This window comes from Muscardinus avellanarius, assembly GCF_963383645.1.
Source record: "Muscardinus avellanarius genome assembly, chromosome: 16".
Lineage (NCBI taxonomy): Eukaryota > Metazoa > Chordata > Mammalia > Rodentia > Gliridae > Muscardinus > Muscardinus avellanarius.
Window position 1 is genome coordinate 19083534 of NC_137802.1, and position 118401 is coordinate 19201934.

At 43.5% G+C, this 118401-nt stretch overlaps 6 protein-coding genes across 6 annotated transcripts; 2 read left to right on the top strand and 4 right to left on the bottom strand.

Annotated features, from left to right (window-relative positions):
• Positions 1-4694: 4694 nt before the first annotated feature.
• On the bottom strand, positions 4695-66924 carry KIAA0753 (the record flags this gene model as incomplete). Its single annotated transcript, XM_080713968.1, has 18 exons — positions 4695-4812; positions 14528-14752; positions 15408-15531; positions 19589-19670; positions 20731-20913; positions 22965-23048; positions 24533-24611; positions 31587-31676; positions 32123-32212; positions 34465-34584; positions 36464-36630; positions 39623-39855; positions 47032-47239; positions 48913-49128; positions 49786-49848; positions 52145-52251; positions 56077-56701; positions 66829-66924. The coding sequence occupies 18 exons, from the start codon at positions 66922-66924 to the stop codon at positions 4695-4697; spliced, it is 2910 nt and encodes a 969-aa protein (XP_080570094.1).
• LOC308275612 (uncharacterized protein) lies at positions 66921-71018 on the bottom strand (the record flags this gene model as incomplete). The annotated part of the gene is made up of 2 exons (XM_080713969.1): positions 66921-66926; positions 70299-71018. 2 exons carry the CDS (start codon positions 71016-71018, stop codon positions 66921-66923), a joined length of 726 nt encoding a protein of 241 aa, XP_080570095.1.
• A 416-nt stretch (positions 71019-71434) lies between these two features.
• On the bottom strand, positions 71435-73120 carry LOC308275613 (uncharacterized protein; the record flags this gene model as incomplete). The annotated part of the gene is made up of 5 exons (XM_080713970.1): positions 71435-71455; positions 71661-72348; positions 72466-72523; positions 72718-72846; positions 73105-73120. 5 exons carry the CDS (start codon positions 73118-73120, stop codon positions 71435-71437), a joined length of 912 nt encoding a protein of 303 aa, XP_080570096.1.
• TXNDC17 (thioredoxin domain containing 17) lies at positions 73116-76192 on the top strand (the record flags this gene model as incomplete). The annotated part of the gene is made up of 4 exons (XM_080712132.1): positions 73116-73263; positions 73882-73963; positions 74594-74669; positions 76124-76192. Exons 1-4 carry the CDS (start codon positions 73119-73121, stop codon positions 76190-76192), a joined length of 372 nt encoding a protein of 123 aa, XP_080568258.1. The 5' UTR covers positions 73116-73118.
• A 1727-nt stretch (positions 76193-77919) lies between these two features.
• Positions 77920-85603, bottom strand: MED31 (mediator complex subunit 31; the record flags this gene model as incomplete). The annotated part of the gene is made up of 7 exons (XM_080713971.1): positions 77920-78112; positions 81881-81919; positions 83695-83782; positions 84057-84134; positions 85138-85341; positions 85451-85523; positions 85577-85603. 7 exons carry the CDS (start codon positions 85601-85603, stop codon positions 77920-77922), a joined length of 702 nt encoding a protein of 233 aa, XP_080570097.1.
• Positions 85602-85958, top strand: LOC308274667 (uncharacterized protein C17orf100; the record flags this gene model as incomplete). The annotated part of the gene is made up of 1 exon (XM_080712482.1): positions 85602-85958. One exon carries the CDS (start codon positions 85602-85604, stop codon positions 85956-85958), a length of 357 nt encoding a protein of 118 aa, XP_080568608.1.
• Positions 85959-118401: the final 32443 nt, after the last annotated feature.

Genomic DNA, 118401 nt, shown 5'->3' on the forward strand with positions numbered 1-118401 from the left:
GCTACAGACTGCGTTCTGGCGCTGTTGCTGTGTCTGTGTAGCCCCAAATAAGTCCCTTGATCTCCAGAACCTGGCTGGCTGGCTGCCTGGATGCTCTCCTTCTCTCACCCTCTCGCGTTCTTTCTTTGATGGCACTGGGGATTGAACCCAGGGCACTCGACCTCAGAGCCACACCACCAGCCACGGCCCTCCGCAGTGAATGGAGTAGCCAACTGAGCGCCTGCTCTCGCCTGGTGCTATTCTAAGTGTTTCCATGGCTGTATCCTTTAATCCTCACAATTATACTAGGCGAGTCGCATTTATATCCCCATTTCATAGATTAGGAAACCGAGGCATAGGAGTCACACAGGAATTTACCTTGTGGCTCAAATCTTGAATCCTTCTTCTTCCTTCCTTCCTTTATTTATTTTAATTTTTTAAGAGCGCTGGGGAGGCCTCACACATGCCCTGAGCTCTATCCCCAGTCCCTTCCCCTCCTTTTTTTGGTTCTAGAGCTCGAATCCAGGTCATTCTACTTCTAATCCACACACCCAGCCCTATTTTAATTTTTATTTTGAAACAGTGACTTACTAAGTTACTGAGAGTCTCCCTAAATTGCCAGAGATTGTCCTTGAACCCGCAATCCTCCCGTCTCAGCCTTCTGAATCCTGGGATTATAGGTGTGCACCACCATGCCTGGCCAGCCCTATTTCATTTTGAGCCAGGGTTTCACAAGTTTCCCAGGCTGGCCTCCAACTTAAGATCCTCCTGCCTCAGCCTCCCAAAAAGATGGGATTAAAGGTGTGCACCACCATGCCAGACTGTCTCCTTTCTACCTACTTATTTCTTCTATCCTACATCAGGAAGGCCATGGCTGGGCTGTTTCCTCCCCACCATCGGCCTCCCAGTCAGCTCTCTGTGGGAAAAGATCTCCCGTCAGCTTCAGCACTGGCGTGTGGATGGGCTGGCTGAGCCCTCGGGCTCGGTTGGAAGGGCTTCCTCTAGACATCTGTGTACTTCCCCTTCGTCCTCAGTGAGGGCCCCAGGAGAGCCAGACCTGGACCCACGCGAGCTCAGTGGGCCATCCACGACTCGGGCCTGGCCGCCTGGCTGCCCAGTGACTGCTGTGGCCGTTCCCTGCCTCGCTCACATTCCCTCAGGCCTGAGCCAGCCTCCAGGGCCCCGCTCTGCTCTGGCCCGACAGTGTAGCCTCAAGTGTGGCTTGGGCCCTTGCCGAGCCTGCGCTGCCACCTGGAGCCCTCGGTGTCCTTGTATTCTATGTGCCTGGCCACCTGTGGACTTCTGCCGTCCACTGTTCTTTCTGGCTGACCCTTCAACAGCCGACTGCAGTTTCTCCAGCGGCCTGCACTTAGGTTCACCCGAGTCTGCCTGCTCTCCCCAGCAACCAGCATGGGCTCTGTCCAGCTGCCGTGTGCTCGGACGCCTCCACCTTGTGCTTCCCTGGGCTTTGCATGGGCTGCCGTCCTCTCCCTTGTACAGACCCTGGAGATGGTACTGGTGAATCCTTGCTTCAGGCCACAGCTTCATCACAGCCGCCCTGGGAGGTGCGATTCTCAAGTTGCTAAGACAGAGCCATCTCAGGGAGCCAGGGCCTTCCAACCCTAGAGCTAGAGAGAGGAGTTGTTGGGGTTGGCGCTCAGGCCACCCCAACACTTCCCTGCCCCAGGACAGGCAGAGGAGGAAGGGGCAGTGTTAGAGCTGGCGGGGGAGGGGCAGGGAGTGGTTTCCGGAGCCCTCTGCTCACTCCAGTCTTTCCAGCCCAGGCAGGGCCCACCCCATACCCCATCTGCAGGAGCAGCCTGACCAGGGGAGGGCCAGGCGCGCGAGGAGGATGGAAGCTAGTTCTTCACTGAGTTGGAATTCCAGTGGTGGCAGATTGGGGATGATATCTACATCCTCACAGATGTGGTATTCTCCGCTGGGGTCACACAAGGTCAACACACTTCTGTGGATGACCCTGACTTGTGGTAGTCTTTGTACAAGCTGATCCCTTCTCCCATTCACTCAGAAGGATGTGGTGAGCACCAACAAAATGCCAAGCAGGGTCCCCCTCAAGGAGCTGAGGGCCAAGCGGGTGAGTGACAGCTGGGAGGCCCAGGGCCTGGTGGGAGCCCTAAGGGATGCAGAAGCCTCTTGGCAGCTCTGTGAGGGTGGGGGAGGGGAAAACAGCCCAGGCAACACAAAAGCACTCAGCTCACAGGATTCTTTCTGAAAATAGGACATGACTAGGTTATGAGAACTCTGGAGGAAGTAAGCATGACTCCCACGTGCTCAGCGCTTGAAGCAAACATGCTAGAGGTCTGGAGTAGAACTTACATTCTAAAGAGTCAACTTCCATTTTCTTTCTTTCCTTCTAATTTATTTGTGGCACTGGGAATGGAACCCTGGGGAATTCTACCTCTGAGCTACACCCCCAGCTCCATTTCTTACTCTTTATTTTGAAACAGGGTCTTACTAAGTTGTAGATGGCCTCACCAAGTTAGCTGAGGCTAGCTTTGAACCTGTGACCCTCCTGTCTCAGCCTCCCAAGTGCTGGGATTATAAGCGTGTGTGCCACCACACCCAGCTTCAATTTCTTTTTCTTTCTTTCTTTCTTTTTTTTTTTTGAAGTACTGGGGATGGAACCCAGGGACATTCTACTTCCAAGTTATACCCCAGCCCTATTTTTTATTCTTTGAGACAAGGTCTCACTGAATTGCAAAGGACCTACGTAGCTGAGCCTGTCCTCCAACTACGATCCTCCTGTCTCAACCTCCCGAATGCTGGGATTTACAAGCGTGCGCTACCACGGCCCGGCTTTCAACTTTCATCTTCAAAGGTTTCTTGCGGTTTGTCTTGAGTCTTTGGCTGCAGAGGTTCTGCATGGACCAGGACACAGAGGCAGGTGTGAGCCGCACTCACAGGAGTGAGGTGGGGAGGAACGCCCGGCAGGAAGTGTGGACTGCTCCAGGGGACAGGGTCTGGGGCGAGCTGGGTAGGGACTAGGAGAGGTGGGGAATGAGCTCAAGTGAATAGACTGCAATTGCTAACCATCTCCATGGGAATAAGCAAATGTGACCATAGCGTGGTCAGCATGGAAAATGCGCTTGCTTGTGTAGAGTGTCCTGCCTCTGTGCCTGCAGGGCCAGTCCATAAAATGGCAATAACAAAGGTGTCCATCCCACACAATCTTATGAGAATTAAGGACGTTGATGCAGGGAAAGTACTTAGAGCAATGCTTTAGTAGATGCTCAATAAATGTTAGCTTTTATTATCATTCATTTTGTTCTGGAGGGAGGGGAAGGAGTGGCAAATAATCCACTATTTTCATATCAAATATAAGAGCATTCTCAGTGGTTTCTGTAAATCACATTTCACTTTGCCTGCAGGAAAGAAAGGAGATGTAAATTACTTCAAATAGACATGCACATACTTCAAAATATTGAGTTTATTTTTTAAAAAATCAGCACAGTCAAAACTGCCACACAAATTACATTCTACTACCTATGGCAGGCACTCTCATCGGCTCAAGTGCACACACTTCACTCTCCAGATTGATGGCCTGTGGTTCCTTGGAGCGCTTTACATTCTGAAGGTATATAAAATTAAGTGGGGGGGGGCATTAACATTAAATGACAATTTTGCACAAATAAGTGTGATTAAGCAGCTTACAGCATCACCTGAAATACCTGCTCTTCAGAATCAACCTGGCTGACAACACTGCGCGTTCTAAGGAGAGCCGCACTGTTCTCCGGGGCATGTCACCCCATTCGTCCTTCACATTCTGTCACCAGGCCTTGTGGAGGGGAACTTTTTCTGAGCAGTGGCCTTATTTTTATGCACATTCCTTTCCTTTTTCTGAATCCTGAGTTTCTAAACACAGAGGCTTTTCCCTTGGCATCTTACCTATGAGACCTCAGAGGACCAAGCTGTCCTGTTTCCTCCGCCTCACAGGCTCCTGTGTGGTACAGAAGTAGACAGAGCGAGCCCCATACCTTTATAGGGCACAGGAGAAGGCCTGCTTCTCTTCCGACACCCCCAAACTTCCTCTGAATTCAGAGAGAGCTTTTTATACCAGAATGTGTCAACACACAGCAATAAAAGATTTGGAGAAACTGAAAATGTGAAAAACCACCTAGAGACTGAACCTTAAAGAAAGGCATTTCTTGCCGTGCACCGGTGGGTTCCTATTTTTGGCTACTGGAGCCCAGACGTTGGCAGCATATCCTAACTCTGGGCTCCACACCTGTCTGCAGCCAGGAGAGACAGGTGCCCTAACAGGACAGTCACGATGGAAACGCACAGGTGCTGGGGCTGTGCCCAGGTCGGCACTGCCGCTACCTGCAGGTTCAACAGCAACCGGTGTGACATACACTTATCCACTACCTTTCAAAACATTTTGATCATTGAACTGAGTCAGAGGAATGAACATAATATTTCAATAGGAAATTTGTACAGTCTGAAAATATTATATTGTCATAATCAACTTGCGTTTCCTGGGCACTGATCAGTGTAATGATTTCCACTGTGGGCTTCCAGAACGACGCCATGATGATGGAGAATGCACAGTGAGGCCCACCTCACTGCCTCTCCTTCCTTGCAGCGGGCAGCACTTCTGGGCCTCGATGGACGGCTGAGGATAGGTTCTATGTCACCTAAAGCACAGGGTGGTGCAGCCCCTTCTCCAGTGTGACGGCGGCCCCGCCTTGGAGCCTCTATGCAGCAGCCTCCAGGAATTCTGAGGTGAACACAGCTTCTGCATAATCCTCACACACATCCTGAAGTTCCGCAGCCACGGAGCCCAACGCTTCCTCCACCAGCTCTTCTGAAAAGCTGGAAGACAAGGACACAGCTAAAGGCGCAGCCAGCCACATATTCAGGGGACTAAAGAAGCCAATCTTAAAGTTTCAATGAAAACTGAAAAGGCCAAAAAGAGATACTTTTTTGGGGGTACTGGGGATTGAGCCCAGGGGCATTCTACTTCTGAGTTATACCCTCAGCCCTATTTTATTCCTTTATTTTGAAACAAGGTTTTACTAAGTTGCCGCAGGCCTAAGTACCTGAGGCTGGCTGCAAACCTGTGATCCTCCTGTTTCAGCATCCCAAGTACTGGGCCCGGCTGATAAGATGCTTTTAAAGAAAAACAAGGTGACAGGTCTCACTGTCCTAGATATTAAGATGGTGGCGTTAGAGGCCCATGACACACACACACAATTAACTTCACCCTCCAGAGGAGGACCAGAAACTAACTAGATGCAACCCAGATGCGCTTCAGATCCACCTCGGTACCAACTGCCTGATAGAGGAAAGGTGGGTGCCTTCTCTGGGAGAGGGGCAAGGTACCCCAAATTTGTGTTCCTCTCTCTGCACACAGATCTCTCCTTTCTTGGGAACAGTTTGAGGATAAGCAGCAGGCCTGATATCCCTCAAGTACTCAGTGTGGCTGGGTGTGGTGGTGTACGCTTGTAATCCCAGTATTTGGGAGGCTGAAACAGGAAGATCACAAGTTTGTAGCCAGCTTCAGCTACTTAGTGAGGCCCTCCACAACCTAGTGAGACCCTGTTTCAAAATAAAGAATAAAAAATAGGGCTGGGGTATAGTCAGAGGTAGAATGACCCCGGGTTCAATCTCCAGTACCACACACACACACACACACACACACACACACACACACACACACACACACAAAGAAAAAAAGAAAATAAGTCCTCAGTGTGTATTTCCTAGAAACAAAGACATCCTCTTAGTTAACTATAGTAATTATAAAAGTTATAAAATTAACATCTACACAAAACTATTATCTAATCTTACCTACAGACATTCAAATTTTGATGACTGCATAAAACAATATTAATTAATTTACTTATTTAGGGTACCAGAGATTGAACCCTGGGGCATTCATTTTATCTCTGAGCTAACATCCCAGTCCTTTTTATTTTTATTTTGAAACAAGGTCTCTCAGGGTCTCTATAAGTTGCTGAGGCTGGCCTCAAACCTGCAATCCTCCCACCTCAGCCCCTGAATCACTGAGATTACAGGTGTGTAATACCATTCTAGGTCAAAACAATGTCCTTTAAAAATAAAACTCTTTCTAGTCCAGGGTTCAATCCAGCACCACAGGTTGCATTAGTTGTCATGTCTCTTTCGTGTACTTTAATCTGAAATAGTTCCTCAGCCTCTCAGTCTTTCATGACCTTAATATTTTTTGAACAATAAAGGCCTGCTTTTGCAAATGTCCCTGGATTTGGGCTTGTCTGATGTTTATCAGTGCCAGGCTATACATTTCTGGAACAAACACTAAAAGAGGGAAGATGTGGCCCTAATCATGGCATCTGCTTTCTCATTATTTCTGCTTGGTAACTCAGAATGCTTAGCTAGGGTGATGTCTGTCACATTTCTCCCTTGAAAAGTTACTATCTCCACTGTGTAAACTTGTAAGTGTGTTGTAGGGAGATGCTTTGAGACTCTGGTCTCAAAGCAACAGTTTTTTGATTCCATCATCCCGCCTCCATTAACAGTGGCTGTTCCCTGTAATGAGGAATTCCCCCTTCTCCTTTATTTGTGTATTCATTCAATCATGTTGACTTGCTCTGACATCTTCTTGTTTTTTTAGAATTCATTAGTATTCAATTTTGGAATAAAGGACTAGTACTAATTTTGATGCTTACAACATCCCAGGGCTGAGGCTATAGCTCAGTGTAAAGCGCTTGCCTAGGATGCTCGAGGCTCTGGGTGAAATAAAATACAAATACCAACTTTCCAGATGAGCATTTTCTGGTACAACAAGGTATTTCAGGCTTATTTACATTTCCCAGCCCTAGCTCTAGAATCAGCCATTTCTCCAAAGAGCGCTGGGAGCCTTCCCATGGAGAGCAAGGACCAAGAAGCCAAGGGCTAGGCACAGTGTGCCCGCTGGGACTGCGCCTCTGCCTCTGGGCCCTTCAGTGACAAACTGAGACTAAGACTAAGAGAGACAGACAGACAGACAGACACACTTCTTAGTTAACTATCTGTATCTATCGTTATATCCGTCAAACTTACACTCATAAAAATACCTGTAATTCCAACTCAACAGAGTTCATTCTAGCTTTCCCCCAGAAACCTTCCTCTCATTATTCAAACAATGCTTGCTTATTGGATCAATCTTAAAACACAGAGAAAGCAGTTTTAGAATTGTTAACCCACACCACCGTATAAAAGAAACCTACCGATGACTGGGTTCACCGTGTGCTGTCAGTTCTTTTGTCTTTAGCTAGGGGTTATGGAGTCTAAATTGTGAGTTCAAAAGTTACTTAGTTGAGTCCTTACCTGTCTTCCCCCGTTTAGTATAGCTTTATCTACTTGACAGTTAAGTTCACATTTCCTTGGTGATTACAGAGAATACACAGGAGCCATGTGGCTCTAAAGTCGTAGTCATCTCCTATCCCATTTCCAGCCTAGATGTTGTTTTTGTTGGCCTGACATAAATCTCTGTCTTTCGTTTTGCCATGCTGGGGATCAACCTCACAGACGCTAGGCAGGCGCTTCACCACTGAGCCACATACCCAGTCTCCTCTTGCCTTTTAGTTGGCAGTCCTTTTTCTTTTAGTATTATTCAGATAAATGTGAGTTTACATTACTGAAACACTAAATATTTTATTTGTTCTCTCTACTCCTTTCACCAATTCATTACACCCTTATCATTTTTTTACATTTTACAATTTTTATTATTCTTCCCTATTAAACTGGATATTATACAAACTTTCATTATTTATTTTGTGACCACCCTAGACTATAAGCACCCTTGATTTAATGTCTAACTTTACTTAATATTCTTACCTTTCTCTCAGCTAATGTAAGAACCTTAGAACACTAACTCCATTCAACCAAACCCTGATTTTTGTCTTATATGCTATTCTTACTGTGTATTTTAAATGTGTGTGCATACACATATGTGTGTAGATTTATATCCCAAAGACATTGGTAGTATTGTTTTGTATAGCCAATATTCATTTACCTACATATTTACCTTTAAATTCATGCCTTTTATATTTTTGACCTTCTCTATGTAACTATTTTCTTTCTGTCTAAAAAACATCTCTTTAATATTTCTTCCTCCAGGATCTACTGTGCAGTACTAGTTAACTTCTTGATGCCTTCAGGCATGTGTTTTATTTTTAATATAGCTTTTCTACTAGTGTGAGGGGTGGTCTAAATACAAAATGCATCATTACTAGAAGCGATTACCTCGTCTTTACATTTGCTTTTACTCCTTTCACCAATTCATTAGCAACTATGAACAAACCACAAAGGTACGCCTACTACATTCCACCAGAGCAGGTAAGGTGTCCATCTTCTGAACTCCCTCGCTCTTGAGGAGCCGTCCCTCCTGGAACCCTCTGTCCCCTCCTCCAAAGCTTTCTACGCTCACTGAAAAATTCTTCTGCTGGAAATAGCTTTTGCCAGTTTTCTGGAAGTTCAATTTTGGAGAACAAGTTTCCTAAATCCCAAGTCTTTCTTTCCTTTTTTTCAGTGCTAAGGACTGAACAAAGAGTTCATACATGCTGAGAAAGCGCTCTGCCAGTGAGCTACGTGCCCTGCCCCCCAGTCTTCTGTTTTCTTAATGTACACCAAGCACTGGTGACACGCAGCCCCCAGAAGCTTAAGGAGAAACAGTGCAGTGTTCTGGACTCTGTGTATGCTTAACACTATTTTTATTCTACCTGTATCTTTAATTAATACTTACCGAGCATAGAAATCTAAATTAAGACTCAGACTTTCAGAAGTGTGCTTTAACATCTTCTAACTTCCAATCTTGCTACTGAAAACAATATGCCACTCTCCCTTCCTCCCTCCCTCCCTCCCTTCTTTCTTTCCTTTCCTTACCTTACCCTACCTTTCCTTTTTTCTTTTCTTTCATGTGTGTAGCTAGGGGTTGACCCCAGAGGCATTCTACTTCTGAGTTATATCCCCAGCCCCATTTTATTTTTTTTATTTTTTGAAACAGGATTTCTCTAAGTTGCTGAGAGCTTTAGTAAGTAGCTGAGGCTGGCTTTGAACCCGTGATTCTGTCTTGGGCTCCAAAGTACTGGGATTATAGGCAGGTGTCACCACACCTGGTTGTCATTCTCTTTTCTGATTATTTGAAGGTGTCTAGTTTTAATTCTCTGGAATTTTTGTTACCTTTATATACTAGGATCTCATGCTCTATTCTTTCTTTCATTCATTCATTCCCTTACAGTGAACAACTGATGAGCCCTCTTTTTTTCCTGCTAAAATATTTTTATCTTACTTTATTCAATCCTGTATTTTTAAGTTTACTACTGACATATTTTTACTAATTTTAAAAAACACCTATTTTCAAATATATATATATATTTCAAATATATTTTCAAACATACACTCGAATATATATTAGAAAGATGTATATACTATTTTTAATATATATATATTTTTTCAATAAAATTGTACTATTGGAGCCGGGCGTGGTGGCGCACGCTTGTAATCCCCACACGTGGGAGGCAGAGACAGGAGGATCGCGCAGGTTCAAAGCCAGCCGCGCACGCTGGCTTAGGAGACCCTGTTTCCAAATAAAAATGTAAAAATAGGTCTGGGAGTGTAGCCCGGAGGTAGAAGGGCTTCCAGGAACCCCAGTACCACCAAAAAAAAAAAAAAAAAAAAAAAAAAAAAAAAAATTGTACTATTGGAAACTATAAATATTATATGTTAGAAATACATAACAACAAAGTTTAATTCCTCTAAAAATAGTTGTACTGTTCAAAGAAATCTTCAGTTATTGCAATGTGCAAAAGAAATTGCTAATTTCAAGTCCAGTTAAACTTTTTAAAATATCCTTTTATTAGTGCATTATAGTCTCACATCATAATTTAATCATGTTGACAATGACATACATACACACCTGATGAAATTTTTCAATCTAAGACATTTTTCTTATAGTAGTTCCTTGGTAATTTCCTCTTTCCCCCACATTCTGGCACTCCTATTATTCAGATTTTGGGTTTCTTGGAAAATTTAAAAAACTTTTTTCTGTTATCTAGTTACTTGCTGTCTTATTCAACTGCTTGAAATATTTGACTTTTTGATTTCAGCTATCATGTTTTAAATTTCTTTTTTTGGGGGGGGGGACTGGGGATTGAACACAGAGGCATATTACCTCCAAGCTACACCCTCAGCCCGATTTTACTTCTTATTTGGAAACAGGGTCTCACTAGATTGCTAAGAGCCTTGCTAAACTGCTGAGGCTGGCTGTGAACCTGGAATTCTCTTGTCTCAGCCTCCCAAGTACTAGGATGACGAGCGTGTGCCACCATGCCTGACTTCATGCTTTTAATTTCTAAGAACTTTCAAAATAATTTCTGAAAGATCCTTTTTTTGTAGTATCCTGTTCTCATTTTATGATATATAGGCTCATGTAGTTTTCTGAAAATAGTCATTCTCATTCGGCTTTAATATTTTATTCTGAAGCAGGATGTGGTGGCATACTTTTGTAATCACAGCATTTGGGAGGCTGAGATAGGAGGATTGCAGTTCACAGTCAGCCTCAGCTACTTATTGAGACCGTTTGCAATTCAGTGAGACGCTGTTTCAAAATAAAGAATAAAAAAACAGGATGGGGGTGCAACTTGGAGGTAGAATGGCCTGGGTTCCATCCCCAGTACTGCAAAAAAAATTTTTTTTATTCTGTTCACTACGTTGTCCCTGATTCCTCAGAGTTCTCTTCATCAGCCTACACATCTCTCAAGGTTTCCATCAAATGGTCATCTCAGCTGTCTGCTCGTTTTCAAGAATGAGAATTTTAACCAAACCTCCTATTTTCTGGCTCACGCGCATCTATGCCTCCACAAGTACCTGGTAATTCTGGTTCCCCATGTTTACCACTGTTTTTCTGCACAGATAGACTTGGTGTCTGGCTTCAGCCTATTAGGCACTTTGCCTTTTCTGGCCTGCTAAGTCACTTGCCATCTGTCTAACTAACTGTGTTTTAGGGCTTCCAAATTCTTACTGATATTACTTGCTGTCATTTATGGTTTCATGCCTTTTGTTTGTTGATTTGGGGACAGGATGGAATAGAGATAAGAACATATGCCAGAGCTATCCTTTTCAGATAGAAGTCTCATTTTTTTCCCTTCAAACCAGGAATCCTTACATTGGCTTTTATCAAAAGCATCATCACCATTGATCTTTATTTACCCACCAGTGTTTTATTTGCATCGTGTATATCATCTGCTCACTCTGAGCACTTGAACAATCCTTTCTTCAGGCATAAGGAAGAACAGAGACATTAAAAGACAACACCTCAGCCAACTTCCTTCTTACCCAAGAGGCTATCAGATGAAATCAACTGGCTTTAGAGAGGTGTGTGTGTGTGTGTGTGTGTGTGTGTGTGTGTGTGTGTGTGTGTGTTGCGCGCGCACATGCGCGCGCGTGCATGTGCACAAGCACACGCGCACTTTTAGGGATTGAATCCAGGGGCATTTTACCTCTGAGCTATGCCCCTAGCCCTATTTTATATTTTCAAAACAGGGTCTTTCTAAGTTGCAGAGGGCCTCACGAGGTTGCTGAGGCTGGCTGCAAACCTTGATCCTACTGACTCAGCCTCCACGTACTGGGACTATAAGCATGTACCACCACACCCAGCTTTTGGATACTTTTTGAAGATCTGATAAACAAAATTCTCATCTTTGGAACATTCAAATAAGAAATAAGAACAGGACAGATAAAAAAAAAAAACCAGAATGTTCAGATACACTGTCACTTGGGGTCGATGGACAGCAGAGGAAAACTGTAAAACTCTAGTCATATTTTTAATAGCTCTGTCTTCTATATTTTGACCTATTATTTTTTATAGGCCAGAACTTTTTCCTACGCTTATAAAAACAACTATGAACAAAATGTATCATCTTATCAGGTGGTAAGAATAAACAAGGAATAGTCCATTTTCCTGGGCTCCCTTTGGCACTTTTTCCAACATGCCTGTTTGGCCTAACAGATCGAGACAGGCAATGTGAAAATGAGTATGTGTGCGACACAAGATGGCGTGTCAGCACATGGAAGCAAGTCGGGTTTGCTCTTCCCCCCCCAGAAAACCTTCCAGAGGGCATGTGAAGACAAATGTGCATTTCACCCAGAAGAGAGTATTTCACCAACTTCAAAGGGTACTATGTACTAGAGACAGGTCTCAAGAACTGGGGCTGACCTGAGGGACTGAACATGAGCAATCATCCCCGATCCTGTCCAAATCCCACTGAAATAAAAGGAAATAAACGCCGGGCACACGCTGGTAATCCCCGCGCTTGGGAGGCGGAGACAGGAGGATCGCGCAGGTTCAAAGCCAGCCGCGCTGGCTTAAGAGACCCTGTTTCCAAACTTTAAAAAAAGTATAAAATAGGTCTGGGAGTGTAGCCCAGAAGTAGAAGGGTTTCCAGGAACCCCAGTACCACAAATAAATAAATAAATAAATAAATAAATAAATAAATAAATAAATAAATAAATTTACAAGCAGAAAAAAAAAATAGATGAGAAATGTCTAAAAATCCCAGAAGGTACTCTGAATCGTGACTGACTTAGCAGTATAGAGGAAGTCCGGAGGAAGCCGGAACCCGAGTCTGTGGGGGACACGCCAAGGGAAAGCAAGCTGATTTGTTCCACAGAACATCAACAAGGTCCCAAAGTAAAGGTAAGGGAACTCACGAAGGTGTCGGAGTAAGGCATGGAGTAGAAAACAAGAAAAATGATGAAAACTGCACAACAAGAAACAAAACTCTTGAAAATAGATCTCTGCTCCTACTCCTGGCAGTGGAATGACAATCCCTTTTCCACCCCCACAGAAGAGGAAGGGATATTCTTTGGAAAAAATAAATCAGTCATTTTAAACTCAGCCAGCTCATCAATCAAGTATGAAGGTAGGACACTTTCAAACTTGTAAATCTCAAGAAATTTCCTCCACTACACAAGGCAAGATAAGCTCCACCAAAAGGAGAGAGCAAAGCAAGAAAGACAAGGAAGACAAGGGCAGGAGAAAACAGGGAGCTGCCAGGGCAGGAGGTGGTCCGACACTCGGCACAGCGAGGAGGCCCGAGGCAGCAGCCCGCAGCAGAGCGGGACGCAGCCGGGCCAGCTGAGGGCAGGATCAGAGGGGTCTCAGAGGAAAAAGGAGGGACCAGTTGCTGTTTTTTGTTGCATCAGGAAAATTGAGAGATTGTTGGTTAGTGTGTGCAGACAGTTAATATATAAAGGAATAGGCAGCCAGGCACGATGGTGCACGCTTGGAATCCCCGTACTTGGGAGACTGAGACGGGAGGATTGCAGTTCGCAGACAGCCTCAGCTACTTAGTGAGGCCCTCTGCAACTTAGTGAGACCATGTTTCAAAATAAAGAAAAAAAATAGGGCTGGGGCTAGAGCTCAGAGGTAGAATGACCCTGGGTTCAATCCTCAATATCGCAAAAATAAATAAATAAATTAATAAATTAATAAATAAAGGAATAGGCAAACAAACAAAAGAAGAGGCAATTATTAACTCCTGGAACATGTTTATGTTTAAGAAAGAAACACAATCATAGCATACGACTCTGCTCAATGATGAGAAATATCTTATGTGTTAGTAATAAAGGCATACCCTTGAGGAATTTAAATTTTGGCCCTCTTAAAAAAGTGAATTTACACGTATCCTTCAAAAGAAGGCTATTCATTCTTCAAACTTTAGTGGCTGCAGGACCTTTATTCTGATTCTACAAAACTACCTTTTCCAGGAAAGATGGCCTGCAGAAGAAGGGTTTGAAAGTGAGGAAAGTCAAAGGCATGCTGCTGTAAAGCAAGTGTGCCCCAAACAAGATCTCCTGTCACAGCTGCTTCCTGCCCGGCAATATTTTGAGTTCTCTGACAGGACATCAATCTCACTGCCAGCAAGAGGAAGTCAGCCCTGACTGGACCCCTGAATACTGTGCCTCCACTGTGAGGGGCTGAATGTTTATGTCCCCACCCCCAAATTCCTATGTTGAAGCTCTGACTTCCAATATGACGGCATGAGCCCGTGAAAGGCAATTAAGTTCAGATGAGGTCACGAGGGTGGAGCCCTTGTGATGGACTTAGTGCCTTGACAAGAGGAGGAAGAGATCAGAGCTTGCTTTCTCTACCACAAAAGAACATAGCAAGAGGTGGCCATCTGCAAGCCAGGAAGAGGACACTCAGTAGACACCTTGATCTTAGGTTTCCCACCCCCCAGAACTGTGAGAAATAAATTCCTGTTGTTTAACACCCTCCCACCTCCCCCACCCCATCTGCAGTATCTAAAGCAACCCAGCTGGGTAAGATGCTGCCTCAGAAGAGGAAGCTGTAGAGCAGAGCAAAGCCCAGGCTGTTTTATTGTCGTGTGCTTCTGAAAAGGCAGTTAGCAGAGAAAGCCTGCCCTTTAGCCTGAGAGCAAACACTGGAACTCCAGGACCCAATGGTTCGCACTGGTGCGAGACCTTGGCTAGTCCTTCCTCCAGGTTTTCTGTAAGTCTAAAACTTAGCACTTGGTTCCTAAACAGGCACATACATTTTACTGACCTTTCAGCTATCAGCCATGGGTTGAAGGAGCCCACGGCCTCATGAGATATGATCCGGAGGTACTGTTCAAAACGGCTACAGTAGTCACCAATGCTGTATCGCATGCCGGGTGGGACAAAGAGCAGAGCTTGGCCTTCTCTGTGTTGGGAATCTTCTGCAAGGTACGGAAGGGGAGACTCTCTTTTCTCTGATCTCTCTTCTGTTCCCACACTCTCATCCAAGGAACTATGAACAAATAAAGAGGACGAAGGCATTCAAAGTCATCATAAGCAGGGGAGAGTTGTTCAAGGACACCTACCACCACCCGGCACTCCCCGTTCACAGCACTAACCCTCAATGCCATAAGCTTTAGTGTTCCTTACACAAAATCACCTTTTTCCTTTTGTGTGTATGTGTGTATGTGATACTGGGGATTAAACCCAGGGGCATTCTACCTCTGAGCCACACTCCCAGTCCTATCCTATTTTTTATTTTGAAACGGGGTCTCACTTAAGTTGTGGAGGGCCTAAGTTACTGAGGTTGGCCACAAACCTGCGATCTTCCTGTCTCAGCCTCCCAAGTGCTGAGCAAGCCTGCACCACCATGCCTGGCTTGCACAAAATCATTCTGAAAGCAAACCTTGTGGTAAGTAACTATGGCCTACATCGACCAAAGTCCTGCTCTCTACAAGAACACCCAGCTGCCTATTACAGCATGCTAAGGGGTGTCCTGAGAACAACACATACAATGGCCACTCTATGACCATGCTTTTGCTGAGGCATCTTGGAATTGGTAAGGACTTGTTCAAAATGACTTTTCTTGTGGGAACTGAAGGAATTCGGAACTTACTAACATCTAAGAGGACCGCCAGCCTAACGCTGACGGCGTAGGGGCCGCTTACTTGCCGCTGCAGGGCTTCTCCAGCATAATGTGCACCGCCGCTGGGTCCTTGGGAGCTGCCGACTTTGTGATCCTGACTGGATGAGGAGGCAGAGGCCTTTCACTTACTGCTAGGGTTTTCTGGTCTAGTAAAGGAGAGGCATAAAGTGGGCTGCATGTAAAGAAAAGTTGATGTTCATATGAAAGCTGTCCCGGAGGCCAAAAACCTGTGAGGAAGTGACGCGCACATTTCACAAGCACAAAGGTGTGGCTAGCAGCACACAGGGGAAAACATGCTCTTGTTTGGAATGCAAAGGAGGATTTAAAAGTCACAGAGAAACAAACCGATGAATAATCAATCTTAAGAAACAATGAACTCCTTCAGAAGTCTCTGCCGGGTGAGAGGAAGACTTCTTGACCAGGTCCATGCAAACCCTGGGCTATGCAGGCTCCATTAGGGCCAAATCACCCATCAAAGAAGTCTGAGTAGTCAAGTTTGCTTTTTAACCTTTAAATGCTTTGCTTACTGAAGAAAAAAAAAAAAAACCACTCACACTCAAACAATTAGATGATTTGTCTTTGGGCACTGCTTGAAAAAAATCTGCATGATGATAGTCAAGACATTAATTTATTAACTACAACTTGCAGGCTTGGCAAACCTCCTGAGGTTTACATTATTTCTAATTTTAAATATATTGCAAGTGTAGGAAGAAAATCTGTCCTTCTCTTAGGAAGCATCTAAATGTCACATAACTTTCTCTGGCTCACATTTATGCTATGATTTCTTTTTTGCTGTCAGACAGATAGACTGCCTAAGTCAAGTCAGCTTTTGTAAAAATATTACTGTGAGTACAACTGATTTTTCATTGGTCACAGAGAGGATAGAGGTGAGATTAGACTCTCATGTCTCTGAAGATCACTTTAACTCTGAACAAGCTGGACAAACAAGCAGAACAGGTAGAAACCCGGGACTCTTACCATGACCTCAGGATTCTGGAACCACGAGTGCCCAAAGCTCATTTCACTTCTTAAGTGTTCTAAGAGCTCCTTCTCAGTGTATACCTGGACTCTGTGCAGAGTCCTAGAGAGTGACTAATAATTTAAATCGTCCTTGAAAAGAGAGAACACTAAGTCCTCCTAAGACTGTCTTCTATATGATGCAACCTAATTTTGTGGCCAAAGGCCACACCACCAGCGAAAGGAAGTGCCCTTCAGCATTCCCCTTTCTCTGCTTTCACCTGAAAGGCAAGGCATCAGCATGCCCGACTGACTGAACAGTGGTGGGAAGGGCCTTCGCTGTGCCAGCACGGTGACGGCCACAGTGAGGGACCTGACTGACTGCGACGAACTTTCTGACCTCAAGGAATCTGTGATGTAGCTGGGAGAGACAGACACTCATCAACAGCTTCTCAATAGCAGAGTAGAGCAAGCCAGGAAATACAATGTGAGTTCACAGGCCAGAAATGGACAAAGGGAGCAAAGCCTTAAGACAAACACGTGACTTGGTGTCCTTTATCCTCGGTGCTTGGGACCAGAAGTGCTTCCGATTTTGAAGCTTTTCACATTTTGAAATAACCGCATAGATCTTACTACCAGTTGAACATCCCTAAAGTGAAAATCTAAAACTCGAAAACTGAAAGCACTTTGGACTTCAAATTTTTGGCTTAGTTAGGGATGCTCAACTGTCATGAGAAAAAGCACTGTACAAGTAAGCTCTTAAGAGCTGGGCCTCGAAGGGCCATTCAGCTAATACGTGAAGGTACAAACAGAGGTGGAGCAATGTCAGGGAAAAGAGAACACCACCAACAAAATCCAGTGCTCGAAAATTATAGAAGACATAAAAAGAACATGTGAGTATTGTGTTTAGATGGCTCATCTTTCTGCCAAAAATTGACATGGAGATTATTTTTTATAAGACAATCCCCCAAACACATATTTCAAAATAATTACATTTGACATATGCTGTTGCAAACCTCTACCCCCACTTTCCGTGAGTCTCTTAGTCAGTGTAGTACAAATGGCACTTGGGCTCCTTTAAAGGTAGCGCTTCCCCACACTGCCTGCTCTTCCTTTCACTGAGTGAGGCAGCAACTGACAGGCGTGACTCAAACAGAATTTGACGAACACTTCCCAGCCAAATCTGTGATGGAAGCCTAGCAATTGAGGACAAAATGTGTATGTATGGATTACAAAAACTGAAAGAGAAAAGCAACAGCGTTTGCAATGAATGGATGTCCATGGGGGAGAGAGGGCAAATGGAATGAGACTCAGTCTCTACCTCAAACCACAGGCACACATTTACCCAACACAGACCAGAGACCTAAACATAATTCTAAAGCCCTAAAGTTTCTAGAAGAAAACAAGAGGGTATCTTCTCACCTCAGGGGTAAGGAGAGTTTCCTCAGAAAGCAAAAACCATACAAAAAAGAACTGATTAAAGTTAGACTTTATGAAAAGTATAATTTTAATACCTTTGAGGAGATAAGCAGGTAAGCCACAGATTGGCAAAAATAGGGAATGAGGAAGAGGGAGTGACAGCTAATGGATGTAGGGTCAGTCTCTGTCTCTTTCTCTCTCTCCGATGATGGGAGTGAACTTAAGGCTGTTCTACCACTGAAATACACCTCCAGCATTTTTTATTTTTTTATTTTGAGGCAAGGTCTTGCTAAGTTCCCCAGCCTGGCCTCGAACATGCAATCCTTCTGCCTTGGCCTCCTGAACATCTGTGCTTGTAGGTATAAATCACTGTACCTGGTTGGACACAGTTTCTTTTGGGGGTGATGAAACTGCTCTGGAATTGAGAAAGTAGTGATGGTTGCACAACTACTGGAATATACTAAAAACTATTTAATCATATGTTTTAAAAAGGGTGCATTTTAGCTGGGCATGATAGCACATGCTTTGTAATCCCAGTACTTGGGAGGCTGAGACAGGAGGGTCAGAGGTTCAAGGACAGCCTCAGCAAGCACTCATCAATCTAGTGAGACCCTGCTTCAAAGTAAAAATTTAAAAATAGGGTTAGGGGTGTCACTTAGAGGTAGAATGCCCCTGCATTCAATCTCCAGTACCACCAAAAGAAAAATAATAAATAAAGGTACATTTTGTGGTATGCGTAGTACCTCTTTTGTGTGTGGGGGGTATTAGGGATTGAACCCAGTATATTCTATCTCTGAGATACACCTCCAGCCCAGCCCTATTTTATTTTTTATTTTTGAAACAGGGTCTCACTAAGTTCTGATGGCCATGCTTAGTAGCTGAGGCTGGCCTTGAAACTGAGATCCTATTTCCTCAGCCTCCCAAGTACTGGGATTACAAGCGTGCACCACCATGCCCAGCTACCAGCTCTTTAAGATTCACTTCAGATTTCTGGCCTTTAGAACTCTAAGATAATAAATTTATTTTAAGTCCCAGATTTGTAGATTAAAGTTGTTATAACTTGTTATAGTGGCAACAGAAAATAAAAATAAGGGGAAAGGCAACACAGATGAATCTATAAAAATACTATGTCAAATGAAAGGAATCTTGACAAAAGAGTGCACATTATATGAATTCTAGAAGTAAAACTGATGTAAGAAGCAGTGACTGCCTGGTGGTGGGGAACCGACTGGGAAGGGTGTAAAGAAACTTTGCACGGTGGTGATGCATGCTATGTCTCAATGGGGTTTAGAGCGCTCAACATGTATCCATTGCCAAAACCCATCAAATGACACAATTAAGATCTGTGCATTTCAGGTCGGGCGTGGTGGTGCACACTTATAATCCCCGTGCTTGGGAGGCGGAGACAGGAGGATCGCGCTGGTTCGAAGCCAGCCTAAGAGACTCTGTTTCCAAATAAAAATATAAAATAGGTCTGGGAGTAAAGGCCAGAGGTAGAAGGGTTTCCAGGAACCCCAGTACCACCAGGAAAAAAAAAAAACCCTGTGCATTTTTATTATATGTAAATTTTACATCAGAAGAAATGTATATTAAACTCTTATCTGATGGTACACATGCTACATATTTAGGAAAGTATACTAGTATCTGGCAACTTACTTTGAAATGCAAAGATAAGATAAACTGGCAGAGGGATAAAAAGAAATGTGATAAAGCAAAGCAGTAAAATGTTAACTGTTCCAGTCTAGAAGGCAGGTACAGAAGTATTTTTCTATATGTTTGAAACTTTTGCAGTAACACATTCAGGAAAAAAGTGGGGAAAACACCTACCATTTCTTTCTTCCTGCATCCACAAATGATCATCAGCATATACAATTTTATTATATCTTTGGCGAACTGTCTCCTGGTATTTCTTTAAAAACAAAAAAAACAAGTTTCATTATAAACCAGAATGAGTAAGGATGAAAAAGTTCAACAGACACGATTAGTACAGAGACTCTGCCAGGAATGGACACCTGCTGGGATGCGATGAGCTCAGGAGGCAAAGCCTAAAGTAAACCAGTGTGACTGGCAGGACCGCAACCTAGACCAGCGCTGTCCACCGGAACTTGCTGAGGTGACAGAAATGGTCTGCATGTGCCCTGTCTCATACAGTGGCCATCAACTACTGACAGCTTGTCCTGTGTTTTAATTTGCATTTCAACAGACACCTGCAGCTAGTGGCTACTGTTCCGGACAACTTGAGTCTAGACATTAATCCCCAAGAAAGGGAAATCAGTAACAGGGCTAGGATAAACTGCATATCTTTAGATTTTCAAAAATTAGCAAAAAAGTTGTCTTCCCAATGATGCTTATATTTAGCAGCAAAGAAGAAATGAGATTTAATCGTGGTGCAATTATAAAGAAAACACTAAACTCGGTATCAGGAGACCTGGATTCTCATCCTAGCCCTCCACGTAATATTTCTGTAACCTTGGTCACCTCATTTGCTCCCTTATATTGGGTTTCAATTTCCAATATCCAGGGTTAGGCTGATTGATGTCTGAGGTATAAAATATTACAAGGAAAGCATTCTAAAAATAGTAAGTTGGAAATTAAAGAAAGTAAAATTATCTGTGATTAGATAGGATCACATGTGGCAAGGTTTCAGAAGACGTGACTGACAAGCTGGTATTTGACAAACTTAATTGGTAAAAGAGCTGGCGGTCCCATTTTCATTTTTGGAATCACAAATCATTACTACCAGGGGAATAACAATCATGATGACTTAGTGTGTTACACGTTAGACAGTAAGTTGAATATTTTATACCCCATTCTAACCGTAAGACTCCTACTCCGTAGAAAGAAAGAAATGAGCTGGCAGTGGAGCTAGGACTTAAAAGCAGGACCACATGACTGACTTATTATGTGCCAGGGGCCTGAGGAGGAGGTGAGCCCCTAGTTTTCAACCAGACCAGCAGCCCCAGACCTACTTCCATTTCCTCCATTCGGAGCATCATGGTCTCCAGATTTGGGCTGTCTTTGCTGTCTCCCCAGGTGTCTGAGGTTTCCGACCCCAAGATCTTAGCATGAGTCATAGTCCAGAGGTCATGAGCAGTGTCTTCCAAAAAGTCATCCAGCTGACGAATATGGGACTCAGAATTAATAGCTGTAGTCTACAAAATAATGGAAAGAAGTTGTGGAAAGGTGATACAAAGAAAAAAGAAAAACTTAAAGACTGTTGCTGGTTATAATAAACCAACAGCATAGTGATCCACCTGGCAGAGCTTCTATACTGAAACACACCTCTCCTAAGTCAGTAAACACCACAAAAGCAATACGTTCTTATCACAGCCATTTAAATGAGAGTACTTGTTTTAACTATAAAGAAATACCTCATACATTTCAGAAAAATATTTTTCACATGCAGGTTTAGTTACTGAAAATAGCTGCAGAAAGATAAATATGTTATCATGGTCCCCTTACAAAAGCTTTCTCTTAATATCAGAGATCATCTTGTTTTACAGGTAAATCTACTGAGAACTGAATTTTACTTGTCAAGTGCAAATGCAAATAAAATACAGCAAATTGTCTTCTCCACTCTCAGGACAAAAATTCCGAGAATTTGTGCTTAAGGTCCCGCAGCTCTTTCATAAACTAACATAGTAAAAAAAAAAATCAGCTTCATCACAACAGCTCCCATGAGTTAGTTTATTTTCGTTCAGTTATTTATAAGCACTGACTATTGAGGGTGCTGCCTAGGAAACTCCCTGCAGTGATGTTCATGTTGATAACAACCTAGAATTCCAAAGAGTAGACAGAGTTAACTTTTTAAATAAATTCTATTAAGCCAGGGGTGGTGATACATGTCTGTAACTCCAAAACTTGGGATGCAGAGACAGGAGGATTGCAGGGTTGAGGCCAGCGACAGCAATTTAAGCAAGGCCCTCAGCAACTTAGTGAGACACTGTTTCAAAATAAAAGGTAAACAGGGCTGGAGGCTTAGCTCAGAGATACAATGGTAAAATGCCTCTGGGTCCAATCCCTAGCAAAACACACACACACACACACACACACACACACACACGCACGCTATTAAAAGTGAGTTAATGTTTATGGAATAATTCTTATATTCAAGGTGATCATTTCTAGTAATATTCACACTTGCCGATTTCACCATCAGTATAATCACTTTGTTTTCCTTTCATATTGAAAGGCAATATGGAGTCACTCCCTCCCCAAGTTCAATGTTAGCCCATTATTTTGCTAGAGGAAAAAGAATCATTTAGTGACTCTAAGGCACAAAACACTAGGCCATAGAACAACTGAATGTGGAATGACCAAAGGTGGGCTTTTCGAAGCCTCACCTTACCTGAGTTGTCATAAAATACTAGTACAAGAGAATTACAATCACAAAAGCTATGAAATATGTTGTAGCTAAAATACTGCTTACTAATAATTAGAACAGATGCATTCTCAAAAGCTACTTTCTTCCTGTTTCTAAGCTTACTGGGCTGATGGAACTTCGCGCCAACTTCCCGCTAACTCTGAAATCTTTGTATCTGCTCTGCCCTTTGCTTGCTCTGAGCAACTAAAGCAATTAACCTCTTGCTAACCTCTGCAAAGGTTAAATGGACACAGCCTGCGCCCTCTACTCTACATCTGTAAGCCTAGGTAAGGCAGGATCATCCCCAAGTGGTAGCAACAGGCCTCCAGAGGAAGGGTACAGAGTGAGCGACAACACGTCTTCTGCTTTCCTCGGGTGTTTCCGTTTCTTCCCTGGACCTCTTCTCTCTGCTAGTCCACACACTGGTCACACCTGAGGCACTCAGAGCAGGCCCGCCTCACAAAGCATTAGGCCCCAAGTGTGGAGGAAACGAGGCCGGTAATGAGCAAAACTAGGCTGGATGAAAGGAAACGCGGCAGCCTTTCTTTTGCCGCAGGCCATCAGCACTCAGGGCCGCAGTGCACCCGCGGTCTGTCATGAGAAGAGATAAAAGAGCCCCGACAGAAACCTGGGGCTCGAGAGATGTCTGTGCTGTTTGCAAGGCTGATCTAAGTCATAACACTAAATATACACTGTTAAGAATTAACATGCCAGGTATGAAAAATAATTTTCATCCTCCTCGAGTAGGATAATGTAGTGTTTGCAAAGTAATCTGCATATAATTTTCCTTCGACTGGAGACATTATCATGTAATAATACCGGAATACCAACAACACACACCTGCTCCGCAGGCCGGGCTGCTGCCGTGTTCAGGGACGGACGATCCTTCAAATGCGCATTTGCTTCCACGGAAGAATTAACTCTCTATTAAAACAGACAAATATGCTCATGGATTATGAAAACTTACAATTCATATTAGTACAAATGAATCCTGTTACTAGAATAACTTTCATGTAGAACTATTCATCAGCTCTGGCTGCGTTACGCTGTTTGCAGCAATGAAAGCACTCTGTCTTCATGAAAACAAATGCCATGGGCTCTCCGGGCTCTCCGCGCGTTTTCTTCCCTCAGATCTGTCAACACAGCCAGAGGAGAGGAGCTCTTCCTTTAATGCAAGTCATTCAATTTCTCTCTTCCAGTTTCCACTGTGGAAGATGCTAAGAGGAGGCTGGACGACTGGATCATTAAAAGCCCTCTAGTTCAATACACCCAAGATTTCCATGGACTCCGATAATAATTTAACATTTCTTAACCTGGAGATACACAAGTCCAGTGGTATGTGCAGAGACCTAAAATATTCTCTCTCTTTTTTTTTTTTTTTGCAGTACTGGGGATTGAACCCAGGGGCATTCTACCTCTAAGCTATACTCCCAGCTCTCTTTTATTCTTTTATTTTTGAAACTGGGTCTCCCTAAGTTGCAGAGGGCCTAAGTAGCGGAGGCTGGCCTCAAACCTGCGATCCTCCTGTCTCAGCCTCCAAAGTACTGGGATTATAAGTGTGCAACGTCATGCCCAGCTACTTATTCATTCAATTTAAGATTAAATTTAATATTCTTCTGTGGCCTTATCAATCCAACCACAACGGCTTCTATTAACAGGATCTACAGGGTCTGGATGTAGAATTTAGATCACTGCTTAGAGAAGGATGGCACAACCTCTTGGTGATGTCACATGCTATTTCAACTTCAAGAAGGTCCTAGTTGGTGCACATAAGTATCTTAATTGCTTTCTCCTTTGGTAAAACAGTCAATCATCCCAAATCACTGAGGTGAGAGAGGTCAGCACTACAGCGGAGGCAGGTAAGCAAGCACCACCAATAGACCTATTTGGTTAGGAGGGAAACTGCAATCTTAACTTCCTTTCCAAATTACAACTTCACCTTTTTTTTTCTTTATTCTTGGCACTAGGGATTAAACCCAGGGACATTCTATCTCTAAGCTACAGCCCCAGCCTTATTTTGTTTTTTGTTTGAAACAGAGTATCACTAAATTGCAGAGGGCCTCACTAAGTTGCTGAGGCTGGCCACAAACCTGCAATCCTCCTGTCTCCGCCTCCCAAGTACTGGGATTACAAGCGTGCGCCACCACGCTCGGTACAATCTCACCTTCTCTAAAGCAAGACTTCCCTCTCTTCACCTTACCTGCGCCCCTTCCCCACACACAGGACATATCGATAGCATGTGGCGGTCTGAAGGGGCCCAACAGCATGGTGCTCATGCCGAGTCCTACAGGCTGACCAGCACAGCAGCTCCAGCTACCAAAGGGACACCTGGCCCTGAAAGGGTCAGTGTGACCTCTGTAGCAATCCGTTTTATTCTAGAAATTCCAAAGGCAAGCAAAGAAGATTACCTGGGCCTTGGCCAAGAGGGGTTTCAAACGTTCCAGAACTGCCTCCTCTACCTTGTCTGCTAACTGGGTGGCAGAAACACTATTTAGAAATAAAATCGAAGATTTGTGTAAGAGCAAGAAAATGTCCATTTCTGCATACTTATCTAACCACATCAGGTAAAAGAAAATCAAATGATTATAAAAACCCCAGTCACCTCTCTAAGTGTAATGGACACACACCCCTCAGTGGTCTCTGCAACGCAGGTCCTGGCTCAGCTGGTTTGCATGAGGCTGAGACGTTGCATTTTTGACAGGTGAGGCAACGCTGCTGGTCCCGGGTCCGCACAGTGTGTGTGGCCTTAGACACTACCTGAGGAAGTGTGTCGGGTTCTGAGGACACTTCAACACAAACTGACTGCCTCTAGACAGCTAACGACTGTAGCCATTGAGCAAGAGAAACTAAATTTGTTCTCTTCAAAACCCCACTAATAGAGTTGGATAAAAACCTACAGAGAAGAAAATAGTGCCAGAAGACAAAGACCTGAGGAAATACGAGTCCCACACCAGTGATGGGGACAACTGAGAACCACACAGTGTGCTCTGCTGACCCAACAGGCAAGCGACCGGGCGTCGAAGGCCTGAGGAGGGGAGATGAGCCAACGGGAGTCGAGATGTCAGGCCCTAGGCTCACTGCCTTACTTCACAGGGTCGGACAAGCACCGCTCTCCAGCTCCAGGGGAAGTGCATTCTCTGGAGCGTCCTGGGCCAGGGTGACCAGTCACTACTGAGCCGATAGGTGGCATACTCAAAAGACGGGGCAACTGCACACGTTGAGTGCTGGATGGTAAGCCTCTGCCCTCCCCAGTGTTAGCTCCTAGGACACCAGTGTCCAGATCCTTACCCTCTGGGCAGTCTGGCCTGTCCCAAAGGAAAGACTGTAAGACCAACATGAGAGCCCTCGACAAACAGTCCACCCAAACGGACAGAGAGTAAAGCTCAAGTTCCATGATTCTTTCATCAGAGGCTGCCAGATACCCATATGGAATAAAAAGAACTGTGATCAGTATCTCATCTACACCCCAAAAATTAATCCAGAATGGGTCACAGACATAAAAATAAAAGCTAAAGCTTGGAGCAGTGATATATGCCTGTAATCCCAGTACTTGGGAGGCTAAGACAAGAGGGTCGCAGCTTTGAGAACAGCCTCAGCAATTTAGTGAGACCCTGTTTCAAAATAAAAAATAAAATAGGGCTGGAGTTGTAGCTCAGAGGTAGAATTCTCCTGGGTTCAGTCCTTAGTACCCAAAAGAAATAAAAGCCAAAGCTATAAAGCATTTAGAAGAAAAACCAGGAGAATATATATATATATATATTTTGGTGGTACTGGGCTTCCTGGAAACCCTTCTACCTCTGGGCTATACTGCCAGGCCTATTTTTTTAAATAAATTTTTATTTGGAAATAGGGTCTCTTAAGCCAGCGAGGCTGACTTTGAACCTGCGCGATCCTCCTGTCTCCGCCTCCCAAGCGCGGGGATTACAAGCGTGCGCCACCACGCCTGGCAACAGGAGAATATCTTTGAGATCTTAACTTAGGCAATGATTTTTCAGTTCACAAAAACAGACTGGCAATTAAAAAAAAAACAAAAACGGATAACTGGTCTTAATCAGACTTTAAACTTTTACCACCATTAAGACGTCATATAGGCAAGCCACAGTACCTGAAGGAAATATATCTGGCAAGGGGCTTGTATACAGAAAATACAAAGAACTCAAATCAATAATTAAAACAACGACAAAAATGGGCAAAAGACTTGAAATGACATTTCATTAAATAAGCATTAGGAAATGTGCTTATCATCATTAGTTACCAAGGAAATGCAACCAAATGCAACCAAGGAAATACCGTCACATTTTCACCAGAATGGCTAGAACCTAAAAGAATGACAAAATCAAATGTAAGCAAGGATGCGGAACAACCAGACAGGAGACTCATGTACGGCAGAGAGGAGTATGACATGTACCACTACTGTGGAACATTGGTATGGCCAGTTTTTTAAAGTTAAACATCTTATCCTATGACCCAGAAAGTCCACCCCATTTCCCAATAGAAATGAAAGCGTCTGCCACAAAAAGACCGTGTAAGACTCTTCCTAGCAGCGTGATCACGCACACTGGGCGCAGGACAGCCCCGGTACTGAGTCGCAGGAGAAGGGACCAGAGTGTGGGGCGTTCACAACAAAGCAGAGCGAGCTCCACTGATCGGGGCACAATGTGGATGAATCTCAGACATTCTGTTGAGAAAAGGAGCCAGACACAAAGATGCTGATCGTGAAGAATCTGTCTTCCTGACATCCAAGTGCAGGCAAACTACTCTATGGGGAAAGATCCTGGAAGTGGCTGCTCTGAGGCACAAGGCGGTGTGGGCAGGGAGCGACCAGAAAGAAAACCTGGGTACGAGCTAGGTTGGTGGGAATTCTCTTTATCTTGATTAGGGTTTTGAACACCCAGGTATACACACTTATTAAAGTTCACTGAACTATACCTTTAAGTCTTTGCATTTTACTATATGTAAAATATACCACAATAAAACCATGAACTCTGAAACACCAATTCTAATTCACATGCTCAGTTTTTAATCAGTAAGCAATCACCTATATTTAGACATCAGAAGACAGCCAAGGATTACTAGCTGAGGAAGAAAAAGAGAGATTATGTAGCACAAGGTAGGGAAAAAACTATTGTTAATATACTCAAAGAATGCCGGGCGTGGTGGCGCACGCTTGTAATCCCCGCGCTTGGGAGGCAGAAACAGGAGGATCGCGCAGGTTCGAAGCCAGCCCTGCGCGCTGGTTTAGGAGACCCTGTTTCCAAATAAAAATGTAAAAAAATAGGTCTGGGAGTGTAGCCCGGAGGTACAAGGGCTTCCAGGAACCCCAGTACCACCAAAAAAAAAAAAAAAAAAAAAAAAAATATATATATATATATATACTCAAAGAAAAAGAGAATAGCAATGTATCCTTAAAAACACAGGAGGCTAAATAATAGAAATTCTGCAAATAAGGTTCTTTAAATTTAAAAACATTGTAGCACAAATGTCTAACCCAATAGACAGATTAAATAATAAGTGCGAAAAAATTGCCTACTGCAGGGTAAGAAGAGAATTACAAAATAGGAAAAACAGTTAAAAAATCAGAGGACCAATCTTGGAAGTCCAATATCAAAGAACAGGAGCCACAAAGAGAAAACAGAAAATAGGCAAGGAAAACAGTATGAAATAAAGTAAGAACATGTCTCAGAACTGAAGGAAATAAACACACAGATAGTAAAATAATGCATACCAAGTCCCATTATAAAATTTCAGAATGCTGTATTGAGAGGAAAAAAAAGTCTATATGCTTCCAGAGAAGGATCAAAAGGCAAGGTTCTGATTTCTCACTGGAAAAGAGATTTTTAACTGCTTTAAAAATTCTGATCAGACTTCTGATTCTAGAAAGGTGGAAAAATTAGACTTTTCTCTATTCTTTCTGTTGAGTGCAATTCAGAACCCTACCTGTTAAATATAAACCAAAGGCTGGGCGTGGTGGCACAAGCTTGTAATCCCCATGCTTGGGAGGCAGAGACAGGAGTATCGCGCAGGTTTGAAGCCAGCCGCGCTGGCTTAAAAGACCCTGTCTCCAAATAAAAATATAAAAAATAGGTGTCTGGGAGTGTAGCCTAGAGGTAGAAGGGTTTCCAAGAACCCCAGTACCACCAAAAAAAAAAAAAAAAAAAAAGCAAAGGTAGACCACCAAGGGACTCTGGAATCCAGAGAATGGCACATTGGTAGGTTCCTTTTTAGCCTCACATCCCAGAACAAGATAATGGAGAAGCCAGCAACCCAGATATGCCAATGGGCACAGATATACTTATATACAAACATACATAAGAGCCCATTCTCTCGGGCCAAAGGACCAAGAAAGGGACAGCCTAGGAAGATGGAAAATTTTCAGAAAATAACTGCCCGACTGCAGCCAAACGCCACAAGGAAATCTGTGCCATATGCCAGCAAAGACAGAGAGGAAAGCAAATAAGTACAAGAAAAGATGTTCAACATCATCTGTCTACTCTAATAAAGAGAAACACACTATTAGCAATCAGGGAAAGACAACCTTAGAAACTTAGGGAGATACCACTATATACCTATCACTACATCTCCAGCAAAACAGTGATCCTGCCCTATGCTGGCAAAAATGTAGAATAAGTGGATCCCCGAAACACTCCTGGGGGAACAGCGACAGCCACTCTGAAGAACAGTTGGCAGTTTTGTACAAAAGCAAAATAACAAGCATATGACCCAGCGACCACACTCTGAGCATTTATTCCAAAAACATGGAAACTTACATTTACACAAACACTTGTATGTGAATGTTTATAGAAACTTTAATTCCTAACAGCCCCAAACTGGAAATAAACCAGATGTCCCTCAGATGTTTAACCAGGTGAATGTTTAAACAAAGGATGATTCAGCAACAAAAAGAATGAACAAATGATACATACAAAGACTTGGATAATTCTCCAAGGAATTATATCACCCGGAGGGGAAGGTCAATCCCAAAAGGTTACTTACTATATATTTCCTTTTATATAACACTTCTGAAAATTACAAGCAGGGAGAACAGAGTAGTGGTTGCCAAGGGTTACTTACCCAAGCAACACATCAGGTCAGGAGAAGCAAGTGTGGCTACAAAAGGTGATGGAGATGCTCTGGACGGCATCAGTGCCAATTAGCCAGTGTACCTGCCTACATCCATGCAAACCCTGCCTGGAGTGCTGTATGGGGGTTTGCTAAGATGTTTCAATGGAGCTGGGTGTGATGGTACACGCTTGTAATCCCAGCATTTGGGAGGCTGAGACCGGAAGATCACGGTTCACGGACAGCCTCAGCTACTTAGTGAGACCCTGTTTCAAACTAAAGAATAATAAAAAAAAAAGGGGGGGCGTGGTGGCAGGAGGTATAGTTCTGTGGTTGAATACCCCTGGGTTCCATTCACAAAAAAAAAAAAAAAAAAAGTTGCAATGGGGGAACTGTGTAAAGGATTCCAAAGATTTTTCTGTATCATTACAAGTTCATGTGAATGTATATTATCTCATAATAAAAATTTAAAAGTTTTTCCACTAAAAACCAGGTTTGGTTAAGAATTCTATGGCAATTAAGGCTATCAGGAAATATGAGAGTAGAATAAAGACGTTTTTTAGATTTGAAAGGCCTGAAAAGATTTTCTTCCTTTCATCCTTTCTCAAGAAGCTAAATTAGGATGTGCTCCCTCAAAATGAGGAAGTAAACGGAGCAGAAGACAACACATATGGGAAACCACACAAGCGAACTTGGCCTTGGTTCTTGGCTCATGACACTAAAGTTCCTGCTTCTCCTCTGTGACCTGCTATCTGCTGAGGTTCCTCATCTTGCTCCCCAAAAGCTGGGCAGAAGGAGCTGAGAAACAGAACACGACAGGAGTCCACTCTAGCGACCAGGTTTCTTCCAGATGTCTAGCATAGCCGGTTCACCTACAGCCACTCAGATAGGGTGAGCCCTAAGTCCGCTAGTACTCCCCCACCATCTTGTTTATTCCTTTCCTGGAATGGGGCTGGCTCCTTGAAACTCCTACACCCCCTGTCCTATTTTATTATTATTATTATTCTTTATTTTGAAACAGGGTCTCACTAAGTAGCTGAGGCTGTCCGCAAACCATGATCTTCCAGTCTCAGCCTCCCAAATGCTGGGATTACAAGCATGCGCCACCACACCCAGCTCCACTGTAACATCTTAGCAATGAAATAAAAGGCAGATTGTGATCCAGACTCTGTAAATCAATTTCCCCTAGAGTCTTCATCCAATGCCAACAACACCGCCCTTGTCTGTTCAGCTGGATTTGTGCGTCTCGGTTTTCAAAATTAAACAATATATTGATAGGGATGGACATAAAGCTGGTGGTTTATAAAGAAGATTATGAAAAGATTAATGCAGGAATCAGAGGCTGCCTCTGGGTGGGGAGGGAGAAGAGGGTACAACTGAGGAAGGGCCATGGAAAGCTTCTCCAGCAGTGGCACCGATGTGTTTCTTGGCTTGGAGTGGTGGTGCACAGGTGCTCATTTTGTAATATTCTGGATTGCTCATGTACATTTAGTACACTCTTCTAAACATACGATATATGTATGTGTGTTTAAATAAAGAGACACGAGGGGATAAAATGTGGTACAGAGGATCAAGTTTTGCTACATGGTTCAAAGGACAACTGCGTAGGAGTCATCAATCAAATTTCAGCACAATCCAAGTTCGTACCTGCCAAGAGCTTTATAAACGACCGAAATTGGATTTCCTCTGGCAGTGTGGCCATCCCATCCTATGCTGGACAGTTACCTCATGGGGACAGTACAGAGCAGGAGAAGCATCAGCTGGGGAAAGAGATCTTTCAAATCCTAAGACTGCGATTGTAGGTCTTGAACTCTTAACTATAGACAAGACCTCTTTGCCCTCCATTGCCAGAACCGCAGCTCTCATAACCGGCACTGAACCCAGATACTTCAGTGAGTGTTTCGCTTGACTGCAGGGTGAGTGATTATCAGAGCTAGAAAATGAACCAATGTTGCAGGAGCAGCAACAGCAGCTCCAATAGGTCTTAACAAGCATCCTCATGCCTAGGAAGTTAATGGTAACACTGAGGGAAGAATGGAGAAGAGCAACCTCATCTGAAACCCTTGGATGGCATCCAGGCTACACGTGAAATGAAAACACCCATACGCCGACTCATCTTACAGAACATGCACAGCATACCAGCCTTCTACTCTTAGGAGGACTGGCAAATAAGCAAACGTAAACTCTGATCTTTCAGAAAGAACTCCCCCCAAATTAGAGATGTTTTCTTCACTCCTCTTTCAAATGCCACACGAAGGAAACATTTTCTGGCAAAAAAGTATGGGACACATAGGTCTACGGGTACACATTCTCACTTCTCACGTAATGAGGTTGGCCCTAACAGTCCAAGTTGGTTGTTAAAACTATCTGAATTCATTAGATTGCTGAGAAGCAAACACATGCCTTAATTTTTGGAGTCTATCCATCTCTTCAGTTCTCAGTTCATTCAGTTCCTTTGTTCTCCTAGAAGTCTCAGCATCAAGCCAGTCGAGCCTGCAAGACAGTACAAAAATTACCCCCAACTCCTCCATAGAAGTCCCCTGGAGCCTGGTGTGGTGGCGCACACTTGTAATCCCAGTGCTTAAGAGGTTGAAACAAAAGGATCGCAGGTTCGAAGCCAGCCTACTTAGTGAGGCTCTCAGCAACTTAGTGAGATCCTGTTTCCAAATAAAATATAAAATAGGTCTGGGAGTATAGCCCAGAGGTAGAAAGCCCCTGGGTTCCACCCCCAGTACCACCAAAAAAGAAAAAAGAAAAAAGAAGTCCCCTGGATTCTAACCTCAGCTCCATTATATGCTTCTCAGGAGGCTTCACAGCATTTAAGAAGGCGGAAAGCCGATAAGCACAAGATGTGCGGCTAGACCTAAATAATCTCAACTCCTTGCTGAAAGAGCCAGATGATCTAGAATTGGCCACCTACCTGAGAGACAAATATTTACCTCTGTTTTTGCATTCTGTCCATTTCTTTGGCTTTTAATTCTTCTAGTTCTTTCAATCTTTTAGAAGACTCAGTGTCAAGCCAAGCAAGCCTAGCAGACAATACAGAAGAGTCAAACCAATCAAGCCTAGATACTATAGGGCATCCTTACCAGAGAAACAGAGCAGACGTCAGGGCCTCCGCCCCAGTGCCAGTTCTGGTTCCATTAAAGACTTGGAAGGTAATGTAACTTCTCTTCACCCATAAAAGTCTCTCTATTATGCTCCCTGTAAAGAGACCTTTATGCGCAAACACACTTTAGGTCACAGTGAAGAACAAGAAACTGCCTACAAATGTCCTCAAGAAAACTAACCATCAATGCACTGAAGATTTCTTGTTCAACTAAAACAAAGTCCTTGCTGTATTTTCAAGCTTTGACAAAAGCTTGAATGGATCCCCAAGTAGGAATAGTAAAATCAAATACAAAACAAAAAGAAAGCGCCCACACTAAGCAACTTTATTGTATATGTATTGTATATGATTCTTTTGGTTTAAGATATATGAATGTTAGCAAATTAATGACTCCATTTTTTAAGATGCTGGGATCAAACCAGGACTTTGTATACAGCGGCCAAGTATACACTGCCAGCCTTAATGTCACCCATTTTCACCACTTTTCCTTTCTCTTTCTTCTCTCTCTCTCTCTTTCTTTCTCTCTTTCTCTCTCTCTCTCTCTCTCTCTCTCTCTCTCTCTCTCTCTCTTCTCTCTCTTTCTTTCTTTCTTTCTTTCTTTCTTTCTTTCTTTCTTTCTTTCTTTCTTTCTTTCTTTCTTTCTTTCTTTCTTTCTTTGTACAGGGAATGGAACTTAGAGGCATTCTACCTCCAAGCTACAACCCCAGCCCTTTTTGTAAAATTTGAAACGGGGTCTTGCTAAGTTTTTAAATCATCTTGAAACAAGAGCCTCGCTAAGTTTCTGAGCCTGACCTCGAGCCTGTGATGCTACTATCTCAGCCTCCTAAGTACTGGAGTTTTAGGTATGTGTCACTAAGCTGGCTCCTCAGTGCTCTTTCTTTCAAATGTTCTCACCATATCCTCCCATACTTAAGTCCTGAAAAAAGTCCTAATTCAATTTCTCTCTTCCTCATGAAGCCTAAATCTCTTCTCTTTCTAAACTCTCAGTTCTCAACTCTTCACCAGTTCTTAAGTATGTTCTATCTTAATTTACAGTTAGTTCATACCCTTCCTGCTGACTGTAAATAAACACGTCCTAGGACTACATCTTATTCACTTCCTTCCCTTTTTAAAAAATCTCCAGAGACTTCATGACTATGCGACGTATTAATTAGCAAATGATATACAATTCACATGCATATAACTTTTTTTTTTTTTTTTTTGCAGTACTGAGGATTGAACCCAGGGGCATTCTATCTCCAAGCTACACCTTCAATCCTCTTTTTTTCTTCTTTTTTGTGATACTGGGATGAAACCCTGGGGCATTCTACTTCTAAGCAACACCCCCAGCCCTATTTTTTATTTTGAAACAGGGTCTCACTGAGTTGCAAAGGGCCTCACTAAGTAGCTGAGGCTGTCCGTGAACTGCAATCCTCCTCTCTCAGCCTCCCAAATGCTAGGATTACAAGCATGCGCCACCACACCTGGCCCCACGTTTATTCTTTATTTTGAAAAAGGGTCTAAGTTGCGGAGGACCTCACTAAGTAGCTAAGGCTGACTGCAAACCTGTGATCCTCCTGATTCAGTCCCCCAAGTACTAGGATTACATGCATGAGCCACCATGCCTGGCTTTTTAAAAATTTCATTTGTTCAAAAGTTATATGCAGGGGCTCATATGTAGCTCAGTGGCAAAATGCCTGCTTTGCTGGTGCAACACTCTGGGTTCGATCTCCGGTTCCAAGACAAAAAACAAACAAAAAAAAACCTTTAATAAAATAAGCTAAGAAAAGTTCTATGTTATATGCAGCTGGACATGGTGGTGCACACTTGTAATTCCAGTACTTGGGAGGCTGAGACAGGAGGATCGCAGGTTCAGTGGCCAGCCTCAGCTGCTGAGTGAGGCCCTCCGCAACTTAGTGAGACCCTCTTTCAAAATTAAAATAAAAATAGGGCTGGGGATGTAGCTCAGAGGCAGAATGCCCCTGGGTTCAACCCCCAGTTCTGTTAAAAAAAAAAAAAAGGAGAAAAAAATAAGAAAGGGGTTTATAAGCTATAGAGTTTAACAGAAAAGTTTAGCAATCTACATTTGAACAACTAGTTTTAGTCCTAGGAAAGACAAGAAAGGGTGTGCTTCATAATCCATGTAATAGAAGCCCTTTAATTTTCAAAGATTTGAAAAATACCAGAACAAACCTGGCTGCTTCATGCTCAGCATCACCTCTCAGCTGACTTCCCTCTTGAGTATCTTCTTGCTGGAGAGATTGGTCTTTTGTGGCATCTCTGGGGCTAGGTTTTACCTTTAGCCATGCAGCACTGCAGAAAACGGAAAAGTGTGCCTTTATAATCATTCACTCCATGTCCAGTGATTCATCCAGAAGTGCTGGCTCAGAGGAGACAAGATCATTAAAGTAATGGGATCTCTGACATGGATCCCTAAACTGGAAGCTGAATATGAAAAAGAGTGAAATCCCCAGTGGTCATGTCTAGTGTCAAAGGAGGGAATTTCCCTTTGCTTCAAAGTAGCAGTCACTACTTTAAATGAAATAACAACTGTCAATTATAGAATACAGTGAACTTCAACAAAACCTGCTTTAATATATATAGATCTGGGTCACTAGTAATATTCCTTTATGTATCTTTATAAAGCCTAACAGCACTGTGAGCCAAGAAGCCTTATCTGCCCCATCCCCCACCTGCCACATACACACTCTACAAGACAGATCACAGTATATTTGGTTTGCAACACAAACTTCAATTTGTTGACATTTTGATGAGCTTACCAATAGAATTTACCTCTCTTTATCAAGACTTCTGTATGAAATACAGAAATCAGAATAGAGTAATAAAAATAAAAAACATAAAGAAGCTGGGTACAGGGGTGCATGCCTGAAATCCCAGCTACTCAGGAGTCTGAGACAGATCAGTATGGGCAATTTGGCAAGACCCTGTCTTATAATGATAGCAGAAAACCTGATCTTAGCTCCAGCTCAGTTACAGAAACAAGACTTTAAATTCTCTCAGCACTGTTTCTTTCTCTTGGGGACAGGGGATCATGGGTAAACACTGGGCCATCTGGAGCCCTAGGGGCCTTCTGAGCTTACCTGTTCACCTGGCCTTCTGACGGCTACCCCACAAAGGAACCCTCTAGAAACCTGCTTCTCCTTTGTCCTCCTCACATTACTCTTTTGCTTTTTCTTGGTATTGTTCTACCTGCTGGTTCTTCCTACTGTGTTGTCAGAAACTACCGAGCCACGGCAAACAAGCTCCCCATTATCTCAACCAAGTTCCCAAAAGACTTTTTCCTTCCTGGACCCCACTTCCCCGGAGGACAACCCCTTCTCTTGAGTCCCATGGAAAGGCAACTCCTCATTCCCTGTGTGCTGTAAATGACGTAACAAGATAGTAACCTCAGTACTATCCTGTCTCCTATAGTCAGAACAGTGCCAGTGAGATCTGGATGGCTTTATAGTTCATAATTATCTTGACTTAGAATTTAAATTATTTTAAAATATTTACTCATCCAGTAAAGATTTAGTATGCCTATGACATTCAAATGTAAAATGTAAAGCACAGTTCCTGCCCTGAGTGTGCAGAATCTGCTGGAGGAGAACAAGGGAAGCCCAAGATTCTCCCCACAATGACACATGTTAGCTGGATGGTAGCGCACTCCCTGGAAGCACACTCCAACCACAATCAGGCAGAAAGGGAAACCAGCAGGCTTATGAAGAAAACTCCTTATATATTCCCCACATAAGCATTTCATTCTTTTTTTAACTTTTATTTATTTATTTGGGGTATTGAAGATTAAACCCAAGACTTCACACATGCCAGTAAAGTAATTCTTTTTCTTTTTCTTTTTTTTTTTTTCCTGTACTGGGGGTAGAACCCAGGGGGGGGCATTCTACCTCTGAGCTACATCCCCAGCCCTATTTTTTATTCTTTATTTTGACACAGGGTCTCACTGAGTGCAAACAGCCCCACTAAGTAGCTGAGGCTGTCTGCAAACCGCGATCCTATTGTCTCAGCCTCCCAAATGCTGTGATTACAAGCGTGTGCCACCAAACCCAGCAAAGCATTTCTTCTTAATGGAAGAATTAAAGCTGTTATTTCACTTGCCCTAAGCTATAGTCACCTTTGATCTATACAGAAAAAAATAAATTCACATACACAACGGTCCCTGGTTTTTACATACCACTTAGGAGATGCTGGAGGAGAAGTGGGGTTTGGAGGTATCCAGGGAGCCCTAAGGTCTTTTACAGGCTGTCGGTTTATTTTTAATCTGGATGAAACTGTTGTCTGCTGCAGCCTGCTTCCACTGTGAGGTTGACTTGGTCTACTCCTTTCAGCTCTGTGAAGTCCCTGTAAGTGGAAAATATAAACTATAAAGCCAAACAAATATCAAAGACACTCTGGTTTCAACCTCTGACTCACTGGAGCTCCAAGTACCTCTCTGCTCTTCGTGTATTTGTTCAGTGAAATCTGAGCAGAACGCACTGTGGTAGAAATCTAGAAAGAGCGTAAATTATACTGAAGTAGCTCTGGGGAGGTAGGTATGATTAGAATCTCAGGCTCTATGTTCGTTTGATCTCTTTCTCTCACACACATATACGTGTGTGTGTGTGTGTGTGTGTGTGTGTGTGTGTGTGTGTGAGAGAGAGAGAGAGAGAGAGAGAGAGGTATATTTGAATATATTTTTCCTAATTAAGCCTACTGTTTATATTGTTCCATATTGTTTAAAGGTAAATTATAAACATTTTTAGTTAAAACAAACTCTTTTAGCCTTAAATCTAAACAAAATGAATCAAGCTATTTTATTTACCATTTATTTGTTTGTTTTTTGGTACTGAGAATTGGGCCCAGGGGCATTCTACTTCCAAACTAGACCCCAGCTCTTTTTATTTTTAGTTTGAAAAAGAGTCTAAATTGATGAAGGTCTTGCTAAGGCAGGCCTTGAACCTGTGATCCTACTGTCTTAGCCTCTCAAGTACTGAGATTATAGGTGTGTGCCACTGCAGCTGTCTTTTTTTTTTTTTTTTTTTTTTTTGGTGGTGGTACTGGGGTTCCTGGAAACCCTTCTACTTCCAGGCTACACTTCCAGACCTATTTTTTTTTTATAATTTTATTTGGAAACAGGGTCTCTTAAGCCCACAAGGCTGGCTTCGAACCTGTGCGATCCTCCTGTCTCTGCCTCCCAAGCGCAGGGATTACAAGCGTGCGCCACCATGTCTGGCTGCAGCTGTCTTGAATCAAGGTTTTTTTGTTTTTGTTTTTGTTTTTGTTTTTGTTTTTTTAGGTAGTGAGAAGTGAACCCAGGGGCAATCTACCTCCAAGATATACCCCTAGCCATTTTATTTATTTATTTTTGGGAAAGGATCTCACTAAAGTTGTTGAGACTGGCCTTGAACCTGCATTTCTTCTGTCTCAGTCTCCCAGATATTGAGATTAGAGGTGTATACCACCACATCTGGCTAGTTATTTTAAAAATACCACAAAGCCTCTCTAGAGAAGGGCATCAAGCTGGAATTTTACAGGCTTGATCTGGACTTCCAAACAACATTCCCACTAGAGTTTAAGAAGGAATAAGACTTGATCCTCATCTATGATCTGTTGGTAAATGACTGTAATGGCTAAATTCCCTCTCTCTGGGGCCGTTTGACAATACACAGACTTGCTACAGAAGCCTTCAGACAGCACCATCAAATGGTGGTCACCATGGTGAGGGGGCTGGACTATGAGGTATTCCTCTGGCCAGCTTTCTATTATATGACTTTAAGGCTGTTTTAAAATAAAAATTTAAAATTTAATGTAGTTTCAAACCAAGTTCTAACTACCCAGCTGGCTCTCAAAGTCATATTACAAAGCCTCATCCAGCTCGATGTGATGAAGTATACCTGTAATCCAGTGCTTGGGAGGCCGAGTTAGGGGATCACAGGTTCGAGGACAGCCTAGCAATTCAGTGAGACTCTGTTTCAAAATAAAAAGGGCTAAGGGTGAAGTCTAGAGGCAGAATGCCCCTGCATTCAATCTCCCTTATCAAAAATAAAACAGCTGGGCGTAGTGGCACACGCTTGTAATCCCCGCGCTTGGGAGGCAGAGACAGGAGGATCGCGCAGGTTTGAAGCCAGACGCACGTGCTGGCTTAGGAGACCCTGTTTCCAAATAAAAATGTAAAAATAGGTCTGGGAGTGTAGCCCGGAGGTAGAAGGGCTTCCAGGAACCCCAGTACCGCCAAAAAAAAAAAAAAAAAAAATAAGCCGGGCGTGGTGGTACATGCTTGTAATCCCCGCACTTGGGAGGCTGAGACAGGAGGATCACACAGGTTCGAAGCCAGCCTCAGCTACTTAGTGAGGCTATCAGCAACTTAGTGAGACCCTGTTTCCAAATAAAATATAAAATAGGTCTGGGAGTAAAGCCCAGAGGTAGAAAGCCTCTGGGTTCAGCCAGGCGTGGTGGCGCACGTTTGTAATCCCCGTGCTTGGGATTGGAGACAGGTGCTTGGGAGGATCGCGCAGGTTCAAAGTCAGCCGTGCTGGCTTATGAGACCCTGTTTCCAAAAATAAAATAGGTCTGGGAGTGTAGCCCGGAGGTAGAAGGGCTTCCAAGAACCCCAGTACACCAAAAAAAAAAAAAAAAAAAAAAAAAAAAAAAAAAGAAAGCCTCTGGGTTCCACCACCCCCCAAATAATAATAATAAATTAAAAAATAAATAAATAAAACAGAGCCGGACATGGTGGTACATGCTTGTAATCCCAGCATTTGGGAGGCTGAGACAGGAGGATCTGGGTTTGTGGACAGCCTCAGCTACTACTTAGTGAGGCCCTTAGCAATTCAGTGAGACCCTGTTTAAAAATAGACTAAAAAATAGGGCTGGATGTATAGCTGGGCAGTAGAATGCTTCTAGGTTCCATCTCCAGTACTGCGAAAAAAAAAAAAAAAAAAAAACCTACTCATCCAAAGATACCCTTTAATGTTCAGTGATCAATATTTCTTTAGCAGAAACCAAATCTTAAATTCCCTCAAATCTCATGCTTCCAAATCAGAAGCAGGAAAAAAAAAAAGTCCTGAGTTTTAAAATAGCCTACACAATTAGGATCTTGGTATCAAATTAGGTAAGATCTTACTGAACCAGGACAAGACAGAATGCCCTGTCCTACTAACAATATTAAAAGCCATTTTATGTTAGAATATAGAAACAACCTGCAGCTAATCTATGTCAACTTAAATTGTTGGACTCAAGGGCTCTGACATCCAATGGCCTAAGAATTGAGATGTTGGCCCATCACTTAGCCTGTATGACTTTGAACAAAGTCAGATTAACATAACTAGGTCAAAAGAAAGGAATGACTTCATACCTGCCGTAGTCTTGCTGGCTCCAGAGTACCTTTCTTCCTAAATGGCACATTCTCGGTCACGGGCTTTTTTTTCAGTACTCCTGTTTTGGCCAGGGCTAATGGCTCACCTTCAAAGCTTGCATTTTGGTCTAGAATAAGTGGAACTTCTTCTGGAAGGATATCTGCGTCTAACACGTCAAGCTCACTTTCCAACCTCTGGGTCACTAGAAGCTCTGCATCAGGCAGATTCTTACCTAAATGGAGATTTCAGAATTAGATAAACTGAGGGAAATACTAATCAAGCCACACTAGTAAGAATGATTGTCTATCAGACAAGCTCCAAATAGGTAGGCTAGCCCTGCTGAAAACCAAGGTATTTTGTTGCCAAACTTGTTGCTCTTTTTATGAATATTGTCACAGTTTTATAGGCAGAAACCTAAGCCTCATGGTGAACTCCCATGTTTACACGTTTCTCCAGTCCCTGTGGTCCTAACTCTAGACTAACTCTTGAACTTATTTCTGCCTCCCTTCTTCTCCACTACTACCCAAGGCTGGCCTTGCAGTGTCTTTTGACTATAATAAGAGTATCTCCTGCCGGGCGTGGTGGCGCACGCTTGTAATCTCAGCATTCGGGAGGCTGAGACCGGAGGATCGCGGTTCGCAAACAGCCTCAGCTACTTAGTGAGGCCCTCTGCAACTCAGTGAGACCCGGTTTCAAAATAAAGAATAAAAAATAGGGCAGGAGCTGTAGCTCGGAGGTCAAATGTCCCTGGATTCCATCCCCAGACCTACAAAAAAAAAAAGAGTATCTCCTAACTGATTTCTGTTTATCTTCCATCACGTCTTCCCCAAGCTACCAAAATTGTTTCCCAAAATATAACTGTTTAAATGTTTCTTAATGTGTGCATGTATGCCTCTACCATCTTGTACCCCATGAAGATGTGTGACTACAATGAACCAATAAAAAAGGAAAAAAGCTTCTTAACTACTCAACATCTTTAAGAGCTCCTAATTTGATACAGAATAAAGTCTGAACTCCTTACATAACAGTCAACCTGGGATAGGAAAGGAAATAAAACTATATTTGGAGAGGAAATAAAAGTCTATGTACAAATTTCAAGAGAATCTAAATACAGACAGACTCTTACAAATAAGAAGGTTCAGAAAGGTTTCTAGATATAAGAACATGCAAAAATCACTATCATCCCACCTATCAAGATGACAAATCAGGCCAGGTATGGCGGTATACCCATGTAATCCCAGTACTTGGGAGGGTGAGATAGAAGGATAGTCTCAACAGGTTCAAGTATAGTCTCTGTAACTTAATAAGACTCTCAGTAAAAAAATAAAATAAAATAAAAAAGCTAGAGGTGTAGCTCAGGGGTAGAAGGCCTGGAGGCACAGCTCAGAGGTAGAATGCCACTGGGCTCGATCCCCAGCACACACACACCTACTCAAAAAACTTAAGAAAAAAAATGCTCCATTAATACTGGCACTTAGCATTTAGGGAGAAATCCAACTAAAGTAAGTGCTTAAGACTTTTATAGATTTCCCCCTCCTTTTGGAAAAGCTAGGACCAAACAAACGCAGGATTTTATATATGCTAGGAAGTGCTCTACCCTGGAGCTACATCCCCATCCCTTAAAAGGTATTTTTAAAGGACATGAAAGAAAAATTGAATAACTTGTTTTCATGAGTGAGCAGACAATATTATAAAGATGTCAGTTCTCCACAAGTAATCTATAATTTCAAGTGCATATTCTGTTAAAATTCAGTTTGGGTGGATCTAAATGGGTTGATTCTAAAAGTAATATGAAGAGTAAAATCTCAAAAACTGGCCAAATAATTCTGAAGAGGGGAGAAGAGAGGCAGGAGTCCTTCTCCACCCAAGTGCAAAGGCAGCAGGCAGTGACTCAGGAGGGAAGCCTGTCAAGTAGGATGGTGTGTGCGTGAACGGGGCTGCTCAAAACCAGCGCCAAGACAACCAGGCTCCACAAGTAAAAATAAATGTTGCTCTGCCTCACACTAAACTACACTTAAACTCAAAATGAAATGAAGATCTAATGTGGAAAGAAAACTTGAAAGCTGTAAGAAAACATAGGAGACTATCAATATAACACAAGGGCAGAAAAGAGTTTTTTATACTCAAAATATGACGTTGACATGTTTTAATTTAATCACACTGAACTATAACTTCCACTAAACAAAAAGACAGCATCAAGTCAATGGATAAGCCAAAGTCTAGAGGTAGATATCTGCAATGCACAGTTAACATGGGATTAGCATCCAGATGCTACAAAGCTTCCACAAATCTATAAGAAAAATAAACAACCTAAAAGAGAAACAGGCCAAGGACAGAAACTGGCAATCTAGGCAGAAACTTTGGGTTGTCAATAAGAATATGAAAAGATAGCTGGGCATGGTGGGACACACTTGTAATCCCAGCATTCGGGAGGCTGACAGGAGGATCTTGATTTGCAGATAGCCTTAGCTGTTTAGTGAGCCCTTGCAACTCAGTGAGACCATTTCAAAAAAAAAAAAATAATAATAATAATAAAAAAGGAATAGGGCTGGGGGTTAGCTCAGAACACCCCTGGGTTCCATCCCCAGTAACACACACACACACACACACACACACACACACACACACACACACAGAAAGAATATAAAAAGATGATTAACTTCACTAATAATCAGAAAATTTTAAGCAATGAGATAGCATTTCATATCCACCAGTGGGGGAAATTTTTGAGTACAATACCAAGTATAAACAAGAAAGTGGAAAAACAAGTACTCACAAACATCAATGCAAGAGTAAACTGGTCTAATTACTTTGGAAGTTGAAGACCCACACACACTGCCATCTGGCAATCATACTCCTAAGTATATACTCAGCCTAGAGGAGCGTCACAGGTGCATACTGCAAGACAGAAGTGCAGATACTCACTCCACTTCATCATTGTTTATAAAAACAAAAAACTACCTGGGTGTGGTAGTGCTCACTTGTAATCCCCGTACTTGGGAAGCTTAATCCTTGAGACAGGATTAACACAGGTTCAGGGACAGCCTCAGCTGCTTGGTGAGGCCCTCTGCAACTTAGAGAGACCCTGTTTCAATAAAGAATAAAAAATAAATAATAAAAAATAGGGCTGGGGGTGCAGCTCAGAGGTAAAATGCCCCTGGGTTCAATCTCTAGTACCACAAAACAAACAAACAAACAAACAAACAAACAAACAAGCAATCCACCACAGTGGATTTGCTGGTCCAGAAATTGGTGCCAGCCTGGGCAACACAAGATGTGGTTTCATGGAGAAAATAAACACATAAGTAAGTAGGTAAGTAAATAGTAAAAAACAAAACACAAACCAAACATCCATCAATAAATAAGAAGAATTGAAAATAAATATGGTATATTCATATTCATACAGGGAAAACCTGTACAACAGCTAAACAAAAATTCAAATTCACTATTAATACAATCAAATCTTATAAACATTCATGGAGATAAGCAAACTGTAGAATAATGCACACCAATGAAATATCATGTGTATAAAACAGTATTTCATGTTATTTATGGATAAATACACTAGCAGTACAAACATAAAAATAGGACAGGTTTATTTTTATATTAACAACAATAGTAAACTTTAGAGAAGGAAGAAGAAAAACGGACTGAAAAGAATATTAAAGGGACTATAGCTGGCATATTAAGTTTCTGAAAAAATTTTCAAAAGTAAATTAAAATATTTGTTTGTTTGTTTATTTGTTTTGGCACTGGGGGTGGAACCCAGGGGCTTTTCTACCTCTGGGCTATCTTCCATACCTTTTTATGCTTTATTTGGAAATAAGGTCTCACTAAGTTGCTGAGAGCCTCCATAAGTAACTGAGGATGGCTTTGAACCTGCGCAAACCTCCTGTCTCAGCCTCCCAACCGCTGGGATTACAAGCATGTACCACTACGCTTGGTGTTTATTATTATTATTATTATGTGTGTGTGTGTGTGTGTGTGTGTGTGTGTGTGTGTGTGTTACTAAGGGTGGAACCCAGGGGCTTTTCTACCTCCGGGCTATACTCCCAGACCTATTTTATACTTTATTTGGAAACAGGGTCTCACTAAGTTGCTGAGAGCCTCACTAAGTTAGCTGAGGCTGGCTTCGAACCTGCGCGATCCTCCTGTCTCAGCCTCCCAAGTGTTGTGATTACAATACACAAAAATCAATTGTATAACCATATTTTGCAATAAGCATTAGAAATTAAAATTTAATGTCTTTATAAAAGCTTTAAAGCTATTAATACCAAGTAATAAATCTAATGAGAAATGAACAAGACCACGCACACATAGATTATTGAGATTAAAGACAACCTAAGTAGCCAGGCACAGCAGCACACATCTGTGACGCCAGCTACTTGGGAAGTTGAGGCAGGAAGATCACAAGTTTAAGGCAAGCCTAAGAAACTTGGTGAGACTCTGACTTAAAAGAAAAAGAAAAAAGGAAAAAGGGCTGGGGATATAACTCAGTGGTAAAGCACCCCTGGGTTTTACCCTCATTACAAAAAAAAAAAAACCTAAGTAAACGGAAGGATATACCCTGGCTGCAGATTGGGAAAGTCAATATTATACAAATAACAATCTCCCATTGAAATTCCAATATGATGTTCTTTGGCTTGTGGGAATAGGAAAAATGTTTGGTGGAAACTGACAAATTCTGATCTTAGAAATTTCTATGAAAACATCAAGTATCAAGATTAGCCAAGACAATCAGGGAAAAACAGGTGTGAAGCCCTGTTCTACTCAATATATAAACATAGAATAATCAAGGTAGTGTAGCACTGGCATAAAGACGAATACTTAGGTCCAAAGAAAAGAACAAAAGGCATAGAAACTGACCTATATATATGTGGACACTTGATATTTGACAAAGGTGACCCTGCATGCCACTTTGGGGAAAGAAGAATGTTAACTAGATCTTGATTTGGAAGAAAAATGAAACTTTTCTAGGAAATAGCATAGGAAAATGTCTTCCTAACCCTGGCATATTCAGAAATTTTAAATTAAACCACAATGACAGCCTTATGCACCAACCAAGTGGTCAAAATTTTAAAAACTAATAATAAAAGTGCTCACAGATAAGCATAACAACTGTTCTCAAACACTGCTAGTGGGAATACAGAACAATAAAACTACTTTGAAAAACCCTTTCATCCCTTTGAAAAAAACCATTAGGTGACTATTTACCTAACAACCACACTCAGGAACACGTCCAACAGAAGTGCATGCATATAAGTACCAAGAAACAAAAAATATAGTGATTTTCTTTATATTGATCCAAGACAAATAATTAAAACAATAGATGAAATAAAGCCTGGTAATAATTTACAAACTATATATAGAGAAAATTATAAAATCCAAAGTAAGTGATAGAAAAAGGGCCATGAATTTATAGACAGAAAGGATCTAATTAATCTATAAACTTAGTATAATACCAATCAAAATGCCAACACTTTTTATGGAATTTGACAAGCTTATTCTAAATTTTCTGGATGATGAGCAATGACCATCAGCAAAATTTTGAAAAAGACAAAGACATGAGAGTTGTCTTATCAAATATAAAAATTTGTGCCAGGTATGGTGGCGCACGCTTGTAATCCCCACACGTGGGAGGCTGAGACAAGAGGATCGCACAGGTTCAAAGCCAGCCTCAGCTACTTAGTGAGGCTCTCAGCAACTTAGTGAGACCCTGTTTCCAAATAAAGTATAAAATAGGTCTGGGAGTATAGCCCAGAGGTAGAAAAACCCCTGGGTTCCACCTCCAGTACCACCAAAAAAAAAAAAAAAAAAAAAAAAATTGTGGGAGATATGAATGGGCTTACTACAAAATTAAAGTTTTCTATACCAGAAAAATATCATAAACAAATTTCAAAATTACTAAGGAGAAAATATTTATAATACATGTAAACCAAAAGAGATTAACATAAAGAATTTATGTACATCCATAAACAAAGATTTACAACCCAACAGGAAAAAGAATACAAACAGGCAAATCATAGAAGAGGAAATAACCTGCTTACAGAATATGTAAAAGAAATAGCCCTCGCTAGGAACCAGGAAGTACAATATAAAACAATAAGATATGATTTCCCACAGAAAGACTGGAAAAATTTTAATTTTATTATTATTAAAGTACTTTGTGAGAATATGGGAAGATATATACTCATGTCACTGCTAGTCAAAACATAATGTATGTCTACTTTTTAAAGGTAAGTTGAGCCGGGCGTGGTGGCGCACGCTTGTAATCCCCGCGCTTGGGAGGCTGAGACAGGAGGATCGCACGAGTTCGAAGCCAGCCTCAGCTACTTAGTGAGGCTTTCAGCAACTTAGTGAGACCCTGTTTCCAAATAAAATATAAAATAGGTCTGGGAGTATAGCCTGGAGGTAGAAAGCCTCTGGGTTCCACCCCCAGTACCACCAAAAAAAAAAAAAAAAAAAAAGGTAAGTTGACAGTATCAGTTGAAATGTACACACCAAAGCCAGGTATGGTGGTACACACTTGTAATCCCAGTACTTGGGAGGCTGAGACAGGAGGATCACAGGTTCTCAGCCAGCCTCAGCTACTTAGTGAGGCCCTCCACAACTTAGTGAGACCCTGTTTCAAAATAAAAAAAAAATAGAGCCGAGGGTGTAGCTCAGAGATAGAATGCCCCTGGGTTCAATCACCAGTACCACACACAACAACAACAAAAAAATGCACACAATACAACCTAACAATTCTACTTTGTTAAAAAATGCACTTATGGCCAGGCGTGGTGATGCATGCTTGTAATCCCAGCATTCGGGAGGCTGACACAGGAGGATCGTGGTTTACGGACAGGCTCAGCTACTTAGTGAGGCACTCCATAACTTAGTGAGACCCTGCTTCAAAATAAAGAATAAAAAATAGGGCAGGGGGTATAGCTCGGAGGTAGAATGCCCCTGGGTTCCATCCCCACACCCGCAAAAAAAAAAAAAAAAAAAAAAAATGCACTTATGTCAAATACATATATATGTACACATCTATCATCAAAAACTTAATGCTAGCCGAGGGTGGTGGTGCACGCTTATAATCCCCGTGCTTGGGAGGGGGAGACAGGAGGATTGCACATGTTTGAAGTCAGTTTCATTGGCTTAAGAGACCCTGTTTATAAATTTAAACAAATATATATATATGGGTCTGGGAGTGTAGCCCGGAGGTAGAAGGGTTTTCTTCCTCTATAGAAAACTCCTGTCTCCAGCTTAAGGACACATGGGGGTTGCCACATCCTGACTCTAGTTACAATGCAGCTGTGGTGGACTTGTCTACACATCCTGACCTTCCTCTCAATGCAGTAATTGTTGTAGCCCAAAAAATTCTGAAAGATAAAATATCTCACAATAAACACTGAAAGACACATACCAGCAAGAGGCCTCGTTGCCCCTGCAGGCCGGCTGGCTTCCTGTGGTAACGTCTGCTTTGACACGAAGGCTCTCCGGTCACTCTTAGGCAACACACTTGGCCATTTCTCTGAAGACCTTTGGCTACTAATAGGAAATCTCCGACTTTCACTGAAACATTTCTTCACCTTTTTTGGTGACGGTTTCTTTTCTAGGAGGGATTCCAAAGCCTGTCATAAAACAGTCTATTATTGTCTTAGTTTATCTCACAAAGGTATGACTTTAAGTCACAAAACTAGAAGATAAGAACTCCAGAGAAATGTGTTAAATGGTTATCTCTAATGGTTAATGAAATGCTGTTTAACAATTTAAAATTTTTATTATTTAGATATATAATAATTTCTGCAAGTTCTAGTATATGTCTAGCTTATTAAAACCAATAGCAAAGTGATATGAGTATGACTATTTTTTAAGGCATCCAATCCAAATCTTAAAATTAAAGACCATTTCAGAAATTAACTACAGTCTTCAAGATATAATTCTATACACTTAAGCATTTTTATTCTTAGCAATGAACTCATTAACTGAAGTAGTATTTTAAGTGGGCAAACACACTATATTTAACATACATTTTCATAAATTAATGGAGCAGGTCCGATGGCTTTGGTCACTTGTCTGCCACAGTAATGGCAGGAGATCTGTGTCTCCTTTTCCTAAAAAAGTACAGACTCTTGTAAGTACCTACTCCCTCATTACTGGGCAGTGAGGTCCCAGTCTCTGTGTGATCGGTACACAATCAGGACAACTGAACACAGACAGGAAGGTTGAGCTCAGATGACAATGAAAGATAATTCTTGCACTACTCAATATTTTCAAAAGTAGGGGAGATGAGCAATATGCTTAAGAAATATGTTTAAGGTACTCTTGCTCAAAATTTGGAAAGACTAGATAATCTCTTGACTTACTTTAAAGGATTATAAAGTTATGTTCTCTAAATGAAATCACTGTGGCTGATAAGTGTTTCCTATAGATAAGTTTATAAAGCATCACAGGACTTGATATGCCGCCAAAAGTTCTGAGACTTGCATTTGACAATAACATTCCTGACAGGGAACTCTATCTAGATGAATGCAAGCAAGACAAATTACATATTTATTTGTTGGACACTGGGATTGTAAAGGCTAGTTAATAGGACTACCATGTCACTTAATCCAAAGTTCTCACCATTACACTACCTTTCCTCTACTTAACAGTTTATTTGTGGATGAAAATGTATGGCCTAGTAGAAGTACACTAGCATGGGAGTCAGAAGGTGGGAATTTCATGTCCAGCATTCAAGAGAAATAATTGTGTTCTTTCTCTGATTTTTTGGGGGGAACTACGACGTTAAGGAGCACACTGTTACTGCGGCCTCTGTCACCAATGAGAACTAAGAACACCGCTCACCCTGACTAGTACATGCCATTTGTGAGTTTAGAAGTTTCTGTCACATCCCAGGATTTGAGGCTTGGCTTGCATGTATCCTTGCATGTAGTCCTTCTAAAAACTGGTATTTTAATATAAGCAATATTCTAAGAGTGCTTTATTGTTTTTCTTTTCTATGTTAATAAATTCTTAATTACATGGCATGGCCAAGGAATGAAACATTCCATTTAACGGGCCTGGTTTATAGGTATTACATGCTTTATACTCAAGTCAACAATTCTGAAAGTAGTGAAACAGTAATATAGACTAGAATGTAAGAACAATAAAATAACAATGAAGGCTTATTCTGCCCTCTGCAAAGCTTTCATTTACCAGGTAGCAGCCTGTGTCTTGTAATCTCACTTAATGAAACTAGATGACTGTTTCTTTTCTGCTTAGAAACAACAGACTTTAACAAAAACTGGAGTCAAGTTCAGACCTCAATTTGTTGCAGGATATCTAAAACCACATCAGGAACAGAAGGATCAGCATCCAGCTTGGCAGAACAAAGCGAAAGTTGGCGAATAAGGCTGCCCAGTTCCCTACACCGAGTGGGAACTGGGTGCTCCCCTCGGTCCGTAAACTGAGTGACGAACATCTGTAAGGCCCGAATGGCTCCTCTATGGGCAGCGGCCAACCTAGACACTGCCCATGACTACAATAAACAAAACATGAGAAGTTATTCCAATATCTAGACTTCCTAACACTTACCCAGCCTTCAAGAATACTGTAGGTATTATGAATAACATAGGTATTATGAATAACAATAAAATTATTATTATAAGTATTATGAAGTTTAGTTTAGTTTCTTTTTTTTTTTTTTTTTTTGGCAGTATTAGGGGTGGAACCCAGGGGCATTCTACCTCTGAGCTATACTCCCAGCCCTATTTTATTCTTGATTTTGAAACAAGGTCTCACTAAGTTGCAGAGGGCCTCACTAACTAGCTGAGGCTGTCCTCGAACCTTGATCCTCCTGTCTTAGCCTGATGCTCACAGTTTTCTAACGATGAATGATGTTATTTCCTTCCTATTGTTTTTTTATACTAGTATCAACAATAGGAGTCTATTTTCAGGAGCTCAATCCCATATTCAGAACATTTAAGGTATTCCCTCCTAACAAGCCTCTACAAACATCTGACTAATAGTATTAGCGCAGAGAATCCACAGATAATACTAACAAAATACTGGAAAATGTACTTTGTAAATAAATACTGGGGTGGAGACATAGTTCATTGGTAGATGACTTGCCTAGCACACCTGTTCAGTTCCCAACAACTCAAAATAAAAAAGTTTAGTAATAATTTAATCATACCTTCTTAGTGTGTTTAATTTTATATGGACTCAATTTATCCAATTCTTCTTGGATTTCTTTTACCTGTTTTGTAAAAGAAGAAAAATGAAAACTTTATATCTTTACATTCATCTTTTTTTTTTTGTAGAAAAGATACACCCTAGCTGGGCATGGTGGCACACGCTTGTCATCTCAGTACTTGGGAAGCTGAGACAGGAGAGAATCATGGGTTTGAAGCTAGCCTCAGCAGCTTAGTGAGGCCCTCAGCAACTCAGTGAGACCTTGTTTCCAAATAAAATATAAAACAAGTCTGGAGGTATGGCTCAGAGGTAGAAGATTCCTGGGTTCCATTCCCAGTATTGCACATACATGCGCGCGTATACACACACACACACACACACACACACACACACACACACAGATATACCTGGCCTTGACCAAATACAACTATTATTAATTTGAAAATAAGAAAAATACTTCATCCATATACCCCCAAACCAAGTCCTGGTTTCCAGTTCTAGATGGTGAATAGAGCAGTGTTCACTTTCCCCCTTCAGTCCCCAGCATTAAGAGGAAGCCAACAGAAAAGGGGCACCGGTGGAGGTGACTGTACAAAGGTAGGAGGGCCAGATCGGGCAGTCTGAAGTGCCATGTGAAAGAATTTGGCTTTCAGTAGCCGGGCGTGGTGGTGCATGCTTGTAACTCCAGTTACAAGGGAGGCTAAGACAGGAGGATTGTAGGTTCAAAGCCAGTCTCAGCAACATAAAGAGGCTCTCAAAAATAAAATTGAGCTGGGGATATACCTTGGAGGTAGAATACCTCTAGGTTCAATCCTCAGCATCCAAAGGGGGTGGGGGAAGAGAATTTAGCTTTCATCCTCTAAGTCACAGAGAGCCACTGAAGTCTTACAAGCAGAGGTATAAGATGGTAAGAGTCCCACGTTAGAATATTCTCTATGACAGCAGAATAGAAGAAGGACAGAAACAGAACCCAAGAAGAATAAAGAACAAAATCTAACTCAAACATTTAAATAAAAATGTATAGTTTTTGAGCTGGGCATGGTGGTGCCTGGTTGGAATCCCAGTACTTGGGAGACTGAAACAGGAGGATCTCAGGTTCAAGGACAGCCTCAGCAAGTAGTGAGACTTATCAACTGAGTAAGACTCTGTGCCAAAATAAAAATAAAATAGGGCTGGGGGTGTTGCTCAGAGGCAGAATGCCTCTGGGTTCAAGTCCCCAGTACAAAAAAAAGTCGTTTTGGGGTTCGAGCAGTTAAGACCAAAGGGAGATTTCAGTGACTAGAAATGAGTTAAGGCTTTTAATAACAAAGCGTTAAGGTTAAAATAAACATGTTTTTAAATGCATCACAATGTAAAGAATGCAAATACCATTTACTGGTCACTAAATAAGTACTAAAAGATACTGTTAAATACAGTCTTCATTCTTTACTGTTTAATAAATTATTTGTTACCTACTTAGCTTTTAGTATACTATGAACCTAGACAGATGGGAAAACTAAGAAGATCCCTGTCCTTTAAGATGAGGGTTCATACCTGGGAACCACAGGTTTTAGGATAACTGATTTCCCTGATATACAAAAATATGTGCTATGTAATAAGCTTTTTTTTTCCCAGGGGAAAGAAATGTTTTTTAATAGATTCTCAGGAGTCTCAGGATTTCAAAAAAATTAAGAACCACTGTTTAAGAAGAAACTTGGAGCTGGGTGTGGCGGAGCACGCTGGTAATCCCAGTACTTGGGACGCTGCGACAGGAGGACTGCAGGTTTGCGGACAGCCTCAGCTACTTAGTGAGGCCTTTGCAACTTAGTGAGACCTTGTTTCAAAATAAATAATAAAAAAATAGGGCTGGGGGTTTGGCTCAGAGGTAGAATGCCCCGGGTCCCACCCCCAGTACAAACAAACAAACAAACAAACGCATCAAAAGCAGGGAGTTGGTGGCGCATATTTGTAATCCCAGTACTTGGGAGACTGAGAAAGAAGGATCACAGGTTTGTGGCCAGCCTTGACTACTTAGTGAGGCCCTCCACAACTTAGTGAGACTCTGTTTCAAAATAAAGAATAAAAAATAGGGCTGGGAGTATGACTCAGAGGTAGAATGCCCTGGGTTCAATCCCTAGTACTGCAAAAAATAATTAAAAAATTAAAAAAATAAGGAACTTGGCCACACACCCCCCCACACACACACACACACAGACACACAAAGAACAAGAATTACTTGTCTATTTGTTGAGGAAACTGAGTCTCTCATACCTGATTCATATAAGGGCACTTTGGTGCTAACATGAGACAAAAGAAGAAGGGACATCCTCTAAGACACAATCCCCAGCGGCCCGCCCCACTTCTCCCTGGGCTTTCCACACCTGCTGCTGCAGCACGTACAGTGTCCGGGCACAGCGAACGGTTTGCTCCTGCCTCCTGACATGGACGCGCCGCTCCTCATCTGGATCCAAAGCCGCTTCTAGCCTATCTGAAAATATTGCCCCCAAACATAGTTAATAAACCATACACAGAAACTTATAAAAACATCAATTACCTAAAAGGGTAATAAAGTTGAAGATCTCATCTTCCGAAGAAAAACTGAGGTTATTATAACAAAAATTTTCATTTTTTGTCAGTCAAGAAACTAAGAATGAGCCAGATACGGTGGTACATGCTTACAATCCCAGCTCCTCAGGAGGCTGAGGCAGGAGGATTGTCAAGTTCATGGCCACCTGGGCAACTTAGCAAGATGTTATCTTGAAATAATAATTAAAATTTAAAAAGCCAAGGATGTAGCTTAGTAGAGTAGCCCTGGGTGAATCCCTAGTACTAACTAAAAAACCTAAATAGATAGGCTAGGGTCATAGCTCATGGCAGAGCATTTGACTAGCATGGGTTCCATCCTAGGGAAGAAAGAAGGCAGGGAGGTAGGGGGGGAAGGTGAGGAAAGGAAGCCGGGCACAGTGGCGCAGCTTGTCATCTCAGCACTCGGGAGGCTGAGACCGGAGGATCACAGTTCACGGCCAGCCTCAGCTACTTAGTGAGGCCCTCTGCAACTCAGTGAGACCCTGTTTCAAAATAAAGAATAAAAATAGGGCAGGGGTGTAGCTCGGAAGTCGAGTGCCCCTGGCTTCCATCCCCAGACCCGCAAAAAAAAAAAAAAAAAACAAAAAAAAAAACGATGGCAAGTGCTACAGTCATTAGGATGTCTAAAGTGTCCTTGTCAGGAAGCATGCCCTTGTGTATACACTGCTGTAAACCCTTGCATTCAGGTTTTTCATTTTGCTTTTTTGTGGTACTAGGCGTTGAACTCAGAGGTGTTCTACCCCTGAGCTACATCCCCAACTCTACTTTTAATTTTGAAACAAGGTCGAAGTTGCCGAAGGCCTCGCTAAATTGCTGAGGCTGGCCACAAACCTGCAATTCTCCTGTCTCAGCCTCCCAAGTACAAAAGAGAGAAGTTTCTCTTAAAAAAATATGTGATGTAATACCATGACCAATTAAAAAACATTGCTGCTATCATACCTGGCAGCATCTACAATTTCAAAAAGATTGGTTCAAAAAGTTTTATCTGGAAGACTACTTAAGGGGGGTGCAGTCTAGTCACTCTTTCCAGTCCATGATTTTCAAATATGTTTATATAAGCAAATTCTTTCATAAAACTCCAATGTACAAGTCAGATAAAAACTATATTTTTTAGTATATCTTATGAGTTCAATTTTTTATTATTTACTCATTAAAAAGTTAAACCAGAAAACAAGGTTATTTTAAGGAAAGAAAAAACTGGAAGTCAGAAGTTGCACTACAGAAACAATCTCATCGGAGCCTATATACCAAATTATTTCTATCTCTTATGTAGGCTGTACAGGGAGAAAATCAAGATTCACATACTTCTAAGAATATAAACAGAAACTGGCCGAGGCAGGGGTTTTAAACTGCTCACATTGCAGATGATTCTGATGTAGCCAGCGTACAGAGCAGCGCTGGGAAGCAAGAATGGGCGCGCCAGGGCTACTGAACGGGGATCTGGAGCCAGGCGCCATTGCAGCTATCAGTCCACAACTAAGTGCAAAAGTCGGGGCTTACATGTTTTTACAGCACTTTACCATGGTTGTCACTTTTTCTTACAGTTTACAAAGTAGTGATTCCTGACGGATTGAAATTTTAAGTAAACAGAGTAAGCCAATCCAATCCTTCCTCGAGTTTGAGAAGCTCCATTCTGAAAGCCCCCCTGTGTTAGGCCAGATCAGAAGAGCGGAGGGGGTCATGGCTTGGTTCCCCTGGCATCTCCCACCTAAAGCATATGGCATGGTTAAGCCACAGACTGGCCCTGAGGGAGGTAATAAAAACAAGTCACAGCACTCTTGCTACTTTTCAGTGGGAATGTTTTTTTTGTGTGTGTGTATGTGTGGGTCTGGGGATAGAACTCAGGGACATTTGACCTCTGAGCTACACCCTATGCCTTCTTTTTTATTCTTTATTTTGAAACCGGGTCTCACTGAGTTGCAGAGGGCCTCACTAAGTAGCTGAGGCTGTCCGCGAACCGCGATCCTCCAGGTCTCAGCCTCCCAAATGCTGGGATTACAAGCGTGCGCCACCACGCCCGGCTCAGTGGGAATGTTTTTTAATTGGTCATGGTATTACATCATATTTTTTAAGAGAAACTTCTCTCTGGCTGCAGTATGTGGAAGCTGGTATACAACTGTTTCTTCTTTAGACTTTCTGAATTCTATACTAATTGTAGTTTCTTCTGTAGCTAGCTTCGAGGAAACTCAGAAATAAATTTGTAATGTATCCATAGTAAGTCCTTTTCACTTCCTATTACACAACATCCTCAGTATGTAGGATATAATAGTTTTATTTCATTTGACAGGTATCTTTTCAGGTACCTTAAAATTTTTTATAATATATACATATACAAATATGCAAATATTAAATTTAAAATGCAAAACACAATCTGGGCATAGTGGTACACACTTATAATCTCAGTACTTAGGAGGCTAAAACAGGAGGATCCAAGTTTGCAGCCAGCCTTAGCTGCTTAATAAGGCCCTTTGCAACTTAGTGAAACCCTGTTTCAAAATAAAGAATAAAACAGGATTGGGGGGGGAGGGTCTGGCTCAGAGGTAGAATCTAGAATGCCCCTGGGATCAATTGTCAGTACTAAAAAAAAAAAAAGTATACACACGTACACAGCTGGGTGTGGTGACACACACCTATAATACAAGTATTTGGGAGGCTAGGACAGGAGGATTACAAGTTTGAAGCCAGCCTCAGCAACTTAGTAAGGCTTGCAACAACATATTAAGACCACATTTCCAAATAAAAAATAAAATAGAGTACTCCCCCCAAAAAGCAAAATATAATTCTAGACTATGTACTATCCAAGCACAATAGTTTTTTTTTTTTTCTTTGCAGTACTTGGAATTGAACCCAAAGGCCTTTTATCTCTGAACTATGAACTACACCCCAGCCCTATTTTTATTCCTTATTTTGAAACAATGTCTAAGTTGTGGAGGGCCTCACTAAGTAGCTGAGACTGTGAACCTGCGATCCTCCTTCTCATCCTCCCAAATTCCTGGGATTACAAGTGTGCGCCACCTTGCTCGGCTCTAAATAGTTCCTTTTGATGATCAACTCCTTACTCCTTACAGTCAGAAAGCGGGGCTTGATACCCTAACTTGTTAGCTACAGTAACCCCAAATTATCCATATGGAATTAATCCTCTACTCCCCAGGGAAATCCAAGGGTACTGAGATCACTAACAAATTGTATAAAAAACAGTATTTGAAGCCCAGTGTAGCGGCACACCCTTGTAATCTCAGTACTTGGGAGGCTGAGACAGAAGGATCACAGGTTCGTGGTCAGCCTCAGCAACTTAGTGAGACCCTCTGCAACTTAGTGAGACCATTTCCAAATAAAAATAAAATCGGGCTGGGGGTGTAGCTCAGAGGTACAATGCCCCAGCACCACACACAAACACACATACACACACGCACAATAGTATTCAATAGTATTTGATGATTATACTACTTTCCTACCCAATGGTGAGTGAGATATTTTATACAAATACCCACAACTTCCCTTGTCACTGGAGTGTGTTCATCTTAGCACTGCCCAAGCAGGAACTTGGTTCCCAAGTAGTAAAATATCATGGGATAATGTGTAGTTAAGTGCCAGAGACCCAAGGGTCTATGGAACCAACCACAGAGGAGCCAGCGGGATTGGGTGGAGTGGCCCCCAAACTGAATGCATCCGAATTATCCCATGCTCGTAGCATCTTCTCAAAGAGAAGGAATCTAGTTTTTCTCACCTCTTTTAGTCACCTCTTCAATTTTATGGATACAATTGCTCAGTTCTCTCTGGAGTCGCTGGATTTCAAGCAGGCTCTTCTGTTCCCATGAGTTCTTTTGGTCGCCTACCCTGGGTGGGGGCTGAAGTCCTGGATCACGGGTGGGCGGTGAATTTGGCACGGTAAGATCGGAAGGTCCTGGGTGAGAGGTGTACACGTATGTCTTGGCACCTGAGCTGGTAATTCCTCCACTGGATGGCTGGAGGTGGCTCTGATAGACTTCCTGACTCTTGGAGTCCTTCCTTCCCACCCCGTGGTCAGATGCTTTAAACGTAGTAAGCCCGCGTTTCTGAGAGCTTTGGGGCTGGCTTTTGAGATGATGTTCTTTCATGTGTTCTTCAAACTGTCTTCGCTTCACATCCCTTTTGGCTAGATGGACAGCATAGCTAAGTTTTTCTTCTGATATGACGGAAAATGAAACAGAACTGCTGAGGTCAGGACCAACTCCAAACTCTGATTCTTTACCATGAAACGATTCATTGTATGAGTGCTTCAGTTTTTCAATTCTAATTGCATGTGGGTAAGAATATCGGATGGCCAAGTTGCATGAATGTGCAGGAACATTCCTATTAAACTGCAGTTGGTTCTTTGAAAAGTAAATAAGAGCACATATTAGAAAAATAACACACTGCATAATTAACATGTGCACAATCAAGTTTCTAATATTTCACCCACAGGACTATTTGTGTGAAGAGGTACTTTTCTGTTGTACTGACAAAATCAGCCACTCTCACCCACACTTTAGTGTGTCACAGGTCTGGGATTCCATACTCCGCCACCCAATCCCACAGTATTATCCTTCTGCTTACTAATATCACACTGCGATCCTCCTCTAAAAGTCAACCCAGAAGGCTTCAAGCAGTACCAGTAATTCTCAACTCCCAGTTAGGAATTTTTATCCTGTTTCAAAATGTCAGGGTCCAGCAAGTAACCAATATTGGCCCGTAGAGCTTCCTAAAAACGGTTCCACAGACAAACCACAATGGTTACACCATACCTAGGCCCTCTGAGGATACTTCTTCAGATCTTTCTAACATCTTCATCCAGTGGTTGAATGTATCTTTTAAATGGCACCTAAGTGTACCTTGCTTTAAACAGTCCACTAACCCAGGTATAGTCAGACTTAAGTTTCTGTCCGTTTTCATCATAAAAGATATTAGTTTTGTTATGTTTTACACTTAACAATAAGTATGTTTTTATATTCCTATAGTTTTAAAAGTTAATTTTATGGTTGTATTTTCCAAAAGACGAAGAATGATACTTTCATCCTTGTCCCAACCATAATCTTATTTATTTATTTTTATTTATTTATTGTGTGTGTGTGTGTGTGTGTGTGTGTGTGTGTGGTGGTACTGAAGGCTTCCTGGAAACCCTTTTACCTCCGAGCTACACTCCCAGACACCTATTTTTTATGTTTTTATTTGGAAACAGGGTCTCTTAAGCCAGCGAGGCTGACTTTGAAACTGCACAATCCTCCTGTCTCTGCCTCCCAAGCGCGGGGATTACAAGCATGGCCACCACACCTGGCAACCATAATAATAATTATTATTATTACTATTATTACTATTATTATTATTATTATTATTATTGTGGTACTGGGGTTCCTGGAAACCCTTCCACCTCCAAGCTACACTCCCAGACCTATTTTTTTATATTTTTATTTGGAAACAGGGTCTCTTAAGCCAGAGCGGCTGGCTTCGAACCTGCGTGATCCTTCTGTCTCCGCCTCCCAAGCATGGAGATTACTAGCGTGCGCCACTACTCCCAGCCCATAATCTTATTATTAAAATCTACATGTATTTAGTTTTCTCTCCTTTTAAATTATTTCCTTAGCTGGGCATGGTGGCTCATGCTTGTAATCCCCAAGCTTGGGAGGCCGAAACAGGAGGATCGCGCAGGTTCAAAGCCAGCCGCGCTGGCTTAAGAGACCCTGTTTCCAAATAAAAAAGTATAAAATAGGTCTGGGAGTGTAGCCTGGAAGTAGAAGGGTTTTCAGGAACCCCAGTACCACCAAAAATAAATAAATAAATAAATAAATAATTCCCTTAGGATAAATTATCTGTTTTGAAATTACTAGGTCAAAGGAAATAAAAATTTTATGTCTTTAAATTTTTTAAATTATTTAAATGGACCTGTTAAAGATGAAGGAGAATATCTCTCTAGATTCAATGAACCCAGTTTTATGATGCCTTTATCTTAGAGATGGCCTCCTCAAGTCTTACAATAAATGTGTTTATATAATCATGTATATGAAGAGTTGATTTAAAATTACACACTGTGATAAAAATTTTAGGAAAGTATTTTGGAGAAAAAACATAGTAAACAGCTGTGCATGGTGGTACACACTTGTAATCCCAGCATTCGTGAGGCGGAGACAGGAGGATCATGATTCACAGCCAGCCTCAGCTACTTACTAAGGTCCTCTGCAACTCTGTGAGACCCTGTTTCAAAATAAAGAATAAAAAATAAGGCTGGGGGTATAGTGTGGAGGTAGAATGTCCCTGGGTTCCATCCTTAGTAACACACACACAGACACGAAAAGAAAAAGAACAGTAAAAAATATCACTAGATAGTGTAAAAAAAAAAAAAAAAAGTAATATCTGAAAAGTATACAGATTGCTGAACAGTACTTGAAACCTGGAGCCTTATTTGGGGAAAGCCTTTACCCTAGAAGTACAAACAATCCAAAATATCTCAGAAATTTTATGTAAGTACTACGGAAAAAATGGACGCATTCCTCTTTAAAGCAGAAACAAAGGGAAAGTGTTTTTAACTAGACTCAAAACCCATATTCACTAAAAGGAAGGAAAAATAAATTGACTATGTTAAAACAAACAAACACTTTTAACTTCTGCCTGGTTTAAAACAAACAAGCAAACAAAGTCAAAAGAACTGAAAATTAGAAGAAAAATATTTGCAAATACAAAGGATTCTTATATATAAATAAATCTTTAAAATTAAAGTAAAAATGATCATAACTCAACAGGAAATGGGAAAACACAGAAAAGACAATCTACCTAAAAATATAAAAATATGGTTTTTCAGTTTATGAAAAAAATGTTCACCCTCATAAAAATACAAATTAAAAATATACTGAGAGCCTGGCATATTGGTGCACACCTGTAATCCCAGCAGTGAGGCTGAGACAGGAGGATCAGAGGTTTGAGGTCAGTCACAGTAACTTTGTGAGACTCTGTTTCAAAATTTAAAAATAAAATAAAATAGGGCTGGGGGTGTAGCTCAAGAGTTAGAATGCTTCTGAGTTCAATCCCCAGTGCTACACACACATACACACAAAATAGTGAAACAATCTATCTCACAGATTAGCAAAAAATAAAAAGTATAACACTAACTGCTGTTGGTGAGACTTTGGAAAAACAGACACCATTATAGAGTGCCGGGTGAAGAAAAACTGGCATACCCCTTGTGGGGGGTAGTTGTCGATATTCACCTACCTTTGACCTCGCAGTCTCAGCTCTAGGAATTTATGCTGTAGGCACATTCTCAATGATACATGTGCACTGGCTTGCTCACTGCTGTACTGTTCATAATTGCAAATTATTAGAGTCAATCTAAATGTCCATGTAGGGGAGTGACTGAATACATTTTAGTATAGTCATACCATTGAGTTACTATAAGGATGTAAAAAACAAGGAATATTTCTATGGCCACTTCTTTTTTTTTCCCCCAGTACTGGGGATTGAACCCAGGGGCATTCTACCTCCAAGATACATCCCCAGCCCTATTTTTTATTCTTTATTGGAAAACAGGGTCTCAATACATTGTGGAAGGCCTCATTAAGTAACTTAGGCTGGCCTCATGCCTACAATCCTCCTATCTCAGCCTTCCTAGTACCGGGATTACAATAAGGGTGTGCCACTAAGCCCAGCTTCTCTATGGCCACTTCTATGAACTGATGTGGATAGATTTTTTTTGGATATATCACTGAGAAAACGACAAAGTAAAAAAGAATATACGTAGTGTATTGCAAATACATGTAAAAAAAGAAGACATGCTGAGCATGGTGGTGCATGCCTGTAAATCCCAGAACTTAGGAAGCTAGAAGGATTGCAAGTTCAAGGTCAGCCTCAACAACTTAGCAAGACCCTGTTTCAAAAGGGCTGGGAGTGTAGCTCAGAGGCAAAATGTGCCTGGATTCAATCCCCAGCAACCTCTACCACACACCATCCCCCCAAAAAAGATAAGGAGATAAGAAAAAATATATAAATCTGATCATTTGTGCAAAAAGAAACACACAAAATAAAAAAATCAGACTGATGAGGTCAGTTACCTGCAAAGTGTAGATAGGGACTGGGTGGGGAAGGACAGAGGAAACAGGGTAGTAGGTAAAACTTCTTCAAATACATCTTTTTGTAATGTATTCTTGGAATCATGTTAATGTTTCACATACATATTAGATAGAGAAAGGAAGAAGTAAATTAACAAAGGAGGAAGGAAGAAAATAAAATCCATTAAAGATGAAGGAAACCCCTAATAATAAATACAAACAGAAACCAATGAACCAGACTGAATTTCAAATGAATAACCACACTAAAAGGTGAGGGTAGAAAAGAAGTTAACCCAAGTACCTCTGTACTATGTTCAGATATAGATATAAAACACTCTGAACAAATATTAAGCTCTATTGGTAGGCTGTTTTAAAGGCATGGATCATAATTCTGAAATTACTTTTTATAGACTCTAAGATTGATAAATTAAGTAAACATATTATGAAAGGAGCCAAGTTTCACATTGTTAAGCGACGGAATTTCAAATATGAAGTAGAGAGAGAGATGTATTTGAGTGTACATTTGCATAATAGTGTAGATATGCAAGTGTATAGACACATAAGTATACACATGTATTTCCTCATTGTCCTCTGAGATGACTTAGAAACCATAAGTACTAGAAACACTGACACTAGTGTCAATAAGTATATCTAACCCTAGTATTAATTTCTAAAGACAATTTTTTGCTAAAGGGACAGAAGCTCCTTGAATAAATGCCTGACTTCAGAGATAAGACAGAGAAAAAATACGCTGAGCCTCGAGTATGTTTTTATACCATAAAATAATCAAAGATTGATAGAACTATGTCACAGAGACACTGAGGCCAGCCTAAAGTGGTTCTCACTTAAGAGACAATTTGAACATCAAAATAAACACTGCACATTAAAATAAATAATGATAGCAAAGGTTTATAAGCTAACTCAATAAAGTAAAACTTTAAGAGTCTACACGAAAATAAATAAATAAATAGGAAGAGAAAGGAAAGCTCTTCTTTACAGTAGTAATTCAACTAATAAATGTAGAATAAAGGATAAAATTGAAAATTATCATTGGCCAAACACTGTCATAAAAAATCATCTCAGCAAAGAGTCACTGAGGCATGCTAAAACTAGTGGGTGAAAGTTTGAGCAATAATAAGATTTTTTTTCCCCCAGTACCAGGGATGGAACCCAAGGGACATTCTACCTCTGAGCTATACCCCCAGCACTATTTTTTATTCTTTATTTTGGAATAGGGTCTCATTAATTTGTGGAGGCCTCACTAAGTAGCTAAGGCTGGTCTTGAACCTGGGATCCTCCTGTCTCAGCCTCCCAAGTACTGGGATTACAAGGGTGCACCACCATGCCCACCTGGCAATAATAAAATTTTAACATAGTCTCAAATGCAGGAATTTTTAATTACAAAAGGGAAAAAAGTAACTTTATAATGGAAGGCAGCTATGCTAACTACTATACCACCAATGCAGTAACTTTATAATGGAAAAACCTAGCAGATACCACCTTAATCAAACTAGTAAAGTCAACACTGCTGGAAACTGGATTAAATGAACAGCATGTATTTTCTAATATGACACACTGAGAAGTACTTAGAAACACTTCAGGAGTTTTCCTGCCAACAGTACACAGTCTGAATGTAATATGAGACCTCATCAGACAACCCAAATTGAGAGAAAATCCTCAAATAACTCACCAAAATTCTTCAAAAATGTCAATGTCAAGAAATACAAAAACAGACTCAGGAATCATTCACCTTAAAAGAAACTAAAGAGATAGGACAACTGGGTACAACTAATTATCATGTATTTTCTTTTGCTCTTGTGGACATTACTGGGAATAGCTAACAAAATTTCAATACATTTTTGTAGATTACCTAATAGTATTATTTTAACGCTAATTTCTGGATTTTGATAATTATAATTATATAAGGAAAATTCCTGCTGGGCTTGGTGGCACACACCTATAATATTTGGGAGGCTAAGATAGTAGGATCACAGACTTGAGGTGAGCCTTGGCAACTCAGTAAGGCTCTCAGCAACTTAATAAAACCCTGTTTCAGAATAAAAAATATGCCGGGAATGGTGGTGCACGCTTGTAATTCCAGCATTTGTGAGGCTGAGACTGGAGGATCATGGTTCGCAGACAGCCTCAGCTACTTAGTGAAGCTCTCTGCAACTTAGTAAGACCCTGCTTCAAAATAAAGAATAAAAAATAGAGCAGGGGGTGCAGCTTAGAGGTAGAATGCCCCTGGTTCCACCCCCAGTACCACACACAAAAAAAAGAATAAAATATAAAAAGGGCTGAGGATATAGTTCAGATATAGAATGCCAAGTCAAAATCAGATGCTTTCCCTAATATGTGAAAGCTAAGGAGAAATAGGTCATAGGAGGAACTCTAGATGAAAAAGGAAATCCTATAGAGCAGCAAACAAGACAACCTAAATGAGGGGATAGGAGGGGGGAAGACGGAAATTCTCTAAAGCACACAATGTACTTAAACATATCGAAGCCAACCACTAAGCCAAGCAAGGGAAGGAGGGATGGGGAGGAAACAGGGTGGGAATTGGGTAGGGGTTAAAATGGTGATATGTACATGTATATTCACACAAGTTTTTTACCCCAATATGATGTATGAATATAATGCACCAATAAAAAGCTTTAAAAAAATAGAGGTTTAAAAAAATTCATTTATGGACTTCCGGGAAGATGGCGACCGAGAAAAGCGGGGCTTAAGAGCCCCGCTAACAACAAATCTCCATTACCACAAAATCAGCGCCTTTCATAGCCAGAAAACACCATCACCAGTGAAACAAAAAATCACCAGGCTCCAGAGAGAAAGCGGACTGAGAACAGAGCCACAGAGGAGATAACCGGCCTCGTGCCCGAGGACGCGGCAGAAGCGGCAGCAGCGCCATATTGCCGGCACCGGCGAATTCACGGGACAGCTACAGCAAGCCGAGGTGAGCCACTGCGGAACAGCCAGGCAGGATTTCTCCAAGCAGAGAGCGTCTAAAGCTCCCAGTGGCTGAGCTCAGCACACGCTGCAGGGATTCAGAGTCGAAATCAAAACCAAGAAGAAAAAGCCAGCCCCATAGCCGAGGGTGTAGCAGCGGTGCCATATTGCCACCGGCGGCAGCAGCAGCAAATTCAGCGAGGCCAGTACAGCTACATCTGCACACTCAAGAACAGTGAGTCAAATTGCGGGCCACAGAGGAGAAATCCCAGTACTGTACTCCCTGGGACTTGACCCAGTGGGGGAGGGGCGGTGGCAGAGATATCACACCATAGGAGAACGTGCAACCTGGCACCCCCCACAGTCTAAAGCAGCCTCTATCGACTCTCTGGGTCGGAGACTCTGTGATACAACCCAGTAAAGGAGTAGTGGGGTCTGAGATACTACTGACTCGAGATCCAGAACACCTTAAGTGAAGTCATAGTGACCCAAGGGAAGAACCCAGAGAAGGCACAAACTTCCAAAATCATGGGAAAGAGGAATAATACTGGAGCAATGAATGCCCACAACCCCACAACATCAGAACCCGATAAAACAGAAAATCAGAGATTTCTAGAAGATCAAATCAGGAAAATAACTGTAGAAATAATAGAGGTGCTTCGAAAAGAACTCAGAGAGAGCCAAAAAGAGATAAAGGATGCAATTAATGAAGTAAAGGCCTCAATTCAAAGCACAAACAACCGATTAGACCACATGGAGAACAGAATCTCGCTCTTAGAAGATGATCATTCCAAAAATGAACGCATAGTTTCTAATCTAGGAAAAAATATCCAACAGCAGGAATCTGACATTGAAGAAATATGGGCCCATCTTAAGAGAGCTAACCTAAGAATAATTGGAATAGAGGAGGGAAAAGAAAGTGAAACCAAAGGGATCAACAATCTCTTCAAGGAAGTAATAGCAGAAAATTTTCCAAACATCGAGCAAGAGGCCGATACACAGGTCCAGGAAACTTATAGAACTCCCTTTAGACAGGATCGGAGAAGAGGATCCACACGCCACATAATTGTCAAAATGACCAATGTGGAAGCCAAGCAGAGAATCTTAAAGGCAACAAAAGCAAAGGGCCAAGTGACATTCAGAGGCAAACCAATTAGAATCACTCCAGACTTCCCAAACCAAGTTATGAGAGCCAGAAGGGCTTGGAGTAACATATTCCCAATTCTGAAAGAAAACAACTTCCAGCCAAAAATTTCCTACCCAGCAAAACTTTCTATCAAATTAGATGGAGAAATAAGAAGCTTCCATGACAAACAGAAACTGAAGGAATTTATGTCTTCAAAACCAGCGCTAGAGAAAATACTCAAAGAGATTAACTACAAAGAAGAAATAGGTAACACACACCAGAACTACAGAAACAAGATTTTCCATCCAACAGACAACTAAGATTGGTTATCTGTGGAGATTCATTATTTATGTTAGTCTGTTACCTATCTCTAAAGGGTATTGTTTGCCTTTATTGTTGTTAATTTTTAGGATCTCTAGTTGGAATATTAATATACCTTCAGATATAGCAATTGGAAATATTTTATCCCATTCTATTAGTAACTGTTAACTCTGTTTACATTGTCTTTGGATATACAATATTTTTTTTATTTTTTAGGGAGTTTGTATACGCTTCTGTTGCCTGTACCATTGAAATCATAACCAAGAAATCACTGCCAATTTCAATGTTGTGAGGTTTAATGACCCAGATTTTCTCCTAAAAGCTTATAGTCTTAAGATTTATATTTAGGTCTTTTATCTATTTTGAGTTAATATTTGTATATGGGATTAGGTAAGGGTCCAATTTTATTCTTTTCCATGTAATTATTATTTTTTAACAATATTTAGTTAAAAGATTATCATTTCCACCACCAAATGTTCGTGGAAACCTTGTCAAAAATAACTTGACAATATAGGGAAGAATTTAGCTCTAGGCTTTTATTTAACTCCAATGGTTTATATATCTGCCTTTAGAATAGTACTACACTGTTTCAATTATTGTAGCTTTATATGGTTTGAAATCAGAAAATATATATCTTCTAGCTTTGTTCTTTTTCAAGATCGTTTTGGGTACCTAGACTCCATATTCCATATTAGGATAGATTTTTTTCTGAAAAATAAATATGTAAATATATGATAGTTTCACCTAAAAAATAGAAAAAAAATATTCTCTGGTAAGAAAGAAAGCAAAAAGAAATATTGAAATGTCATCTTTAAGTCATCAAAAGCTTGGTATCAGACAAATGAAACTGTTATGTGAGATTACCATTTTTAATTTTAGATAAATTGCCATAATACTAGATGTCAACTACTAAGCCAAGCATGGGAGGGAGGGATAGGGAAAGAATGGGGTGGGGATTGGGTGGGGGCTGACTGGGAAAAGTGTGCAAGTATGTCTACAAAAGTATGTATCCTACTATGATGTATGAATACAGTGCACCAATAAAAAAAAAGAATATATAAGAATCAGCAAAAAAAATAAATAAAGCAATTTTTTCTATCAAAAAAAAAAAATTCATTTATAAAAAACGAATGCCCAGTCAAAAGAGAGAGAGAGGAGAGAGGAGAGAGAGAGAAAGAGAGGGAGGGAGATAGTGCGCGCACACATTCTTTGTTTTTAGGAAAAGCAAAAATAAAAGTACTCAGGGGTAGAAAAGACAGCATCTCTACAAGGTACTTTTAAACAGTTTAAAAATAGTACATGTATATAAAAAGAAAATAAAGGAGGAAAGGAATATGTAGTCAATTGTTAATATTTGGGGAATCTAGGAGAAAAGTTCCTAGATTTCTATGTATTATTGTTGCAACTCTTCTGTCAATCTGAACTTATTGCAAAAACTATTTTAAATTTCTTTATAAACCACAGTAAGTTATTACTATACCCATTAAAATGAAAAAGACAACACAAAGTGTTGACAAAGATGTTGGTGGCACCACCGCTTTATAAAAAGGTCCATGATTTATTATAAAACTAAATATAACCTACCCCGTGATCCAGCAATTTCACTTCTAGGTTATTGCCCAAGATTAAGGGAAACATTCACAAAAGATCTGTGTAAGAATGTTCAGAGCAGCTTTATTATAGCCCCAAACTGGAAAGAGCCCAGGTGTCCATCAGTTGATGAACGGATAAGCAAACTGCAGGACACTCATAATATGGAATATTAAAAAGGTTAAAAAAGCTGCGCGTGGTGGCGCACGCTTGTAATCCCAGCATTCGGAGGCTGAGACCTGGAGGATCACGGTTTGCGGCCAGCCTCAGCTACTTAGTGAGGCCCTCTGCAACTTAGTGAGACCCTGTTTCAAAATAAAGAATAAAAAATAGGGCAGGGGGTGTGGCTCGGAGGTCGAATGCCTCTGGGTTCCATCCCCAGACCCACCCCCCCCAAAAAAAAGTTTCATAATAAATATCTGAAGAGAAGCAAAATTACCTGAGTCTGAAGTTTCCTGAGGTCACCTGTCCCATCTGGTTGAGTACTGGACATCAGAGGCATGCAAGTGGAGGCTGGGTGGTCTGGTCCCCTCATGGCTGACAGTAGAGAACCACAACGACAGCCCAGGCATCAGGCAGCAGTCTTTCCTCAGACCACTCCTAAAATGAAGCAGCTATTTTCAGACCACCAGTTTTCAAACAAAAGAACAGATAAAAAAACACAATGTCATACTCATTTAACAATATTCTAGAAGTAACTCATAGCAACCTCCTGCTAAGAGCAATTGCTTGGAGACAGGTATAAGAGTTTCTTCCATTTATAAAAGCAACCACATTTTCAACAGTATCATTTTCAAAAGAATAGGGAGGCACTTACTATTTTAATGACAATCTCTTCATCCCTTTTCATTCCAAATTTCAAATCTCAAGGATCTCCAGTAAGATGTTATTCCCCAAGTTTTACTCTGATAAACTAACATTTTGTAGCTGGGTGGTTTTTATTAATAAATTCTAACCACTAGTCAAAAGAGCAGTACGCTTCACTCTTCCAAGTAGCTCAGGTAGCCAAAACTCGGAATGATCCAAGTAAACGGGGCGGGCGGGTGGTGTCAGGATGTCTAGACTTAAGCCAGGGTCTGCCACTAACTAGCTGAATGTCTGCTCTAGCCTCAATTTTGAGCCGGACATGGTGGCTCAAAATTGAGCCGGACATGGTGGCATGCTTGTGGTCCCAGTACTTGGGAGTCTGACAGGAGAAGTGTAGATTCACAGCCAGCCTCAGCTACTTAGTGAGGCCCTCCACAACTCAGTGAGACCGTTTCAAAATAAAGACTAAAATATAGGCTTGCGGATATAGCCCAGAGGTACAATGCCCCTTTGGGTCCAATCCCCAGTACCTCAAAAAATAAAACAAATAAATAAAGCTTCAATTTCCCCCCACCCCCACCCTGTACACACGCTCACAATGAGAACACATATACAGCATTTAGTAAACTGGAAGGGGCTCTGCCTTTATCACCTCCTCTCTTTGTTCTGAAGGCCTTTTTACACACTTCAGTTGGCCTGCCACTAAGATGCTGTCCAGTGTGCCTGACTGTATTTACCTATTGCACACATATGTATCTCATCTTGCTGGCTAAACAAGGCTCCCTGAGGGTTAAGAGCCTTACCTTGCTCTTCTATTTTCCACAATTCTAAGCACTGTACAAAATTTACCTCTAAAATACACTGGGGAATTTGTCTCTCAAAGAATCCTAAACTAAACCAATTCAGAGTTCTTTAAAGTTAAAAAATTTCCTAACTTAAGCTTTTGAGAAAATCCATGGTTTGTAGATTAGATTTGCTTAAAGACAGATATATTTGTAGGAACATAAAGACAGCTGCCCAAGACTGCTTATTTCTAAGTCTGCAGAGAAATGATTCAAAAAGCAGATGGAAACACATTGAGTGAGACAACCCAAACTGGCTTACCATCAACAAGGGTCATGGCTGGAGCCCCAAAATGAGCTGCAGGATTGGGGCCAGCGCATCTCTAATTAGGTGGGGGATTGAACCCTGTGGGATTCTTTCTCTGAGCTCCCCCTGCCCAGTGTTTTTTTGTTTGTTTGTTTGTTTTGTTTTGTTTTTTTGGTGGTACTGGGGTTCCTGGAAGCCCTTCTACCTCCGGGCTACACTCCCAGACCTATTTTTACATTTTTATTTGGAAACAGGGTCTCCTAAGCCAGCACACACGGCTGGCTTCGAACCTGCGTGATCCTCCTGTCTCTGCCTCCCCAGCGCAGGGATTACAAGCGTGCATCACCACGCCCAGCTGCCCAGTCCTTTTTATTTTGAAACAGGGTCTCACTAAATTGCTAAGGTGGGCATCGAACCTGTGATCTTTCTGTCTCAGCCTCCCAAGACTAGGATTACAGGCATGTGCCACCATGCCTGGCTCATATATAACTTTTATGTGGTCAGTACTTTTCCCCTGGATGCTTCCATAGGCTAAAAGCCTAACAGTCCATTCTCTACTACAAAAAAAAACTATGTGGTCCTGTAGTCCCAGAAACCCTCAGGCGATCTCTCCCCCCTCCCTCCCCCACCCTCTCTCCAAGGATACCCACCCCAAACTGCCCCCTATACAAAGTCCTAGGATACCCTTTTCTTGTAATCTGTCCATTCCCCATTGCTCCAGAACCCTCCCAATCAGTCACCCTACATACCCTGGGACATTTCCACAAAGTATCTCTGTCCCCATCTTGGCACCCCTACAACCTTATGCCTTCATCCACAACCCAGGACAACCACTCATTACATCCATCTGTTCCATCCCACAGAGCCCCAAGGACCGCCCCCAACTTGTTCCCACACATATTACTGGAATGTCCTCGATCTGTCCTCCTCCACATAATTCTCTCCCAAGTCAGCTCCCCCGTCCCTGATTTCAGACACTCTTCCAACCTGTCTCCTTGCACTCTGCTGTGGGAGACCTCTGAAATGGCTGACTTCTGTTTCCTGTCTTGAAACTGGAGGCACCACCACAGCCACTCTTGTTCCAGACACTCTGGAAACGTTCTTATTGGAACATTCTGTTTCCTCCCTCCCAGACCTTGGACAGCTCCACAGCCTGGCACTACCCCTAGAGGTGTAAGGCACTGAGGCCTGGCTCCTCCTGGGCAACCCCAGGATACTTCTATCTCCTGTCTGCACTCCTGAAGCCCCAGCTCCCTCTGTGGACTGCCTCCTTACCACTGTCAAGCCCAAGACACCCACACCTGCTTCTTTTCCTGGGGACCCAGTCACCCACACTGTAGCAGGCTGGCACCCAGCCATGGGAACCCCTATAGCTGCAAGCGTCCCCAGAGGCCCAGATACTCCCGCAGCTACAGGGACTGCTGCACTGGGTCTCCTTTGCCACAGGCCAGAGGTCCCTTCCGAGCAGGGGCCAGGAATCTTGACGGCAATGGGCACCTCCGGGGCTTGTCTCATTCCCCATATACTGGACCCAGCCCCAGAGCTACCATTCCCTACCAGCTGAGGCCCAGGGACCCCAGATGCTGTGGGCATTCCCAGGACAACAGAGGCTCCACGAGTCACAGGCATCCCAGCAGTCTGTCTTCTTGCTGGTAAGCCCAAGAGACCCTCAGAGAGTGTCTCCTCCCATGGGGGCTCAGGAAGCCCCACAACTGTGGACATCCCCTTAGTCTGCCTGCCTTCCAGCAAGCCTGAGGTACACCCAGAGCCTGTCTTCTCACCCAGAGGGCCCAGCATCTTGGCAGACGTGGGTACCCCCATCTTTGTGGAATCTTTGGCATCTGTGGGTCCCCCTACTGTCTCTCTCTCCCTGCATAAGCCAGAGACATTTCCTGAGCCAGTTTCTTCCCCCACTGGTACCCCACCAGCTGGAAATGCCCTCATAATGACAGGTATTCCTGCAGTTTGTTTCCTTCCTGAAAAACCTGAGATTCCTCTGGGACCAGTCTGTACCTCCAGAGGACTAGGTGCCTCAGGAGTCATGGGAACCCCAACAGCCTGTCTCCTTCCCCATGAACTTGGGAAAGCCCCAGGACCAGTATCCTCTCCCACAGCCCATGGCTCCTGGGGAGCCATAGGCCCTCCTGAAGCCACAGGCACTCTGGCAGCACCAGCACTTTCCCACAGGTTCAAGACATCTCTAGAACTGCTCTGACACTCAGGGCCAGACACCCAAACGGTGGCAGGTGCCTTTTCAGACTTGACCACACCCAGGGCCACAGGGACCCCTGCTGCCTGGGGTACACCCCCAGCCTGCCTTCTTCCATATAGACATGGCACAGACCCACAGCCAGCTTCTTGATCAACAGGCCCAGGTACCTCTAAAGCCGCAGGCACCAGGCCATCTTGCTCCCCCACAGCGTTGCTCTTTTCCCACAGGCTCAGAAATGTCCCACTGTGAGTCTCCTCCCCCACAAGCCATGGCACAGCCTCAGCCAGAGGCGCCCCCAGATCCTGCTGCTTCTCCCACAGGCCCAGGGCGCTGCCAGAGCTGCTCTCTTCTTCCACAGCTCCAGCGACCACACTTGGGGATATCCCTGGCAGCTGTCCTCTTCCCCACTGCCCTGGGATCCTCACACAGCCTTTCTTCCCCAGAGCCTGTTCTATACCCCACTGGCCGCTGGCTCCCTGAGAACTGATTTGATTCTCCCCGGAACCAGAAAGCTCTGCCATCTGTGAAGCTCCCCATGACCCTGGGTCACCATCAGAGCCTGTCTCTATCCACATAACCTGCCCCCTTTCCCTGAATTCTGGGTGACACCCACATCTAGTTTCTGCTTCATTAGCACACGGCATTCCTGCACGTTGTTCTGTGCCCCATAGGGAAGGAATACCCTCAGAGCCTCTATCATCCACTTCTTGTCGCTGCTGCCATATGGCAGGGGCACCCACAGAGGTAGTTTGCCCCTCCACGGCTCTTGGTACCACCAGCACATCAGGGACCTCCACAGCCTGTCCCCTTTCCCATAATCCTGGGGTATCCCCACAGACTGCCTTTTGTGCCACAGCTCCAGGAACCTGAACCAACTGTCCTCTTCCCCACAGACCTGGAGCACCTCCACAGCCCATCTCCACGTCAGCTCTGGACACTAGCGCTGCTTCAGGCCACCCTAGGGCCCCAGGCACCCCCTCAGATTGTCCTCTTTCCCAAGGTCCAGAGGCAAGTACATGGACTCCCTTCTCCACAGCTCCAGGCTCCCTCAAAGGAGGCAGCCTCCCAGCCTGTCCCTGTCCACACAAGCCCGAGTCGCTCTCACAGCCTTCCCCTAGCCCCATGACCGTGGACAGTCCTGAGGCCCCAGGAACCGCCCTCACCTGTCCCTTCACCCAGGGTCTGGCGATACCACCCTGGCTGGTCTCTACCCAGGAAGCCTGGCCAGGGGGGCCTCTTTCAACTGGCCCCTCTCCTGCAGGCACAGAATGGAGCTCCACTCTACCTTCTTCCCCACATTCGGAAGCTGCCCTCAGAGCCGGTACCTTCAACCACGGTCCCAGAATGCCCTCATGTCCCAGAGCTCCAAGATGACCTTTCCTCTCACAGCCCAGAGGACTCCAGTCATCTGCTTCCTTCCCAGATCCAGTCACCCACACACACCCAGCAGGCCCCACCACCTCGGGCTCTCCCAAAGCCCCGTCCACCCACACCGCCCGGGGGTCTCTGGCAGCCTCGACCGCGCCTGCAGTCCCAGGTGTCCCCGAAGCCCCGTTCACCCCCGCGGCGTCGGTCTCCGCGGCGTGTCTCCTGCCGCGCGCCCGCTGCCTGTCCTGCAGCCTTCCTGCACTCGCACAGCGCGCCGGCCACGCCGAGGGCCTCGCCCGGCGCCTCGCCCCCCAGACTCGGGGTGTGCGGGCACCCCATCTCCTCCCCCGGGGCCGGCGGGCGCCCCGCCCCGGCCTGCCGCGCCCCACGCAGCGCCCCGGCATCTTCACAGCTAGCTGGCCCGCGCGCAGCCGAGGCGAGGCCCCGGCCGGCCGCCCCGCTGGGCCCCGCAGCCCCCTTCCCCTGCGTGCCCGGGGGCGCTCTGTGTCTCAGCCTCTGGCCCCTGGGCGGCTCGGCGCCGGCGCTCAGACGCTCGGCTCTGGCCCTCGCCGGCTTTCCCTCCCCGGCTCCCCGCCCCACCCCACCCCTGCGGGGTCCCGAGTGCCCGCCCCCGCCCCGGCCCCAAGTCCCCCTAAAGCTACACAGGAGAAAAGGCAACCGGGGGAGCGGAGCAGCAGGGTCGGCCCAGGACCCCCTCCCGCCAGGTCCAACGTGCCCAAGCGGCTTCCCACAATCCCCCCAGCTCCGGCCCGAGCCCACCTGGCCTGGGCGAGGCGTGGCGACGTAGGCGGGCAGAGACCCCCCAACCCGGCCTCGCTTCTGGCAGCTCACCCAGTCGCCATAGCAACGGGCGCAGGGCGGCCTGGGAGCCGTTGAGGCTCTGGAACCACCTGCAAGTCCGGGTGCTAAACGGCGGCAGGCTTGGCGGCCAGCGTCCGCGGAGCCGGGACTCAGAGCGGACTAGGGCAGAGGCAGGGTTTGGGAAGGTCGCTGACACCGAAAGACCCGCGAAATGGGAGCAAAGAGCCGGTGCGGGTGAACTGTGGCCTTCCGAGGCTCCCGTAGGCACGCCGGAAATGGAGCCGCCCCGCCTCCAGGGCCCCGGCCCCGCCCCGGGGCAGCACCTCCCAGGCCCCGGCCCCGCCCCGCCCTCGGGACACGCCCCCGGCCCCGGCCCCGCCCCGCGGTCGCGTCTCCCGGGCCCCGCAGACGCCCTACAGACGCCGCTCCCCATGGCTGCCTTCGAGGAGGTGAGCGTGTCCGGCTTCGAGGAGTTCAACCAGGCGGTGGAGCAGCACCACGGCAAGACCATTTTCGCCTACTTTACCGGGTCTAAGGACGCCGAGGGGAAGAGCTGGTGTCCCGACTGCGTGCAGGGTGAGGCCCGCGGAGGTGGGAGGCCGAGGCGGGGACCAGGAAGAGAGGCCCGAGACCCGCGGGGCAGCCCAGCCCTCCGCGCCCAGCCAGAAGGGCTCCTTTTTATCGCCAGACGCATAATATCTTGAAACCCAGTTCTTCAAAACTTTCAGATAGGCAGGGCGTGGCGGCGCACCCTTGTAATCCCAGCGCTTGGGAGGCTGAGACAAGGAGGATCGTACAGGTTCGAAGCCAGCCTCAGCTACTTAGTGAGACCCTGTTTCCAAATAAAGTATAAAATAAACCAAGGAGTATAGCCCGGTGGTAGAAAAGCCTCTGGGTTCTATCCCCAGCACCATACACACTAAAAAAAAAAAAAAAAAAAAAAACCTTTCAGATAATTATGGTCTTACAGGATGTACTTTGGCGTGCCGTCAGCAATATTTTTCATTGTTCTGAGCTTGTGGCCTAGGGACCATCAGGACTTGGACTTGGTCCTTACTCTTAAAGCGGTTCTAAGACCAGAAGAGAACTGAAAGCCTAACTGCAGGTTAAAGTCTGAGTGCATACCAAGCCTGGGGGGAGAGAGGAGGGAATTGTAAAGTTGATGTGTAATATTTCCCACTTTTTTTTTTTAAGCTGAGCCTGTTGTTCGAGATGGGCTGAAGCATGTCAGTGAAGGATGTGTGTTCATACACTGCCAAGTAGGAGAAAAACCTTAGTAAGTGATGGCCTATACTGTATCTCAGACATGTTCCAGACTTGCAAACTGGTGGGGAGGGCTTAGAAGTTTCACTCTGGTGGTGTTTTCTGAGGTAAAGTCTGATAAGCCAAACAATCACGAGCTATTAAATTCAAATTTAAAATGAGAATGTTAGCCAGACGTGGTGGTGCATACTTGTAATCCCAGCATTCCAGAGGCGACCAGAGGATCACAGTTCACGGGCAGCCTCAGCATGAGGCCCTTTGCAACTCTGAGACCCGGTTTCAAAATAAAAAATAGGGCTGGGGTGCAGCTCTGAGGTAGAATGCCCCTGGGTTCCATCCCCAGTACTGCAATAAATACATAAATAAGAAAAAAAATGAGAATGTTCAGCCACATGAATTGAGGATAATTCAGTGAATTTGGCCTGGAGTTCAAAACTTAACTGGCTTTATATTTATGTTATATCCTAGTACACTTTATATTATGAATAATTAGAAGAGGCAGTAAGTTACAGTCCTGAAGCTTTTTAAAATGACTATAAGAACAGTGGTTACTAAAATACTAAATGAAGGAATATGTCAAATATTAAGTTAAACTGTAATAAACCCAAGTAAATTTTTTTCATGATCACCTTTTTGTTAATAGTTGGAAAGATCCAAATAATGACTTTAGAAAACAACTGAAAGTAACTGCAGTGCCTACACTACTTAAATATGGAACCGTGAGTATCTTTCTTTAAATATGTTGGAGCAAGCCAGGCATGGTGGTGTACAGTTGTAATCTCAGTACTTGGGAGGCTGAGACAGGAGGATCGCAGGTTTGCCACCAGCCTCAACCACTTAGTGAGGGCCTCTGTAAGTTAATGAGACCCTCTTTCAAACTAAGAATAAAAAAATAGGGCTGGGGGTATATCTCAGAAGTAAATGCCTCTAAGTTCAATCTCTAGTACCACAAAATAAATATGTTGGGGCATAATTTATTCTGTCAACTTTTAACTTGTTCTAGAGTCGTATTTGAAAGATGTAAAATTTCATCTAAAATATCACATTACGAGCCGGACATGGTGGCACACGCTTATAATCCCAGCATTTGGGAGGCTGAGACAGGAGAATCTGGGTTCGCAGACAGCCTCAGCTACTTAGTGAGGTCCTTTGCAACTCAGTGAGACCCTGTTTCAAAATAAAGAATAAAAAATAGAGCTGGGGATGTAACTTGGAGGGAGAATGCCCCTGGGTTCCATCCCCAGTACCGCCAAAAAAAAAAAAAAAAATACAACCTTTGGCCATTCCTCTAGCCAAATCCCAACAAGCTACTAATAATGCAGATATTTAAATATTAGGTCTTTCTATGTTAAGTCATTTTTCTTTAATAAGCCAGAACACTGGTTGACTCATAACTTCAAGTATTGCATCAATGGTTTTCTACTTAATGCATTATTCCGGTTTAAAAGAAAGGGCGTCTCTTCTATTTCATCATGCCCCAGGGATTGGGAAAAGGGATAGCACTGGACTTGCTATCTGCTGTTTAGTCTTTGAAGCTTCCCAATATTTAGGGTTTATTGCCCTTGAGCCAAGTATTTTAATGATTCATCTTAAAGGAAAATAACTTGTTTCATAAAACTTGTTATAACTAGTTGATGGTTTCCGAATAGCATAATTTCTTTGTTTAAATATTTGTCATTCGCCGGGCGTGGTGGCGCACGCTTGTAATCCCCGGGCTTGGGAGGCGGAGACAGGAGGATCGCGCTGGTTCGAAGCCAGCCGCGCTGGCATAAGAGACCCTGTTTCAAAAATATAAAATAGGTCTGGGAGTGTAGCCCAGAGGTAGAAGGGCTTCCAGGAACCCCAGTACCACCAAAAAATAAATAAATAAATATTTGTCATTCAAGGCAGAAGGCACTCTATGCCTCATTACATTTCACAGTAGTGGTTAAGCAGGGCATAGTGGCATACACTTGTAATCCCAGTACCTGGGAGTCTGAGACAGGAGGATTGTAAGTTTGTGGCCAGCCTAATCTACTTAGGCCCTCTGCAACTTAGTGAGACCCTGTTTCAAATAAAAAAAATAAAAGCTAGGGCTGAGAGTATAGTTTGAAGGTAGAATACCCTGGGCTCAATCCCCAGGACCAAAGAAACAAAAAACAGTGGTTAAGACTTGACTGTTCTTTTTTTACAGCCTCAAAAACTGGTAGAATCTGAGTGTCTTCAGGCCAACCTTGTGGAGATGTTATTCTCTGAAGATTAAAATTTGATGGTGACAATTGTGTCTTGATTTCATGGGATGCTCTTAAGAAACTGCGTACTGGCTTTGAATTTATTTTAGCAGTAAATGATGTTTAAATTAGTGTCTAAACAATAAAAATGTTATTAAAATATGAACCTCCATTTTCTTTCTCCATGTGGCTATTTTATTTTATTTTTTATTTTTTGCGGGTCCGGGGATGGAACCCAGAGGCATTCGACCTCCAAGCTACACCCCCTGCCCAATTTTATTCTTTATTTTGAAATAGGGTCTCACTGAGTTGCGGAGAGCCTCACTAAGTAGCTGAGGCTGTCCATGAACCGCGATCCTCCAGTCTCAGCCTCCCGAATGCTGGGATTACAAGTGTGCGCCACCACGCCCGGCTTCCATGTGGCTATTTTAAAGATTCAGCAGTGGCAGTAATAGCTCAAAGAAATGTACTACTGGAGGTCACAAATACCTAAAAGCTCCTAATGGTATTGTAGACAACTTCCAAGTTTCTGAAGGGATTAGGATCTTGTACCTTAAACTCCATGAATTTACAAGCAACTGACATTCCTAAAACCACTTCTTTGCGTTCAGAATGTGGAACTTACCAGAGCCTCTTAAGGAGAGCACAGCACATCTAGTCAGGCAGCTTTGTCTTAGAGCTGTCTGAACATGCTTCACTTGGGATGAAGCAGGGGACAAAGGCTGGACACTAAATAACCTAGTGTAGCCGGGCGTGGTGGCGCACGCTTGTAATCCCCGGGCTTGGGAGGCGGAGACAGGACGATCACGCAGGTTCGAAGCCAGCCATGCTGGCGTAAGAGACCCTGTTTCAAAAATATAAAATAGGTCTGGGAGTGTAGCCCGGAGGAAGAAGGGCTTCCAGGAACCCCAGTACCATCAAAATAAATAAATAAATAAATGAATAAATAAATAAATAAATAAATAACCTAGTGTTGGGAAGAACTCCAGCCTGTTGAGTCAGACACAGGGATTCTAGCACATACTAGTTGTGTAGCTACAAACAAGTTACTCTAGGTGTCTAAACATCACTTTCCTCCTTTACAAACAAGGACTGTTCTGTGAATGAGAATGCAAGGCCACTTAACATACATATGGTTTGTGGTTCCTGCAAAGTAAATTAACTTCCCCAAATAAGCACCCACATTTGAGCTCCTCATTTTGTTCTAGTTTAAGGTCAAGAATCCAGCCACCAATTTTAGTGTTTTCCTTCTTGAAGCTATCTTACAAAGCAGGGAGCAATACAGGTATGTCCTCTCCTGCAGAATGTAAGAATTTTCATGTGGTTTCTGCTCTGTGACTTAAAGATATCCTTGACTCCAGTCCTTTCAATCTATAAATAAGAGAGAATAGTTTTATCTGACAAACAGCAAAGTTCCAGTGCTCAAGGTACTATTATGTATCAGGAAATAGAGTTTGGTATATGTGATGACCTCCCTCATGGACCCTGCCCCCATAAACTGGCCTAAGCACCCAACATTCCCATTCTTTCTCAGCTGATTCTGCCAAATGCTAATGGAAACTTAACCCACCAGGAAATCAAAGTTGAACAATTCTGGTTTAACAGGAATAATGTATTAATAAAAAGTCAGGTGGATTAAAAAACACACTAAAGGATCCAGGTGCTACCATCATAAGGGTAGAAAGTAAGTCTTTGTCTTTACTGTACAAAAGAAATACATTATATACATGTCTTAAGACCCTGGTATGTTTCCAGCTTTTCACTTTCCTGACGTGTTATTTTGCTGTTGCTGTTCTGCCAGGGCTTGTTGAAGGCGCATCCGCTTCCGGGAATAGTGCTGCCAGTGTAGAATTTGCTGTTCATCAATGAATTTTGCACACTGAGCATTCACCAACTCCTTTCGGAAGTGTTCATATTGGAGCAGTTCTAACATATGTAAACACTGAGGGTACCTGGGTTTAAATTTATAAGTTAATGATTAACATAGTTTGAGTCAATAATGCCAGTTCTCACTTAAAAATGATCTTGTAGCCTACCATTTTTATTAACAATAACTTAGCATACTTTGATATAGATCTTCCCCCACTTACACAGAGAACCTAGTTATCAAAAGTCATTATTGGGCAACATTTTCAAGACAGAAAATTTAGGTTCAGAAAATTTAAACAACTTGCCTACGAGCACACAGTAACTAATAAGCAGAGTCAAAATTTGGAGATAAATCATGCTGTTCTATGGTGAGGAACATTACGTGTTTAATGGATTACTTGGTTTTCCACCAGTGGCAATAAAAAGCTTTTATTATAAGTGAGTCACTTTCAAAAAAGAACTACACAGGTATTACAGCATTTCTGAAATTATGTGTACTCTATAAAGAAGCCCAAAATTTTAGCTATCAGGTAAGGAAAGGGGAAACATTCAAATGAATCCTGTACTGCTGAGCAAGAATTGAAAACAGTATCTATTCAGAACTTTTAATAATTACAGGTATAGAATACACACAGATGTGTATGGATGCATGAATACAGAGTTCCTAGCTTTGTACTCTGAAAGGGCCTAGAAGCTAAGACACTGTAATGATGATGAGTACCCTTAATGCCCAAATACCATTTTCCTAGCCAGGCGTAGTGGCATATGCCAATAATCCCAGTACTTGGAAGGCCAAGAAAGAAGATTGCAATTTCAAGGCCAGCCTCGGCATCTTAGCAAGACCCTGTTTCAAGATGAAAAAAATAAAAATTGGGTAGAGCACCCTGGGTTAAATCCCGAGTACCACCAAACAAGCAAAGCACTTTCCAGGGTTCTTTGGAAGTTGCTGATTCTAGGGCAAGGACAGGGAAAGTTCAAGTGCTTGGAACACTATGTAGTGCCAAAAAGTATTAAACATTGATGAGGAGTCACGTAAAAAAGACTCACAAGACTGTCTGAAGGTGCCAGTGGCCAAATCTAGACTAGAGCAAGAAAAAACTCATAACTATCCCTTGGCAACTTAGCAAGACCCTGCCTCAATTTTTTTTTTTTTTTTGGCGTGGTACAGAGGATGGAACCCAGGGACATTGCACCTCCTAGCTACAACCCCAGCCCTATTTTTCAGTCATTTTATTTTTTGAAACAGGGTCTCACTGAGTTGCAAAGGGCTTCATAAGTAGCTGAGGCTGTCTGTGAACTGCAATTCTCTGGTCTCTGCCTCCCGGATTCTGGGATTACAAACGTGCTATCATGGCTGGCTTCAATTTTTTTTTTAATTGTTTTTTATAAAGGGCTGGGGTATAGTTCAGTGGTAGAGCATCCCTGGGTTCCATCCCTAGTACCACATGCATAAAGTAATTGTAATGAACAAGATAAATAAGGATCCAAAATTCCACACTGATGTAAACGTTTTTAATTAAATAAACTAGGGACTGTTGTTGCTTAAAAAGAATTCTAGTAAGTATAAAATGATGTAATTATAAAATCCCATGGTAAAACTTGTTTCAGACAAGTATCTTCAATAATGTGAAAATCAGTGGGCAAAAACTTATACTTATTAAATACACAAAGAAAAATAGTAACTGGATAAGGAGAAACCTGGAATGCACCATATCTCAACCAAGTGATCAAAATTCACCAATAGTGGGACAAATGGACTTCATGTGCTCCTGATCAAGGAGGATACAGTCATATTTGTGTCATGGCCATGGGGGAGGGAGGCCAAGGACAACAAAATGCAGCATATGAGCCTATGCTGGATACTATACACAGCACACTGGTTGGCAACTGGCAAAATGTGAACCAGGTTTGTAGACTACCCAAACAGACTAATAATAATGTTCTGATTTGGATCACTGTACTGTGGTTATTATATAAGATGTTACCACTTAGAATATCTGAGTGAAAACTACACAGGAACCCCCTTTACTATTCTTCCAGCTATTTTGTAATATTATTTCAAGTTGAAAAGAAGATTTAAGTGAGACTATTAAAATATATTAGGCTATATAAGGAGAGACTATTAAAATATATTAAACCATATAGGGAGTAACCAGCCAAAATTGTTTAAGTGATATGGAATTGACTAAAATTCCAAAAACAGGTTACAAAAAAAGGCTTCTGAAATTTTAATGTGCATGCCGGGCATGATGGTGCACACTTGTAATTCCAACATTCAGGAGGCTGAAACCGGAGGATCGCGGTTCACAGACAGCCTCAGCTATTTAGTTGAGGCCCTCTGCAACTCCGTGAGACCCTGTTTCAAAATAAAAAATAAAAATAGGGCAGAGGGTGTAGCTCCGAGGTCGAATGCCCCTGGTTCCATCCCAGACCCACAAAAAAAAAAAAAATTTTTTTTAATGTGCAGAGAAATCATTTCTTAAAATGCAAGACTTTGAGCCAGGCGTGGTGGTGCACATTTGCAATCCCAGCATTTGGGAGGCCGAGACAGGAGGATCACACAGGTTCGAAGCCAGCCTCAGCTACTTAGTGAGGCTCTCAGCAACTTAGTGAGACCCTGTTTCCAAATAAAATATAAAAGAGGTCTGGGAGTATAGCCCGGAGAAAGCCTCTGGGTTCCACCCCCAGTGCCACAAAAAATAAATAAATAAATAAATAAATAAATAAATAGGACAGTCTTATGCTATCCTTCCAAGATATAAAAGGTTTCTATTTATGCTCCAAAAATCAGCAGCTGGTAGTTTAGAATGCTGTATTTAGAGCCAGGCATGGTGGCACATGCTTGTAATCCCAGTACTTGGGAGGTTGAGACAGGAGGATCACGGGTTCAAGGCCAGCCTCAGCTACTCAGTGAGGCCCTTCTCAACCTAGTTAGATCCTGTTTCAAAATAGAATAAAAAATAGGGCTGGGGTTTACCTCAGGGGTAATACCCTTAGGGTTCAATCCCCAGTACTGGGGGGGGGGGGAAGCTGTACTTATATTGCCTGGCTAATTCATTTCATTAAAGCATAAGTAGCATACTGTGGATATCACCAAATACCTAGCTCAGAGTACCAGCAAGGTGGCTTTGAACAGGTACTTAACCTCTCTAAGTTCAGTCTCTTCATCTGCAAAATAAATGAATGTGATAAGAGAATGGTCTCAAGTAGCATTTAGTCAATAACGAGAATTTAGAAATGCAGTAATCGTTTATCATATCAAACTTGAAAAAATGCTTAGAACACACTAGATGACAGAATAAGTTTTTTGTTTTTTTTTCTTTTTTACAGTACTGAGGATTGAACCCAGGGGAATTCTACCTCTGAGCTATATTCCCAGCCCCATTTTTTAAAAAATATTTATTTTTGAAACAGGGCCTAACTAAATTGTGAAGGGCCTAAGTAGCTGAGGCTGGCTGCAAAACTGTGATCTTCCTATCTCAGCCTTCCAAGTACTAGGATTAGGATTATAAACCTGTGTCACCACACCCAGCCGAGCATAAGGATTATAAATGCTCTGAGAGAATACACTCCCTGATAGGCTACAAGTCAACAAGATCAAATAACAACAAAAGGAAAGTCCTGCATTTCAATTTTTTAAAAAATGAACAAAATATAAAGAGAATTCAATTAACAGCATTGATGAAAATAACTGAAGGATTTTGGCTGACATAAAGCTCGCTCCCAGCAAGTCAACAATGTAATTCCCTACCCTCCTGAGCTAAAAAAAAAGTAGTCAACTTAAGTTGAATTATTAGAAGTAAAACGTCCACATGAAGAAAAGAAATGCCATTTGGTCCACTACCCCTCACCATATCTGAATGCCTATGTTTAGTTCTTGGTTTAACTGCCTAACGTCCAACTGCCAAATAGCCAGAGGAGGAAAGTCATAGGACTTAGCTAAAGGTAGTTAAAAAAAATAGATGATAGATGTTATAGTTGTGTGCAGTAGTTATTAGTAAAGCAGGCCAAGAGGTGGAAATGTCTGAAAGAGACAGCTGCCCTCAGCTCCAGCCAGTTGCTAACATGGGAACACAAAGACCTGGAGTTATCAGCTCTTCCTGATTTTAAAAAGTAGCTGGCACCCCAGCATGGTGGTGCACACTTATAATCTCAGTACTTGGGAGGGTGGCAAAAGTTTTGTAGTTTCTCAGCCAGCCCCAGCTTAATGAAGCCCTCCACAACTTAGACCCTGCTTCAAAATAAAGAATAAAAAAATAGGGCTGGGAGTATAGCTTGGAGGTAGAATGGCCCTGGGTTCAATCTCCAGAACTGCAAAAAAAAAAAAAAAAAAAAGTAACTGGAAATCTGGCTTGCTATTTAAAAAGTTCCAATCTTTAAATGTTGGCAACTATCTAAAAAATCTAAAAGCAAGAAGGCAATGCCAGAACTTGGGAGGCAGAACTGCAGGTTTGAGGCCAGCCTCAGCAATTCAGCAAGATCCTGTTTCAAATTTTTAAAAATATACTCAAAAAAAAAAAAAAAAAAAAAAAGGACTAGGGGTGTACCTTGGAGGTAGAATTTCCCTGGATTAAATCCCCAGTACTAAAGAAACTGAACAAAATACCCAAAAGGGATTAATCTGAAACTTCTGTTGAATTTAAATATGTATATGTCTATAGCTATTGTCTCCAAGAGGAATATACAAGTCCAAAAACAAAACTATAAACAGGCTAAAACTACAATGAGACATAGTTTATCACAACATAAGGAAAAAATTTCCAATATCTGGCTGACAATGGAATTAGCTGTCCCTAACAGAGCAATGTGCTCCAGCACAGTGACACCTCTAGCCAGTGTTAAGAGTCATTCAGGGTACAAAGAGTCCTAGAGGCAGCATGTGGATATATGTTTCATAAATCAGTTCAGAAAAGTGAGATAAAGTATAGCTTTTCACTAGCTGGTTAAGTAAAACAAAGCAGAGCTATGAGTTCAAAGTTTATTTTTATCATAACAAGGGATAAGGTTTGTGGTTGTAATAGGCTTCTTCGAGTCTAGTAATTTTTTAAATGAAATCACCTGTTGAACCTGAATTGTGTATGTGTATATATATTTCTTTCTCTCTTTTTTTAAGCGAGTTAATGGATATGAACTCGCTTAAAAGTGCTTGGCACATTGGATGCCCTAAAGAAAGCAGCTCTAAGACTCAGCTAAGATTACCTAAGGTGCTTCCAGAAAGCACCTTCAAGTACCACTTTCTACGTCTTTAATTTTCAGTCTATGGCTATGTCATAGATTATGGGTTACTCGAGATCAGAAAGCCAGTGAATGGGGAAGGTGGTAAAAGGTCAGATAAGACAGGACCAGATCGTATAGGGCTTTAGCCCAAGAAGAGAGACTAGGCTCTACTCTACATGCAATGGAAGGCCATGTTCTGACTTAGATTTTTAAGATATCAAGTTGGCTTCTGTATAGAAAACTGCTTTGCTTTGTTTAGTTTGAGAAGGGCAGATTAAGAATGGAAGTAGAAATAACCACTGAGAGGACTACAGCAACAAGCAAAATTAGAGATAAGAGTATCCTGGATTAAGGTAGTTAACTAAAAATGAATTCAAAATATATTTTTCCAATATGAAACTAGTATACACATATTTAGGATTATAAAAATTAAACTTACTTTAGATACTTGGCATATTCTGGTTCTTTCCAGTAAAGCAAGTACTTAAGATAATTAACAAAAGCTTTGTCTTTGAAGTAACCTCTTTGGGCAAGAACTGAAAGGCATAAAAAAAAAAATCTGTAGGTCAAACCAATCCTTGGACTAGACTTGTGACCCCCTAACATAAAGACTCTGCTTATTTAATATCCCTACCACCAACGCACAATGAATTCATAACACAAGTCGTAGTTTTCTCACTTATATCTACAGACCAGCGTAAGTAAAATTCTATTCAGTTGAGAATGTACAAAAGCAAATACTGTTATGAACCGCATCTCTTCTGTCCGAAATAACAGTTTAGTTGCTCAATGAGTACTCAAACAACTTACAATTAAGGTAATTTGGGTTGGCTAAACACTGCACAAATTCCAACTCCAACTGAAACCGAAGCCGATTTCCAGCATCATCTAGGAGAGAAGATAGCACACATCATCAAAATAAAGGTTACTGTATGTAATATTGATTTGTAGAAAAGAAACCAGACTGATTTTTTTTTTTTTTTTTTGAGGGGTGGTACTGGGGATTGAACCCAGGGGCATTCTACCTTTGAGCTATTTTATTGAGAGAGATAGAGACAGACTTGCTAAGTTGCTGAGGCTGGCTTTGAACACGCAATCCTCCTGTTTCAGCCTCCCAAGTACTGGACTTGGAGGCGTGTGCAACCACACCAGGCCTGACACACGTCTGTATAAAGAAAAGCATATGGTTGTTTTCCTAAACTTCGTGTGGGAGGTGAAATTTTCCTTAGAAATCTAAGAAAAGGAGAGCCCTGATTAATAGTGCTAATTCTCTAAAACTAAAGTGAAGCTATTAAAAGGAAAAAGAAGGAAGTTTCCTACCACTTAGAGATGTTACGTGATCCGTGGGGTAAACTAATAACTATGCCTTCTCCTGTTTTATTAGTACGTTATAGCCACAATTGCTAACCCTGATTAGGTTCTGCAAAAACTAAGGGCTAAATCGATCAGGAAAAGTTCAGAATTCAAACTGAAAAGGAAACTACAGACAGCTAAAAGATCTTGAGAGGCATCAGTAGAAGAATGATACACAAGCTTATCAACGGCATTCCAAACTTGCTCAAAGCTCAAGTGAGAAACAAAATCAATGAAAGAGAAGATGATTTAAGACCGAAGTTCTCTCCCGTAGTCTCGCCCATGCCGGGAGAGAGGAGCGCCGAAGAGGTCGGTGTTTGAATAGCACGTGAGAAGAAACGATGTTCGAACAAACCAAATCCTGGAAAAGACGAAACTGCCTTCATCCTTGAACGCTCCAAGAGCGCTGTCGCTTCCCCGTCCCAGCTCTAACCCTGCGGGGTCGGGCCTGAGAGCAGGCCCCGAGAAAGAGGCAGAAGGGGTCTGTTCCGAGGGTCCTTTCCATCTGCGGATACTCGAAGCTCAAAGCGTAACTTGCCTGTCTCCATAGCGACGGCAGCGGCCATAACAAGGAAAGACGCTAAAAAGCCTGCAGCCAGACGCAGGAACTGCCCCAGCAGCCCGGGAGACCCCGGAAGCCCCGGCTCCCTCTTCCGGCCGCGGGGCAGTGTGGGACGCGGGCGGGCGGGGGGCGGCGCGGGAGGCGTGGCTCCGCCCACCCTGCGCGCCCGGCTTCCCAGCGCTGAGGCCCAGACGGCGAGGGGGCGGTGCTGGAGCCGCGGGAGCGCGGGAAGGCGGGATCCAGTGTTTTGGAGGGACGTTTGAGTCCCCACAGGACGTGGCACGCTTGCCTGTGACCGCATCGTCACTTTCCGTCCTTGTGCCCGCCGTGACGTTACATGCCAGCATGACGTCATTTCTAATCTTGTGAGAACGCGACACAGGGTGGTCTGTGGGCCTCTCGAGGCCTCACTGACCCCCTCGGCCTCTTGCACCTGCAGCATGGCTTCGCCCCGTGGGGGCAAAGCGTCTCCTCCGCGGGTGGAGACCTCGACAGTCCACGCGGAGACAAAGTCGCACCGCGTGGAGACATCCTCCAGGCAGGTGCGAACGTCTTCCCGGCAGGTGGAGAGCTCCCAGTGCTACCGCGAGGGATTCTCCCTCTCCCACTCTGGGAAAGGACTCCCACGTGTCCTTGAAGTGTCCTCCCAGCATATGGAACGCTCCTCGCAGTGCACAGAAACATCCTTCCGCCGTGTCAGGGCCTTGTCCCAACTGCGGGTGGAGACATCTCAGCACCGGATGGAGAGCCCCGCCAGGGACAAGCAGTCCACGCGCCAGAACGTAAAAATGGCTTGATGAAATGCTTCCCAAGGGCCTTGGTCCTTAGCCAGGAAAAAATTGTTTCCACTTCTCAGCCAGCGAGCTGCCAGGAAGACCAGTCATCTTTGGTTTCATGGAAACAGTCCGTAAATCAATGTAAGAAATAGCCAGGTTGCTGTTTCTGGATTCAGCCAATATTTACTGACCATCCTGCTTTTGGCCCAGTGAACTATTTTAGTGTGAAGCCAATACAAAAGGGTTTTATAAAGTGGATTGATGGACAAAGAAGCTGTTTGAGTCTCTAAGCCAGGTGAGTTTTGGATTCTTAGTCCCCCAAAGACCTGCACCATTTGAAACAGGAAGAGGGACCAAACTGAAATGATGAGCTGCGGAGTTATTATATCCCTGCAAATCATATATCCCTGCTAAAAAAAAAAAAAAAAAAAAAAAACAACTCAGAAGTGAGGAACAATTTTTCATAAATTATTGCTTAGCTTTTGTTTATGTTTCATAATAATGTTATTTTATTATGCTAAGTCTTTGTATTGGTATTTCCCAACCCACACACTTTTTAATATGATTAAAAAAGATTAAACCTTTTACTGATCAAAAGTAGTTGTAAGGCAGTGAGAAGTCATTGAAACCTGACCTGAGGTTTTCATAGAGGAGAGCAATATTTATTGAATATCTACGCAGTTCTAGGCACTCTTCTCAGCGCTTGAACTATAACAGTGAAGAAGACAAAGTTCCTGCTCTAGTGGAGCCTATGATCTGGTAAAGAGGCAGATGATAAGTAAGAAAGCAAGACGACAGTCTTTTATTGTGACTAGCACTGTGAAGAAAATAGATGGGCAATATGATGGACAATGGAGATAAGTAAGTTCTTTGGAGATGATGGTCAGGGAAGGCCTTACAGATTAAGTAACATTTCATCTGAAATTTGTGTGAGCGAACAGTGAGCCATATAAAGATTTAGGGGAAATCCATTCTAGGCAAGTACAAAGGGTGCCTGTGAACAAGCTTGGGATAGTTCAGGAACAGAAAGACCACTCGGCTGGGGATTAGTAAGGAAGAACATGGATGGAAGAAAGGAGATTTAAAAGTAGGCAAGGAGCCTGGTGGCGTGGCCCATGCCTATAATCCCAGAAACTTGGGAAGCTGAGGCAGGAGGATCACAGGCCAACCTCAGCAACTTTTGAGGCCCTCTGCAACTTAGTGAGACCCTGTTTCAAAATAAAGAATAAAATGGGGCTATGGTGTAGCTCAGAGGTAGAATGGCCCTGGGTTCAATCGCCAATACTACAAAAACCAATAAATCCGTATGGCAGGGTGGTGCACACCTGTAATCTCCGTATTTAAGAGGCTGAAATGAGGATTTGCAGGTTCAAGGCCAGCACACTGTAACTTAGATGCTGTTTCAAAATTAAAAATAAAAAGGCTTGGGGTGTATCTCAGAGACAGAACACCCCTGGGATCAAGCCACAGTACCACACACAAAAGCATTTGTTTTTAATTAACAGGACTGGGGATATAGTGCAGTGGTAGAGTCCCCCTGAATTCAGTCCATAGCACCACCAGAAAAAAAGTTTATAGAGGGTCTTTCAAGTCACAATAAGGAGTTCAAGTTTTATTCTAAGGATGTAGGAAAACAGTGGAAGGTTTTCTGCAAGAATATGATATGATGCAATTTACATTTAAAGATACCCTTCTAGCCGGGCATGGTGGCGCACGCTTGTAATCCCCGCGCTTGGGAGGCAGAGACAGGAGGATCCCGCAGGTTTGAAGGCAGCCTCAGCTACTTAGTGAGGCTCTCAGCAACTTAGTGAGACCCTATTTCCAAATAAAGTATAAAATAGGTCTGGGAGTATAACCGGGAGGTAGAAAAACCCCTGCATTCCACCCCCAGTACCACAATAAATAAATAAATAAATAAATAAATAAATAAATAAATCAAAGTAGTTGCTCCTGTATAGTGATGTTCTTTATTAAAGGTTTATACAGAAGTGGCATGTGCTTAATAAATGAAATAATTTAAAGATATGTAAAGGAAAATTTAATAATTTATCACCTTTCTATTTCCATCCTCTGGAAATGACTTCTGTCAGACACTTGGTGCATATCCTTCCAGATCTTTCTCCATTTTCTGACTGCTTATTCTTTTTTCCTCTTCCTCCTCCTTTCTTTCTCTCTCTCTCTCTCTCTCTCTCTCTCTCTCTCTCTCTGTGTGTGTTATTGGTGATTGAACCTGGGGTGTTCTACCTCTGAGCTACACCCCAACCCCATTTTATTTTTTGTTTTAAAACAGAAGTTACTACACACTCACTACTAAGTTACTACACACTCACCTCAAGCCTGTGATCCTCCTGTCTTAGCCTCTTAAGTACTGGGATTCTGGGCATGTGTCACCATATCTCCCTTCTTAGTACCTGGAAGATTGGTTCAAACATGACTCTGAAAAAGGCTAAACACCTGGTTTCTGAATTATCAATTCTCCAGGAAGGATATAGGGTTCTGGTAGCTTCTTTCTGTTATCTTTGTTTCATAAGAGGGGTTTTACCTAGGTTTCTTCCTCTAGATTTTGTTTCTTCATATTTCAGGACAAGAAAGTGTTGAAAAAGGCAAGAGATAGGGAAAGATATTAGCCATACAATGATGCTGTTTGTTAAAGAAACTTGCTTGTTGGAATTAATGTACCTTCTACATTTTATAAATGTGTGGCCATCAATAAGTGTGTTACTCATGCTGTGTGTCATCTTTTTCACATTTCCTCTCTTGGAAGCTCTAGAGGAACATGGTGGAGGTCTGTATTGAACCATAGTCACAGGTCTCTGTTCCACAAAGTGGGGTTTGCTAAAGTTGTCAAGAATAAGACCTACTTTAAGAGGTACCAAGTGAAATTTAGAGGAATACAAGAGAATAAAACTTACTAATATGCTCAAAATCTTGATGATCCTGGACAAAAACAAGTACAGCACACCCAAGTACAGGATAATTGTTCATGCAACTAACAGAGATATCATTTGTCAGGTTGCCTGTTTGTATAGAAGGAGATATGATACAGCATATGCACATGAACTACCAAAATATGGTGTGAAAGTTAGCCTAACAAATTATGTTGAGACATACCGTACTGGCCTGCAGGCCTGGACAAGATCTTTTAAGGTTTGGTATTGACAAAGTCCTATAAAGACCAAGTGGTAGAGCCAGGCATGGTGGTACACTCTTGTAATCTCAATACGTGGGAGGCTGAAACAGGAGGATCTCAGGTTCACCACCAGCCTCAGCTACTTAGTGAACTCCTCCGCAACTTAGTGAGACCCTGTTTCAAAATAAAGAATAAAATAGGGCTGGGGGTGTAGCTCAGAGGTAGAATGCCTCTAGGTTCAATCCCCAGTGCCACACACACACAGACACACACACACACACACACACACACACACACACAGACCAAGTGGTGGTAATGAATAATATGTGGGCAGCATTGACAGTCAACTTGGTTCCTTCACCCGCTGTTTGGATGTAGGCCTTGCCAGAACTACAACTGGCAACATTTGGGGGGCCCTGAAGGGAGCTGTGGATGGAGGCTTGTCTATCCTTCACAGTACCAAGTAATTCCCTAGTTATGATTGTAAAAGCAAAGAGTTCAATACAGAAGTTCATCAGAAGCACATCATGGGTCAGAACGTTGCAGATTATATGCATTATCTAAAAGAAGAAAATGAAGATGCTTCTGACAAAGTTACCTCAGTACATGAAGAACACTCCAGACATGATGGAGAAGATATGTAAGAAAGCTCATTGTGCTATATGAGTGAGTGTAGTGTATGAGAAGAGCCCAAAAGAGAAGTAAGACTATCCCAAAATGTCCCTTGCTCAATTGAGTAGCTCAAAAGAAGGCAGGTTTCCTCGGAGCTCAGGAATGGGCCGCTGAGAGATAAACTATTTTCTATGAAGATTTCTTAGATAAAGATGACAACTTATTGACCAAGCAGCTTTAAAAAAAAAAAGAATGTGGTACTGTTGTGCCTGTGATGTGACATATAATACTAAACACAATGTGTGCAATAATGAGTGAAAAGCAGTACTTCCCTCCGTTCTCAGTCAAGAAAACCTTGAATGGCCCAATCTTAATAATCTTAATAATGGATTTAAGTAGTGGTATGACTTGCCTTCAGTTGTAGCCAGCCACGTTAATTTGTAAAACCAAGTAAATGCAAATCATTTAAGGAAGAAGTCAGCACCTCTCATTCTTCTCATCATCATAGATAGATGAAAACAGATAGAAGCTCGAAGCTGAGAGCAGCTTACAAAATTGATCATATATATGTACCACATTTTGTGTTGAAAATACATGTAATGAAGAATAACATAATATTGTCTTTCCTCAGATCACACAAGCCATGGGAAGAACTAGGAAGTTCAGCCAGTGAAGTATTTGGCTCAAGTCCTCATCTAGATTTTCCAGAATTCCTCCATTGTTTCTGTTGCTCTCATCCAAATATTGCCAATACAAGTATCTAAGCCCTAGAGACTTGATCCAGCCTCTAATACATTAAATAACCTTTACTCCTACCAGTGGCCTAAACCCTTCCCATTCTTAAGTATCAACCTTAGTCTATGTAATAATAATTGCATGGCTGCAAATAACAGAAAACCTGCCTCAAAGTGGCTGAAACAAGTGGGAGTTTGTCTCACATAACTGTAAGTCCCATGGTGTATCATCCCAATAATGCCATCAGGTATCCATTCTGTTTTTCTGTTTTGCTATCTTTACTACCTTATTTTTGCCCTCTTGCTTACTACCTCGTGGTTATAAGATATTTTTGTACCTCCACTTCTGCCACCTGCATTTCAGTCAATCAGAATAGAAAAAGGGAAAAGGAAGAATAATTGTTTTTCCTACCAAGATTTTGCCTTATTGTTTGGGAAGAAAAACCTTTTCCAGTGACTTCTATTTGTAGCTTACTGGCCAAAACTAACTCATAATGGTTACCCTAAGCTGCAAGGGAGTCCAGGAAATCAAGTGTTTAGCTTTCTAGCCTCTATGGTAGAAGAAAATAAGAGATTATGAATTAGTATTGAGTAAGCTAATACTATAGTATTTCCCACACCTTCTTTGCAAGTATGACATTTCTTTCAGGAGGCTTTAGTCATTCTCTCAGGCCACTAAGTGGCAACCTGGTCCTTTTCATCTTTAGTGCACCAGTGACCAGAGCACTTGGAGTTAAAGTCCCAGAAGTCTGTCATAAAGCACTACTTATGGCCTTTTCTCACACTGGTACTAGGGAGTAGAACATCTGAAATATATTTTGTTAGGAAAATCATTTTTTTCTCTCTTTCAAAATATTCAAGGTGTTGCTTCACTGTCTTTTGGCTTGCATTGTTTTCAACAACAAATCAGCTCTGTCCTTACCCTCATTCCTCTACGTAAATGCTTCTCCATGACTACTTCTAAATTTTCTCTTTGTCACTGGTTTAAGCAGTTTGATTGTGATGTGCCAGGGTATAGTTTTCTTCATGTTTCTTGTGTTTAGGGTTCATTGAACTTCTGGGGTCTTTGGTTTTATAAAAGTCTTAGTAAAATTCAGAAATTGGGGGGCATTATTTCTTCAAATGTTTTTTTTTCTCTTTAACCCTCCCCAAGAACATTAATTATAGATATCTTGGGCTACTTGAAGCTATCCCACATTTCACTGATGTTCTGTTCATTTTTTAAGTCTTTTGCTGTGTTTTCCTGTATAGTTCTGTTTGTTTGATTTTTGTTTGTGGGTTTTGGGGGGTTGTTTGTTGGTGGTGGCGTTTTGCTGTACTGGGAATTAAATGCAGGACCTTGCATATGATAGACAAGTGCTACATCTCCAGCTCATTGGATAGTTTTCATTGCTTTGTCATCAAGTTCACTAATCTTTTTTTCTGTAATGTCTAATCCATCATAAATGCCATCTGGGGCATTTTTATCTCATTCATTATTGGTTTTATCTCTTAGTTCAAATGGGTTATTTTGGGATATTCTACACACAAATAAATTAACCCATATATTCTTTTTATATCTACCTGGCATGTTCAGCTTTTCCTCTAGTTTCAATAACTATTTTAATATATTTTTCTAATTCTATTATCTGTATTATCTCTGGAACAGTTTCCATTTATTTTTCTCCTCCTGAGTTATATGTTTGTTTGTTTTCCTCTGGTTATTTTTGTTTGGATGCCCAGCTTTATGAATTTCAGCCTTGAGTGTTAGATATTTTTATAGTCCTATGAATATTCTTGAAGTTTGTTCCAGTAATCTTTAAGCTACCTTTAGTAACTTTTAAGCTACTTGGAAACAGTTTGATCTTCTTTGGGTTTTACTTTAAGATATTTGTTGGGTCCAGAGTAGTAGTTAATGAGAGACTAATGATTTCCTGCTACTGAGCAAAAACTTTCTAAGTCCTTTCCTTGATACCCCTGAGTATGATGAGGTTTCCGGCCCTGGCTGGTGGGAACAAGCCTTGTTCTCCGTGAATATAAGCTCTGGGGGATGCTCTTCTTCAAGTAGTGCTCTTTTTAACCTCAAATGGTTTCTTCACACACATGCAACAGTCAGTACTCAGCTCAGTACATGATGGGGACCTTCGCATATCTCTAGACTTCTCTTTCTTACAGTTCTCTCATTTTCAGTATGCTGCCCTATGAGTTACAGCTGTGTTGGCCTTCCTGTATGCCCAGCTTTTAACTCCTTAACTTAGGAAAGTGAAAGGACTCTGCTAAAGTTTCTCCTCATTGCACTGCAGCCTGAAAGCTTTCTCTAGACAATAAGCTGAGGGTGTTACAGGGCTGGCCTTTGTGTCTTCAGTTATACTAGGCAAGAGGGAAAATCCAGTCCTGGCACTCCATTCTGGCTGAAAGCCTCATTGTTTAATAGAAATCTTATTAGATATTAAGTTTCTAGGTAACTGAAAATTCAGATGGGACTGTGACTTAATTTATAGAGTAATTATTACAACTTAGATGGACACAATGACTATTGGAACTTTGTGCACTTTTTTTTTTTAGTGCTGTGCATTGAACCCAGGGGAATTTCTACCTCCGAGCTATACCCACAGCCCTATTTTTTCTTCTTTATTTTGAAACAGGGTCTCACTAAGTTGCGGAGGGCCTCATTAAGTAGCTGAGGCTGGCAGTGAACCTGAGATCCTCCTATTTCAGCCTCCCAAGTACTGGGATTACAAGTGTGTGCCATTATGTCCAGCTGTGCCTCTTTTTTGAGGGGAGCATAATAGCATCTTTATTTCTATGAAGAATAGTTGCATTGTTTTAGGTAGAAATAATACAACTGTTAGATTAGTTAGATTGGGAACTATGGAAATTTCAGTATAATGTTATTAGCTAGTAGGACTGACCGTAGCAGTTAGGTTTTGTCTCTTGGCTCCAAGCCCCACTCAGTACTCAGCTTTGTGGCTAGGGCTAGGGCTCAGTGTATCACCTAGTTCTGGGTTGAGCTCAGCCGTGAGGAGGTGCTAGTGGGCAGCTCTGGAGGGGGGCTGGAGAGGAGCAGCACTGGGCCCTCCTATCTGCTTCCTGTTCCTCTTGTGAGCACACTCACCAGCAGCACTTCACCCAGGCAGCAGAAGTGCTCTCCTTTAGAGGCAGCTGAATCTACTTTGCAGTCTTCTGTTTGAAGAACCCACCCCATTTCAGAACACCAGAACCCCCATCAGCATCAGGCGGTCACCTGGATACAAGGAAAAAAAAAAAAGTTCTCGTTACTAATGACGATGTTAAAAGACATTTATGCTGTCCAAGATTGACATGAGCCGAATGCATAGCTAATTGCACTGGAGATTGAGATTAAGATCAGGAATTTAATAGGAGTTCAAAAATTGCTCCAGAATTTTATCAGATAATTAATTCCCAAGAAGAGGTGTGTGGTTTATATTTCCAAAACATCCCATACCTGTTTAAGGTGTGGGATAATCTTTTATTTTATAGTATAAAGACATATTCCATGAAAACTTGTATTTCAGAACATTTGTACCATGTCTTGAAAAATGTTTCACAGGTAACACTTGCTGCCTTTTATAATGGACAGTAGTGGCTTGGGGGACACTATGGAATGATTCCTTTCTCTGTATATTCTTTGTGAGTTTTGAATTATAATATGCATCATATGATATAGATCAAGACCTCCAAAAATCAGAATCTACAGACCGAAGGGAGGTCTTAAAATGGCTCTGCCAGGTATCTACATGCCGGGTCCAGCCGGCAAAATTACGGGTTCTAAAGTGAGGAGTGAGGATTAAAAAATTCAGGCATGGGAGGTCCACCAGTGAATACTGGGACCCCAAGTTTATTCTCTCATGGCTATTTATACAATTTCTAGCTTCAGGTTACTTAAAGATACAAGAAAAAACAAGTAAAAAGTACATACGTAGCATGCAAGCCAAACAATAACCTAATACAAAATAAGCCTAATCTTATCTAACATATAGAACAAATAGCATCAAGCATTTTGAGAATCTTAATTACTCTGAAACCTGTGTGACTCCATACCCTTGTTGATTCTGGGCCAAGGACAGTAAAGTGTATACTCTGGTTAAAAGTAAAGCAAAGTGAATTGAAGGCCTTAAATGGCTTCCCACATCTACACACTGATCTGTGGGCTCTGATGAGATTATAAGGTGAACCTGTCTGCAAAAGCGCTAAGACTGAGACATAGCATAGCATTTTTCTTAGCTGTCCTAAGACATTCTCATCAACTGAGACATGGGCAATTAGAATTAGGCATTGACCTTGGATAAGTGAACTCACCTCCAGGGGGCTCACTTCCCTGGATGTATGACTCCCTGAGTGAGGGATGGTGTGCAAGGTGATTTTTTTTAGAAGGTATAAAAACAAACATTTTCAATTTTGACAAATATTTGTTATAGTATGCTCTGAGGAAAGATGACAGCCAGCCCCGAAACTTAGAGTTTTGCCAATATTTTACATAGGCTCTAGTGGGCATTTAAATAAGTGTAAGTGGATTGATGTAAAAGAAAGATAATCTAATTCCATGAAAAACTCATCTTGAATGCAGCTAAAAATTTAAAAGTGGTATGGTGCAGCCAGGTGTGGTGGCACAGGCCTGTAATCTCAGTATTTGGGAGGCTGAGACAGGATTACAGGTTAGAGGACAGTCTTAGCAAATAGTGAAACTCATCAACATAGTAAGACCCTGTTTCTAAAGTGGGGCTGGGAGTATAGCTCAGAGGTAGAATGGGCCTAGGGCAATCCTTAGTAACACATACGCACACACAAAGTGGTATGAAGTTTGGGAAACTATTGTAGTTATTCAGTGTACCACATGTTTTCAAATTCCAGAAAATCTGGAGTAAAACATCAGTTTAGTGGACTGCTACTAGTACTTTTGTTATTGAGATAAATTTTTTTTTTATTTTTTTATTTTTTGGTGGTACTAGGGATGGAACCCAGGGGCTTTCTACCTCCAGGCTATACTCCCAGACCTATTTTATATTTTATTTGGAAACAGGGTCTCACTAAGTTGCTGAGAGCCTCACTAAGTAGCTGAGGCTGGCTTCGAACCTGTGCGAGCCTCCTATCTCAGCCTCCCAAGCACTGGGATTACAAGCATGCCCAGCTGAGATAAAGGGGTTTTTTTGTTGTTGTTGTTGTTTGTTTGTTTGGTGGTACTGGGGTTCCTGAAAGCCCTTCTACCTCCGGGCTACCCTCCCAGACCCATTTTATATTTTTTATTTGGAAACAGGGTCTCTTAAGCCAGCCAGGCTGGCTTCGAACCAGCTCGATCCTCCTGTCTCCGCCTCCCAAGCGCAGGGATTTCAAGCGTGCGCCAACACGCCCGGCTGAGATAAGGTTTTAAAATGTAGAAAATATCAAAGTGCCTACTCAAAGTAAAGGTAAAATTGTTTTACAAAACCTTTGAATAAAGAATCACAGGGCAAATGCATTTCTTATGAAAGTCACCACTTAAAAAGTTGGAAAAGAAGTGCATCTCTGAGCCAGGCATGATGGTTCTTGTCTGCAATCACAGCATTTAGGAGGCTAACACAGGAGGATTGCGAGTTTGAGGCCAGCCTCAGCAACTTAGACCCTGTTTCAAAAAATAAAACATAAAGAGCTAGGAGTGTAGCTCAGAGGTAGAATGCCCCTGGCTTCCATCCTCCATACCAAAAAATAAACAAATGAAAAAATAAAAAAAGTCTCTAATAAAAAAAGGTCTATTCTCCACTAACTGTCCCTTTTAACTGTGTCCATCTTTAGCTTTGTGCCATTACAGACAGTGGACAGCAGAGGTCAGCCAGTCCCCACATGGCAGCAGAGAATACCAAGCAGGAGAGGAGGCTGAGGTTCTTACAGAAAACCATTTGCGTTTGCCTCCAGGATCACAGCTCCCGGGTGAGCCGCACAAGTGCCCCGGTATTCCCCACCTTGGCTCTTCACATAGCATGATTGTGGCTGCAGCCACTTTCCAGTCAGATCTCCAGATCTGATTCTTGTCTCTAGACTTTTCTAGCCCCCTGGGGGTGCATCAAGTATCTAGTTTAGTGCTGGGATTCAGGGTTGGGCCATAGCCAAATTTGTCTTGGAAAATCAAAGCATCCTCATGAGACATGGCCAGGTGGATTCAGAAGGACTCTCCTCTCAGTCCCCGTCCTGGAGTCATGTTTCTGCCTTCCCTCCCCAAGGGCACTGGGACACTTAAGAACAGTGAGCACACACTGAGCACTCATCCCCCTCTCCCACCCACACACTGGCCTCTGCGCACCGGGGAGAGGCCAGGCACTGCCGGTGCAGGGCTGGTGCCTTGCCCAGCATTCCTGGCCAGGCAGCAGTGGAGCCAGGTCCAGGCCCAGGCAGTCTGGCTCCCGGCATGTGTTCTTAACGACAAGGTGCCTGCTCCTCTTCTGGAGCAGCTGTTCCAGAGGAGCGGGCACCTTGTCTTCTATATGCTGCACCCATTTCTAAGGACAGCCAGGGTCTGGTGCACTCGGTAGAAATCCTGGAGGCCATCAGAAAAGCAGAGGTGCTCAGGCCTAAGACAGGAAGACTAGCTGGACACGGCTTCATTCTGTATCTGAAAGGCCCTTCATCAGAGAGAGTCTCAAGAGTAGAGCCAGGATCGCCAGGTAAAGGAGCTACAACGAGATGCATTTGTGCTCAATAAAAAGAGTTGATTCTCATCAACCTAGCAAGACCCTGTTTCCAAATAAATAATAGGGCTAGGAATGTAGCTCAGAGGTAGAATGCCTCTGGGTTCAATTCCCAGTATCCCTCAAATTTATTTATTATAAAATATTTTTTTTGGTACTGGAGATCAAACCCAGGCATATTCTACTTCTGTGTTATACCCCACCACTTTTAATTTTTACTTTGAAACAGTCTCACTAAGTTGCTGGGGGTCTCATTAAATTGCTGAGGCTAGCCTTGAACCTTTGATCCTTCTGTCTCAGCCTCCCAGGTACTGGGATTACAGGTGTGTACCACCTTGCCTGACTTATTATAAAATCTTCATAGAAAGCAGTACCCATCAGCTAGCCCCACTGAAACCTCAACCTTATGCCACACTGGTGTGAGATTGGCAAGAAAAACTTTTCTAACAGTCGACCCAGTCCTATTGGGGCTGGGCTGCTCCCTGCCATAGCTCATTGGCTGCTGTTCTCCAGGTTCTTCAAAGGGCTCTCTACACTCACGACTAAAGCATCCTGTGGCCATATTCTCTCCCTCCCCAAATCCATGCTCCCTGACATCACACCCCTGCCCTTCCTGTCACTTCAGACCCTCAGGACAAATCCTCAGAATGCCCTGCCCTTTCTCATTGACCTGCATTGACCTGGGAACTGTTGTCTCCCCTGTGCCCGCCCACCTCACTCTGCAGACAGCCCCAGGGTTCTGTCTCAGCCTGCACACTCCGCCCCCAACACTCACAGTGTCTCACAGGTGCCTGACCACTGGATCCCTCCCGCCCAGCCTCTGTCCTGCACACCTGACCTTCAGGGCCTGCGTGTCTCATCCTGGGTCACACAGAGTCCAGGGCCCAAGACGCCTGTCCCCTGCATCCCCACTTCCATACCTTTGGTCCCAGCTGCTGCCTTCCTTTCCTTAGTAGCACTACGTGTCCAGTCACTGGGGAAAACCCGTTACCTGTGACCTCTCACAACAGTCCCACTCCACATGGGAATCAGGCTGATGGCTCAGTCCGCTTTGTCTCTTGAAGCCAACCCCAGAGCCATCGCCCAAACTCAGGTTGCATCCTCTCAGTGCAGGGCCTCCTCTCCTCCCTCCTGTCCTGTCTTCAAAATGCTCCCTAAATCATGTTTATAAAACACAGGTTAGCCAGGCGTGGTGGTGCTTGCTTGTAACCCTAGTACTTGGGAGGCCGAGACAGGAGGATCACAGGTTCAGGGCCAGCCTCAGTTACTTAGTAAAGCTCTCTGCAACTTAATGAGATCCCATTTCAAAATAAAGAATAAAATAGTCCTGCAGGGGGTGGTAGCTCAGAGGTAGAATGCCTCTGGGTTCAATCTCCAATACCACACACACACACATACACACACACAACCACACACACACAAAAAACCACATGTTTTCTCTCAGCTCCTTCCTTAGCCACTTTCTGGGCTTTCCTTCTCCCCCACCCCGCACCCCCTACCCCCGTGGGGCACCTCGCCTGGCCCTCCCTTCCTCCCTCCTCGTCCACTGCTACGGTTTGGATGTGAGTGTCTCGCGTGGTGCTGATGCGAGTCCTCTAGGTGCTGCCCTAGCCCCTCCTCTTTCCGTTTAGCTTCCTGAGCAGTTTGCCCCCACCCCCATGTATTCCCCACCACTGCCATTCAGCACCCCCACCAGAGCCCAAAAGCCTCTGATCATGGACTCGAACCTCTAAATTGTGAGCCAAAGTAAACTCCCTGCCTCTCTGTCTCTGTCTCTGTCTCTTCCCATTAATGGGGATTGAACCCAGGGGCATTCTACCCCCAAGCTACATCCCCTGCTCTTCTTATATTTTTAATTATTATTTTGAAACAAGCTCTTGTTAGGTTGCTGAGGGTCTCACTAAGTAATGAGATCACCTGGAACCTGTGATCCTCCTGTCTTGACCTCCCAACTACTAGAATTATAGGCAAACACCACCATGCCCAGCTAACCTTTTTGTTCTTGTAAGTTACCTATCTCTGGTATCTTGCTGCAGTGACAGAAGGCTAACATACCCACCCCCTGGCCTTCGATATGCCAAGTTAGTTCCTCTCTTAGGGCCTTGGCGTTGCCGTGCACTCTGCCAGGAATGTTCTCCCCTGGATTGTCGGCTCTTTTGCCTTTCCTATAATTTGCCTGTTGAGTGCAATTTCTCTATGAGGGTTTCCCTGATTAAATACCCCCTCTAGTTTCTTCACGTTCATAACTCTTATCTTCTGACCCCTATTTTATTTTGTTTTTATTTTGAAACAGGGTCTTGCTAAATTACCACACACTGGCTTCAAATCTCCAATCCTCCCATCTCAGCCTCCTACGTACTGGGATTACAAGCATGTGCCACTGTGTCTGTCTCTAAATCCTCTTTTATATTTCTCCATAGCACTATCAGAGTGTGCATTTATATTATTTACTCACTGTACAACTGTTGACTGTCTTACGTTTCCCACTGGAGGTCAAGGACTTTGGCTTATTTCCTGTTATATCTCCCGACCTATAACAGTAGCTGGTACAGAGCAGGTGTGCATCAGTATTTGAAGAACAAGACTGTCTGCACGCTCTGCTTCAGTCTGGGCTAAGTTGGCTGGCACAGAGCCCAGGTTATTGGTGAGTTCACAGACGAGAAGCTGGAGGAAGCTGGGGTGAACTTACATGTGCAAGTCCTGCAGGTCCTCCCAGCCCTGCTTCATTTCCACCCCCCAAGCCGACTTGCCCAGTCCTCCACCCCGCTTTGAGCACTCTTTCTCAGTGTTTTCATTCCCCACCACTGCTACCTCTTTTTATAGCACCCAGGTGATTGCTCCAAGCATTATTTTTCATTGTTACTCTTGTCTCTCCCATGAGATTGAAAGCATATCAAGGGCAAGAACTGTCATAAAGCCTCTTTGTGTTCAGTAGCTGTCTGTGGAATGAATGAACAAGTCAGACTTGTTGTCTGGACACTGGCATGCTCCCTGAATGTTCCAGCCTCTGTAGGGCAGGGCATCCCCAGGCAGCAAGCAGGGCAGCACGTGGAGTGCAGCATCTCTAGAACACGATCGGGGGCACGTTTGGAAAGCTGAACAGGCTTGGAATAAAGAGGGACTTGTCTGGCGACACATGCTCATTCATGTACTGCATGGTCTTGTCGCCCTTGCCTTTCGTTTGCCCACAGTTTTCTGAATTTCCCACCAGGGGCCAGGGAAGACGCAGAACTGGATGATTCCAGTTCAGAGTCGATTGTTAAGTCAGAGCCTGCCATGTGGGTCACAGCAGGCTGGGAGAGAAAACCCCAGGATCCATCCTTCCTCTGCTTTTAATGCTCCAATGGGAAATCCAGACATTGGCCTCAGCTGTCAGGCAGCTTAAATAGGTTGCCATGCTTGCAAGTAGCAAGCGCTTTCAGAACTGGTAAAGCACTTTATCCCTTTTCTTAAGTGAAGACACAACACCTCTAGTTTGGCCTCTTGAGGTGTGACTCAGCGAACAACCCTGCAGATCCCCAGGTCAACCGCAGGAGCAGGCCAGGTGGGCAGGATCTGTGGAGGCTGTCTCCCCACCAGCTTGAGGTCTGTGGATCAGGCTTCAAGGCTGGGCAGTTCCAGACAGGGAGCGGTCCGACGGCCAGCCAGGAATCCAGGACTGTCACCAGACCTCAGAGAGGTGGGGCCACCTCAAGCTTGGAGCAGCTGTTTTATGTAATTATTAATTGTAACGTACAGATGCTTTTCTGCTTATTTTCACATAAGAATCCTGAAATATGGTCCTCATGTCCCCAATCAAAAATATTCATAGTGCTGGTGTGGTACACATCTGTAACCCCAGTGCTTGGGAGGCTGACAGGAGGATCACAGGTTCAAGTCTAGCCTCAGCATTTTAGCAAGACTCTCAGCAACTAGCAAGAACCTGATTCAAAATAAAATTTCATATATATTACATATAATCGTGCGTTTGTGTGCACACGCCCACACGCTCTACCCCTTAGATAAAGCACACGGCACTGCACTCACATCTTTGTGTACCAACCTTTTGCTGTTGTGAAGTACTTCCTTGCAACACACTCCCAGAAGTAGAAGTACCACACAAAAAGGTAGGAGCATTTTAATAGCTCTGGAAGCCTATTGCCAATTTTGTCCCTAAAAGGCGGTGCTAATTTACACTGCCACTGGCAGCATGCTTAAGCTGTTTTTCACTACAGCCTCCACAGCATGAGATGTTATAATTTTGCTAATGTTTGCTAATTTAGTAGGTGTAAACTGGCACATCACAGTTCCTCTAATTTGCATTTCTGTGATTATAGTGAGGATGAGCCTGTCTGTAAGTGCTGATGTAAGGTGCCCCCTCCCTTTCTGTGTCTCCATCTTTCTGTACCTCTGTCAGCCTCTGGCCAGCTGTCATTCTTGCTGTCTTTCTCATAAGCCTGTCTGTCTGTCTGTCTCTGTCTCTGAGTGCTCTCCCTCCCTTTGGTTTCCAACCAGCCAGCCAGTGGCTAGGACCTCCAGGAACCAGCCCTGACAAGCTGCCAGCTAGGTCCTGGTAACTGGGCATCAAGGTCTAAGCTCTGGCCTCTGAGGCCTCCACCAGGGGCTTATCAAGGGTCCCTTTCATCTCTCCAGGTGGCTTCACCCAGGCGGACCTGCTAGTCAGACCCAGTGTCTCTAAGATCTGAGAAGTAATGGGGGTGACCGGACTGTCCCTCAGTGACCTCTCCAGTGGAGTTTCCAGGTGCCCCACTTCAAGACAACTCTCTAGATGGGGCTGCATGCCTGGGCAGTTGGGAATGTGTGCCCTGAAAAAGCCATTGAGTGGTGTCCCAGGTGTGGACAGCAGAGGCGTCCACATAGGTGACAATGGCTCCCCCTGCCTGCTGCTCTAGTGAGCCCCTTACCTGAAATAGCAGAAAGAGCTCGCTACCCAGGCAGAAAACCCACTTGTCCCCAGATAGACAGAGGGCCACCAGTGCCCCAGCAGGGCCAGAGCAGAGCTGTCACACTGCCCCACTTCTGTGGCATTGGGAAGACTTCATGAAAACTTGAGAAAGGCAGCTGACCATAAGGGAAATGTGTGCAGATACACTTGGTGAACCCCAGAGTGCAAATGACTGATCCCCAGTATTGTGCCTGCCCTGCTAGTGCTGGACCCTGAGTATGTGGCCTTGAGAGTTTGGGTCTCTTCGCTTACCTCTCAGATCCTGCAAGTGGTCCCGGAGTAGTAGAACCACAGATTGTTAAAAGCCAAAAGGGAACTCAGACATCAAGTTGTAGTCTTGTTTTATTTAACTTTTAACATTCAGCTTTTAAAAGTCCTCATTATATAAATAGTACATGCCTATTTCTAGTGTGTTTGGAAAATATAGAAAACTACAAAGAAGAAAATACCAACCTCTCCAACAGCTCAACAAATATAACTGCCATTATATTTCAACTTTTTTCTGTGCTCATCTATATTTTTATTATCACTGATATCATATAGCATATAGTACATACAATTTTGTATTTGCTTTGTTTACCTTATGAGCATTTTGCATAATAAAATACTCTTTATAAATATTTTTACTGTTGAGCATGGTGGCTCATGCCTGTAATCCCAGGACTTGAAAGGCTGAGACAGGAGAATTATTCAAGGTCAGTGTGTAGTAACTTAGTGAGATACTATTTAAAAATAAAAAATAAAATGGGCCGGGCGTAGTGGTGCACGCTTGTAATCCCAGCATTTGGGAGACTGAGACTGGAGGATCACGGTTCGCAGACAGCCTCAGCTACTTAGTGAGGCCCTCCACAACTCAGTGAGACCAGGTTTCAAAATAAAGAATAAAAAATGTAGGGCAGGGGGTGTAGTCCAGAGGTAGAATGCCCCTAGGTTCCATTCTGAGTACTGCAAATAAATAAATAAATAAATAAATAAATAAATAAATATAAAATAAATAAATAAAATGGGCCTGGGTGTGTATCTCAGAGGTAGAATTCCCCTAGGTATAATCCCTAGTGCCACAAAAACAAACACACACACACTAACTGCATAGTAGTTTTTTGACTGGACACACCTTTCTTACTTACCATTCCATAAATGCTAACATTTATATTATTTATATTTTCAGGGTTTCAAGACTATAAAAAGACACTAAGGTAAACATCTTTACATATCAATCTAATGTCCACAATTTGATTTTTTTTTCCTCTGAGCTTGGATTTTGACTCACAGGGTATAAATATGTTTTAAGACTTTACATATATCATTCTATTTTGTTTTCCTGAGAAGTTGAGCTAACACATGCCCACCTCACCACACACCATCAGTTACACCACAAAATACCATTTATAAAACACTTACACTGATTTGAAAGTAAGTCTACTGCCTCCTTTTAATGATAGATTAGTGGAGGCTGGGAGAGGAAGAGGGACGTATGTAGGGCCACTATAGGAGTGTTTCCTTACCCTGATTCATAATACCCATCCCCAGGGAGAGGAGCCATGGTGCTTTACAGGTGGAGGAGTTAGAGCACACAGCAGAAGCAGTCTCCCAGACTCTCGCAGCTTATATGAGGTGAAGCCCATGTTTGCTTCTCTGCAGTCAGACTCCAGGGCCCTTGTTCTTCACCTCTTCTCTATAGCTGCTGTAAGTCATGGAGGAATATGCAGTTTGGGTTTACCCTGTAGCCAGAGGGGTACATTAATGGGTTCTTAAGCATCAAGACATTTCTGGTGAACCAGCCTGGGGAGACTGGAGGCATGCCAGCTGGGGAGACACAATGTACAGCTAACTTGATGGACCAGGAGGACTGGCGTAGATGCACACACATGCGGTCGTGGGCGGGGAACATCAGGGGGTGGGGAGGCCTCCCACCGTGCCCTCTTTGCTGGGAAAGGGCCATTTTTATCTACTACACGTCAGGCCAAACCTATGCCAACTGCCAAAGACTTCACCTCAAATCAAGCAAATAAGAGAGAGGACGGTATGGATTACGTTATATTTAAAACAAGCCCACACAATGCCTGTAATTTTTTATTCTGACTCCATAATTATAGCCCAAGTGCAGTCAGATCATAGTTATCCCCACACCGACCCACTGTTGGGACACTTTGAATTAAAGGGTTGCTGCCCTTGAAGATTCTATTTTGGATGCCAAGCACTGGCAGGTAACAGGCCTTTCACAAGGCTCGTCTTGTCAGAGCCCCTCCCAGGGCAGCCTGCATGAAGGCCAAGTCAGCACTGGGATTTTTAGACTACTGATGGCTTATGACCTGCTGGGATGCTGTGGCATTGCCCAGCCTGAGCCCTGGGCCTCAGGTCTGAGCTGTGGGCCTGAAAGGCCCAGGTGAGCATATCCTAGGAGTACCTGGAGCTTAGAGCCTCTATCTTTTGAAATGCTTTCTTAAATGCTGCTCTTCCATCAACCCTGACCTAGGTTCTGGGGGTGGATGGGCCAAGCCCTGGCTATTTGGCACAGTTCTCAGAGGGATGGTATTATCCAAAGGAATCTAGATGAAAAATGAAGCATGCTGGGCATGGTGGCGCACGCTTGTAATCTCTGTGCTTGGGAAGCTGAGACAGGAGGATCGCACAGGTTTGAAACCAGCCTCCGCTGGCTTAAGAGACCCTGTTTCCAAATAAAAAAATATAAATAGGTCTGGGAGTGTAGCCCAGAGGTAGAAGGTCCCTGGGTTCCATCCCCAGTACCACCAAAAAAGAAAAAAAGAAAAGAAAAATGAAGCAAAGGAAGAGGGGGAGGGAGGGCAGGCATACAGTCAGGCAGGAAAGAAGGAAGGAAAGAGAAGGGAAGGAGGAAAGAGAAGTAAATAAAGGAGCCAGGCTTATGTGGACAGCCCCTGTGACCAAACATGACTAGGCCAGTTAAGGTTCCCCTTTATCATGGTTTGGATATAGAATTCCCCCTGAAGAGTTCATGTATTAATGTTTAGAGTTGATAAAATTAAATCATGAGGGTTGTAATTTCATTACTGGGTAAATCCACTGTGATAGATTAACTGGGTGGTAACCTCAGCAGGTGGGGTGTGGCTGGAGGATGTGGGTTCCTGGGGGTGTGGCATTGGAGACTGTCCTTGTGCCCTTGAATCCCCATGCTTTTTTTTTTTTTCTCTCTTGCTTCCAGCCTCCATGATGTGAGAGCAGAGAACTTGCCCTCTCCCTCTTTTTCCTTCCTCCCACCATCATGCCCTGAGCTCCACTGGTGAACCAGCCTCACATAGACTGAACCCCTGAAATCTCCGAACTGTGAGCAAATAAATCTTTCTTCCTCTAAGTCATGTGGTCAGGTTTATTAGGTCACAGCAGTGGGAATGCTGGCTAAGGCTGCCTTCCCCTGGGTCCACCAGAGAACACTACCTCTCAGCCCCATGAGGATAGCCAGACAGCAAGGGTGAGACTGAGAACCTGCAGCATCAGTGGGTTGGTAGGACAGATGGCCCTTTCTCTACCTGGCCCTCCAAGGCTGAGTCCAGCCTCTCGACCTCAGCCCTGTGCGGGGACAGAACAACTCCCATCCAAACATAAGCCGCAGTACCTGGCTCTGGCCAAGGCTTTTCACATGCACCTTCTCATTTACTCCCCATGTCACCCTGCCAGGTAGGAGTGACTGGTGCCATCAAAATTTCCCCTTGAGACATGAGGACATAGAGCTCCGAGAAATGAAGTGTGTGACTCAAGGTCACCCAGCTCATAAACAAAGGGATGAGGCTGGAACTGAGTTGTACAAATGTCTCTAGACCCATAGATAACTGACCTGTAGGTGCCAATTCCTCCCTGCATTCTCCTTGGCTGCTCCTATAACCGTGGGCAAATTGCTAGGCACTAGGGCTTCAGGAAGCCCAGTCCAGGACCTGTCTCCTAGTAACTTCCTCTGGGGCACATCCCTCCCCTACCCCTACCAAGTCACAGGACAAGCCAGCCCCTGCGCAGCCCTTGCTCTCAAGTCCCCACATAGAGTGGTGGGCCTCTCTTCCCATTTCAGTGTATGGTGTACACATCAACTTTTACTCTTAGGGTGTTGTGCTGTCACCGTTCACACAACTATTTCCTGCCAGGATCTCAAGGCAGGCCTGCGCACTTACCAGCTCAATATGTGGCACATGGTAGATGCTCAGAAACTGTCCTTTGCAAGAAAAAAAGAAAGTCTGAAAACTGACTTGTAGCCGGGCGTGGTGGCGCATGCTTGTAATCCCCGCGCTTGGGAGGCAGAGGCAGGAGGATCGAGGCCAGCCAAACGCTGGCTTAAGAGACCCTGTTTAAAAAATATAAAAAATACGTCTGGGAGTGTAGCCCAGAGTTAGAAGGGCTTCCAGGAACCCCAGTACCACCAAAAAAAAAAAAAAACCTGACTTGTCTTCAAAACTGCTTGGTAGTGAGGCCCTTTGCAACTCAGTGAGACCCTGTTTCAAAATAAAGAATAAAAAAAATAGGTCTGAATGCCCCTGTGGCCTGAGTTCCATCCCCAGTACCGAAAGAAAGAAAAAGAAGAAAGAAAGAGAGGAAGAAAGAAAGAAAGAAAGAAAGAAGAAAAAAGATTTAAAAAAGAAAGAGATTAAAAAAAAAACACCACTGCTTGTAATTCATCTTGGGAAGCCTTTCCTGGCTCACAGAAACTGAATTAACCTCAGCCTCTCTTACTCAAGTATACCCTTCACGGAGGAGACAGAGGCTGCTTCTCTGTGATCCCATCCTTTAGCACAGATCTGACATACAGTAGGGGTAACAGTAGAACTGAATTGCTCTTTGGAATTGCAAACACACACGCACGCACGCACGCACGCATGTACTCTCACCTATACTTATGCACATTAACATATGTGCATACATGTACACTGCCTGAGACCCAGATCCAGGCCACAGTGACCTGAACCAGCCAATTGCCTATGTTGCTTGGCTAAAACCACCAGGAGCTGGCATGCTAGAGATGTTTGTGGAGGAAGGGGACACTGAAATAAATCCTAACTCAAAAAAGAAATACACCCCATAGATGTTCTATTTATAAGACAACCTTCTCCATTTTTAGGTCGCAGCCCTCCTTCTTTACCTCTTCAAGGTGGGCCCGGCCCTCCCCTGGGTCCCTTTTACGCCCCACCCAGTAATCATGGCCCTACCTGCACTCCCCTCCCTATTTGCCCTCTGGGGTTTCCCTTGATTGCAGGGTGTAAACTTCCAGACTGGGGGGAGGGGTGTCTCAAGCCTGGACCCAGACTCCTTCTATCTCTGACCTAGGAGTTAGTGAGAAGCAGGTCAGAATCAGGTCTCAGGCTCTGGTGTGTGTGGGGCTGGTGGGAAGTTGGGCTGCCAGGGGACCTGCCCTCCGCTGGCCCAGAGCAGGGCAGGGTCATGGCTGGGCCCACTGGAGGAGCCAGGCCTGCTTTTCCCAGCACCTGTTCAGGCAATACACAGGCCCCTGGGTGCAGGGAGAAGAGGGGCCTTTGGAGTCACCTTGCTCTGCTCCTTGCCTCACCTGCCTCCCCAAGCCCTCTGAGCCTCGATGGCCAAAGGAGGTGTCAGTGGACAAGAGGACCAACTGAGTCACGCTGTGAGTAGGGAAGGCACAGGGCTGGCCACCCTGGTAGTATGGCTTTTCATGAAGCCCAGTAGCAGGAAAGAAACCAGACGAGAGCAGCAGCTTGAAACCCTCCTGATATTCCCTGACTTGACTCAGAATCACTTTGAGGGTTTATCAGAGCTCAGGTGTGGATGACCCAGCCTGTTCTGTGAGCCACAAAGGAGCCTACCTGGCTCCTGGCAGCAGACAAGGAGACAATGGTCTGCAAAGAGCACCAGCCCTGGCACGGTGGGGACCAAGAGGCCCTTCGTTACCAGCTCCTACCCCTTCTCCAGTCCCACGACTCACCATCATCTCCCCTCTTATCCCCTGGTCTTCAGGAGTCCCCCAGGGGCCCAAGGAGCCCTCCACCCTCTGGCAGGGTTCCTGCCTCTCCAAGAGCACCAGAGAGGGGAGGGGTGCCAGGGATCCTCAACACACTGGCAGCTTCCTCCAGCCTCGGTGAGGCTCTAGGAAGAGACCAGGGCAAGCCAAAGGCTGGGGCCGGCGACCTGGGAACCCTCTGAGGCCCCTCAGCTCCACGCTCAGGCAGGCTCCCAACAAACCCGAGCTGCGGTTTCCAGAGAGCCAGGCCTCCCGCCACAGGGACGGTAAACTGAGAAGCGCCGCAGCTATAAATGTGCAGCGGCGAACCGCAGGACACTGCCGTAGCCCAGCAGCAGGCAGGGCCTGCTCCCGGCCACCCTGCGGGAGGCAGACCTGGCCTGCCAAACAGCCCAGACTGCCCACAGGGTCTTGGAGCACTGACCAAGGCCAGCCTGGGGTGGGCAGGCAGAACCTGCCCAGCACTTTACACACCAACAGTCGGTGTCGCCGGACTCGACGCACAAGCATAGGCTTGTTTTCTGTTGTCTTACCCAAAAGGAAGGGCCCCCTTTCTGGTGCTTAGCGCTTCTAAAAGATTTTGCTCCCTCCCTGGGAGCCACGAAGCCACAGCTTCAGACCCATCTGGAGGGTGCCTCAGGCGTGGTTGAGATGGGCCTGATACTCATGTGGTACTGGGGGCATCATCATCAGGACTACAGAAAGGGGGACCCCAAGAAGCTGCACCCAGAGGGGAGGTCCAGAGTTCAGCCAGGACTCCTCTCTCCCAGCCCCTCCTCTTCATCAGTCCTAGACAGGAATGGCAAATCCAGAAGCAGGGAGGGAAGGAGGCTGCTTCTCCACGTCCTCTCAGTGCCTCCAGGGATGGAACTCAGGGGCATTCTACCTCCAAGCTACATCCCCAGCCCTATTTTTTATTCTTTATTTTGAAACGGGGTCTCACTGAGTTGCAAAGGGTCTCACTAAGTAGCTGAGGCTGGCCGCGAACCACAATCCTTCTATTTTAGCCTCCGAATGCTGGGATCACAAGCGTATGCCACCACGCTCGGCTGAGCTTCACTTCTTACAGGAAAGAACCCAGAGGTGTCCCCAGAGCCCCTTCCCAGGAGCTAACCTGCCAAGGCAGGCACCCTGGGGTCTCTGGAGAGGACCCCTCACTGATCAACCTGAGTAGCTCTTCAGTGTCCCTTGGCCAGAGCCTTAGGGGAGAAAGATAGAGATGGACACCTAGGATGTCCTACCAGATGAGAGACCCATGAGCAAAGAACCCTGGGCTGGCTGCAGAGGAGAGGGCCTGAGGCCGCCTGGCTGGGAAATCCTGGAGGCCTGGCCCTGCTGGCAGCCCATTCCCACCCCATGACTCAAGGTAGTTTAGCATCTCAAACCCACAAATAGGGAGAATTAAAAACAGGTCAGGCACATGTTTACTAAGATCAATAAATAGGCCCGATGTGGTGGCGCGCGCGTGTAATCCCAGTACTTGGGAAGTGGAAACAAGGATCACAGACTTGAAGCCAGTCTCAGCAACGTAGTGAGACCCTGTTTCCAAATAAGAAATAAAACTGAGATAGTGGTATAACTTGGAGTAGAATGCCTCTGGGTTCAATCTTCAGTACCAAAAAAACTACAATAAGTAAATAAATGAATCAAATTTCTTATGCATAAGAAATTTTTAAGTATTAGAGGGTTGGGGATGTGGCTCAGTGGTAGAGCATTTGCCTAGCATATATGAGGTCCTTAATTTCTTCCTCAGTTCTGCAGAATTTTTTTTTTAATTTAAAATCCAAAATGAAGGGGAAAGAAAACTTTAAGGGGAAAATGCCAGTGTATGGGACATGATATTGTAAAGGCATCATTTCTCACCTAATGATCCACATAGCCATAATATCACTCTCATTCATCCAATATACATTGTGGGCCTGCTGTGTGTCAGACATATTTGAGGCACAGGGGACCCAGGGATGGATACAAACACCCCTGCATATGTGGGGCTTACATTCTTAGAGACGGGAGACACAGACAAAACACAGAGGTAGAAGAGAAAATTACATAGTGTGTAAGAAGGTGAAAAGTGCAACAGAGAAGTCAAGTTCTGTATGCAGAATAAGGGGCAGGCAGGGGAGATATCATTTAAAATGGGCTGAGAAGTGCACTCTGCAAAGTTTAAAGCTGTAAAGGGAAGGAGGAGACTTTTCATACTTTATATAGCAAGAATGTCCATGCAGCAGCCAGGCACGGGTGCACAACCTGTAATCCAGTACTTGGGAGGCTGAGACAAGGGGATTGCAGATTCGAGGATACCCCCAGCAATTGAGCGAGATTTTCAGTAACCTAGAAAGACCATGTTTCAAAATAAAAAAAAATTTAAAAGGGCTGGGGTGTAGCTCAGAGGTTAAATGCCTCTGGATTCAATTCCCAACACCCCCCCCCCCAGAAAAAAAGAATCCCTGTGCAGCTAGATCTGAGGGAGTCAGTGGTCCTCAACCATGGGTGACTCGGCCCTCTGGGGGACATTTGGCAAGAGGATCTCTCATTATCACAACTGGAGGCAGAAAGAGGGTAGCTTTGACATGTAGTGAAGAGAAGCCAGGGTGCTGCTCAGGATGCTCCAGTGCACAGAACAGCCCCCTGCAACAAAGAATTATTCCATCCAAAATGTCAGTATTGCTGAAGTCAAGAAATCCTGGAGCAAATGAGAGGAAGAGGGACAGGAGAGACAGCCAAAAAGGTCAACGCCAACCTGAGAGCCAGAGTTTTTTTGGAATTGGAGAAGCTGAGTCAGAAATTCTTATGGAAAACCATGTGAGACTATCTGGTGGGTGGGTGGGGGTAATAAAAAATAAATAAACAGTAACTCAACTGAGCAGATCTTAGCATACAAAAATTCCTATGACAGGCAAATGACTGATTTCTTTAATATATAAAGAGTTCTTACAAATTAATATGTTAAAGCCTTTTTAAAAAGCTTTTGGGAAAGATGGAAAATAAGATAGGAAGATCACAGGAAAACATACAGAAATGGATTATATGCATGTGAAAAAAATGTTCAACATCACCTGCAATTTAAAGAAATACAGGCCTGGGGTTGTGGCTCAGTGGGAGATTATGTGCCTGCTATGCATGAGGTACCAATACCACCAAAAAAAAAAAAAAAGTAAAAATAGAATAAAATATAAATAAAAGTCATGGTATAGCATTTTCTAGTGATCAAATGAGCAAAAATTCAGGATGTTTCCACATAGAGTTGCTAAGGGTGTATGTGAGTAGGTCTCATACAGTGTGTGTGTGTGTGTGTGTGTGTGTGTGTGTGTGTGTGTGTGTGTTACTGAGGATGGAATCCAGGGGCTTTCTCCCAGACCTATTTTATATTTTATTTGGAAACAGGATTTTACTAAGTTGCTGAGAGCCTCACTAAATAGCTGAAGCTGGCTTCAAACCTGCGCGATCCTCCTGTCTCAGCCTCCCAAGTACTAAGATTACAAGCGTGCGCCACCACGCCCAGCTTTCATGCACAGTTCTTGAGAATACACCTTAGCATAGCTTCTTGGAAAGCAATTTGGCATATCTGTTCCAGAATTGAATACACATCTCTCAGCTCAGCATGTCATTCTAGGAAAACATTATTCTCACTTTGGTGCACAAAAGTGTATGTATGTACAGGTTTGTTTATGACAGCATTACAGGACAATGAAAGCAAGCCAAATGTCCATCAATAGGGGACTGTATTCTGTGGTACATACTCACAATGGAAAAGTGGCGCACGCTTGTAATCCCAGCATTCGGGAAGCTGAGACTGAAGGATCATGGTTCGTGGACAGCCTCAGTTACCTAGTGAGGCCCTTTGCAACTCCGTGAGACCCTGTTTCAAAATAAAGAATAAAAATATAGGGCTGGGAGCTTATCTTAGAGTTACAGTGCCCCTGGGTTTCATCCCCAGTACTGCAAAATAAATAAATAAATAAAAATAAGAAGACCAAGGCTCACTCTTACACCTACATCTAAGAGAATGAAAATATATGCCCACAAAAAGACTTGTTCATTTATAACAGCCTTATCCATGATAGCCTCAAACCAGAATCACCCAAATGTCAACCAACAGGAGACTAGACACACTGTGGCAGATTCATGCAATAGAACTCTACTCAGGACAACAATAAAGGGAACAATACAGATACAGCAACAGGAATGATTTCAAAGACATTTCATTGCCGGGTGTGATTGCACACACTTGTAATCCCAGTACTTGGGAGGCTAAGACAGGAGGATCACAGGTTCTTGGCAGCCTCAGCTACTTGGTGAGGTCCTCCATAACTTAGTGAGACCTGTTTCAAAAATAAAGGACATTGGGAGGTTGAGACAGGAGGAACGCACAGGTTCAAAGCCCCTCGGCTACTTAGTGAGACCCTGTTTCTAAATAAAGTATAAAATAGGTCTGGGAGTATAGCCTGGAGGTAGAAAAGCCTCTGGGTTCCACCCCAGTGGAACAGGGTCCCTAGTACATAATTAATTAATTAATTAATTAATTTAAAAAAAACAGGGCTGGGAATGTAGCTTGGAGGTAGAATATGCCCCTGGATTCAATTCTCAGTACTGCAAAAAGAAAAAGGAAGGAAAGAAAGGAAGGAAGGAAGGAAAGAGGAAAAAAGCATTACATTAAGCAAAATGAATCAGACACATACATACCAAGCTACATGGTGGCGCATACCAGTATTTGGGAGCAACTTAGTGAGGCCCTCAGCAATTTAGCAAGACCTTATTTCAAAGTAAAAAAAATATAAAATAAAAGGGCTAGGGGTGTAGCTCAGAGATAGAATGCCCCTGGTTCAATCTGGAGCAACACACACACACACACACACACACACACACACACACACACACACACAGAATATATACTATATGATTCATGTTTTTTCAGAGACATAGAAACTTATTTAGAAAAAGTAGGAAATACACATTCAAAGAAGAATGCAGACAGCCAAGCATGATGGCACCATGTACTTGGCAGGCTGAAACAGGAGGATCCAGGTTCCTGGACAGCCTCAGCTACTTGACGAGGCCCTCTACAACTTAGTGAGACCCTGTTTCAAAATAAAGAATAAAATATCGGGCTGGGTGTGTAGCTCAGAGGTAGAATGCCCCTGGGTTCAATCCCCTGCACCACAAAAAAAGGAAGAATGCAGACCAGACCACCCCAAAACTGAGAGAAGTCCTTTGGGAGTGCAGGGCTCTTCCTTTACAGAGAACTTTCACCAAGGGAGGACAGGGAGAGGGATGTAGGGAGGACCTCAGCCTCATAGTCACAAGGTGCTTTAGGGTGCGTCAACATCAGTCACATCACTAGGTATCCATCTTGTATAAACGGTTCAGGGGCCATTAGCAATGTCTGAGGAGATTGCTTTGGGGTTAGTGCTTAAACAGACACCGCCCGAAGGATGGTCAACAGTGCTCAGGGTCACTTGTAAATTCCTCAGAAACTTTAAGGTCTTAACAGGCCTTGTCACAGGTTTCCATATTAAAGTTACATTTTCCTTTTGTCTCCTTTCTACCTGTTAAATGATTCCGTTCTATGATGTTCAACAGACAAGCTAAATCTGTGCTGACAGAAACCAAAACCTGCATGCCCATCAGAGGAACAGATGTCTGGAAGGGCCAGAGAACTCCTAGGGGAGGGTGAACTCTTGGAGTTGGGCTGTTGCTTAATCAGGGTATGCATTTGTCAAAATTGTTGGGTTACACACTGAAGATTTCTGTGATTCACTGAATTTAATCTTAAGTCAACTATTGAATGAGAAAAATACTAGCTAAGCATAATATGTCTAAAAACAGAATGATCTCTAAGTAAATGATTAAGTGCAGGGCATAGAGTTAGAAACAAAGACAGAATACACAGATAATATGTTACCATGTGTAAGAAAGGGGTATAGATCAGCTGGTCGTGGTAGCACACGCTTGTAATCCCCGTGCTTGGGAGGCTGAGACAGGAAGATCGCACAGGTTTGAAGCCAGCCTCAGCTACTTAGTGGGGCTCTCAGCAACTTAGACCCTGTTTCCAAATAAAATATAAATTAGGTATCGGAGTATAGCCAAGAGGTAGAAAGCCCCTGGGTTCCACCCCCAGTACCACAAAAAAGGGGTATATATCTATTATTATATTAAGTATATCCTGTATGTATGTAATGTTTCTAGAAAGATATGTAAGAAACTGTTGATAGTGATTGCTGTTCTGGAAGGGGCCTGGAGGACTCAAGTTCTGAGGTTGGAAGAACATGCCTCAATATATTTTTGTACTGTTGGAATTTCTTATATTGTGCTTGTACTATTTTTTTTTTTTTACTATGAAACCTCCTTTAAAAATTATTTGATTGGAGCCTGGCATGGTGCCACATGATTGTAATCCAGTACTTAGAAGGCTAAGACAGGAGGATCAAGGTCAGCTTCAGCAATTTAGCAAGACCCTCAGCAATTTAGGGAGACCTTGTTTCAAAAATTAAAAAAAAGAACTGGGGGTATAGCTCAGAGGTAGAATGCCCTTGGATCCAGTCCCCAGTGCCAAAAATAAAAATAAAAATTATTTTTTTATTGGATAGTAGCATGTTCTGAAACTGAATTTCAGTATTTCTCTACCCTCAAGAACTGGAAATGGGGACGTACTATAAGCAGCGACTCTGTGGTGGAAATGGGCGTTTGGACAAGCAGATGATGGAGGTACAGGGAAGATGTTCCTGGGGCAGGGAGGTGAGTACCAGAGTAAATCGACACTCAGGGCATTGAGTAAAATCAACTTAAATCTGGGACAAACAGGGGAGACCTGTATCCTACCTTTGGGAGCATTTATTTATTTATTCATTCGTTTGTTTGTTCATTCATTCATTCATTCATTCATTCATTCATTGTGGTACTGGGGATTGAATTCAGGGACATTCTACCTCTGAGCTACACCCCAAACCCTATTTTTTTTAAACAGGGTCTCGCTAGATTGATGAGAGTCTCACTATTTGCTGAGGCTGTCCTTGAACCTGAGGTCTGTCTCAGCCTTCCAAATACTGGGATTACAGGTGTGTACCACCATGCCCAGCATCTTGGGAGCTTCCTATCCAGAGATGAGAAGGTAAGGAGTCCAGGGATTTGGTCTTTGGAATGTATGGCATCCTTTGTAGAGGCATGAGCCCCTGGCAAAGAAAAGAGCAATCTGGTCATAAATATTGGACCCAGCCGGGCGTGGTGGCGCACGCTTGTAATCCCCGCGCTTGGGAGGCAGAGACAGGAGGATCGCGCTAGTTCGGAGCCAGCCTCGCTGGCTTAAGAGACCCTGTTTCCAAATGTTAAAAAAAATATATAAAATAGGTCTGGTAGTGTAGCCCGGAGGTAGAAGGGCCTCCAGGAACCCCAGTACCACCAAAAAAATAAAAATAAAAATAAAAAAATAAATAAATATTGGACTCAAATGTTTGATCCAGACACTAAGGAAAGAAAACTTGCTGGTTGTAGTGGTACATGCCTGTGATCCCAATACTTGGGAGGCTGAGATAGGAAGATTACAGGTTTGAGGCCAGCCTCAGCAATGTGGTGAGACTTCAGCAACCTAGTGAGACCTTGTTTCAAAACAAAAGAACAACTTTAAAGGGCTGAGGTGTAACTCAGAGGTAGAATGCCTCCAGGTCCAACCCCCAGTACCATAAAGAAGGAGGAAGAAGAATGTAAGGGTTAGGGTAGAACCTCTTTACAAAACATTAAAGAACAGATATGGATGAGTAAAGGCCTGAGGTGGCCTCCTAGGAGCAGGGAGTGGGCCTGGGGGCTGAGACTGCGTGGGGAGTGGGAACGGGGTTGGGGGCAAGGGACTGCATCTGCCACAGCAGAGGACAGGCCAACTGGAGTAAGGGATACTCGACTCTGGCAAAGACCCCTAGAGACCCTCATGATCTCATGAAGTCTGGCCCCTTCGTGATGGAAACTGAGGCCCAGAAAGTAAGTAGAATGACTTCTTGTTGGTGTCTGGCAGGACAGGGCTTGGTCCATGGCACAGCCTCTAGCCTCCTGGTCCAGCGCGCCCTCAGAGGAGGCTGGCCTCTCACTCAGGGAGTGAGGCACTGCTGAGGCTCTGGGCCACGCAGCCAAGTGCTCTCTTGCTACTAGCAACCTGGGGCCACTGAATTCCACAGAGGAGAGCCACTCAAGCCACCTGGAGGTATCACCCCAGACCCTGCCCGTCACCTGCCCAGCAGCTCCCCAGCCTCCACCTTGTCTCCTGCGAGAGCCCAGATCTTTGAGTGGGTAGAAATCCCTTGATTTCAGGAAACACAGACCTATTCCCTAGCCCAGGAGGTAAGTCACAACCAACCTCACAGTGTGGTAACCCTCCTTTAGTGTTCGGCCAGAGGTGGGCACGTGACCTGGTTCTGGCCAATAAGACACAAAGAGGCACAGGCTTCTGAAGAAGGTTTTATTTTACTAATGAAAGGGAAGCTGCCCTTTGGCACTGTCAGACACCCACCCCACACCCCTTTCCTCCTGCCTCGAAGGAACACATATGTATATGCAGCCTGAGAGTCCATTGTGAAGGTAACCCATGTAATTCCCTGAAGGTGACAGTGCATGATGGAGCCTGAGTCCTTGGTGGCCTCAAAAAGTCATGGGACCATCAACCTCCAGACTTCTGTTAAGTAAACAGCCAGTGACCCTGTGGTTTAGGCAACTGTACACTGGGTTTTCTCTTATTTCTCTTTTTTGCAGCACAGGCCATAAATGTTAGTGCAAGTCCAGCCAGCTGAAGAGAAGTTCAAAAAAGCCTTTGCTCAGCCTGGTCAGCGGCGGGCTCTGCTCCCCCGAAGCCCTTCACCCCACCCCGCCGCCCACCCACCAAGCCCTCCCTTCCCACCTGGCCATTCTGCACATCCTGGATCATCTTCATTGACCTCGTCTACCATCTCCCACTGGCCACACGAATCAGTCCTTTATTTATGGGTCACACTCATCATGGTCTGTCTTGGTCAGCCACAGCATTGACTCTGGACCTGCGAGTCAAAGCCCTCAGCCTTGTGGGCCAGCCAGTCAACGGCGCTAGTGTGGAGGGCAGTGAGATACTCAGGAAAGAAGGAAGCCATCCGTTAGGCCATGGTGGGGAGAGGAGGTAGCCACGTCTGCAACGCTCTCCCCAACCCAACGCCTTGTGGCTCTAGGCAAGAATCGGCTCTAACTCAGCTCTTGTCCTAAACCCATCTCAGAGGAGGTGTTAAGTGTCTTCCCTTGGCAGGCAGGGCATGGAGTTGCAAGATCTTTGCTAGAACTATAGCTGCTATGAGCGTGATGTATGACTTACGACGTATCACTCGGCCACTCTGAGCCTTGGATTTCTTCAATGACAAAGGATAAAAAGAAGTGCCTATCTCACACAGGTGCCACAAAGATCAACAAACACAACTAGTAGATTCATCAGGTACATGGAGGCCGGGCACCCCGGAGATGGGCAGAGAGGAGCTGTTCATCATCTCCCTCCCCCCATCTCCCCAACACACACACACAGCAGAAAACCAGAGACAAGTGAGCCCAGTGGAACTTTCCACAGGAGACAGAGTGTTTAACGAGAGCAGGACCTCGACGGTGTGGTCAGGAGTCATCCCTCCCAGGGAGCTAGATACACACGTGTGTGTCCTTGTCCCTGCCTCTCTTCCAGGATGACAGAGAAGGGAAGAAAGGAACCGAGGGACAAGAAGGTGGTTTGTTTGCCTCTCACGTCACTCCCTTTTGCGGGCCCTGAGGGTTCCCCTGGCTGTTCTGGAGTCACTGCCCAGTGACCTCAGGCAGATTCACTCAGGGGCAGCCACTGTGCGCTCAGGGACCTCCAAGCTCTACTGATTTTTAGTGGTGGTCACTATCAGGCATGGCCACAGTGGCTGACCAATAAGGGAAAGATAGACAAGCCCTGAAGTGACCCAGGTACTGAAATTAACTATTATGCCCACAGGTGAGGAGGGACCTACATACCACCCATTGCAGCCCCCCAAAGAGCTGCTGCTGCCTGTACTTGGAGTCTTGTTCCAGCTTGGGGGAGCAGAAAAAGCATTTCCCAGAAGAGCCCAACTGACCCACCTGGGAGGAAAGGAGGTGTCCCCAGGGGGGGGGGGCAGGCCCTATCCAGGGCATCCAGCAGCTGCTAGCACAAATGACAAAGATTCCCAGGAGTGGAAGGAGCCTTCAGCGAGGCTGGAGAGCTGGGGGAGGGGCCCCGATTGGAAATTAGAAAGGAGTGAGGCCAGGAAGGGAATAGGTGAGCCCGGGTGAGCTGTGGAGGGAGGCAGGCATCGCCCTGAAGTTAGCACCTCGAGTCACTCGTGCTTTGGTGGTGGTGCCAGGTGAGGCTCAATAGTCCCCTTGCTCTGGCAGGGAGAGGCCACCCAAGACCAGACGTCCTGCCCTAGCTGGTGGTGCCCT